Consider the following 144179-nt stretch of genomic DNA (forward strand, 5'->3'; position numbering starts at 1 on the left):
ATGAGAACCTGACTCAGCAATGTTGTGACCCTTTTTAAACAGGACAATACTGCCATCTACTGTACATAGAATAGAATAGAATGTAAATATATTCTACATATATTCTTCATTTAAGTTCAGTCAAGGAACATGCATTAGGGAGTCTGTTCTGAAGCCCAAAGTAAAGAAGAGACATAACTTCATCACGTCACCTGGTTATTGACGCCAACCCAATATATTATACCGTCGACAGGCAAAATGAAGAAATACACTTGCAAGTTCCAGAACGATTGGACACAAGAATTTCAGTTTATCCAGGAGAGTTCGAAGGGGAAGGGGTATGTTGCCGGTAAATTTTGTAGAACAGACTTCTCCATTGAAAGCGGCCGCAGAACGGATATACTCAGCCATGAACGGTCAGCGAAGCACAAAGCTTCTGCAGCGCAGCATCGTTCACAACCCAGTATTATGGGCCACCTCGCAAAATGGAGACCTAATGGTGTAACTTATGCTGAGACAAAGATGGCTATTTTGAGAGCTGGAAGCAACATCCCGTTCTCATTTGCGGATGTCTACAACAAATCCGTGAAGGATGTTCCCGGATTCAGGGATCGCTTGCCAATACGCAAATGGCAGAACAAAGGTTACTCACATAGTGAAAGGTAAGTGTTGTTGGTTTTTTTTTAGTAACCAGCAAGCACAGTACAGTTAGTAGATCAAGTGTTTTTATTACTGTATATTTGATAGGCGCTAACCAGCACCCATCAGGAGCAAAGGTGAAGTTATTTAAATATATATATATATATATATATATATATATATATATATATATATATATATATATATATATATATGTATGTATGAAATATATATGAAATATTCAAGTTGGTGAATTATACTCCTCCCTTCTTAACCACGCCCCTCCCCAACCACGCCCAAAACCACGCCTCCGCCCCACCCCCCACCTCCCGAAATCGGAGGTCTCAAGGTTGGCAAGTATGTGCTTTAGTCACGGCAGGAACTGATCTGAAATCTTAACAGTTGTCAACATGTCCCAGAGCTTTAGATGACTCATCTTTAAAATAAGACTTTGCTTTTTGATCCTTCGATGTCGCCTCTTCCTATCAAAGTGAAGCAGAAGTCACTAAGCCTTGGATTGTTCACCCACTGAGAGGAAACGTGAGCTGGGTTTAGACCGTAGTGAGACCGGTTAGTTTTACCCTACTGATGGTGGAGCCACGTGAACAAAGGTTCAACCTGAAGAGGCGGCCAGAAAGCGGCGTGAAGACGGTCTGTGAAAAATAATCAATACAACATTTTGAACAAAGAGCCACCCTTATATGTTGTGTAGACCACAACAAAGGGTTTTAAATAAAAATAAAAATAAAATATTATTATAAACCCTTTGAGCTAGCTTAGCATTTAGCATGGTTAGCATGTGGGACATGGTCAGTTATTCTCTGGCCTCCAGTGATAACGTACTTGTATGACATGTAGTTTTTTTGCCACCACAAATTATGTAACATTGTTGCAAGCCAATGGAGAGCAGGTGCATAGACTTGATTCTCGTGTGTGTGTGTGTGTGTGTGTGTGTGTGTGTGTGTGTGTGTGTATGTGTGTGCGTGTGCATGTCTGTAGGCAAAAAATCAAATATATAATGGACCAGACAATTACAGCTGCATGAGATTACTTCACTTATGTGTCATTACCCGTTGTTGAACTTTATATTGTCAATGAGCCCAGGGCTCACCAGGACGGCTCAGAACATTGTATTTTCTTTTTTTCAGCAATCGAACAACCATGGCTCTTACTGTTAGAAACATATCCCGTTCAAACAAAAATGTCCCGAAAAGTCTTCGTCTGGCAGCGACCGCAAAAATCGGCAAGTGGATTGTGAAAAACTGCGGGTCGATTATCATGATCGGGGACGCAGTCCGAACAAACTTTTGCTAGTTTGAACGTGCCATCAAGAAGTACAATAATACATATAAATCATGAAAACAAAGTACCTTTTTTGTGTTTTTTTTCTGCAGATTTATCAACCTCTGATGGGGTTGTGGAGCAACGAGACACACCTGTGCTGTCCTCACAACATAGGACTGTAAACTGCGAGAAAGCCAACTAACCATGAACCAAACCAGAACCAATTGAAAATGGCAAAAGTAATGCCAATGTGTGAGACTGGAAACAAACACCAAGTGCCCTGTTTCTTTACCGCCACAGTTTTCGAAAATCATTGAAAAATTATTCAACAACAGATTGGACAAATTCATGGATAAAAGCGGAACAAACACAGACAATCAATATGGATGCAGAGCTAATATTTCAACATCAATGCCATTACAGAGTAAATTAACGACTCAATAGATATTAAAGAGTGTGCAGCAGCAGTGCTTATGGATCTAACTAAAGCATTTGACACAAGTACTCATAATATACAAAATTAAAACGATATGGAATCAGAGGATTGGTCTTAAACTGGATAAGAAACCACTTAACCAACAGGAAGCAATACGTAAAGTGAGGTAAACATATATCAACAGAGCTAGAGATATTTTGTGGCGTACCCCAGGGATCAGTACTGCGACCAACAATTATTCAATCTTTATACAAACGACATTCGGAAAGTTACTGAAGTGAATTAGCTAACTCATATTATGTTTTGCATAAGGTGAATGTTTATATTCATCTTGGAGAAAGCAAACCACCACGTTTAATTAAATAGTGTTATTTTAGTTTGAGCACATAATAAGATAAGGCCCCTTAGTTTGACATTTACAGGTGGATTGGATCACTTCTCGTAGGAAAGAGGACCTAATTGGGACTTTGGAATGCAAAAGTGATAGCCTTACCCTTAAGAAGAGGGTAAGGCTGTTTTCCAGACACTTACACACAAACATCTACTTTTTGGTCAGGATGTGCTCTACTGACTTATTAGCACGCACACAGAGACAGGAAAAAGGAATATAAAACTGATGGTTTGGCTTCTCCAAGTCAGGAGTGCCTCATTTTTTTGACCTGACCTCCTCCAGGTCCTGCAGTCCTGTATAATGACGCTTTTGATCCAGCAGCACTGTCGTGTCACCCTTTTGTCTGGACAAGGATGACAAAACCAGAAATACACATCATTACAAAAGACTTAAAATGTGGATTTTTTTGCAGACAACACGACTGCTTTTTGTTCAGGAGAGAACACACAGAAGTTAATACAAATAATAACAGAATAAATTAATAAATTAAAATGATGGTTTGCCATACACAGACTAACTTTGTATCACAGTAAAACTAAAATAATGTCACTTGGAAACAGTAGAAGAGAAAGTCAAACACAAATACACATAGATTGAGTAAATGTTGAAAGAGTAAAATAAATCAAATTTGTGGGTGTAATAATAGATGATAAAATGAACTGGGAAAATGCATGTAAAAATGTACAACATAAGGTGGTAAGAAATGTTTTTTTATAATAAATAAAGCAAAATATGTTCTGGACTAAAAATCACTGAATATTCTCTACTGCTCACTAATGTTACCATATCTGAGTTATTGTGCAGAAATATGGGAATACAACTACAAAACTACATTTTATTTACAAACTGTTACAAAAAAAACTGTCAAAATAATAAAATAATGTTGGATACAGAGAACATACAAACACTTTATTTATGAAACCCCAAAATTTTGAAATTCAATGATTTGGTGTATTTGCAAACAACTAAAATTGAACAAAGCAAACTATAACCTGCTAGCCTAGAATGTACAACAGTTTTTCTCAACAAAAGAGGAGAAATATAACCTTAAAGAAAAATATAATTGAAAACATCTGTATGCACAAACAACACTTAAGACATTTGGCATATCAGTATGTGGGATTAAATTAGGAAATGGAATAAGGAAAGAAATTAAAAAATTGACCAATATGATCCAGTTTAAAAGGCGGGTGAAATTATAAGTGTTTACAAAGTACAAAGAAGAACAATTATGATAAACGTCATAAATTTATTGAAATATATATATTATACATCTCATAATAATAATAATAATAAAAAAATTATAGGCGCCTTCCTGGACACTCAAGGACACCGTACAAAATACATAAAGCGAATCATAACTGAAATAACTACTTATGAGAAGAAATTATGTATTTAGAACACACTGAATGGAGTACAAATTAAGAACAGGAAACGTGTCGTAATTGCCATGACGAGAAAAAGGGGGATGAATAGTTGAACCTTGCTTCTTCCTACTCCTTTTTCGACATGTTGGAAAGAAAATCTGTAAAATATGTGTTATGTCAAATTGATACTGTACACATGTTCGAAGTAAATTGCAACTAACCATCAAAGAAAATTATTTAATAATAAAAAATAAAAAAAATAATAAGAAGAAGAATAAAAATAAATGACCTCAAACGTACCTAAAATACGAGACATAATGATGCATTTTGTATGTACAGCTGGCATTAATACCAAATATGTCTGATTAGCACACCACACAAGTCAAAAACGTCAACAAAGCTCCCCATTGTGGATTCACGCACAGCATAAAATGTTTGTTGGACAAAATGAGACAAAGGAGTTGTGAAACTTGTGCGGCATAACGATGCCGGATTTGTTCATCCAGGGACTCGTCGGGCAAGAACACAGCTTGAGGTAAGAAATAAACAGGCTAGAACAAAAACACTAGTGCTAATAGAAAGGCAAACAAATGGCGCCAGCATGGAAGCTAGGGATATGAATTTCAAAAACTAAACTTGGCACAAAGGCACAAAAAGGGAAAACAAAATGACTAGCATGAAAGCTAGGAATGAAATAAACTGCAGCGAGAGAGCTAGCGAGTAATGGAATGAAACACAAGACATCCACTGTTGCATGAGAGCAAATTAGAGTCCGAGAACAAGTGAACATAAGAGGCTGGTTTATATAGGATGGTGATTAGTAAAACAGGTGTGGGGGAACCGAGAGTAGCAGGTGGAACTAATATGCAACCATGGTGACAGACAGGAACTAAGGAGTCAAACAACGGAGAGTGATACAGAAAGGAACTAATGCAAACATTGGGAGACAATTATACACAAATGGAACAAAGCAAAAAATATGGTATGATCCGGACATCGGATTACAACAGGAGTGGCATAAAACATGTATTTCCATGGCAGCATCAAGAAAAGTTGTCCATACAAACTAATGGCGTTGCGTTCAAGGACGTCCGAAATTAGGACAACATGGCACGTGCCAAATACTCTCATCAGTGAAGCATGATTAATGTAAACAATGGGATTTCTATCAATTAGGGAGATTTGTGTGATGTTTGCTCTCTTACGGAAAATATATTAAAACAAACAATACAAAAATAAAAATACAAAAAAAAAAGAAAATTCCGACCACAATTCTTGCTTTTGAACTTTAGCATACAAAACTATCTATGAATGTACTAATCAATGTTTGCTAACACAGACAGCTTGCCAAAACACTTAGGCTATATGAGTAGCATAACTGCTAATAGAACACCCTGAAATGTACAAACATATTGAAATAACACTTCAGGAACATCTAATTAGGTGTTGTGTACTGCTATATCCTCACAAAGTTCACACTCAGCACACACAATTAAATGAGCTTTGTCAGGCTTCTTTTTTTGCATTAGCGCTAGCTTGGGCTTTTCTAGGAGAATAACACCAAAGATTGTTTATATGAGAGAAGAGAGCTTCACTTTTTTGTCACCAAAATATGCTCGGGGCAGATGACGTCTCACTTCGTTAACTTTTAAAATATTTTCGGACAATACATTTTAAAGTATTTATTTTCCTGTTGAACTACTGTTTCATGAAAACCCCTGAAGCCACTTTGCAATTAGAGGTGTTAGAAAGCAAGGCTTCTCGTTAACATGGCAACAATTGTAAGTATTCTCATACTCCTTTCCTTCCCTTTATTATGATCAAGTATTGTTGTAGCTTACATTAAATTGAATCCTCTAATTCAGTGGTCCTCAACCACCGGGCCGCAGAAGATTTTTTTATTAATTTGAATTTATTTATTATTCTAATATATTTTTATTTTTTTTATTGTTTTGTCCCGCCGCCGGACCGCGGGACAAATTATCAAGCGTTGACCGGTCCGCAGCTACAAAAAGGTTGGGGACCACTGCTCTAATTCATCATCTTCCTGCCATTTTTGATCCTCTGCTCCTGTTGCACATTTTCGCGAGTTGGTTAGTTATTTTTATGGTACTTCATTTTGGTGCCGATCTTCTGTGATTACCTGATTTGTTCGTAAAATGCTTGAATCTTGGGAGCAGAATCTTAGGCAAAGGCTGCGAAAAAAAACAGTCAAAGAAAAAAACAAAAACTGCGGGACATAAAAAGGGCAACAAAAAGTGAAAAAAACACAGTGTACCAAAATCTAGCAAAACTTGCATTGGCGAGTAAACATGAGTAAGAAACAAACTAGCAGAGAGATTAGCTAGGAAGTAGCCAGCTTACGTTACGTCTAAAATCTGTCAGAAAAAAACAGGTGAAAAGCCCAATATTTTAAATGATTAAAAAAGGACACCAACACCACCGGCTAGCTTATGTAGAATGGACTATTTGCAACTTGCTCACAGTTAAATTTTTCAAACCCCCCAAAAATTCAACAAAAACACCACCGGCTAGCTTACGTTAACATTAGTTGTTTAAAAAAACATTTTTTTTAGGATATCTATATTTTTCACAATTACTAATTGTATTGAAAATATATTAGTTGTCGACACATACACAAAAGCGAAAGAGCGATTTGCAGTCATGTTGTTGTTATGGTAGGCTATACATTTGATGCTAGCACAATTTTGCCAAATCCCTATCATTTGCTGATATCAAACATAACTAAAGCGTGTATAAGTTTTTTGTGGATGGACATAGTTAATGTGGTTAAAGCCTGAAAAGGGTGTGATATAAGTCTTACAACACTTTGGAAAAGTTAGCGCCATCTAGCTTATGGTTGCAAGCAGTTATGTCATGACATTTAGCTATAGTCACTCATTGTTCGGGTTTTGTTATAGTTCTCCTTTTTTGTGTGTATTTCCATTGTTACCTCTTGTTGCTAGGAGCGCTGATTGTGCACACCTGCCTCTGTTTAGTGATCAGAACACTCACCTTTTGCTGGTCGCTAATCAGAGGGCTTTGAACCATTGTTAGTTTCAACCAGACCTGGGCCACATCCGGCCCATAAAGATTTTCAATCCGGCCCGCCGGACGTTCCACATCATTTTTTCAGACATCTAACATCAAAACTGTAGCCGCCGTTATGATGCGCAGTTCTGTTTTTAAATTAAATTAAATAAGTCTTGAACTATAGAAAGTACTTAAATGGTTGAAATCTGCGCTTTTGAGTGTTATACAAGTTATGGTACAGCAGATCAGACCAAGAACAAAGCAGAGTGGGCGGGGTTTGTATTCAGAGCAACCAACCCGAAACGTGTGTGTCAGGGACAAATGCGGAAGCAAATTTTTACAACAAATTCTTGCATTAAAAGTGATAATATATCATATTGTAGGTGTTTCTTACACTTTGCATTCATATTTTGATGTCTATCAAGGAGCTGGTCTGAGAAGCAAAAGAGGAGCCATGTTCATCCATCCATCCATCCATCCATTTCCTACCGCTTATTCCCTTTGGGGTCGCGGGGGGGGCAATTTAGGGCCAATTTAGTGTTGCCAATCAACCTATCCCCAGGTGCATGTCTTTGGAGGTGGGAGGAAGCCGGAGTACCCGGAGGGAACCCACGCATTCACTGGGAGGACATGCAAACTCCACACAGAAAGATCCCGAGCCCGGGATTGAACCCTGACTACTCAGGACCTTCGTATTGTGAGGCAGACGCACTAACCCCTCTGCCACCGTGAAGCTTGAGCAATGTTCATATGTTGTTAATATTCAGTCTTTTATTGTTCGTAGATAATATTGTAATGCTCATTTTGGTTGTCCCATACAGTAATCTATCCATCCATCCATTTTTCTACCGCTTATTCCCTTTGAGGTCGAGGGGGGTGCTGGTGCCTATCTCAGCTACAATCGGGCGGAATGTGGCGTACACCCTGGACAAGTCGCCACCTCATCGCAAGGCCCCCATTCAGTAAAAAAAACCTTTAAAATTCTATTCCTTTTTTTTATTTAGGTGGTCTGTCGTAACTTTTTTAGAATTCTATCAGACATTGTGATTTTTGGTATTAGTGTTCCTAAAAAAAAGGAATTAATCTGTATAATTTATATACACATACACACATTGGCCCCCCCAGACACATTTTTATTCTCAATGTGGCCCCCAAGTCAAAATATCTGCACAGCTCTGGTTTAAACGCTACTTTTTATGTTTTCCACATGCTCTAGTAATGATTTATGTTTTTGCCTCAGGCTTCACGTGCACTTCCCTGTGTCTTTTTGCCTGTTGAAAGAACTAAATATGTTTCTTACCTGCACATTTATCTCCTGCTTCTGAATTTTGGGATCACATACACATCCACCATGCTAAAGCGTGATAAGTCAATTGTTTTCGGTTGATAGTCCTGTTTACATTTCACTTATGGACATGGTTAACTTACTTTTACATGTTTATGACAGTTAAGATACTGTATGTCAATGTCTAAAACCTGAGTTATCGTAATTTTCGAACTGCAGGGCACACCGGATTAAAATACGCACTGCCGATGAGCGGGTTTATTCAGGTCTATTTTCATACAAAAGGCACACCGGATTATAAGGCGTGTTAAAGGTGTCATATTAAGATTTTTTTCTAAATTTAAAACACTATCTTGTGGTCCACATAACATGTAATTGTGGTTCTTTGGTGAAAGTCTTGCATAGATTATGTTTTACAGACCATCTTCGAGTAGCTTTCCGAGCGTCTCTTCAAGATGCGCCGTTTTGTGGGTGGTCTTACCAACGTGGCTTACTTTCGACAGCGTCTTCTCCCCGTCATCTTCGTTGTAGCGGTGTAGCATGCAAGGACGGGGGTGGAAGAAGTGTCAAAAGATGGAGCTAACTGTTTAAATGACATTCGGACTTTACTTCAATCAATAACGGAGCAGTATCTTCTCATCCCTGGCTTAATAGTGCAACATCAACGCTGGAATTGTGTCCCGTGAAAAAACGTCCGACCAGAACTCTCTATTAACTTAAGTTCATTTGGTGAGTTATTTAAAACCACTACAGTTTTTAGCGCTTTGATAGCTATAGTCTACTGAATAATATAAGTAAGAATTTTACTCTGCTTTATATTAGAAACGGCAACAGCCGAGGATGAATGCCACATAAAAGGTAGAGAAAAAGAAGAAGCTCACGTTGTCGGCACGGACTACAAAGGCGGATGCTCGCACATTTTCATCTCAAATATGTCAAAGATGGGGAGGTCGCAACTTGCTGCGGGGTCCGTCTCCCAGGAAGGCAGACGGACAACTAGGGACATGGCCTGCAGGTATAATAATGATTTAATCTTGAATGTCAAAAAAGGTGAAAACAAAAAGGCGCACAATGCGAAAGCACAACTTGATGCAGGAAACAAAACTAACACTTAGATTGAACTATGGACATGAAATAAAAGTAGCTAACTGTGGCATGAATAAACAAAAAACTTACTTGGCATGGCATGAAAAGAACAGAGGCATTGCATGAAACAAGCAAAACTTACTGTGGCAAGAACAGAGCATGAAACGAACAATGACGCCAGGGTGACTGACTGGCAAAGACGAGCTTTAATACTGCCTCTGATTAGTGCTCGTGAAGCAGGTGAGCGGGCGAGCACTAATCAGAGACAGGTGAACACAATGAGTAACCAAGGTGACAAACAGACAAGGAAGTGCAACCAGGAACGAATGCATTTGTCATGGAAAATAAAACAAACAAGGGTCCACAGAAATAGGAACCAATGGAGTCCAAAACTAGCAGAAAATACAAAAACTTGATCCGGACCACGGATCATGACAAAATACACATCAGCAGGTACCAGAAGGTAAGAAAAGTTGCATAATATTGCCAAACAAAACACAAGGTAATATGTCTGGTAATAGGTGCCGTTTTGCGGTCCTTTTACACACACCATAATAATACTCGTATGTTTAATGCGCCAACAATCCATCAAGCGGTGTGGCTTCATAGCTTACCAAAGTCGCACTAAAAACATTGACAGATTTTTAAGTGCCGTGTGGAATGTTCTGTATTCTCAATGAAACATCCACTGTTTATCCATCCATTCTTTCATTCTCAAAGTAATCTTACTTATCGTATGAAATATAAGTTACTTCACCAATTATTATTTATGTATTTATGTATCTCATCGTATAAAATATAAGTTACTTCACCAATTATTATTTATGTATTCATTTATTTTTATTGTGATTACTTATGGAGCATATTGTGAATACATTGAGAACAAGAAGTGAACAAAAGTTTTAGCAACTGTTATGTAAAAGAAAAGGGGTAGGATTAAATAAGCTGTGCTTCTTCCTACTCCCTTTCGAACATGTTGACAAGAGGAACTGGAAATTGTGATGTATTATGTTGTATGCTTGCATGTTCCAAATAAAGTCATCTCAACTCAACATTTAAAGTTTTGGTGTTCACTGGCGTCATCTTGCAGTTTTCACATATCTCCTATGTATGACTGCCGTCTACTGGTCAGACTTATTACACCATGAACCAAATAAAATTTATTCGAGGTCAGTAAGCACAACCATAATTATGCCATACATTAAGCGCACCGGGTTATAAGGCGCACTGTTGATTTTTAAGAAAATGCAAGGATTTTAAGTGCGCCTTATAGTCCGAAAAATGCGGTAAATATAGTATATATCTGGGGACTCCTATATGATACTTTACCAGCCCTTAATTAATTCTTTGGTATGAAATTGACAAATGGTAAATGGGTTTTATAGCTCTTTTCAACCTTCAAGGTACTGAAATCGCTTTGACACTACTTCCACTAGGGGTGTGGGAAAAATCAATTCAAATTAGAATCACGATTCCCACATTGTGCGATTTAGAATCGATTCTCATTTTTAAAAAATCTATTTTTTATTATTATTATTTTTTTTTTATGTTTTTTTTTTTCATCAATCCAACAAACCACTACACAGCAATATCATAACAATGCAATCCAATTCCAAAACCAAACCTGACCCAGCAACACTCAGAACTGCAATAAACAGAGCAATTGAGAGAAGACACAACACGAGACAGAACAAACCAAAAGTAGTGAAACAAAAATCAATATTATCAACAACAGTATCAATATTAGTTATAATTTCAGCATAGCAGTGATTAAAAATTCCTCATTGACATTATCATTGGACATTTATAAAAATAAAAAAAGAACAATAGTGTCACAGTGGCTTACACTTGCATCGCATCTCATAAGCTTGACAACACACTGTGTCCAATATTTTCACAAAGATAAAATAAGTCATATTTTTGGTTCGTTTAATAGTTAAAACAAATTTACATTATTGCAATCAGTTGATAAAACATTTTCCTTTACAATTATACAAGCTTTTTACACAAATCTACTACTCTGCTTGCATTTTAGCAGACTGGAGTAGATCCTGCTGAAATCCTATGTATTGAATGAATAGAGAATCCTTTTGAATCTGGAGAAAAATTGTTTTTGAATCGAGAATCATGTTGAATTGAAAAAAAAATTTGATTTTGAATCAAATCGTGACCCAAGAATCGATATTGAATCGAATCGTGGGACACCCAAAGATTTGCAGCCCTAATTTCCACATTCACCCATTCACACACACATTCACACACTGATAGCGGGAGCTGCCTTGGTGAGGTATAGCTCGGTTGGCAGAGTGGCCGTGCCAGCAACTTGAAGATTGCATGTTCGATTCCTGCTTCCGACCTCCTAGTCACTGCCGTTGTGTCCTTGGCAAGACCCTTTACCCACCTGCTCCCAGTGCCACCCACACTGGTTTAAGATGTCTCTTAGATATTGGGTTTCACTATGTAAAAGCGCTTTGAGTCAATAGAGAAAAGCGCTATATAAACATAATTCACTTCACAAGGCCCTAACTACGACCCATCAGGAGCAAGGGTGAAGTATCTTGCTCAAGGAGACAACAGACGTGACGAGGTTGGTAGTAGGTGGGGATTTAAACAGGAACCCTCAGGTTGCTGGCACGGCCAAGCTCAGAACCGCGCCACGCCGTCCCCGTTACAACCAGTTTTACCACGTTTTTGCAGTCTCTGTTTAGGAAATTAAGTACAATTTCCGTTTCTTCCTCTCCTTCTGTGAAAATATCAGCCACCTCGATAAAGGATGTTAAGTGACACACACACGTGTCTTTATCTACTGTATCTCTTTCACATGTCCCACCGGAATTCGGAAAATCCATGACAAATACAAGTCCTTGACAACTGGGCACCTACTTACCGAGTGATCCACTGTTCCCATGGAAACCTGATGAGCCACAGCAGCCTGTGAAACAGAGAGGGAGGACCAACAACACAAGTGTAAAGAGATGTTTTTTTTTCCTTACACAGAATTATGTCACTTCTTTATTCCTCAACTTTCTTGATTGGAAGTTATGGTTGGATGATTGTTTGAATGCACTGAGTAGTGAAAATATATTACAAGTTGTTTTCATTACCATCCAAAAATATTTGACGGTAAAATAAGTGGACATTATTCAATTAAATACCAAAGCAGCGAGAGTCTAATGCTAGTCAAGAATGTGAAGTTAATATCAGAACAGGAAAACATTTAACCACGGAAATTTAGAAAAGCTGTTTGAAGGAGATGCAGCTGGAAGGAGATACCAAAGTTCACTTTACGAGGTTAATGCTGTACATTAATATTACATTACTTCATAAAACTTAGCACTGGTACGAATGCGCGTCGTCGCGGTAATTGTGAACCGTAGATGCGGCGACAGCCTGCGGGTAAAACTGTAATAAATCAACCATAAATCAAAGACTAGTGCACAAGAAGCAAAAAGAAAACAGTGGCAGCAGAGCTAGTCAGTTTAATGACCGCCTTGAAGCACAAACTTCCTTGTTGTCCTCCCTGCAGTCTGCCTTCGTTCCACATTACGAGCAGTGTGTCTTGTCTTTGATTCCCTGGCTGACTCTTGGATCTCAACCTCCTGCTTGAAAACGGGCCTTCGACAACTCTCTATCGACCGCCCCGACTTCCTACCTGCTCACGGACCTCCGAGCTTGTCTTGTTCCTTGGTAACACTCTTGAGTTCCTACACTTAGTCGCACGACATACACACTCTTGGATTTAGTCACACTCCATTTCCCTTGTTTATTTATATTATTATTTGTTTATATATATATATATATATATATATATATATATATATATATATACACATATATACACATATATACACATATTTATATATATTTTTGCAGTGTCTGTATATATATATATATGTATATATATATATATATATATATATATATATATATATATATATATATATTTATATATACATACATATATACATATTTATATTTATACATATATATAAATATTGTGTGTATATATATATATATATATATATATATATTGTGTGTGTATATATAGTGTGTGTGTGTGTGTATATATGTATATATATATATATATATATATATATATATATATATATATATATTAGGGGTGTGGAAAAAATCGATTTGAATTTGAATTGCGATTCTCACGTTATGCAATAATTCAGAATCGATTCTCATTATTAAAAAATTGTTGGTTTTTTTTCAATCCAACAAAACAATACACAGCAATACCATAACAATGCAATCCAATTCCAAAACCAAACCTGACCCAGCAACAATCAGAAGTGCAATAAACAGAGCATTTGAGAGGAGACACAAACACGACACAGAACAAACCACAAGTAGTTAAACAAAAATGAATATTATCAACAACAGTATCAATATTAGTTATAATTTCAGCATAGCAGTGATTAAAAATCCTTCATTGACATTATCATTAGACATTTATAAAAATAAAAAAAAGAACAATAGTGTCACAGTGGCTTATACTTGCATCGCATCTCATAAGCTTGACAACACACAGTGTCCAATATTTTCACAAAGATAAAAATAAGTTATATTTTTGGTTTTGTTTAATAGTTAAAACAAATTTACATTATTGCAATCAGTTGATAAAACATTGCCCTTTACAAATATAAAAGCTTTTTACAAAAATCTACTACTCTGCTTGCATGTCAGCAGACTGGGGTAGATCCTGCTGAAATCTTATGTATTGAATGAATAGAGAATCCTTTTAAATCGGGAAAAAAACGTTTTTGAATCGAGAATCGTGTTGAAATAAAAAAAAAAAATCGATTTTGAATCGAATCGTGACCCCAAGAATCGATATTGAATCGAATCATGGGACACCCTTGTATGTATGTATATATATATTTATATATATATATATATATATATATATATATATATATATATATATATATATATATATATATGTATATATATATATATGTTTATATATGTGTATATATATACGTGTATATTTGTATATATATATATATATATATATATATATATATATATATATATATATACAGACTGTACATATACTTAAATATAATAAAACATAGAACTATACTATGCCCCTGTTGTTGGTGCCGTCTTCTCCTCCTTTACATACAATCCAATCCAATCCAATCCACTTTATTTATATAGCACATTTAAACAACAATAACGTTTCCAAAGTGCTGCACAGCCATGTTAAAAACAATTGTAAAAAAAATTAAATAAATAAATAAATAAAATTAAATTAAAAAAAAGTATATATATATATATATATATATATATATATATATATATATTATGCTCCACCAATGACTGAATAAAAACAAAAAATAAATGAATATAAAACCAATAAAAACAATATAAAAACAAATACCTGCAGTCCTGGGTTCAAATCCAGGCTCGGGATTTTTCTGTGTGGAGTTTGCATGTTCTCCCCGTGAATGCGTGGGTTCCCTCCGGGTACTCCGGCTTCCTCCCACTTCCAAAGACATGCACCTGGGGATAGGTTGATTGGCAACACTAAATTGGCCCTAGTGTGTGAATGTGAGTGTGAATGTGGTCTGTCTATCTGTGTTGGCCCTGCGATGAGGTGGCGACTTGTCCAGGGTGTACCCCGCCTTCCGCCCGATTGTAGCTGAGATAGGCGCCAGCGCCCCCCGCGACCCCAAAAGGGAATAAGTGGTAGAAAATGGATGGATGGAATATGATTAAAAACTATTTTAAAGGGTAAAATCAATTAAAACAGTAAAAGAGAAATCAAATTGTATAAAAAACACAGAGGACAAAAGAGAACAGAGGACCACACAACTCACGTAGTGTTAAAAGCCAAAGAATAAAAGTGGGTCTTAAGACGAGACTTAAAACACGCCACTGTGGAAGCAGTTTGAACATGGAGCGGCAGAGTTTTCTAGAGCTTAGGGCCGACCACAGAGAAGGCCCTGTCTCCCCTGGTCTTAAGTCTGGTCTTGGGCACCACGAGCTGGAACTGGCTCTCGGACCTCAGAGCACGCGCAGGAATGTAAATTTGGATAAGGTCCGAGATATATTCAGGTGCCAGTCCATGTAAAGATTTAAAAACAAACAGCAATGTTTTAAAATCAATTCTAAAATGAACAGGGAGCCAGTGCAAACTCTGAAGAATTGGGGTTATATGCTGGCGTTTCCTGGCCCCTGTTAAAAGTCGTGCTGCCGCGTTCTGGACTAACTGCAACCGGGAGAGAGCTTTTTGGCCAATGCCAGCATAAAGTGCATTGCAGTAGTCCAGGCGACTTGAAATAAAAGCATGCACGACTTGTTCAAAAAGGTTAAAAGATAAAAACGGTTTAACCTTTACTAAAAGGCGAAGGTGATAAAAACACGATTTTAAAACGCCATGGACTTGTTTGTCTAGTTTAAAATCGCTGTCTATAGTGACGCCAAGGCTGGTGACTTTGGGACGCACATAATTTTGCAATGGTCCCAAGTCAGTGAGGGCCGGACCAAAAACTAAAACTTCCGTTTTTCCCTCATTCATTATTAAAAAATTCTGGGCTAACCAAGCCTTGACGTCACATAGACAGTTAAGAAGGGGGCCGTTAATAACATTAATAAAATCTCAATAAGTACCGCCTCTTATATTGCTTCTACTTAATTGAATTTTGCCATACATGAATATAAATAAAATGTTAGGTCAACTCAAATGTGGTCAATTCGGTGATCAGTAAAAACCCTGTTTTCCAGTTCTCATAATTACAGTCCTCCTTTCGCCCTCCTCAAAGCGAGGACAATTTCTTCCTCGCCCACTACTTCCGCTCGCTCCCGGTGACCTCCTCCTTCCCTTGCTTGATCACTCACAGGCAGTTTGGCTTAAGGTGTTCAGCTGTTGAGTGCCTGCCTCAAAGATTATTTCTTTTTTTCCACTCGTCCAATCACATATTACATTACACATTCCCTCAGGTAACCTTTGTCTCTTCTCACAAGCTCTTCACAAGAGTAACCTCATACCCTCGCAGCTGAGACACAAAAAGGTCAAGTCGCCAGGAGGACAGACACACCAAGAGGAATTAAATATGCAAATTGAAATGCAATGCAATTAATTTTGCAAAATAATGTTGTTACATAAAAGTCATTAAACTTTTGACATCGTCAAGACATCTAACTCCAATCTAAATATTATTAATTGCTCTGGTAATATACTACTGTGCTTTATTTTTTTTTATTTATATAAAACCCGCCTATACTGTAGGTTTGACCAAATTCAGTGTGTATTATTCAAAAAATTGTTGTTTTGAAGTAACTAGGGTTAGACCAGGCAATTATTTTTGATTCAGGGGGCCAAATTTAGAGGAAAAAAATGTGTCTGGGTGCTTGTATATCTGATTTTTAGGAACACTTATACAGAAACCTCACAGTAATGTCTGATTGGATGCTAAAAACATTATGACAGATCGCCCGAAAAAACGGAATGGAATTACCTTTTATTTTTACTGAATGAGACACCCAGAATGTGCATGAAAATAAAGATATGTGGGATTTACAATATTGACAACATATCAATCATCAATCAATCAATGTTTATTTATATAGCCCTAAATCACAAATGTCTCAAAGGACTGTACAAACCACTACGGCTACGACATCCTCGGAAGAACCCACATAAGGGCAAGGAGAACTCACACCCAGTGGGACGCCAGTGACAATGATGACTATGAGAACCTTGGAGAGGACCTCATATGTGGGCAACCCCCCACCCCCAGGGGACCGAAAGCAATGGATGTCGAGCGAGTCTAACATGATACTGTGAAAGTTCAATCCATAGTGGCTCCAACACAGCCGCGAGAGTTCAGTTCAAAGCGGATCCAAGACAGCAGCGAGAGTCCCGTCCACAGGAAACCATCCCAAGCGGAGTCGGATCAGCATTGTAGAGATGTCCCCAACCGATACACAGGCGAGCGGTCCATACTGGGTCCCGACGAGCGGTCCATCCTGGGTCCCGACTCTGGACAGCCAGTACTTCATCCATGGTCATCGAACCGGACCCCCTCTACAAGGGAGGGGGGGACGGAGGAGAAAAAGAAAAGAAGCGGCAGATCAACTGGTCTAAAAAGGAGGTCTATTTAAAGGCTAGAGTATACAAATGAGTTTTAAGGTGAGACTTAAATGCTTCTACTGAGGTAATATCTCGAACTGTTACCGGGAGGGCATTCCAGAGTAATGGAGCCCGAACAGAAAACGCTCTATAGCCCGCAGATTTTTTTGGGCTTTACGAATCACTAATAAGCCAGAGTCCTTTGAACCTTAAAGTCACATCTTAAGTGCACAGGAAGCCAGTGCAGGCGAGCCATATGAACGTCACACCCCTTCTCGATCGACATATTTTGCAATCAAGCGAATCGCAACAAAAATGCAAAAAACACAGCAAAATATGAACGCGAATGGTAAAAAAAAAAAAAACACCTACAATCTGAAATACATCTAATACAGTGGTTCTTAACCTTGTTGGAGGTACCGAACCCCACCAGTTTCATATGCCCATTCGCCGAACCATTCTTTGGTGAAAAAGAAAGTGTTTTTTTTTTCAAATTCAAGACAAAGTTGTATGTTTTTGGTAACACTTTGGTATGGGGAACATATTCTAAGTAACAAAGACTTAATTTAGAGTTATTTGGACACTAGGGGAACATATTCTAAGTGATAAAGACTTAATTTAGAGTTATTTGGTTAGGGTTAGGGTCAGGGTTAGAGGGTTAGGGTTATAATAAGGCTATGCCGAATAAGGCATTAATAAGTACTTAATGACTAGTTAAGAGCCAATATGTTACTAATTTGCTTGTTAATTAATGACTAGTTAAGAGCCAATATGTTACTAATTTGCATGTTAATAAGCAACTAATTAATGGTGAATATGTTCCCTATACTAAAGTGTTACCATGTTTTTTTACTGGTTCACAAAATGAACCGTGCATGAACATCACCTTGTTCAAACAACAAAACTAAGACAGTGCATAAACTCACAACAAATTACACACCTGCAAATCAGTCAGCTGTTGCCATATCCGTAATTTGCCAACAGGGAGAAGTTTGTATTTACACGAAGAGTCGGGTGTGTTTTGATCTCCGCCGAACCCCTGAGGTCGACTCACTAGGGTTCGATCGAACCCTGATTAAGAACCACTGATCTAATATATCACTATGCTGTAGAACTTTCTCGTAAAAATCTCCTTCCGCCTCTGTTTTTGACACCCCCATTTCAGGCTGGCTGCTCTGGATACACACTGTGGAAACGCTCCCCACACACACTGCTTGGTGCTTTGTCTGAGCTGCTGTGTCTTAGATTACCATAGTAACACCTAGTGTGTGTGCGACAATAATGGTTTCTTTATACTTTTAATGTCAACTAGTATATCATGCAAATTCTCAGATTCCAACCATTGAAATACTTAGTATAGATCAAGACTTACTGCCATTTGAAAACATCTCTGCACATCATAATGGCAGCTACAGTTTCGATCTTACAGATCTAAAAAAAATATTTGAGAAAGTCCGGCGGGCCAGATTGAAAACTTAACAGGTCGCATGTAGCCTCCCGGGCCTTAACTTGCCCAGGTCTGGGTTAGACAAATGAATGATAGGCAAAATCCACAAATTCCCCTTTAATTGTTCAATTAAAAAACAAAACATGATTTTGATATCAAACAATCAACATTTATTAACACATTTGAACACACACAAAAGTACTGAAGTACAGAAAGTACAGTGAATGTCATGATCCACGTCTTGGATTATAGCATATTCTGGTTTTGACTTGACTTGACTTGACTTTATTTATTCATGCTTGCAGTGGAGCCAAGGCCCCACTGAAAAAACAGCTGAACTTTACATCCATCCATCCATTTTCTACCGCTTAATCCCTTTCGGGGTCGCGGGGGGCGCTGGCGCCTATCTCAGCTACAATCGGGCGGAAGGCAGGGTACACCCTGGACAAGTCGCCATCTCATCGCAGGGCCAACACAGATAGACAGACAACATTCACACTCTAGGGCCAATTTAGTGTTGCCAATCTACCTATCCCCAGGTGCATGTCTTTGGAAGTGGGAACAATAGATATCAAACAAACAACAATACAAAATTAAAAGAACAAACGGTATTTTAAAAATGTTGAACATCCTCAGGGCAGCAGCAGCATGGAAACTGTTAGCATTCTGGTATATGACTATATTACTTATTTAATTAGTGTCATTATACAGCTTAATTGCAGCGTGCAGGGTAGAGTTTTTAAGTCTCTTTGTCTTTGCTCTGGGCTCGGGTTCAGCCAGCTTATGTTGGTTCCTCAATGTCCTGGCAGTGCGGCTGCCTCGTGTTGGAGGTAGCAGGTCATGCAAAGGATGTTGCTCATCATGCATATCCCTGACCAGCTTCACTGCAGCCTCCTCTCTTCTGGTCTGGAGTGATGGTAGGGGTTGTGAGATGTTTCCAGCTCTCCTTGTAATGATTTTACAGGCACGTTTCTGGACTCGCTCTAGCTCTGCCTGTTGTTTCTTGGAGCAGCCCGCTAAGAGCACTGAGCTATATTCCAGACACGGCATGATGAGAGTGGTGTAGATGGTAACAAGGTCGTCGGCAGGTAGTCCATGTCTCGCCATGACTTTGAGGTAGTGCAGCCGCTTGGAGGCGGTTTTTATTGCCTTCTCGATGTGCACATCTCCAGTGAGGTGGCAACCCAGGTACTTTGTTTTTTCCGCGACAGGGACCTCCTGTCCCCCCAACATCAGTGCAGGAGGTTGTGGTGGATTACGGGCAAAACATATTCGGAGTTCTACTGACTTCTTCCCGTTAAGTATCATTTTTTTATTTGCTGCCCATTCGTCCAGCCTTTGTGCCTCCTGGCACATGGTTGTGTCTGACATGATGCTGGATATAGGGATCGCTCTCGATAGCCCGATGTCGTCTGCATACCCCACATCAAGGGTGTCCTCAAACACAGCATTCCGGGTAGCCATGTAAAGGAGGAAGACATATGGGGAGACAACACCCCCTTGTGGTACCCCAGATGTAACTTCAATCCATGGGGCTATGAACTCCATTTGCCACCACTCTCTGTCTCCTTCCTGAGATGTAACTATGGAGCCAGGCTGTCAGATATGGGCACAGTCCTAAGTCCAATATGTTTTGCATCAAGATGCCATGGTCAATTACATCAAAAGCTTTTGACATATCTGCCAACAGTACTCTCACCATCGTTGGTTTGGAGTCGGTTTCGTTAAGCCAGGTGTGCATTGCCCTGACTAGAGCCGTTGTTGTTCTGTGCTTAGGCAGATATGTGCTTAGGCAGAAGGGACGGCGTGGCGCAGTGGGAGAGTGGCCGTGCGCAACCCGAGGGTCACTGGTTCAAATCCCACCTAGAACCAACCTCGTCACGTCCGTTGTGTCCTGAGCAAGACACTTCACCCTTGCTCCTGATGGGTGCTGGTTGGCGCCTTGCATGGCAGCTCCCTCCATCAGTGTGTGTGAATGTGTGTGTGAATGGGTAAATGTGGAAGTAGTGTCAAAGCGCTTTGAGTACCTTGAAGGTAGAAAAGCGCTATACAAGTACAACCCATTTATCATTTATATGCATATTGATTTTTGCACACGTCCAGCACGGTTGGCATAAGCGTTTTCAACACAAAACGTTAGTGAGATAGGACGCCAGTCTGAGATTGAGCCAGGGTCTTGGCCTTTGGGTATGGGACAGACATTTGACTCTTTCCATACATCGGGGACACACCCCTGTTGGAAAGAGCAGTTGGCCAGATGTGTGATGACCGGTGCCAGGTCCTCTGCATGTTCTTTCAGCAGCCAGGTGGGAATGTCATCCGGCCCACTTGCTTTCTGGGGGTCCAGCCGAGTGAGGGCTAGCTTCATCTCACCAATGCTACGGATTCAGTTTGTTATCACATTCTGTCTAGTATTTGTCTTCCTCAGTTCTTTGTGGCACTTCCTGGTTTTGTTTCGTTGTCATAGTTACCCATTTAGTGTCATCTGTCTCTCCTTTGATCACGCGCACCTGCCCTTGATTAGTTATCTCCCTATTTAAGACCGCCTTTGTTTGACATTCTTTCTTGGACTCTTGTTTGCTTCACGCTACAGTTGACGTCGCTCTTCTCAGCATTATGGTAACTACTTTTGTGTACATTAGCTTCCATGCTATTTCAGTTGTTTGTCCCTAGCTCATGCTAGCGCTTTCTGTTTTGTTTGTTAGTGCCTTCGAGCAAGTGTTTTTGGTTCTTAGTCTGTTTTAGTTAGTATGAATAAATTACTGTTCCTACCTCACGCTGTGTCCATCTTCGCTGCACCCACGACAGAACAACTCGTCACACCAATGCCACCCAGACGTCACAGTGAAATGTGTGTTGAAAATTAGCACTGCTGTTTTAGATTAATAGAGTTTAAAAAGTATGTCAGACTTTGTGTGCCTCTGTCGTGATGCTACATGTACGTCAATTACAAGACAGTTCTTGCATTTTTTCATGCATGGTTATGTCGTATATTTGATGATCGTATGATGGGTGAAGAGCCGAGAAGGCGCCAACGAGGAATGGTCAAAAAAAAAGCTTTATTTGTTTCAGCGAGCCTCAGACTAACTGCAGTTTCCAGGAGAAAGAATATGGACCTGATTACTCCTCTCCTGTCTTTTTGGACAACTATCCCTAAATACCTTTTACACAAAGACACTTACTATTTGTTGTTCTAGCCTTAAGGGCCGGTCAGTCTGGGCAGCACCCGGTTTCTTTGTACAATTGCAGACAACACCTGAGCATGGTCACTTTGCTCAATGAAGTCGGGTGACATCCAACCTTTGATTTCTACTCCTACCAGTGGGGGCTCTTACCAGATGTCGTTATTGTGTTTCCACTTCTTCCTGAAATCCACGGACTGCTATCCTTTAAGTTCGTCAATGTCCTGGAGTCAACGGCCACCACTCTCTAGAGAGCTTGTGATGTACATGGGCACTTTTGAAGCTATTGAAGGCCATGTTTTCTTGGTAGAATAATCCTCTAAAGGATTCTGTGACCAAATACTAATCCATGCTATTTTACGACCATATAAGAAAATGGTACACTGTATAATTCACCTCAGTTACTAAATTTTATAGAATCAAATGCTGCCAAACGTGTTGTTTCTGCTTTATTTAGGCATGACAAACTGTTAGACTTGTGATATGAGGCAATTAATAAAGTCCTGGAACACACAATCGCCCACCCACAAAAAACTGCTGCCATCCAATATTTCACCGGGCTGACTAAAATTAAGTTGACACTGTAAAAATACACAGATTCACAAAACACCTCTTTTCCTTGAGAACTCGTCACTTCCTTTTCTCCGGGTTCCATAAAAAACAAAACATACTACCAAAGACAGTACCTCATTGAGGTAAGCACGCTGCTCAATTTTTCAACAACATTAACACAAGACGCAACGTTAAAAAAGAAACGTGGATATACAGTGGGGCAAAAAAGTATTTAGTCAGCCACCGATTGTGCAAGTTCTCCCACTTAAAATGATGACAGAGGTCTGTAATTTTCATCATAGGTACACTTCAACTGTGAGAGACTTAATGTGAAAAAGAAATCTAGGAATTCACACTGTAGGAATTTTAAATAATTTCTTTGTAAATTATGGTGGAAAATAAGTATTTGGTCAACCATTCAAAGCTCTCACTGATGGAAGGAGGTTTTGGCTCAAAATCTCACGATACATGGCCCCATTCATTCTTTCCTTAACACGGATCAATCGTCCTGTCCCCTTAGCAGAAAAACAGCCCAAAGCATGATGTTTCCACCCCCATGCTTCACAGTAGGTGTGGTGTTCTTGGGATGCAACTCAGTATTCTTCTTCCTCCAAACACGACGAGTTGAGTTTATACCAAAAAGTTATATTTTGGTTTCATCTGACCACATGACATTCTCCCAATCCTCTGCTGTATCATCCATGTATCCATTTAGGTATAAACTCAACTCGTCGTGTTTGGAGGAAGAAGAATACTGAGTTGCATCCCAAGAACACCATACCTACTGTGAAGCATGGGGGTGGAAACATCATGCTTTGGGGCTGTTTTTTTGCTAAGGAGACAGGATGATTGATCCGTGTTAAGGAAAGAATGAATGGGGCCATGTATCGTGAGATTTTGAGCCAAAACCTCCTTCCATCAGTGAGAGCTTTGAATGGTTGACCAAATACTTATTTTCCACCATAATTTACAAATAAATTCTTAAAAATTCCTACAATGTGAATTCCTGGATTTTTTTTCCACCTTCTGTCTCTCACAGTTAAAGTGTACCTAAGATGAAAATTACAGACCTCTGTCATCATTTTAAGTGGGAGAACTTGCACAATCGGTGGCTGACTAAATACTTTTTTGCCCCACTGTATTTAGTCAGCAGCAGCATACAATTTTATTTACACTGAAAATTACTCAACACACACAGTCATTATTGTCTAAATAGCAGGCTTCAAATATTTAATTAACCATTCTATATAGTCTACTTAATGAATACCGTATACAGAAACAAATTCCTCTCACAGTAAAAGCCATGCTCCATAGTCATGCATAAAAACAAAAAATCTGTTGAGTTTAGACTAGGAATTATAAGCACAAAGGGGAGGTTAAGTGGATGAAATGTCTGATGATTGGAGGCTACACTGCAGGAAGTCAACACTAAAAGATTTCTATCATCTATCGCCACACACTGCATACATTTTGTGTCAAGCCACTCATTCTATTGATTTGGATATTCTACATATTTTTTTTCTTACAAAAACACAGTGTTTTAGTAAAAGCAAAAAAAAAAAAACCTGTAAAGTGGCCTATTTGATGTGCAAAAGTTTCACTGAACATTTGTAGGGCTTTCTAAAGCTGGATAACAGCAAGCAATTTCTCAAAATGACAGTTTTCATTGTTGAAAGTTCCATTGTCTTCACTAAAAAGGAAACACCACACGAACACATTACTTGCTCTCACTGTTTAGGTGTCGCAAGTGTGCAAATAAACACTTTTTATGAAACAGTAGCTATCCACATATCATCATCAATTATTAATTACACATATTATTAATTATCTGTTGTAATTGAGGTGGGTCCTGTGTTCAGAACTTTTATAAGTAACAAACCAATTATTTTGGTTTTACCAAGTACCGATTCATGTAAAATATTATTTCAATATCAAATTTTCATAGCACGAGATGTCAAACGCGACACAAAGTCAAGCACTTGGCCAGCAAACATGCACATTCGTAGCGGACTCCCTATAGGTATTGGTCCTGGCCAACAAAGCAAGAATGCCTGATAGAAAGCACTCAAAAGTAAGGCTCCGGTTTTCAAGCCAGCTAAATGCTAATTAACATTGGCTTCGCTGTGGTGGATTTTACTTGGCATTTTTAACACCTCCAGATTTGGTAATGAAAACAACAACTAAGATTGTTGTTGCAATCAAACAGCTGGTGTGTAATAAGTACAATACTTAAAGGCAAACACTTTGTTAATGCCAATGGAATATTTCCTGTTTGCTTTGTTGTATATTGGTTGATCGTGTCACTCTTCCAGAACAGACTGATCGTCTGCTACGTGATGAGGCAAGACAACACTAACGAAGAATCGTTGAACAAAAAGCTTTATTTGTTTCAGCGAGCTTTCAATCAATCAATCAATCAATGTTTATTTATATAGCCCCAAATCACAAATGTCTCAAAGGACTGCACAAATCATTACGACTACAACATCCTCGGAAGAACCCACAAAAGGGCAATGGAAAGCGAAACCGAAAGCAATGGATGTCGAGCGGGTCTAACACGATACTGTGAAAGTTCAATCCATAATGGCTCCAACACAGCCGCGAGAGTTCAGTTCAAGCGGATCCAAGACAGCAGCGAGAGTCCCGTCCACAGGAAACCATCTCAAGCGGAGGCGGATCAGCACCGTAGAGATGTCCCCAACCGATACAGGCGAGCGGTCCATCCTGGGTCCCGACGAGCGGTCCATCCTGGGTCTCGACTCTGGACAGCCAGTACTTCATCCATGGTCATCGGACCGGACCCCCTCCACAAGGGAGGGGGGGACATAGGAGAAAGAAAAGAAGCAGCAGATCAACTGGTCTAAAAAGGAGGTCTATTTAAAGGCTGGAGTATACAGATGAGTTTTAAGGTGAGACTTAAATGCTTCTACTGAGGTAGCATCTCGAACTGTTACCGGGAGGGCGTTCCAGAGTACTGGAGCCCGAACGGAAAACGCTCTATAGCCCGCAGACTTTTTTTGGGCTCTAGGAATCACTAATAAGCCGGAGTCTTTTGAACGCAGATTTCTTGCCGGGACATATGGTACAATACAATTGGCAAGATAGGCTGGAGCTAGACCGTGTAGTATTTTATACGTAAGTAGTAAAACCTTAAAGTCACATCTTAAGTGCACAGGACGCCAGTGCAGGTGAGCCATTACAGGCGTAATATGATCAAACTTTCTTGTTCTTGTCAAAAGTCTAGGAGCCGCATTTTGTACCAACTGTAATCTTTTAATGCTAGACATGGGGAGACCCGAAAATAATACGTTACAGTAATCGAGACGAGACGTAACAAACGCATGGATAATGATCTCGGCGTCTTTAGTGGACAAAATGGAGCGAATTTTAGCGATATTACGGAGATGGACTGGAGCTGCAGTTTCCAGGAGAAGAAATGGGCCTAAGGGACTAAGTACCCTTCGCCGAAAACCCTCACTCTTTGTAATTCTGGCCTTGGAGACGGCCAGTCTGGCCAATACAATCTTTCCTTGACAATATATATTCGTTGAGTTTGAGTCGGGTGACCTCCGACCCCTATTCTCTACTTCTACCTGCGGGGGCTTTTTGCAAGATGTTGCTAATGTTTTCATTATATCTCTTAAAATCTAACTGCTGCTGTCCTTTAAATTGTGTAATGTCCTGGGGGCGAAAGCCCCCACTCCCTGGACGAACTGCGATGGACATGTTCACTTTTGCCCTTATTAGGCTAACCTTTTAAAGTATTCTGTGACCAAATACAAACATCTATCCATCCATCCATTTTCTACCGCGTGTCCCTTACGGGGTCGCGGGGGGCGCTGGCGCCTATCTCAGCTTCAATCGGGCGGAAGGCGGGGTACACCCTGGACAAGTCGCCACCTCATCGCAGGGTCGACACAGATAGACAGACAACATTCACACTCACATTCACACACTAGGGACCATTTAGTGTTGCCAATCAACCTATCCCCAGGTGCATGTCTTTGGAAGTGGGAGGAAGCCGGAGTACCCGGAGGGAACCCACGCATTCACGGGGAGAACATGCAAACTCCACACAGAAAGATCCCGAGCCTGGATTTGAACCCAGGACTACAGGAACTTCGTATTGTGAGGCAGACGCACTAACCCCTCTGCCACCGTGAAGCCCCAAATACAAACATGTGACTTCCAATCCTATAAGGAAATTTTACATGTTGTAATTCACTTCAGCAGCAACACAACTATCCATACATCCATTTTCTACCGCTTATTCCCTTTTGGGATCGCGGGGAGCGCTGGCGCCTATCTCAGCTACAATCGGGCGGAAAGTGTGTACACCCTGGACAAGTCGCCACCTCACAACTTGGACAAACTTAACTGAATACATACTTGCAAATGAGACTCTGAAGTGTAAGAAAACCAAGTTATTATTAGAAGCTTGGTTTCAAATGTCACATTAAAAAAATGCATTTTATCATTAAAGAAATTAACATTTATCCTTACATGAAAACATGCAAAAGTTCTCAAAGTGGGTAGCATTGAGTACCAATGATGTTAAGTACTAGGAATTGGGATAGTATTGGTTCAAATTAGAAAGGTACCCATCACTTACTGTAATGCACGTTGTGTACCTTTGTACCAGCCAACATCAAACACATTTAAATTTACCATTCAGTGTGTCTTTCAAAATGCCTGCCAAGACAATATTAACTGTGTCCAATATAGCAGCCCACGTTTTTGCATCCTCTTACAATCTTCTCACTTACGCACTTAGTCTGGGGTGTGTGGTTAAAAATAAGACTTCATACAAAATCACCCTTGGAAGCATCCTTTTTGCCAACCCCCCATTAAGCACACATGCGTCATAATCAGAGCTGGCACAAGGGTAGCAAGGGTCATAGATATTGTCCCATATAATCAACTATAAAAGAAAAAAAGGAAAGGACACAGAAAATAGATTTTCCTTTTAGGTGCTTTTAGCCACGGAAGACCAAAAAGCGGACGTCCAATCCAGTGAATATTTACCATCAACATTGAAAGCACCAACCAATGAAGTTGGCCCGAGGTTATTGTTCCCCAAACTTGAATATTGCATCATGTACTGCAGATATAGTGCAGCGATGTGTTAGTAATTAGTCGCTTCAGCTCATTTTTGATTAGTTTGTATTCGTCAAATTGTTTTTTGGGAGGATGATAGTTGATATGCCTAACCTTTTAGACCACTCTCACCTGTGTTATATTCTAATAATAATATGGATGAAAGACATACTTCATACAGCAGCTTAAGCACAGATAATTGAATCGAGCAATTTATATATATTGTAAGATCTTTATTACTACTGGTTAACAACATTTAAGAAACAGTCGGTAGGACTTCATACTCCACACAATTACCCTATACTAGATGATACTAGATTGAACTTTATTGATCCATGGGCATGTGACCCCTACGCCAGTGGTTCTCGAATGGGGGTACACGTACCCCTGGGGGTACTTCAAGGTATGCCAAGGGGTACGTGAGATTTTTCAAAAATATTCTAAAAATAGCAACAATTCTAAAATAATTTATAAATATATGTCACAATTTTGCTTGGACGTGGATTGTTTCTTCGATGCAGATGAGGATCAGCACGAGCGAGGCGTGGACGTGAGTACATGATATTTATTCAATGAAGAAACAAACAAAAAGCGCTCACAATGGAGGTAAGAAACTTGGCTACAGAGTACAAACGTGAAACAAAAACACCTGCTCGATGGCATGAAATGATGGACATAAACTAAAGGACTTTGCACAAAAACAATTGGCTATGAACTGTAAACAAAGACTTACTTGGACAAAATGAACAACGTAGCAAGGCATGAAGCAGATAAACGAGGGCATGAAGGAGGTGCAGTATGGATAGCGTGTGTGAAGATCCCAGAATGAAGACAAGAAAAAGAGTGATTTAAGTAGCTATGGTAATTAGTGAAAACAGGTGTGAGGCTGACGACAGGGACGTGACATGACAGGTGAAAACTAATGAGTTGGCATGGAGATGAAAACAAACCAGAAAATGCCAAGACAGAACTTAAATATCCAAAAAACTAAACATAGCCTGACCAAAACCAAAACATAAACATACAGTTGCGACAATATATTTATTCAATAATACTTTGACAAAATATGAATGTGAAAAGAAATGCAACAATGCAATATTCAATGTTGACAGCTAGATTTTTTTGTGGACATGTTCCATAAATATTGATGTTAAAGATTTCTTTTTTTGTGAAGAAATGTTTAGAATTAAGTTCATGAATCCAGATGGATCTCTATTACAATCCCCAAAGAGGGCACTTTAAGTTGATGATTACTTCTATGTGTAGAAATCTTTATTTATAATTGAATCACTTGTTTATTTTTCAACAAGTTTTTAGTTATTTTTATACCTTTTTTTTCCAAATAGTTGAAGAAATACCACAATGTATGAGCAATATTTTGCACTGTATACAATTTAATAAATCAGAGACTGATGACATAGTGCTGTATTTTACTTCTTTATCTCCTTTTTTCAACCAAAAATGCTTTGCTCTGATTAGGGGGTACTTGAATTAAAAAAATGTTCACAAGGGGTACATCACTGAAAAAAAGTTGAGAACCACTGACCTACGCAATTGAAGGTTCCAGAAGCAGCAACACTGCATGCAGTACACAGGACAGTATAATAAGAGGATATAACTGTGACGCTTGTGTGGCATTGTAATGCCGGATTGGTTCTTCCGGGGATGCGTCGAAGCGATGAACACAACAAGGTAAGTTATAAATGGATTTATTAAATAATAAAAGGCTAGGAACAAAAACACTGCTGTAAAGAGAAGGCAAACCAAAAACAGAAAAACAATTCCTCAGCATGTGAGCTGGAATAAACAAATGGCTTAGCGTAAAAGCTAGCGAGAATATACATACAAAGATGAAGGTCGAGAGTCGTCACTGTTGCGCGTGGGCAAATTAGGATCCGAGGAAGACTGAACAGAAAAGGCTGGCTTATAAAGGAGGGTGATTAGCTGAAGCAGGTGTGCGGTACGAGTGTAGCAGGTGAACTAATGAGTAACCAGAGTGATGGGCAAAACAGGAAATAAACGGGTCAGACTGAGAATGAAAACAAAAATGGAAATAACAAACATGTGAAGATCTGAGCAGCAGATCGCAACAGTATTCCCCCCCAACAAAAGACAGATACCAGATGTCTCAAAAACACAAACAAAAACTTGAACCCCCTCCCCAAAACCAGAAAGTCCACAAACGAAGGGAGGGCGGAGGGAGGCCACGGTGGAGGGTCGCCAGATCGCATGTCCCCGAATCCACCGAGGACACATCATGTGGCGGCGGCGGGTGGAACGCTGCTGCCGAAAAAGTTTTGGCGGGCGACCTCGAAAAGGCCACATTAGTGGCCGCCTCGCAGGATGAGGTGCCCGGCGAGGCGGACGACCCGGGCACGGCCACATCCGTGGCCGACATGGAGGAGGGAGTATCTGGCGAGGAGGATGACCTCGCAGAGGCCACGCCCGTGGTCGATGTGGTGGACGACGCCTCAGCACCGAAATCCCAGCAGGCTTGGAAGCAGCAGACGAGGGTGCGGGGACTGCAACCAAAGCAGGCCCGAGTGCAGCTGGCGAGGATGATGCGGGTGCTGCAGCCGAAGAAGGCGTCGGAGGCGGCCTGGGAGCCGCAGGAGTCGTCGGAGGCGGCCTGGGAGCCGCAGGAGTCGTCGGAGGCGGCCTGGGAGCCGCAGGAGTCGTCGGAGGCGGCCTGGGAGCCGCAGGAGTCGTCGGAGGCGGCCTGGGAGCCGCAGGAGTCGTCGGAGGCGGCCTGGGAGCCGCCGGAGTCGTCGGAGGCGGCCTGGGAGCCGCAGGAGTCGTGACTGGTGTGAGCTCCAGCCTCATCGTCGGCGCCGGTGTGGGCTCCAGCTTCTTCGTCGGCAGTGCTTGGCGGCGTGGAGCTGGTACCGGCGCTTGTCGAGGAGCTGGCACTGGAGTGGGCTCCAGCCCTGTCGACACAGGTGAGGGTTCCAGCCCCGTCGTCGACGCTGGTGTGGGCTCCAGCCCCGTCGTCGACGCTGGTGTGGGCTCCAGCCCCGTCGTCGGCGGTGCTTGGCGGCGCGGAGCTGGTACCGGCGCTTGGCGGCGTGGAGCTGGTACCGGCGCTTGGCGGCGTGGAGCTGGTACTGGAGTAGGCTCCAGCTCTGGAGCTGGTACTGGAGTGGGCTCCAGGCTAAAGTCTGTAACTGGTATGAGAACCAGTTCTGGGTCGGAGGCTGGTGTGAGAACCAGGTGGGAGTCTAGTGCTGGCTTGAGAACCAGGCTAGAAACATTTTCTGGTGTGAAAACCAGGCGAGAGTCTAATTCTGGCTTGAAAACCAGGCGAGAGTCATGTGCTGGTGTGAGAACCAGACTGGGAGCAGTGCAGAACACCGGTGGTGGAGGACGTGCTGGAGGTAATGACCTCGCGAGTCCGAACACCGGTGGAGGAGGTCTACAAGGCCGTTGAGATTTGGCCGGGGGAAAATCAGGTAGAGGAGGTCTACAAGGCCGTTGAGACTTGGCCGGGGGAAAAACAGGTGGAGGAGGTCTACAAGGCCGTTGAGACTTGGCCAGGGGAAAAACAGGTGGAGGAGGTCTACAAGGCCGTTGAGACTTGGCCAGGGGAAAAACAGGTGGAGGAGGTCTACAAGGCCGTTGAGATTTGGCCGGGGGAAAAACAGGTGGAGGAGGTCTACATGGTGGCTGTGGTTTAGAGGGTAGTATCTGTGCTACCTCCGTAGCACAGCTATAGGTCATAGCCCCTTCCTCCAGACGGGGATCCCAGACCCGTTCCCTATGGTCAGGGACTGACCTTAAGGGAGGGTGGTGGGAGGCTTGGAGGCGGGCCGACTCCTCCCCTTTAATTTGTCCAGAATTTCCTTTAGAAAAGGGAGGAAACACCTTGGACTTGGCCGGAGAATGAGGTTTTAAAGGAGGTGTAGGAGAAAAACTAGGTGACTGAGGTTGACTAGAATAATAAGAAAAAATATCCTGATAATTCTGTATCTTGTCATGAATGTTATTGATATTCAAAAAAGGTTGGGAATGAGAATTACTGTCCACAATATAAAAATCTTCTGAAAAAATGTCATCAACAGAGGCCGGTGTTGCGTCACCGGTGGGCGTTCCCCAATTGACGTCATCGCTTGTGTCAGAAAAAGTGTCATGGCAGCTTAAGGAATGATTTGAAAAAAAACAAGCAGGATTACCGGTAATGACGGGTGAATCCTGGACGGGGTGAAACTTGCTGTGTCCATGGGGAGGAATAAGTGGTGCTGGAACATTACTGCCGTGCGGGGGACCTCTCCACTGGACCCCCCGCCTCTTCGGGGCAGCGCGAACGGCTTCGGAGGGGACTTCAGGCCCACAGTCAAGTCTTTCCTGCTCCCAAGCCACGAGCTCCAACCACAAACCCAAGTCGAAGGGTTCCTCCCGTGGTTTCGACGCGGAAAAACATTTTGATGCTCGGATCCTACTGTGATGACTCTTCTTCGGCATTGTAATGCCGGTGTGGTTTTCCCGGGGATGCGTCGAAGCGATGAACACAACAAGGTAAGTTATAAATGGATTTATTAAATAATAAAAGGCTAGGAACAAAAACACTGCTGTAAAGAGAAGGCAAACCAAAAACAGAAAAACAATTCCTCAGCATGTGAGCTGGAATAAACAAATGGCTTAGCGTAAAAGCTAGCGAGAATATACATACAAAGATGAAGGTCGAGAGTCGTCACTGTTGCGCGTGGGCAAATTAGGATCCGAGGAAGACTGAACAGAAAAGGCTGGCTTATAAAGGAGGGTGATTAGCTGAAGCAGGTGTGCGGTACGAGTGTAGCAGGTGAACTAATGAGTAACCAGAGTGATGGGCAAAACAGGAAATAAACGGGTCAGACTGAGAATGAAAACAAAAATGGAAATAACAAACATGTGAAGATCTGAGCAGCAGATCGCAACAATAACAATAAAATAAAAATTGTATTGGGCTCACCAACACAGGTGGCATACAGTACTGAAATACAAACAGTCTCATATATAAAAACATAACATACACTATAAGAACAGAAGTTAGGTAAACATAGGAATATAAGTCTAATTAATAAAGGTGTTACGATTGATCGATAGATTGATAGATCGATTTATAGTCCTAAATTTCAAGCGCTTGGCAAGTTTGCCTGCCAAGAGATAGGTGTTGATCCAAGATCGTTTTGAAAAGGAATCGATCCACTTTCTCGATACTAAAAAAAAAGGAAAAAATTGGATTTAAGAACGGCGGACTCTTTTTTACGAAGTCTGGCACTTGTACTAATAAAGATGTTAAACAGTAAGTCTGTTTCCCCGTCTGTGATCTAATCAAGACAAAAATGGCGGATATTTACGGTGGTCCAGAAAAGTCAGAACAAACGCAATCGCCACAAGACAATAGTGTAACATACAAACCCTGTTTCTATAAGAGTTGGGAAATTGTGTCTCCAAGGTTTCTCATAGTCATCCACATTGACGTCCCACTGGGTTGTGAGTTTTTCCTTGCCCTTTTGTGGGCTCTGAACCGAGTATGTCGTTGTGGCTTATGCAGCCCTTTGAGGCACTTGTGATTTAGGGCTATATAAATAAACATTTATTGATTTATTGAGATTGATTGAAACCGTGATAAAAACAACACCTGTCGCCTTCTCACTTTGATGCACAGTGGGCGGAAATAGTGTTGATTATGATCATTATCATTGTTGTTGTTAGAGGTAATTGACTGGTTGAAAATGAACACTGAATTTTGACTTCAAACATGTCGTTTTCATCTTGCGAGCACCTTGTTGTTGGCACAATTGTGTCTTTACCTCCTGAGCACTGTGCGGCTTATATGCCTGACCTAGATCCTGCACAGTCGCCTGCTTGCTCACCGCCCTAATTCATTATCTTGCTCCCGCACCTGGCTAAGGACCCGCTGTGATGAAACTCTTTCGGCTGCCGGTTCACTGCTCGGATTGGCTGCTTCAGAACGGAAACAGCTCACGGCACCTGATAATTGAAGTAATGCAGATTACCAGAGAGTATGAATGTGAACGATTATCTTTCTTTAGGAGTCAGCCCTGCAATTGACTGTGCTGCATGTGGAATGTATGAATAGCTTCCATAAGAATGTATGGGAAAAATAGAAAAAGGAGCACAAAAAACAAAACGCACAAATGGCACTAGCCTCCTATGGAAAATGATTACCGTCTATAAAAAAAAAATGCATCATTGATAAGGTCAGCACGTGGAAGTACAAACCCCGTTTCCATATGAGTTGGGAAATTGTGTTAAATGTAAATACAAACAAAATACAATGTTTGCAAACCCTTTTCAACCCATATTCAATTGAATGCACTACAAAGACAATATATATGATGTTCGAACTCATAAACCCCTTTTTTTTTGCAAATAATAATTAACTTAGAATTTCATGGCTGCAACACGTGCCAAAGTAGTTGGGAAACACTCAATAAACGTTTGGAAACTGAGGGAACTAATTGTTGAAGCTTTAAAAGTGGAATTCTTTCCCATTCTTGTTTTATGTAGGGCTTCAGTCGTTCAACAGTCCGGGGTCTTGGCTGTCGTATTTTACGTTTCAAAAAGCGCCACACATTTTCGATGGGGGACAGGTCTGGACTGCAGGCGTGCCAGGAAAGTACCCGCATTCTTTTTTTACGAAGCCACAATGTTGTAACACGTGATCAATGTGGCTTGGCATTGTCTTGAAATAAGCAGGGGCGTCCATGAAAAAGACGGCGCTTAGATGGCAGCATATGTTGTTCCAAAACCTGTATGTACCTTTCAGCATTAATGGTGCCTTCACAGATGTGTAAGTTACCCATGCCTTAGGTACTGATGCACCCCCATTCCATCACAGATGCTGGCTTTTGAACTTTGCTTCGATAACAGTCTGGATGGTTCGCTTCCCCTTTGGTCCGGATGTTGTATATTTCCAAAAACAATTTGAAATGTGGACTCGTCAGACCACAGAACACTTTTCCACTTTGCATCAGTCCATCTTAGATGATCTCGAACCCAGAGAAGCCGGCGGCGTTTCTGGATGATGTTGATGAATGGCATTCATTTTGTATAGTAGAGCTTTAACCTGCACTTATAGGTGTAGCGACGAACAGTATTTAGTGACAGTGGTTTTCTGAAGTGTTCCTGAGCCCATGTGGTGATATCCTTTAGAGATTAATGTCGGTTTTTGATACAGTGCCGTCTGTAGGGTTTGAATGTCACGGTCATTCAATGTTGGTTTCCGGCCATGCTGCTTACGTGGAGTGATTTCTTCAGATTCTCTGAACCTTTTGATGATATTATGGACCGTAGATGTTGAAATCCCTAAATTTCTTGTAAGTGCACTTCGAGAAACGTTGTTCTTAAACTGTTTGACTATTTGCTCATGCAGTTGTGGACAAAGGGGTGTACCTCGGCCCATCCTTTCTTGTGAAAGACTGAGCGTTTTTTGGGAAGCTGATTTTATAGCCAATCATGGCACCCACCTGTTCCTAATTAGCCTGCACACCTGTGGGATGTTCCAAATAAGTGTTTGATGAGCATTCCTCAACTTTGTCAGTATTTATTCCCACCTTTCACAAATTCTTTGTCATGTGTTGCTGGCATCAAATTCTAAAGTTAATGATTATTTGCAAAAAAAATAAATAAAAAGTTTATGAGTTTGAACATCAAATATGTTGTCTTTGTAGCATATTCAACTGAATATGGGGCGAAAAGGATTTGCAAATCATTGTATTCCGTTTATATTTACATCCAACACAGTTTCCCAACTCATATGGAAACGGGGATTGTACGAGTCATCTTTCAGTCAATCTCTGTCACGAGTGGTCAAAAAGAGGAGTTAGTCAGACTGTCACCTTTCTCCACATGTGGGTGTTCCACAATCTCACAAAGATCCGTGACATTTACAAAAGGCATATCTTCCATCACATAAATCACAACCATCAACAATTACAAAAACTTTTAGACCATTTTTATTTTGTGTGACACCGCCACAGAAGGGTACCGGTGATGGCAGTCGGTCCATGACCATACCAACAAGCAACGCAGGGAAAATCTGCAAGTCAACATCTTGGACTTGTTCATTTATTTGTTTAATTTTGTGAAATAAAAATAGATAAATTAACAAATAAAAACGGATAACGGACATAACACAAAACTACAGTCATTTTAATGAAGACTTTACTAAACACTAAAAGGAATCAAGTACATAAATTGTGGTAGTATACGTCGTAAATAAAAACAAATTACAATGATTTGCAAATCTTTTTTAACCCATATTCAATTGAATAGACTGCAAAGACAACGTTCCTATCGTTCGAAGCGGAAAACTGTTATTTTTAGCAAATATTAGCTAATTTGGAAACTGAGCCCTGCAACATGTTTCAAAAAAGCTGGCACAAGTGGCAACAAAGACTGAGAAAGTTGAGGAATGCTCATCAAACACTTATTTGGAACATCCCACAGGTGAACAGGCTAATTGGGAACACGTGGGTGCCATGATTGGGTATAAAAGCATCTTCCATTAAAAACGCTCAGTCATTCACAAACAAAGGTGGGGCGAGGGTCACCACTGTGTGAACAAATGCGGGAGCAAATTGTTGAATAGTTTAAGAACAGCATTTCTCAACAGGCTCTTGCAAGGAATTTAGGGATTTCACCATCTACGGTCCGTAATATCAAAAGATTCAGATAATCTGGAGAAATCACTGCACGTAAAATGATATCACGGACCTTCGTACTGCATCAAAAAGCGACATCAGTGTGTAAAGGATATCACCACAAGGGCTCAGGAACACTTCAGAAAACCACTGTCGATAACTACAGTTGGCCGCTACATCTATAAGTGCAAGCTAAAACTTTACTATGCAAAACAAAAGCCATTTATTAACAACTCCCAGAAACGCTTCGCTGGGCCCGAGCTCATGTAAGATTTTCCTGATGCAAATTGAAAAAGTGTTCTTTGGTCTGACGAGTCCACAAATCCAGACGTGAAATTTCCTCACTCCTAAATATTCCAAAGTCAGCTGTCGGCTTTATTGTGAGAAAATGGAAGAGTTTGGGAACAACAGCAACTCAGAGAGGGGTCAGCGGACGCTGAAGTTACTACAGAGCTCCAAACTTCATGTGAGCTTCCAATTAGCCCACGTATAGTAAGCTTAGAGCTTCATGGAATGGGTTTCCATGGCCGAGCAGCTGCATTTAAGGTATACATCACCAAGTCCAATGCACAGCGTCCGTTGCAGTGGTGTAAAGCTGGACTCTGAAGCAGTGGAGACGCATTCTCTGAATTGATGAATCGCGCTTTTTCATCAGACAATCTGACGGACGAGTCTGGGTTTGGAGGTTGCCGGGAGAACGGTACATTTCGGACTGCAATGTGCCGAGTTTGAAATTTGATGGAGGAATTATGGTGTAGGATTTTTTTTCAGTAGTTGGGCTTGGCCCCTTAGTTCCAGTGAACGGAACTTTGAATGCTCCAGGATACCAAAACATTTTGGACAATTCCTAAGCTCCCTTCTTCTTCCAACATGACTGCACACCAGTGCACAAAGCAAGATCCATAAAGACATGGATGACAGAGTCTGGTGTAGATGAACTTGACTGGTCTGCACAGAGTCCTGACCTGAACCCGATAGAACACTTTTGGGATGAATTACAACGGAGACTGAAAACTAGGCCTTCTCGACCAACATCAGTGTGTGACTTCAAAAATGCGCTTTTGGAGAAACGTGAAAAATTCCTATAAACACAGTCTGCAACCTTGTGGACAGCCTTCCCAGAAGAGTTGAAGCTGTAATAGCTGATAAAGATGGGCCGACATCATATTGAACCTTATGAATTAGGAATGGGATGGCACTTCAAGTTCATATGTGAGTCATGGCAGGTGGCCAAATACTTTTTTGCCATCAAAGGAATATTGTCAATGACACCCCTGCTTATTTCGGCAAAACAATGCCAAGTGCTACAACAGCGTGGCTTCATAATAAAAGAGCGCAGATACTAGACTGGCCTGCCTGTAGTCCAGACCTGTCTCCCATTGAAAATGTGTGGCACAATATGAAGCCTAAAATACCACAACTTAAGCTGTACATATAGCAAGAATGGGAAAGAATTGCACTTCAAAGATTGGTCTCCTCAGTCCCCAAACGTTTACTGAGTGTTGTTTAAAGGAAAGGCCATGTAAAACAGTGGTAAAAATGCCCTTGAGCCAACATTTATGTAATGTATTGCTGCCATTAAATTCTAAGTTACTGAATATTTGCAAAAAAAAATTATAAGTTTCTCAGTTGGAACATTAAGTAGCTGGTCTCTGCAGTCTTTTCAATTGAATATAAGTTGAAAAGGATTTGCAAATCATCGTATTATGTTTTTATTTACGAATTACACAACGTGCCAACCTCACTGGTTGGGGGTTTTGAACATAAATTGTGGTAGTCAGTAAGTTTCATATACTTATATATATATATATATATATATATATATATATATATATATATATATATATATATGTCCAAGCGGTATGTGTATATATATATATGTTTATATATATTAGGGGTGTGGGGAAAAATCGATTCGAATACGAATCGTGATTCTCACGTTGTGCGATTCAGAATCGATTCTCATTTTTTTAGAAATCAATTTTTTTTTGTTGTATTCATTGTTTTATTTTTTATTTTATTTTTTATCAGTCCAACAAAACAATAAATGGTAAATAAATAAATGGGTTGTACTTGTATAGCTCTTTTCTACCTTCAAGGTACTCAAAGCGCTTTGACACTACTTCCACATTTACCCATTCACACACACATTCACAGACTGACTGAGGGAGCTGCCATGCAAGGCACTAACCAGCACGCATCAGGAGCAAGGGTGAAGTATCTTGCTCAGGACACAGCGGACGTGACGAGGTTGGTACTAGGTGGGGATTGAACCAGGAACCCTCGGGTTGTGCACGGCCCCTCTCCCACTGCCCCACGCCGTCCCCACGGCATATACACAGCAATACTATACCAACACAATACAATTCCAAAACCAAATCTGACCCAGAAACACTCAATAAACACTGAATAAACTGCAATAAACAGAGCAATTGAAAAGACACAAAAACGACACAGAACAAACCAAAAGTAGTGAAACAAAAATGAATATTATCAACAACAGTATCAATATCAGTTATAATTTCAGCATAGCAGTGATCAAAAATCCCTCATTGACATTATCATTAGACATTTATAAAAAATTTAAAAAAAAGAACAATAGAGTCACAGTGGCTTACACTTGCATCAAATCTCATAAGCTTGACAACACACTGTGTCCAATGTTTTCACAAAGATAAAAATAAGTTATATTTTTGGTTCGTTTAATAGTTAAAACAATTTTACATTATTGCAATCAATTTGTTGCGATCTGCTGCTCAGATCTTCACGTGTTTGTTTTTTCATTCTCTGTCTGACCCGTTTATTTCCTGTTTTTATCCATCACTATGGTTACACATCAGTCCACCTGCTAGTCTCGCCCCGCACACCTGCTAATAATTATCACCCTCCTATTTAAGCTCACCTTTTCTGTTCACTCATTCTCGGATCCTAATTTGCCCACGCGCATCAGTGACGACTCTCATCATTCGTATGTATTTTCTCGCTAGCTCTCACGCCAAGCCACTTTATTGTCTAGCTTTCATGCTAAATGTTTTGTTTACTCTTTTGTGTCCTCGTACCAAGTTCTAGTTTTCCTTGTTTTAGCCTAGCTTTCACGCTAGCGTCTTTTGTTTACTTTTTCTCTTTACACCAGTATTTTTGTTCATAGACTTTTGTTATTAAATACCCTTTATCTTACCTATGCTGTGTTCTGCTTCGACGCATCCACGGGAAAACCACACCGGCATTACAATGCCGAAGAAGAGTCTTCACAGTAGGATCCGAGCATTAAAAAGTTTTTCCGCGTCTGGCAACCACGAGGAGACCTTCGACGAAGGCACATGGAGGGTATTCCGAGCGATGGAGGCTGAAACTCTCCGATGCAATCCAGACGAAAGCATGATGTGGGACCTGGAGGGAAAACTGGTTCCGATCGATGCTTCCGGGAGCGGTGAGTTTCCCTCCCGCAGCGCTCGCGCTCGTCCGCGTAGGCGGAAGCCGCGAAGTATGGCTTCGTCGGGCGACAGTGACTTGCCCACTCCATGTCTCCCTCCTCACGAACACAGCAACCTACAGTCAGCACACAAAACCCCTACACCATTGTTTGGGGACCCAATAACACACTTTGCTAACAGTTTTACCGACTGGGCAAATTCCCAACTTGTGTCCCGCGCAGATGACGTCATTTCGTCGACGCCCCCCGGTAACGCAAACCCGTCTTCCGATGATGACGTCATCAACAAGGAATTTTTTGGGGAAGATTCGTTTTCTCAGCCATTTTCAAATGACAATAACATTAATAATAAGATACAAAAGTATCAGGATATTTTTTCTTATTATTCTAGTCAACCTCAGTCACCTAGTTTTTCTTCTAACCCACCGTTTAAACCTCATTCTCTGCCCAAGTCCAAGGTTTTTTCTCCCTTTTCAAAGGGACACTCTGGACAATATAGAGGGGAGGGGTCTGCCTGCCTCCAAACCTCCCACCACCCTCCCTTATGGTCAGTCCCTGACCACAGGGAACGGGTCTGGGATTCCCGTCTGGAGGGGGGGGCTACGGCCTATAGCTGTGTTGCGGAGGTAGGGCAGACGCTACCTCTTCTTAAAACGACTAAGCCTCCTAGACCTCCACCACCGGTGTTTACCCCTGTTATACCACTACGGCCTCCTAGACCTCCTCCACCGGTGTTCTCCCCGGTCAAGTCACGCCCTCTTAGACCTCCTCCACCTGTGTTCCGTCTGTGCCCTAGTTCTAGTTTTAGTCACAGTCTCTCTCAGAGTTCGAGTCCCAGCCTTCTTCGTAGCCCATGCTCTAGTCCTACTCGTAGACCGACTTGTAGACTGAGTCGTAGTCCAAGTCCTGGTCCGAGTTTCCGTTCTGATTCTAGTTGTAGTCCTAGTCTTTCTCGTAGTCGTCCTAGTTCCACTCGTAGACTGATCCGTAGTCCGAGTCCTGTTTCGAGTCCGGTCCCGAGTCTTGTTTCTTGCCTTTGTAATATTAGTACTGATTCCCCTCGTGGTCTTAGTCCGAACCCTAGTCCTTACCCAAGTTCTTGTCCGAGCCCCAGTGTTACTGTAAGTCCTAGTCTTTGTCCTAGTCCTTGCCCGAGCACCAGTTTGATTGTTAGTCCCAGTCCTTGCCCAAGCCCTAGTTTGACCGTTTGTCCTAGTTCTTGCCCAAGCCCTGGTATGACTGTAAGTCCTGGTCGTTGCCCAAGCCCTTCTCAAAGCACTAGTGTGATTGTAAGTCCTGGTCCTCTCTCAAGTCCTTGCCCGAGTCCTAGTGTTTGTCTTATCACTCATCATAGTCCTAGTCCTGCTCACAGCCAGTCCCCTAGTTCTCCTCGGCAGACCCCTGTGCCTGCTCCTCGGCTGAAGCCGACTCCTGCTCCTCGGCTTAAGCCGACTCCTGCTCCTCGGCTGAAGCCGACACCTGCTCCTCGGCTGAAGCCGACACCTGCTCCTCGGCTGAAGCCGACACCTGCTCCTCGGCTGAAGCCGACACCTGCTCCTCGGCTGAAGCCGACACCTGCTCCTCGGCTGAAGCCGACACCTGCTCCTCGGCTGAAGCCGACACCTGCTCCCAGTCTGGTTCTCACACCAGCACATGACACTAACCTGGTTTTCACGCCAGAATTCGACTCTCGCCTGGTTCACACACCAGCAGCTTTTTCGGGCCTGGTTCTCACACCAGTTTTGAACTCTAGTCTGGTTCTCGCACCAGAAACTGATGTTAGCCTGGTTCTCACACCAGCCTCCGACCCAGAACTGGTTCTCATACCAATTACAGACTTTAACCTGGATCTCACTCCAGCAACAGCTCCAAAGCTGGAGCCGACTCCAGCAACAGCTCCAAAGCTGGAGCCGACTCCAGCAACAGCTCCAAAGCTGGAGCCGACTCCAGCAACAGCTCCAGAGCTGGAGCCGACTCCAGCAACAGCTCCAGAGCTGGAGCCCACACCAGCGCCGACGACGGGGCTGGAGCCCACACCAGCGTCGACGACGGGGCTGGAGCCCACACCAGCGTCGACGACGGGGCTGGAGCCCACACCAGCGTCGACGACGGGGCTGGAGCCCACACCAGCGTCGACGACGGGGCTGGAGCCCACACCAGCGTCGACGACGGGGCTGGAGCCCACACCAGCACCACCGACGACTCCTGCGGCTCCCAGGCCGCCTCCGACGGCTCCCAGGCCGCCTCCGACGGCTCCCAGGCCGCCTCCGACGGCTCCCAGGCCGCCTCCGACGGCTCCCAGGCCGCCTCCGACGGCTCCCAGGCCGCCTCCGACGGCTCCCAGGCCGCCTCCGACGGCTCCCAGGCCGCCTCCGACGACTCCTGCGGCTCCCAGGCCGCCTCCGACGCCTTCTTCGGCTGCAGCACCCGCATCATCCTCGCCAGCTGCACTCGGGCCTGCTTTGGCTGCAGTCCCCGCACCCTCGTCTGCTGCTTCCAAGCCTGCTGGGATTTCGGTGCTGAGGCGTCGTCCACCACGTCGACCACGGGCGTGGCCTCTGCGAGGTCATCCTCCTCGCCAGATACTCCCTCCTCCATGTCGGCCACGGATGTGGCCGTGCCCGGGTCGTCCGCCTCGCCGGGCACCTCATCCTGCGAGGCGGCCACTAATGTGGCCTTTTCGAGGTCGCCCGCCAAAACTTTTTCGGCAGCAGCGTTCCACCCGCCGCCGCCACATGATGTGTCCTCGGTGGATTCGGGGACATGCGATCTGGCGACCCTCCACCGTGGCCTCCCTCCGCCCTCCCTTCGTTTGTGAACTTTCTGGTTTTGGGGAGGGGGTTCAAGTTTTGTTTGTTTTTTAAGACATCTGGTATCTGTCTTTTGTTGGGGGGGAATACTGTTGCGATCTGCTGCTCAGATCTTCACGTGTTTGTTTTTTCATTCTCTGTCTGACCCGTTTATTTCCTGTTTTTATCCATCACTATGGTTACACATCAGTCCACCTGCTAGTCTCGCCCCGCACACCTGCTAATAATTATCACCCTCCTATTTAAGCTCACCTTTTCTGTTCACTCATTCTCGGATCCTAATTTGCCCACGCGCATCAGTGACGACTCTCATCATTCGTATGTATTTTCTCGCTAGCTCTCACGCCAAGCCACTTTATTGTCTAGCTTTCATGCTAAATGTTTTGTTTACTCTTTTGTGTCCTCGTACCAAGTTCTAGTTTTCCTTGTTTTAGCCTAGCTTTCACGCTAGCGTCTTTTGTTTACTTTTTCTCTTTACACCAGTATTTTTGTTCATAGACTTTTGTTATTAAATACCCTTTATCTTACCTATGCTGTGTTCTGCTTCGACGCATCCACGGGAAAACCACACCGGCATTACAATGCCGAAGAAGAGTCTTCACACAATTGATAAAACATTGTACTTTACAATTATAAAAGCTTTATTCTTAAAATCTAAAATCTATAATCATTTTGCATGTATATATATATATATATATATATATATATATCGTTACATCGCTAATCAGTAGTATAGAACGCTATTATTATTGGGAGGAATTTTCTGTATGGAGTTAGCGTGTTGTGCTTTTTTGGTATGAAATCTATCTGGGTATTTTGGCCCGATGGTTCAGTTTGCACGAATGCAGCTGGGATAGAATAAAGCCACCCCTGTGGCCTCAAGAGAGACAAGGGATAGAAAATGGATGGATGGATGGATGTTTCATTGAAACTGGCATTTTTTAAGGTGCGGTTTTAAAATAAAGAGGTATGTACTACAAGGCAGGATTCCATCTCACCTGGGGTAAGTTTGAGAATCAACTCCTGCAGTACTACATATCTAGCCAACTTCTTAACAGGATATGTAAGCTTCTTTGACTGTTGAACGTTCATTAACTGTGGAGATTAAAGTAGATAGTAAGGATCAAGAGCAAATAATTTTCTGATTGGGATAAACCTTTTGAGTTTCTCTCAAATTTTTTATGAATAAAGTTGTACATTGATGTTGGAGAGATTGCATTATCTCTGCTCGCTTCTGAGGTTGTATGTTTATTATAATACACAATGACTTTCAGTTCCCATGAAATGAGGGTTAATGCTGCCCATTTATCCAGTATATGAAAATGAAATGAGTCACCTCCCATTTGTCGCCACTCATTACTGCTGTCAGCTCTTCAGCCAGAATGAAATTTACTGCTGCAGGGTTCCTCTCCTTGCTTCTTTATATTTTTGATTTGTGTTGGCTACATCAATGTCCATGTCATTTTAGTTTTAGTTTTCACCTGTCCTCATGAGACTCACGCACCTGTTGTCAATCATGTTATCTATTTAAGCCTTGTTTTTCAGTTGGTCGTTCTGGCGTCACTTTCATTGTTTCACCTGTTCTCATGAGACTCACGTACCTGTTGTCAATCATGTTATCTATTCAAGCCTTGTTTTTCAGTTGGTCGTTCTGGCGTCATTGATTGTTTCACCTGTTCTCATGAGACCCACGTACCTGTTGTCAATCATGTTATCTATTCAAGCCTTGTTTTTCAGTTGGTCGTTCTGGCGTCATTGATTGTTACACCTGTCCTCATGAGACTCACGTACCTGTTGTCAATCATGTTATCTATTTAAGCCTTGTTTTTCAGTTGGTCGTTCTGGCGTCATTGATTGTTTCGTGCTCGGTTCACTCTGGTTATGCATCACTCTGCTTCATGCCATGTTTACCGCTTCATGCCATGTCATAGTTCATGCTGGGTCACCATGGTGACAAAACCAGAGTGCACAAAGAGTCCAACAACCAACAGAACATAACCAAACAAAACATGATTAAAAAGACATGACAGTAATCAGAACTTTGTTGTAAAAATCTGCGCACAAGGCAGAGAACAAACTTGGCTAAGAAACAAAAACTACCACAAAGGCAAAACTATGGACATGAAATAAAAGACTCACGAAATGTGACGTGAATAAACAAAACTTACTTGGACAGAAAAAAGCAGAGCAGCATGATTATTTACTCAAGTATAGCTACATGATGAAAAAGTGCTCAAGGAGAGAAACATGGCCCGCGGGCTACATGCGGCTCCTTAAGATTTTCAATCCGGCCCGCCGGACGCTGTACTTAATTTTTTTTGGACCCAACATCAACTGTAGCCGCTAGTATGATGTGCAGTGTTGTTTTTAAATTGCAGTAATACTTGCACTATAGAAGTATTTCAATGGTAGAAACCTGACATTTTGGGTGTTATACGAGTTATTACAGTAATCTATGGCACAGCAGCTCAGACGAGGAACAAACCAGAGTGGGCGGGGTTTAATTTAATAGCAGCCAGCCCAAATCGCGTGTGTCAAGAAGCAGATTTTTACAACAAAGTTCTGCATACTGTCATGTCTTTGTGATCATGTTTTGTTTGGTTATGTTCTGTTGGTTGTTAGACTCTTTGTGCACTCTGGTTTTGTAACCATGGCAACCCATTAGTTTTCACCTGTCCTCATGAGACTCACGCACCTGTTGTCAATCATGTTATCTATTTAAGCCTTGTTTTTCAGTTGGTCGTTCTGGCGTCATTGATTGTTTAATGCTCGGTTCACTCTGGTTATGCATCACTCTGCTTCATGCCATGTCAATCAATCAATCAATCAATGTTTATTTATATAGCCCCAAATCACAAATGTCTCAAAGGACTGCACAAATCCTTACGACTACAACATCCTCGGAAGAACCCACAAAAGGGCAAGGAAAACTCACACCCAGTGGGCAGGGAGAATTCACATTCAGTGGGACGCCAGTGACAATGTTGACTATGAGAAACCTTGGAGAGGACCTCAGATGTGGGCAACCCCCCCCCTCTAGGGGACCGAAAGCAATGGATGTCGAGCGGGTCTAACATGATACTGTGAAAGTTCAATCCATAGTGGCTCCAAGACAGCAGTGAGAGTCCCGTCCACAGGAAACCATCTCAAGCGGATCAGCAGCGTAGAGATGTCCCCAACCGATACAGGCGAGCGGTCCATCCTGGGTCCCGACGAGCGGTCCATCCTGGGTCTCGACTCTGGACAGTCAGTACTTCATCCATGGTCATCGGACCGGACCCCCTCCACAAGGGAGGGGGGGACATAGGAGAAAGAAAAGAAGCGGCAGATCAACTGGTCTAAAAAGGAGGTCTATTTAAAGGCTAGAGTATACAGATGAGTTTTAAGATGAGACTTAAATGCTTCTACTGAGGTAGCATCTCGAACTGTTACCGGGAGGGCATTCCAGAGTACTGGAGCCCGAACGGAAAACGCTCTATAGCCCGCAGACTTTTTTTGAGCTCTAGGAATCACTAATAAGCTGGAGTCTTTTGAACGCAGATTTCTTGCCGGGACATACGGTACAATACAATCGGCAAGATAGGCTGGAGCTAGACCGTGTAGTATTTTATAAGTAAGTAGTAAAACCTTAAAGTCACATCTTAAGTGCACAGGAAGCCAGTGCAAGTGAGCCAGTACAGGCGTAATACTTTCTTGTTCTTGTCAAAAGTCTAGCAGCCGCATTTTGTACCAACTGTAATCTTTTAATGCTAGACATGGGGAGACCCGAAAATAATATGTTACAGTAATCGAGACGAGACGTAACAAACGCATGGATAATGATCTCGGCGTCTTTAGTGGACAAAATGGAGCGAATTTTAGCGATATTACGGAGATGAAAGAAGGCCGTTTTAGTAACGCTTTTAATGTGTGACTCAAAGGAGAGAGTTGGGTCGAAGATAATACCCAGATTTTTTACAGAGTCACCTTGTTTTATTATTTGGTTGTCAAATGTTAAAGTTGCATTATTAAATAGAGGTCGGTGTCTAGCAGGACCGATAATCAGCATTTCCGTTTTTTTGGCATTAAGTTGCAAAAAGTTAGCGGACATCCATTGTTTAATTTCATTAAGACACGCTTCCAACTGACTACAGTCCGGCGTGTTGGTCAGCTTTAGGGGCATGTAAAGTTGGGTGTCATCAGCTTAACAGTGAAAGCTAATACCGTATTTGCGTATGACGTCACCTAGCGGCAGCATGTAGATGCTGAAGAGTACAGGGCCAAGGACCGAACCCTGGGGAACTCCACACGTTACCTTAACATAGTCCGAGGTCACACTGTTATAGGAGACGCACTGCAATCAGTAAGATAAGAGTTAAACCATGACAGGGCTGAGTCTGACATACCAATTCGTATTTTGATACGCTCTAATAAAATATTATGATCGACGGTATCGAAAGCAGCGCTAAGATCGAGGAGCAGCAACATAGATGACGCATCAGAGTCCATCGTTAGCAATAGATCATTAGTCAATTTTGCGAGGGCTGTCTCAGTCGAGTGATTTGCCCTGAAACCGGATTGAAAGGTTTCACATAGATTGTTAAACGCTAAGTGCTCATTTAGCTGCTCTGCAACAATTTTTTCGAGGATTTTCGAAATAAAGGGAAGGTGAGACACCGGTCGGTAGTTTACCATGAGGTCAGGATCGAGGTTAGGTCTTTTAAGGAGAGGATGAATAACCGCTTTTTTGAATGCAACGGGAACAGTGCCCGAGGAAAGTGATAAGTTTATAATATTTAGCACTGATGGACCTAATAATACAAAAAGCTCCTTGATAAGTTTCCCAGGAAGTGGGTCAAGTAAACATGTTGTTTGTTTTATTCCATTTACACGTTGTAACAATCCTTCTAATGTTATTTCATCAAAACGAGAGAAACTATTTTGGATATTTGCAGTATCCGCCGTATATACAATCGTATCTGTGTTACTATAACCCCGTTGTAGCTGGGACGCATTGTCTTTAATCTCCTTTCTAATAAGTTCAATTTTCTTATTAAAGAACTTCATAAAGTCATCTGCCGAATGGGTGGAGCTACTGGAAGGAGTCCCTTGTTGGGTTAGCGATGCTACTGTACTAAACAAAAATGTTGGATCGTTTTTATTAATGCGGATGAGATTTGAGTAATAATTAGTTTTAGCTAAGGTAAGCATGCGTTTATAAGTTATTAAACTATCACTCCATGCTTGATGGTGCACCTCAAGTTTAGTCGTGCGCCATTTGCGTTCCAGCTTTCTACATAATAATTTCTGAGCTCTAGTTTCTTCAGTAAACCATGGCGTATGCCTTTTTGGAGCCTTTTTTAACTTCAGCGGTGCTATACTATCAATGGTTTCGCGCAGGGCGTTGTTAAAGTTGTTAGTGAGGTTATCAATAGAGCCCACATACTTTGGGAACGGTGCCATTACCGAGGGCAGTAGGTCCGCAAGAGTCGTCGTTGTGGCAGCATTAATGTTGCGGCTGCTATAGCAGTTATTACTATTATTAGCTTGCCGAACATGAGTCTGAACTTCGAATTTTATAAGGTAATGATCGGACATTACTTTAGTATACGGGAATATCATAATTTTGGAGACGGTGATACCTCTGACAAGCACTAGGTCTATCGTATTACCGCTGCGATGCGTCGGTTCATTTATTATTTGTGTAAGACCACAGCTATCAATTATAGTCTGGAGCGCCACGCACGGTGGGTCCAATGGGGTATTCATATGGATATTAAAGTCCCCCATTATAATTATATTATCGGCGTGCGTCACTAGATCAGCAACAAACTCTGAGAATTCACTAATAAAGTCCGAATAGGGCCCTGGGGGGCGGTAGATAACGGCCAGGCACAGAGGCAGAGGTGTGGCAGACTTCATAGAAAGCACCTCAAACGATTTATATTTATTATTTAAGTTAGGACTAAAGTTAAAGTTTTCGTTGTATATTAGTGCGACACCCCCTCCCCTTTTGAGGTGACGGGCAATATGCGCATTCGTATAGTTAGGAGGGGATGCCTCATTTATCGCAAAAAAGTCGTCTGGTTTAAGCCAGGTTTCGCTAAGACCGATGACGTTAAGGTTGTTGTCTCTAATGACCTCATTGACTAATAACGTTTTGGGAGACAAAGATCTGATGTTTAGAAAGCCCATATTATAGGTAGTGGGCTGTTTTAAGGAGTTGTTGATAAAATTATCCGTAGTAGCAATATTAATAATGTTGCGTTTATTATGCGCAGTGTACTTAAAATAATTACGACCATATCTAGGAATTGATATGACGGGAATTTTCAGATTGTCTACTTGGCGCTGCGATAAACTGAACGCATCATAATTTGCCACCTCAGTCGAACGCATGTCTAACTCTGACGTAGTCATAGACACAGTAGAAAAAACATTTTGTGAGTTGTGTATTATTCTACGAAAATTGCTATGTGTACAGGGATCATCCAGCCTGGCGCTGGCTAGTTCTAACTTAACTGACTCCATACCCAGGCTAGCAGGCTCTGTAATTGCCTGTGACCGGGCTTGCTCTAGTGCAGTTAGTCAAATGTGGCTCAATGCGAAGTCTATGTTCCGAGACAAGAGGATAGCGCCTTCCTGGTTAGGGTGAAGGCCGTCTCTCAGCAAGCCAGGTTTGCCCCAGAAAGAGGGCCAATTATCAATAAACGTAAATCCCTGTTGTCTGCAGAAGCTATCCAGCCACCTGTTAAGAGAGACTAATCTGCTATATCTCTCATCATTGCCTCTCCCAGGCAGGGGGCCAGAGACAATTACTCGATGCCTGGACATCTTTCTGGCGAGATTACAAGCCCTGGCTATGTTTCTCTTTGTAATCTCTGATTGTCTCATCCTAACGTCATTGGAGCCAACGTGTATTACTATATTCGCATAACTAGTGGTGCGGTTAGCCTGCCGTACGTGTTTACTAGACCTGTTGCGAGTTAGCTCCCTAAGATTAGCTTCAATGTCAGGTGCTCTGCCCCCGGGAATACACTTAATTGTGGCTGGTTTGCTAAGCTTTATGTTTCGGGTGATGGAGTCCCCTATGACTAAAGTGTGGTGCCCGGTAGACTGGGGTGTAGGACTAGCTAAAGGGCTAAATCTATTATGCGTCTCAACCGGTACACCGTAGCTTGTAGGCCGATTAGGGCTGCTACAAGCTGGGCTAGTTAGCTCGCTACAGCTAACGCTAGCAGATGTGTCCGCAACATCTAAAGTTACGAAATTACACTGCTCTAACTGGCGGACACGGCTCTCTAGCAAAGCCAACCTATCCATGAGTAAAGTGCACGAAGCGCAGGAAGCCATACTCACAGAAACTTTCCGTCGCCGAGTGGGGTGCCAGCTGTCTTCGGGAAGTGGTGGTCACGGTGGCGGGGGAGAAGCTTCCTTCAGACCGGCGCTGCCTTTCTCCGCTAGCCTCGTTAGCTTAGCAGCTAGCTAGCTGAGGGCGAAGTGGTGAGACAGAGATCGGGTGATTTGCAAGTTAAATTGAACTATTAAATATGTTCGATAAGTTGTAAATAAAGCTGCAAAACAGTTAAAATCACACAGATAGAACGATACTTAGCTTTTTTGCAACAAGAGCAGTCAGCGAGCAGTCATTCACGTTCATAGTTCATGCTGCTCTGCTCTTTTATGTCCAAGTAAGTTTTGTTTTTTCATGTCACGTTTCGCGAGTCTTTTGTTTCATGTCCATAGTTTTTCTTTTGTGGTAGTTTTTGTTTCTTTGCCAAGTTTGTTCTCTGCCTTGTGCGCGCCTTTTGTTTGCAATTTTTTATAGATATATTAAATCATGTATTCACTTTCCGGTCCAGTCCTTTTGCATCTACGGAAAACTATCCACGCAGGAAACTGCACCAAAGTCCACGCTTCGACACATACAATTGATAATATATCATATTGTAGATACAAGGACTGGTGGGCATCGAGGTGCCGGGTTCGATTCCCTCGAGGATGCGTTGACGTGAACACAACAAAGGTAAGATCTTAAAATTGATTGTAAAATATGTCTATCGAGTAGCTGGTCTCAATATTAAATGTTTTATTGTTCATAGTTGATATTGTAAATCCATCCATCCATTTTCTACCGCTTGTCTCTTTTGGAGTAACTGTGGTTGCCCGAGCCTATCTCAGCTGCATTCGGGTGGAAGGCAGTGTATACCCTGGACAAGTCACTACCTCATCACAGGGCCAACACAGATAGACAGACAACATTCAGACTCACATTCACACACTAGGGCCAATTTAGTGTTACCAATCAACCTATCCCCAGGTGCATGTTTTTGGAGGTGGGAGGAAGCAGGAGTAGCCGGAGGGAACCCACGCATTCACGGGGAGAACATGCAAACTCCACACAGAAAGCCCGGAATTGAACTCAGTACAACTCAGGAGCTTTGTATTGTGAGGCACATGCACTAACCCCTGTTCCACCGTTGTATATTTTAATGTACATTTTGGGTGTCCCATTCAGTAAAAAAAAAACGTAAAATTCCAGTCCTTTTTTTGAGGTGGTCAGTCATAAAGTTTTTAGAACTCTATCATTCATAGTACATAGTACAATGGTTGTTTTGGTTGTGCCGGAAATCAAAGAAAATATACTTAATTACTAAAATGAGGGAGAGCGGTGCTCCTACTTTGTTTTCAGTGACCAATACAAGAGCTCCTTTAGTCCGCACCAGCATTTCGTACGGTAATAGACAATAATTGTCTATTACAATACTGTTTCATTTTTGTACCATGAATTGATTTACTTATTCGGGTGTTACCATTTAGTGGTCAATTGTACGGAATATGTACGGTACTTTGCAATCTACTAATAAACGTTTCAATCAATCAATCAACCAAGCAGTTTCTCTGTTACCGCATCTTTCTTTGTTTATAATGTATGTTTGAAGTTGTAAATACTTGCATTTCATAAATTTTCTTTCGCTGCTATTGATATATACAATCTCTCTCGTAATGTCGGCCTACATTGTATTTATTATTTTGCCCTTTTTATGTGCCCTTGTAAGTGTTGTTATCCTGTCCTTCCTCTTATAACTGAGCTACTGTGTCTGAAACCCATGTAGATCATTAAAGTATGTCCAAGTGTAAGTCTGAAAGATCATTTGACAGCCCGAGTTGTGAAGCAATTCTTCAGTATTCTAGATTTGTTTTCATTTCTGTGTTTGTGTTTTTCATGGCAAAATGAAAGGTCTGCCAGGAGGACAGATAATCCCTTCGGTCTTAATGGTTTAGTGTTGCTCGACAGTAAACATGAAACATGGTCTGTAATCCCGATAAAACAAAGGGGTATCCCGGCATTAGTTAGATTAGATGCCATCTTGATAGGGTGTGTTTGCATTGTTTTGTTGCAAGCTGCTGAAAGAACATCCACCCTTACATAATATAGAGCAAATGTAATGTCTGTGTTATGGTCTTGGTTTTGTTCGGACTAGTTTTCCTTGTTTGAATATCTGGTTTATTTACTGCTTAAGATACTTTTCATTGCTTACCATCTCTCAAGCCTGGCATTTGTGAAGTGAATTATCATCATGCACAATTTTCTTATATGATTGGAAGTAGCATCTCTTTGTATTTGGTCACATAATCCTTTAAAGGATTATTCTACTAAGGGCAAAAGTGCACATATCCATCACAAGCATTTCGGACATACTTTCCAACCCTCCCGGATTTTCCGGGACACTCCCGGAAGAAATTTTCTCCCGAAAATCTCCCGAAATTCAGGAACACTCGGGAGGCAGAAGTTCATTAAGAGGGGCGGACTCACCGGCTCTCAGCCATGTTTCCGTCACACAGAGGAAGTCAAGTCCGCGGGAAGTGAAGAAATCCTTCAGGATAAACGTTTTGTTTGTCAAAGATCTTGCGTTCTCAAGACCGAACCTGGCGTGGGGCCAGCATGTCCAAGGGCGCAGCTAATCTAGGTGATGCCCAACACAAAGCCTGCAGGTGGCGGGGGAGACGAGCCACGAGGCGGAAACGTAAGGCAGGAATCCGGCCAGGTAAAAAAGCTGACTGGGACGTCGAAAAACCCACGTCGAAGTTGATCATATCAGTGGGAAAGGGGCAAAGATCCGACAGGTTTGGCTGTCATACACAAGCAGTGAGCTGACAGAGACGGAAATAGACGCAAACAACACAATAACGAACATAGCTGACAGCGAGAGACGGCAGGGCAAAGCACATACTGGTGCCATCTTCTGGAAAATCAGAAGTGACGTTACTCAAATAGTGAAAGGTAAGTGTTGTTGTTGTTTTTTAGTAGCCAGCAAGCACAGTACAGTTAGTAGAACAACTGTGTTTTTATTACTGTGTATTTGATAGGTGCGGTCTGAAATTCAACTATTTCTTTTATTTACATATATGTGTATATATATATATATATATATATATATATATATATATATATATATATATATATATATATATATATATATATATATATATATATATATATATATATATAGGAGCTGAGAAGCGACCCAACCTGCACAGAAGGTTTATTAAAAAATAAACAAAGTGATAAAACTGCCGCAGTCATATCTGTCCTTGGTGGTCCATGGAACCCGGACGACAGTGAGAGTCTTTGGTGGTCCATGGAACCCGGACCCGAACCCGTCCCCCGCCTGGCGGACCAGGCGGGGTATGGGGAATGGCTCCTTGATGTTGTTGAAGAGGTAGAAGAAGAAGTTTAAGTTGTGAAATATATTAAATGAGTTGATGTTGGTGAAGAAGAAGAAGGACAATAAGAAGGACAAGAAGAAGAAGAAGAAGAAGAAGGACAAGAAGAAGGAAAATACAAAGAAGAAGAAAAAGACAAAGGAAAAGAAGAAGACAAAGACAAAGACAAAGAAGATGAAGAGGAAGAAAAAGAACCGGTGGAAAAGTAGGGGAAGACTGGGGGCACAGAAGGTCGTGGCCGTCTTCACTTCCTGCGCTCCCTCAAAAGGCAGGGGGGGGGGAGTTTTTCTCTTGCATGACTTGGAACTCCTGTTTTACTCCTGCCGTGTCTTTCTGAATTTTCATTTCATCTTTGAACTTGAATCATCACGAAAATCCTTTTGCTCTTTGTTATTCTGTGCTTGTTGACTTCCTATATTTGATTGTAGACTTCTAATATGTAATGGTCGACCTTTCATATTTTATTGCAGACCTCTGATATCTAATTGTAAGGTTTTGTATTGTTTGCACCAACATTTTCATAGTCGAGTCATCTGTTCTCCTCTCTGAGCTGCTACCTTACCGTGGTAGAGGAGTTTGCGTGTCCCAATGATCCTAGGAGCTATGTTGTCTGGGGGCTTTCATGCCCCCTGGTAGGGTCTCCCAAGACAAACAGGTCCTAGGTGAGTGATCAGACAAAGAGCAGCTCAAAGACTTTTATGGAATTACAACAAAATGAACCCAGATTTCCCTCGCCCGGACGTGGGTCACCGGGGCCCCGCTCTGGAGCCAGGCCCGGAGTTGGGGCACGATGGCGAGCGCCTGGTGGTCGGGCCTGTCCCCATGGGGCCCGGCCGGGCACAGCCCGAAGAGGCAACGTGGGTCATCCCTCCAATGGGCTCACCACTCATAGGAGGGGCCATAGAGGTCGGGTGCATTGTGAGCTGGGCGGCAGCCGAAGGCAGGGCACTTGGCGGTCCGATCCTCGGCTACAGAAGCTAGCTCTTGGGACGTGGAACGTCACCTCACTGGGGGGGAAGGAGCCTGAGCTAGTGCGCGAGGTAGAGAAGTTCCGGCTGGATATAGTCGGACTCACCTCGACGCACAGCAAGGGCTCTGGAACCAGTTCTCTCGAGAGGGACTGGACCCTCTTCCACTCTGGCGTTGCCGGCAGTGAGAGGCGACGGGCTGGGGTGGCAATTCTCGTTGCCCCCCGGCTCAAAGCCTGCACGTTGGAGTTCAACCCAGTGGACGAGAGGGTAGCTTCCCTTCGCCTTCGGGTGGGGGGACGGGTCCTGACTGTTGTTTGTGCTTACGCACCAAACAGCAGTTCAGAATACCCACCCTTTTTGGGTACACTCGAGGGAGTACTGGAAAGTGCTCCTCCGGGTGATTCCCTTGTCCTACTGGGAGACTTCAACGCTCATGTTGGCAACTACAGTGAAACCTGGAGAGGCGTGATTGGGAAGAATGGTCGCCCGGATCTAAACCCGAGTGGTGTTTTGTTATTGGACTTTTGTGGTCGTCACGGATTGTCCATAACAAACACCATGTTCAAACATAAGGGTGTCCATATGTGCACTTGGCACCAGGACACCCTAGGCCGCAGTTCCATGATCGACTTTGTAGTTGTGTCATCGGATTTGCGGCTTTATGTTTTGGACACTCGGGTGAAGAGAGGGGCGGAGCTTTCTACCGATCACCACCTGGTGGTGAGTTGGCTGCGATGGTGGGGGAGGATGCCGGACAGACCTGGGAGGCCCAAACGCATTGTGAGGGTCTGCTGGGAACGTCTGGCAGAGTCTCCTGTCAGAGAGAGTTTCAATTCACACCTCCGGGAGAACTTTGAACATGTCACGAGGGAGGTGCGGGACATTGAGTCCGAGTGGACCATGTTCCGAACCTCTATTGTCGAGGCGGCTGATTGGAGCTGTGGCCGCAAGGTTGTTGGTGCCTGTCGTGGCGGTAATCCCAGAACCCGTTGGTGGACACCAGCAGTGAGGGATGCCGTCAAGCTGAAGAAGGAGTCCTATCGGGTTCTTTTGGCTCATAGGACTCCGGAGGCAGTGGACGGGTACCGACGGGCCAAGCGGTGTGCAGCTTTAGCGGTCGCGGAGGCAAAAACTCGGACATGGGAAGAGTTCGGGGAAGCCATAGAAAACGACTTCCGGGCGGCTTCGAAGCGATTCTGGACCACCATACGGCGCCTCAGGAAGGGGAAGCAGTGCACTATCAACACCGTGTATGGTGCGGATGGTGTTCTGCTGACTTCGACTGCGGATGTTGTGGATCGGTGGAGGGAATACTTCGAAGACCTCCTCAATCCCACCAACACGTCTTTCTTTGAGGAAGCGGTGCCTGGGGAATCTGTAGTGGACTCTCCTATTTCTGGGGCTGAGGTCGCTGAGATAGTTAAAAAGCTCCTCGGCGGCAAGGCCCCAGGGGTGGACGAGATCCGCCCGGAGTTCCTTAAGGCTCTGGATGCTGTGGGGCTGTCTTGGTTGACAAGACTCTGCAGCATCGCGTGGACATCGGGGGCGGTACCTCTGGATTGGCAGACCGGGGTGGTGGTCCCTCTCTTTAAGAAGGGGGACCGGAGGGTGTGTTCCAACTATCGTGGGATCACACTCCTCAGCCTTCCCGGTAAGGTTTGTTCAGGTGTACTGGAGAGGAGGCTTCGCCGGATAGTCGAACCTCGGATCCAGGAGGAACAGTGTGGTTTTCGTCCTGGTCGTGGAACTGTGGACCAGCTCTATACTCTCGGCAGGGTTCTTGAGGGTGCATGGGAGTTTGCCCAACCAGTCTACATGTGCTTTGTGGACTTGGAGAAGGCATTCGACCGTGTCCCTCGGGAAGTCCTGTGGGGAGTGCTCAGAGAGTACGGGGTATCGGACTGTCTTATTGTGGCAGTCCGCTCCCTGTATGATCAGTGCCAGAGCTTGGTCCGCATTGCTGGCAGTAAGTCGGACACGTTTCCAGTGAGGGTTGGACTCCGCCAAGGCTGTCCTTTGTCACCGATTCTGTTCATAACTTTTATGGACAGAATTTCTAGGCGCAGCCAAGGCGTTGAGGGGTTCCGGTTTGGTGGCCACGGGATTAGGTCTCTGCTTTTTGCAGATGATGTAGTCCTGATGGCTTCATCTGGCCGGGATCTTCAGCTCTCACTGGATCGGTTCGCAGCCGAGTGTGAAGCGACCGGAATGAGAATCAGCACCTCCAAGTCCGAGTCCATGGTTCTCGCCCGGAAAAGGGTGGAGTGCCATCCCCGGGTTGGGGAGGAGACCCTGCCCCAAGTGGAGGAGTTCAAGTACCTAGGAGTCTTGTTCACGAGTGGGGGAAGAGTGGATGGTGAGATCGACAGGCGGATCGGTGCGGCGTCTTCAGTAATGCGGACGTTGTATCGATCCGTTGTGGTGAAGAAGGAGCTGAGCCGGAAGGCAAAGCTCTCAATTTACCGGTCGATCTACGTTCCCATCCTCACCTATGGTCATGAGCTTTGGGTCATGACCGAAAGGATAAGATCACGGGTACAAGCGGCCGAAATGAGTTCCCTCCACCGTGTGGCGGGTCTCTCCCTTAGAGATAGGGTGAGAAGCTCTGCCATCCGGGAGGAGCTCAACGTAAAGCCGCTGCTCCTCCACATCGAGAGGAGCCAGATGAGGTGGTTCGGGCATCTGGTCAGGATGCCACCCGAACGCCTCCCTAGGGAGGTGTTTAGGGCACGTCCAGCTGGTAGGAGGCCACGGGGAAGACCCAGGACACGTTGGGAAGACTATGTCTCCCGGCTGGCCTGGGAACGCCTCGGGATCCCCCGGGAAGAGCTAGACGAAGTGGCTGGAGATAGGGAAGTCTGGGCTTCCCTGCTTAGGCTGCTGCCCCCGCGACCCGACCTCGGATAAGCGGAAGATGATGGATGGATGGATGGAGTCATCTGTTTCCTTAAACCCGATTAGTGAGCCCAGACTTTTAAGGCTGGGGTTTTGTTCCTTAGTGTGTGTTTCATTGTTGTTAAGCAGCTAACTGAAAGCTGTTTGCATTGTTAGCTCTGAACGCTAGCAACATTTCTAACTTTTTTTTTTCGACAAATATCGTACCATGCGCCAGTCAGAGGTATGTCAGCCTGTCCCTATCATCTAATCATCATGCAGAAGCAGCCTCACTATCCATAAACTCCCGGATGCTGAGCTTTCGATGGGCTTTGGCGCAAAACTCCGATTTGAACTTTACGTTTTTTCTGGTGCGGATGCAGTGCACACAATAACTCAGAACATCTGCATTGATCTTAATCCTACCAAACCGCCTGCAAAAAACAACCGCCTGCAAAAAACAATCATAAACAGGAAAAAATCACTGTGGATTAAAAAGTAGTCGTCCATTGGTGCATAGAACTCCACTGAGATCCGGGGATGGGCGCCTCTAAATTTTGATTCACCCCTGTGAGAGACCATTTGAAAGTCTGTTAATAAAGATCAGTTCATTCAAAATCTCCAATTCACTGTAATAAATAGACATATAGAAGTTCCTGTGTTACAGGTACAACGGTTGTTGCTACAACAAAACCCCATATTATGACTCAGTCTCATTAGTTGTGATGAACCGTTTTTCTCCATTACTTTCCACTTGACACAGAGCCTCCTCTTTCCTGTGCCCTTTCTACCGTTCCTTTTGCCAAGATATGTACTTTGCATACAAAATGAGGACAGTGTTTATCTCATTTCTAATGCATCACAAAGCCACGTGTGTGTAGATGTACGTGTATTTTTGTTTGTGCTGAAGATGAGTGCATTTTCAAGTGAACATCAGAAAGTCGAAATGATGAGGTCCACTTTTGAGGAATGAATAGTAATTCATCTTGTTCAGCCACTTTTGACATACTGTACTCAAACGAGACTAATCGTCACTATTGCCAACCATCCTGATTTTTCCCGGGAGACTCCCAAATTTCCGTGCCCCCCCGGAAAATCTCCCGGGGCAACCATTCTCCCAAATATTCCCCCGGTTTCCACCCGGACAACAATTTTGGGGGCGTGCCTCAAAGGCACTGCCTTTAGCATCCCCTACAACATGGGTGTCAAACTCTGGCCCGCGGGCTAAGTTTGGCCCGCCGTGTAATTTAATTAGGCCCTTGAGGCAATATCAAATCAACATTAGAGCTGGCCCGCCGGTATCATACAGCGGCGGTGCCGCTAATACTCATACTTGCCAACCCTCACGATTTTCCCGGGAGACTACCGAATTTCAGTGCCCCTCCCGAAAATCTCCCGGGGCAATCTTTCTCCTGAATTTCTCCCGATTTGCACCCGGACAACAATATTGGAGGCGTGCTTTAAAGGTACTGCTTTTAACATCCTCTACAACCTGTCATCACATCTGCTTTTCCTCTTTACAAACAGTGTTCCTGCCCAGTCACGTAATATATGCGGCTACTACACTCACATACGTGAATGTAACGCATACTTGGTCAACAGCCATACAGGTCACACTGAGGGTGGCCCTATAAACAACTTGAACACTGTTACGAATATCCGCCACACTGTGAACCCGCACCAAACAAGAATGACAAACACATTTCGGGAGAACATCCGCACCGTAACACAACATAAACACAACCGAACAAATACCCAGAACCTCTTTGAGCACTAACTCTTCTGGGATGCTACAATACACCCCCAGCTACCAACAATCCCCCACCCCCAAATGTATTGGCCTGTGGAAAAAGTTAATGTTGATATTTACCCTAGAAGGCTGCAAATAGAAAAGAGGCATTACATTTTTTATTTTCATTTTATTTAATATACCATTGATGTTTTTTAATTAGTTTTTTGAAAGTTGATTTTGTACTATTAAGTTATATAAGCGTTGCTTGTTCCATTGTCAGTGTTAAAGCAAATCAGTGTTGAAAACTGAGCAATAATTAACATTTTATTAATGCACTTTATCTTGCTACTTCAAGGCTTGACTTATTGTTAGCCTGTGGAAAAAGTTTATTTCGGTATTTACCTCAGAAGGCTGCGAATAGAAAAGAGTCATTCAATCTTTAATAAAATTTTATTTGATATGCCATTGATATATTTTTATTATTAATATTATTATTTGAAACTGGATTTTGCATGTCACTATAAAGATATATAAGCCTTGCTTGTTCAATATTCAATGCAAAACTAGTTTGGGTCCCTATTAAAAGGTTGATTTGTTCAACCTTGGCCCACGACTTTGTTCAATTTTAAATTTTGGCCCACTCTGTATTTGAGTTTGACACCCCTGCCCTACAACATGGGTGTCAAACTCTGGCCAGCGGGCCATATTTGGCCCGCCATGTATTTTCATTTGGCCCTTGAGGCAATATCAAATTAACATTAGAGCTGGCCCGCCGGTATTATACAGCAGCGGTGTCGCTGTAACACCGCATTTACCGCTAATACTCAAACTTGCTAACCCCGCCCCCTCCGATTTTCCAAGGAGACTCCAAAATGTCAGTGCCCCTCACGAAAATCACAGGGGGCAACCATTCTCCCAAATTTCTCCCGATTCCCACCTGGACAACAATATTGGGGGCATGCCTTATAGGCACTGCCTCAAGCGTCCTCTAAAACCTTTCGTCACGTCCGCTTTTTCTAAGTAGAAACAGCGTGCCGGCCTAGTCACATGATATATGTGGCTTTTACACACACACACACACGCTAATGCAATGCAAGCTTGGTCAACAGCCATACAGGTCACACTGAGGGTGGCCGTACAAACAACTTTAAGACTGTTACAAATATTCGCCACACTGTGAACCAACACTAAACGAGAATGACAAGCAAATTTCGGGAGAACATCCGCACTGTAACACAACATAAACACAACAGAACAAATGCACAGAACCCCTTGCAGTACTACCTCTTCCTGGACACTACAATATAAAAATGTATTATTAGCCTGTGGGAAAAGTTTATTTTGATATTTACCTGAGAAGGCTGCTAATAGAAAAGAGGCATTCAATTTCTATTTCAATTTGATTTGATATGCCATTGCTATTTTTAAATTAATAGTATTATTTGAAACTCGATTTTGCATGTCACTATAAAGTTATATAAGTCTCGCTTGTTCAATATTCAATGCAAAACTTGTTTGGGTCCCTATTAGAAGGTTAATTGGTTCAACCTTGGCCCGCGGCTTTGTTCAGTTTAAAATTTTGGCCCACTCTGTATTTGAGTTTGACACCCCCGCCCTACAACATATCGTCAGATCTTCTTTTCTTTCACACTAACAGCATGTCGGCCCAGTCACATAAAAAAAGCAGCTATGACAGACACACATGAGTGAATGCATGCATACTTGATCAACAGCCATACAGGTCACATTGTTACAAATATGCGCCACACTGTGAACCCACACCAAACAAGAATGACAAACACATTTCGGGAGAACACCCACACCGTAACACAACATAAACACAACTGAACAAATACCCAGAACCCCTTACAGCACTAACCCTTCCGGGATGCTACAATATACACCCCTGTTACCACCAAACCCCAACATCCCAACCCCCTCTACCTCAAACACTCCCCCCATCTCCCGAATTCAGAGGTCTCAAGGTTGGCAAGTATCCTAATCGTACCCGAGGATGAGCATATGGCTTCCTCCTTTTGGAACTTTTGGAAGAAGTCGGCCAGGGCCCGGCGTATTTCCATACACAAATGCATGCAGGCTTGCAGTGGGATAGAATAAATTAAATGTGACCGCAACATGCTGTCTGTGATAACTGACGCAATTCAAAAAGTAAAATACTAAAAAGTCTCAAAATAATCCACCAGTCAACTCTGCTGCACGCTTGCTCACACGTGACTAAATTTGTGTGTGTATTACAGACGTGTCATGTAATTATTGGTGTGAGTTTGCAGTTTACACAAAATATGTAGCCGCAATGAGCCCAAGTCAGACTGGAAATAGTACACAAAGTAATAGAAATTGCACTACTGTACTAAGGTACTCAAATGCACTGATGAATGAGAGGGAGGAGGATTTGCACATTTGTCTGCCTGCCTGAGGCAGGTGAGACTAATTTGCACCCATGGCAACTAAATCACAACCCCAAGGGTGCTCAAAACAGAAACTGAGGGAGTTTAAAAATAAACAAAACATGATCCGGGCAACGGATCATGAAAATTACACTATGTACCAAATAAAATAGCTTTGAGGTCGGTAGGCACAACCCGAATTATTATGTACTTTAAGCGCACTGTCGAATTTTGAGTAAATAAAAGGATTTTAAGTGCACCTTATATTCCGGTAGTATTTGCCATTGAGTTAAACGTGCAATTCCTACAAAGTGTGTATACTCTTTGTGTAAATCAGAATACACTACCAACAACTCTCGAGCAAAAACGCTATAGTTTCGCTCGTTATCTTGCAGAGTACAACTGAGGAATGCAAGGGGCTGCCACACATTCGCCACCCGCCCTGTTTGAGCACTGCAACATTGGACGCATTGTAGTCAAGCCTTTTTGTTATAACAATAAAGAGGCAGCAAAGGGTGAGCAGCTCGGGGGAAGGATCGATTATAAGAATTGATTGTGCTCAAAAACTCCTGCAGTGCTTTAACTGTGGCTGGGCGGGGGTAATCTGCCATCATTAGAAATGTGTGGAATAGGGTATCGGTCGTGCGTGGTGATGTTGTTAAAGGGGAGCATTATCACCAGATCTATGTAAGCGTCAATATATACCTTGATGTTGTAGGAAAGGACCATTTATTTTTTAAACCGATTTCCGAACTCTAAATGGGTGAATTTTGGCGAATTAAACGCCTTTTCTATTATTCGATGATGTCAGAACGGTAGTCAATCCGCCATTTTCTCAAACACATTACACACACAAGTTAAATCAGCTCTGTTATTTCCCGTTTTTTCGACTGTTTTCTGTACCTTGGAGACATCATGCCTTATCGGTGTGTTGTCAGAGGATGTAACAACACGATCAGGGACGGATTCAAGTTGATTTATGTGGAGTGTGCATCGATCAGCACGGCATGCTAATCGATGCTAACATGCTATTTAGGCTAGCTGTATATACATATTGCATCGTTATGCCTCATTTGTAGCTATATTTGCATCCAGCCTTTCCCTCCGCCCACATTCAATACCAAACAAACACTTACCAATCAACGGATTTAAGTTGCTCCAGTGTCAAAAGATCCGAAAGTCCCTCATCTGCACATTTTACCGGCGATACTACGACAGACATGGCACAGAGATGTATGGATACCCTGCGACAATCAAAGCAGATGCATTTCCAACAATAAAGTCACAAAGGTGGGTTTTGTTGATGTTATTGACTTATGTGCTAATCAGACATATTTGGTCGCAGCATGACTGCCAGGTAATCGATGCTAACATGCTATTTAGGCCAGCTGTATGTACATTTGTAGCTATATTTGCATCCAGCCTTTCACTCCACCCGCATTTAATGCCAAACAAACACTTACCAATTGACAGATTTAAGTTGCTCCTGCTACGAAAGACATGGCACAGAGATGTATGGATGCCCTGCGACAATCAATCGTTGGTTAGAAGGCGATTGCCAAAAAGCTTCAATAGCTATTCGCTCAATAGCTTCAGTTTTTTCTTCAATTTCGTTTTCACTATCTGCCTCCATACTCCAACTATCCATTTCAATACATGCGTAATCTGTTGAATCGCTTAAGCCGCTGAAATCCGAGTCTGAATCCAAGCTAATTTCGCAATATCTTGCTGTGCTATCCGCCATGTTGGAATCACTAAATGATGTCACAGGAAAATGGACGATGGCTTTAAAGATAGCAAAAATCAGGCACTTTAAAGCCTTTTTTCGGGATATTCCATGATGGGTAAAATTTAGAAAAAAACTTTTAAAAATAAAATAAGCCACTGGGAACTGACTTTTTAATGGGTTTAACCCTTTTGAAATTGTGATAATGTTCCCCTTTAAGGCGGGGAAAATCTCCGCAAGGCTACCAGGAACAATTTGTCTTGGGCACCATATGCAAAGGCGAGACCCCTGGGCTATAAAAACACCTCATGATGTCTATACCCTCAATAATAGCAAACTCTTATTTGGCCACGACAAATATGACTGCGTCAAGACAGCGTGAGCGGGCAAAAATAGGCGGGCCGACAGTGGGAATAAAATGTGCAACACTGTGTTTAATATCTGTGGTGGAAAAAACGCAAGTAATCAATAAATAGTCCATTAGCACACAGGTAATCCACGCCGATAATGGGGACATTAATGTCCTTCTGGAATTTGTGTTCGTGGAAGCACACCTGGAGCCGAGAGTTTGGATTGATAAGCCAGTGATCGACTTCTCTGTGTCCGTGGCGGGAGGCAGGCTCACTTATGAACCGGAGTTTACTAGGAAACGTCTCCTGGACTATGAGTCAGAAATGAAGAGCAGCTCGTTTTCTTCGCCGGCGCCAAGAGTGAAGGAACATGGAAGAACACACGTTTTGTCAAGGTTCAATTCATTTAGAGTAGAAAAATGCAAAACATTAGCCAACAGAATAAGATTGTATAGACAAACATACAACTTGATCCGACTTCACCTCTCAAAATACTGTCATTTATGTCACCACATGGACACGACTGGTGTCACGATCGGGGGTGCAGCAAGCTGCGAAGTTTGTTCTCTCGGAATGCAGAACGGACAGCTCGGGACGACAGCGTGAGGTAGGAAATGTTTCATTTATCATAAAACATAACCGAACCAAAAACAAGCAAAAAGGAAGCGAAGGCAAAACTTAGCTCAGGGGTAAGAATCAGGAACATCGAAACGTAACAGTTGCATACCGCAAACAATGAAGCCACGCCGACTTTGGCGAGCAACGCGAATAAATAGCTCTCTGATTAGTGCTCAACAGCAGGGGAACGTGCCGAGCACTAATCAGAGGCAGGTGAGACAAATTAGCACCCATGGTAACCAAAACAAACACCAAAAGTGCACAAAACAGGAACTAAGGGAGTCCAAAACTAACAGAACATAACTAAACAAAACATGATCCGGACCACGGATCATGACAACTGGAGATACTATACTTAGACTTGGACTTAGACCTGGACAAACTTTAATGGTCCACAAGGGAAGTTGTTTCACACAGTGGCTCAGTTACAATGATGAGAAGTATAGCTAACATAGAAGGTGTCAGGTAATAGACAGATGTCATCTATTGCTGTATGGCGAGTGTTTATACAGCTGGATGGAGTGCGGAATGAAGGAGTTTTTGAATCGAACACTGTGGGAACAAAGCTGAAGGAGCCTGTTGGAGTATGAACTCCGCTGTTCCTCAATTTTCTGGTGGAGTGGGTGGGCAGGATTTGTCCAGTGTCCTCTAATCCCTCACTGACACAAACTCGAACTGTGTGCCAATAGTTTGGCCGGCTCTCCGGATCAGTCTGCAGTTTTCGGATACAGAAACCCACTTGCACGCTACTGGGCACTGAATTCCCTCAACAGTGGACAAAACGGCCTATTTTCCGGCACATCTCATATTCAATAAACCCGCTTCAGCAATTAAAACATATCTTATGCGGTACTGTCAAAATCAAAATAAGTGTATAAAACAACTGCAACATGAAAAAATTAAGAAATAACATATTTGAACTTAAATCGTAGAACACATTTGACGCCGTATAAACCAGTGGTACCACTTGTAGTCGTTTGATTCGAGTGGAAGTGGCAGGCAAACCATTTCACTGCCAGGATAGCTTCCCGTGTCGGCCGACCTCGTCTCACAAGATGTAGTTTCTCTTAAATATCCTTCTTGAAAATGGCCTTGCAAATATATATCTGCCACCTAATCAACATTTTGCTCTCCTGCTTTGTGAGTATCGGTGAGTTTTGTGTGGCTTTCTATTGGATACTTACTTGGGACTCCCAAGTGAGTATTAAATCTCAGCATAAGGCCAGTGATTTGATTGGCTATGCCAATTATCTATCAACTGTATGTGCCCGTTCGCTAACAGTGCACAGGCATTGTTGATTCTGAAGGCCCCGGGCAGATTTGGTACAACATGGCAACATAAGCAAGCTGAATTCTGATTGGATAACAACTCAAACCTAAAAACAACAGCACTGGAAGGAGCATAATATGACATGAAGCTAATATGAATAATTTTAGATGATAAGGGAAAGAAAATTAAAAATGCATTTTATGTTTAATTATGATTTCTGGTTATGTGAGGCCAGCAGAGAAGGCCTTGCTGGCCCTGACAGAACACCACTGCATCCAATAGTCCAGTTACTTGTGACCCTAAAGCAGTGCTTCATAAATAGTTTGTTACGCCGCCCTAGAAAGTAGAAAATATTTGCCCCCCGACTCTCCACCGTGACTATAATTAGTATAAATTTGTTGCGACGCACGCGCAGTCTGCGTTTTCCTCGTCTGCGGGTCCACCCGGAGGATATGCTGACAGCGCGCTCGGACACGCCCCCGCTCACGCTGAGCGCAGCACGCCCACGCAGCTACAAGCCCTCAGATGATCAGTCAATCTGCACACCTGTGACTGATGAGGGCGAGCTGAATAAAGGGACCAGTGGACCCAAGGATCGGCGCCGGAACTTAGTTTTCATGGTGTACCTACCCTCCGTCGCCTGTAAGTGAGCTGTGGGTCTCACGTTTCCCCGGATCTCCATCTACTCTGACTGCCTCCTTCGTTCCTTGTCTCCTCACTCGCCCCTGGATTCTGACGCCTCTCTCTCGCCCTGGATCACCTGCCTGCCCCCTGGACCTCCTCGTATCTCGTTCAACACTTTGGTAATACACATTTCAGTTAAATTCTACACTTAGTCTTACACCATACACTCTTGAGTTTTTATCACACTTCATTTCCTTGGTTTATTCGTTAGTAGTGTTTATTACTCTTATTATATATATTTAACATACATATAACATAGCACCCTCTGGTGTCCGTTTGCCGTCACCACCTCTGCAATACCATAACAAAATTGTCTTTAAAATTGCGGGGACTATACCTCTGCATACCATAGTAAGCTTTAAACGCAACAACACTCCGGCCTTTCCTCATCTCCCACTGTGGTTGGAGTGAAACCAAATGCTACATACGCTTCATCGTATTCAGGTACGGCAAAAAAAAGTATTTTACCCGAGGTCACACGCATCACACCACGCACCTCCAGGGGGGCCCGCCCTACTATTTGAGAAGGAATGCCCTAAAGTGACGGACAAAAAGTGAATGTACGCTACAGTATTCAAAACTACAGGCTTGTTTTCCTTGTTGTTAAGAGTTAATTGGTCTTCTGCGAGAGCCGTTTGCGTTCTCTCACTCACAGGCAAACACTATCTGTGTGAATAGACATGAAGTGTTGAGTGCTGGTGTTTGCACGTATCTCATTTTTTTTACAGAACATGCTGACTCACAGAGGTCAAGGACGTCAGCAGCTGACAAACTGGATGATCGACTTGGTGATAAATGTTTGATTTGAGGGGAATTCAAAGTGTGACATTCAAGTGTCAGCCGGAGGGTGGAAAAGGTGTTGGTTTTACCAGTGAGTACCAACAATCAATATGGTACAAGGCGGTGTGTGAAGCTCAAGTGGGAGTGTCCTGATGTTGCGCTAAGAAACTCCCGAAGAAACTCCCATCAGGCTTTGCAACAAATGTTAGTAATTAAATTTTTAATGGGGTCGGCAAACCAAAATTAATAAAGTTATTGGAGTAGCAATGATTGTCACACACACACTAAGTGTGGCGAAATTATTCTCTGCATTTGACCCATCACTCTTGATCACCCCCTGGGAGGTGAGGAGAGCAGGGAGCAGCAGCGGTGGCCGCGGCCGGGAAACATTTTTGGTGATTTAACCCTCAATTCCAACCCTTAATGCTGAGTGCCAAGCAGGGAGGTAATGGGTCCCATTTTTATAGTCTTTAGTGTCAGACCTTGTTGGCGACAAACCCAAAGATGCAGAGAAGGAGGCAGGCATTGCGTAAGAAAACATGATTTAATTAAAAAGTAAAACAAGAAAAAACAAAACGGTACAAACAAAAGGCGCGACGGAACTATGGCATGAGCAGAGTGAACAGAAGTAGACAAAGCCACAGGCGACAAAACAGGTAGTGTTGACATCGACACGACAATAATCCTGCCCAGAGTGGAGGAACAAGCTTGTCTCAATAACAACTAGCTGATTGAAACCAGGTGTGGCCCAGTGCATATCAGCCACAGCTGAGGGAAAAAAGCACTCAGGGATAACAGCAGGAAACAGAACCGAAATAAAAGTGTTGACAGGAACTAAAGACAGGAAACAAAGACAAATGAAGTGGAAAAACTAAGACAAAGACCAAACTGTCAGGGACAAGCTAGACATTTAGTATGTTGAAAGAGCCAATTTGGACTGAAAAATACAAAAACAAAATCCTTTTGGAGCTGCAAAAAATTAAAAGCCTTACATAAGCCTTATAATGAAGGCAACACATGGTGTAAGTGTTTATATTAGCTGTTAATTATCAAAATGACTAGCAAATCTTTGTTGATAGAAATGTATTATTTATTCTACCAATGTTTGTAGCATTGGAAAACATTAGTAAAACGGAGGCTTCTCAGAGGGTTGGATAACGCCAGGAAATTACTGACTTAAAATGGCCAAAGTAATAGACGTGTTTGTCCAAGTTAAAGGAAACGGCAGGCTGTCTCCTTCTAGTGGATTTATTACAATCTTTGGCAAGCTGGGTAACATTTTCTGTGTCACACAGGATCCTTTTTTTTTTTTTTTTTTTTTTCCCTTGTCATGAAAAAGGGACGTTTTTGTCATGAAAAAGGCAGGTTTTTGTGGTTGATGCACTAATTGTAAGTGTATATTGTGTTTTTTATGTTGATTTTATTATAAAAATAAAACTTTTTTTTTTTTTTTTTTTTTAAATAAAAATGAATAAAAAATTCTTCTGCGGCCCGGTACCTATAGACTGTATAGCTGTTGCTGCAACAGCAGAGAGTTTATTCTGTTTTTACACTTTCTATTGATATTTTGTATTACATTATTCCCTTAAATGATAATGTTTACAGTGATTGTAAACATTATATATATATATATATATATATATGTATATGTATATATATATATATATATATATATATATATATATATATATATATATATATATATATATATATATATATATATATATATTGATTGATTCAGAATAAAACCAAATTCTGTTTTACAATCTTTTTTTGGAATATTGTTACTTGAAGACTTATTCCTGGTTACAACTACACTGTTAAAGTATTGTCTTATACTTTGCTTAAAATGAGAATGCATTATAATCAGTGGCGGCTGGTGAATTTTGTTTCAGGTGGGGCTGAAACCCCCCTGTTGGGGGGTCATCCTCCCCCAGAAGATTTCTTTGTGATTTTTACATACAAATATTGAAGATCTTTGCTCCTTCTGAACTCTATGGTAATATTCTGTTCACAAAATACAATTGTGGAGAGACGGAGCCGACGAGCCGACAGCAGGATAGAACGAACAGCGGTCCTACCAAAGATGGCGGCCAGGAGGCAGAGCATGCAGCGGAGCGGATAGGCGGGGCACGCTTGGCGCGACAATCCGAGTCAGGTGCGTAGATTACACACCTGCTCTCAATCCCTGCATCTTCTCCTGCAGCATAAAAGGGGAGAAGGAGGAACAATTGGGGCAGAAGTAGGAGAACCAGGAGAAAGATCTAAAGAGCGACAACGACTGAGAGCGAGCCGACGAGAGCGACGAGGACGCGGCCGACTGAAGGCGAGTTAGGTGCGAGCAGGATCAGAGCAACTGAAAAGCCATCCGAGCAACAGGCAAAGCTGTTATTGAAAAATAAAAGCGAGTCAAAACTGCTCAGCCATGTCATTCCTCAATGGTCCATGTACCACGCACGATGATGGCGGGAAGCCGTTCACAACAACCAATAGTACATTAATGTTAAATCTTACCTGTGAAAAGTAATCTCCATGTAGGGGAGGATTGTGATCAGTGCACTGTTGGAGTGAAGGACAGCGACCCCGTCTGGGTGACTGGAGACAGCACACCCTCAGACGGGGGCGTGGCATGTGCTGGCTGAGAGACACAGCTGTCAGATGATTAGCCGCGCAGGTGGTACGTGTTAGAGTAATCATCTGTTGTCCTCAACAGTGAGCGGCCGGGCGCAAGGAGTTTGATTGAGACCGGGGAGACGGAAGCAGAGACTGGTGAACAGGAAGCAGAGCGACTGAAAAGTCGATGCATTGTGGATGTATCAATCAATCAATCAATGTTTATTTATATAGCCCCAAATCACAAATGTCTCAAAGGACTGCACAAATCATTACGACTACAACATCCTCGGAAGAACCCACAAAAGGGCAAGGAAAACTCACACCCAGTGGGCAGGGAGAATTCACATTCAGTGGGACGCCAGCGACAATGCTGACTATGAGAAACCTTGGAGAGGACCTCAGATGTGGGCAACCCCCCCCCTCTAGGGGACCGAAAGCAATGGATGTCGAGCGGGTCCAACATGATACTGTGAAAGTTCAATCCATAGTGGCTCCAAGACAGCAGCGAGAGTCCCGTCCACAGGAAACCATCTGAAGCGGATCAGCAGCGTAGAGATGTCCCCAACCGATACAGGCGAGCGGTCCATCCTGGGTCCCGACGAGCGGTCCATCCTGGGTCTCGACTCTGGACAGTCAGTACTTCATCCATGGTCATCGGACCGGACCCCCTCCACAAGGGAGGGGGGGACATAGGAGAAAGAAAATAAGCGGCAGATCAACTGGTCTAAAAAGGAGGTCTATTTAAAGGCTAGAGTATACAAATGAGTTTTAAGATGAGACTTAAATGCTTCTACTGAGGTAGCATCTCGAACTGTTACCGGGAGGGCATTCCAGAGTACTGGAGCCCGAACGGAAAACGCTCTATAGCCCGCAGACTTTTTTTGAGCTCTAGGAATCACTAATAAGCCGGAGTCTTTTGAACGCAGATTTCTTGCCGGGACATACGGTACAATACAATCGGCAAGATAGGCTGGAGCTAGACCGTGTAGTATTTTATACGTAAGTAATAAAACCTTAAAGTCACATCTTAAGTGCACAGGAAGCCAGTGCAGGTGAGCCAGTACAGGCGTAATATGATCAAACTTTCTTGTTCTTGTCAAAAGTCTAGCAGCCGCATTTTGTACCAACTGTAATCTTTTAATGCTAGACATGGGGAGACCCGAAAATAATACGTTACAGTAATCGAGACGAGACGTAACAAACGCATGGATAATGATCTCGGCGTCTTTAGTGGACAAAATGGAGCGAATTTTAGCGATATTACGGAGATGAAAGAAGGCCGTTTTAGTAACGCTTTTAATGTGTGACTCAAAGGAGAGAGTTGGGTCGAAGATAATACCCAGATTTTTTACAGAGTCACCTTGTTTTATTATTTGGTTGTCAAATGTTAAAGTTGTATTATTAAATAGAGGTCGGTGTCTAGCAGGACCGATAATCAGCATTTACGTTTTTTTGGCATTAAGTTGCAAAAAGTTAGCGGACATCCATTGTTTAATTTCATTAAGACACGCTTCCAACTGACTACAGTCCGGCGTGTTGGTCAGCTTTAGGGGCATGTAAAGTTGGGTGTCATCAGCATAACAGTGAAAGCTAATACCGTATTTGCGTATGACGTCACCTAGCGGCAGCATGTAGATGCTGAAGAGTACAGGGCCAGAGCAATCGGAAGAATAAATCTCCTGTCAAACCCGAACGACTGGCTTCCAGTGTGACTGTGTGAGTAGGAAAGCTTACATTTGGCGCTCAACTTAAAAAAAAAAAAAAAATATATATATATATATATATATATATATATATATATATATATATATATATATATTAAAAACAATGTCGACACCTAGCCCGATTGAAGCATTGGGGCAGCTGTTGGCGGAAGTATCTACCGCAAATCACCGGCAGATGGAGGCGAAGCAAAACCAAATCGCGCAACAAAATCAAATCCTCAGAGCCATGACAGAGAGGTCCGGAGCAGGAACACCCACAACAGCGAGGCCATCCCTAGCGACTGTGGGGATGCACGGAATGGCGGAGACAGAAGATCCCCAATCATTTATGGACATGTTCGAAGCCACGGCGGGCGCATGCGCATGGCCGGGGGAGGAATGGGCAGTGCGTCTGCTGCCGCTGCTGGCGGGAGAGGCGCAACGAGCGGCACTCAGCCTACCACCAGATTCCCGGGTAAGGTACCGGGACTTGAGGCGCGCAGTGCTGGACCGGACGGGATGATCCAAAGAGGATCACAGGCGCCGATTCCGGGCAATGCGACTCGGCCCGGAGGAGCGGCCTTTCGCCCTGGGACAGCAACTCAGCGACGCGGCGAACAGATGGCTGCAACCCGGGCGAGTCGAGGAAGTGATGGAACAAATCATTCTCGTGCAGTTCATGGAAGCGATCCCGGCATGGACCTCAGCGTGGGTCCGGTATCACCGCCCACAAGACCTGGTCGCGGCGGTGGCCCTAGCAGAATATCATTTGGCAGTGCATCGGAAGGAGGAAAAGGCAGCGGAGGCGGGGGAGCGCCCAGTTCCAGCGCCGCGCAAGATGCGCGCGCAGCCGGCTGATGGGAATCAGCAATGGACTAGATTTAAAAATCCTCAAACTGTTCTTTCTCCTCCCCAGAACCGGCCGTTACGGACGCTGTGTCTCCCCCACAAATGGCTCCTCGGATGCCTGGGCAGGTGGGCTGGAGGTGTGGAAGGCTTGGACACCTGCAGCGGGAATGTCCTAGCATGGAGGTGGGTCAGGTGATCCGGGTCGTCGACCCTGCGGCGCCCTCCCCCGGGCAAGGAGAGACGTACTACGTACCGGTAAGAATATAAGGGAGTACACACCGGGCGATGGTGGTTTCCGGCTGCGAGCAGTCCATGATCCACCAGAATCTGGTTCGACCCGGGGCGTTGAGAATGGGTACACAGGTGCGGGTTAAATGTGTGCATGGGGATGTTCACGAGTACCCTATTGTGCCGGTGGAAAAATGTTTTAAGGGAAAAAAACATAGTGGTGGCTGTAAATTCGCGCCTGGCGCACCCCTTAATCTTGGGAATCAATTGGTCGGGATTTAATGGGTTAATAGAGCAGTGCACAGGGGTGCGTTCACAACCGGTAGGGAAAGGGTATATCCGCGCTGTTCTCATCGGCGACGCGAGATCATCCGACGCTGCTGGGGGGGAAGGGGAGACGGCGGGGGCTTCTCAGGAAGTTTCCCCGGCCCCCCAATGGCGCCCCATGGATGATTTTCCACTTGAGCAGTCTCGAGATGACACTCTGCGCGCGACCTGGGACCAAGTGATTTCAATTGATGGACAGCTGGTTCGCCCGGGCATAGCGCGGGATTTCCCTCACTTTGCATTGATTAGGGACAGATTATACAGAGTGAGTCGTGACACTCAGACAGGGGAGGAAATCACCCAGTTGTTGGTGCCGAAAAACCGTCGGGAAATGATTTTCCAGGCGGGACATTTTAATCCCATGGCCGGCCACATGGGGTATGATAAGACACTTAATCGGATAATGGTCCGGTTCTATTGGCCCGGCATTCGAGCTGACGTGCGGTGCTGGTGTGCGTCCTGCCCGGATTGTCAGCTAATCAACCCCGCGGCCACCCCTAAGGCTCCTTTGCGGCCATTACCACTCATAGAGGTCCCGTTTGAACGTATTGGTATGGACCTCGTCGGACCATTTCATCCGAGCACCCAGGGATATCGCTTTGCGCTAATCCTGGTGGATTACGCAACGTGCTATCCCGAAGCAGTACCACTGCGCTCCATCTCTGCAAAGAGTGTAGCACAGGCACTGTTTCAAGCTATCTCCCGAGTTGGAATCCAGAAAGAGATTTTAACTGACCAGGGCACGTCCTTTATGTCACGCACATTGAAGGAGCTGTACGGATTATTGGGGATAAAATCTATTCGGACCAGCGTTTACCACCCCCAGACAGATGGGCTGTTAGAACGGATGAATAGAACTTTGAAATCCATGATCCGGAAGTTCGTACACGAGGACAAACCAAATTGGCATAAATGGTTGGATCCCCTATTGTTTGCAGTGCGGGAGGTTCCTCAGGCCTCCACAGGGTTTTCCCCGTTTGAACTGTTATTCGGCAGGAAGCCGCGAGGGGTACTGGACCTAGTTAAGGAAAGCTGGGAGGAAGGTCCAAGTCCCAGTGAAAACGAAATTCAGTACGTCATGGACTTGAGAGCAAAACTCCACACATTGGGACACTTATCACCGGAGAATTTGCTCCAAGCCCAAGAACGTCAGCAACGCCTGTATAACAAGGGGACGCAACTCAGACAATTTTCACAGGGAGAGAAAGTACTTGTATTACTCCCGACATCCAGCTCTAAATTACTCGCCAAGTGGCAAGGACCCTTCGTGGTCACACGACGAATGGGTGACGTGGATTATGAGGTCCGAGGCAACCCAAATCTACCACCTCAACCTATTACAAGGGTGGAGGGAAGCGGAGCCCGTCTCCATGGTGACGGCGATTGCGGAGAATGAGGAACTGGGGCCGGAGGTTCCCCCCTCGCCCCGGTCCTCCCTTCTCCGCTGTGATGATAATCTGACTCCGTCACAAAAAGCAGATGTGGTTAATTTACAGCAACATTTTGCTGACGTGTTCTCCCCCCTGCCAGGCCGCACGAACCTCACCCAACATCACATAGAGACCAGCACAGGCGTGACGGTGAGGTCTCGGCCCTATAGGCTACCCGAACACAAGCGTAAATTAGTTCGGGAGGAATTAAAAACCATGCTGGAACTGGGGGTAATAGAAGAGTCACACAGTGCTTGGTGCAGTCCCATAATTCTCGTAGGGAAGAAAGATGGGTCGGTGCAATTCTGTGTGGACTACCGCAAGGTAAATGATGTGTCACGCTTTGATGCCTACCCGATGCCCCGGGTTGACGAGCTCCTAGACAGGTTGGGCAGTGCTCATTTTTTTACGACACTGGATTTAACTAAGGGTTACTGGCAGATTCCTTTGTCTCCAGAGTCTAAGGAAAAAACGGCATTCTCCACTCCGGAAGGTTTATACCAATTCGTGACCCTTCCGTTCGGCTTGTTCGGTGCGCCCGCCACTTTTCAGAGACTCATGGACCGGGTGCTGCGTCCTCACGCTGCATATGCTGCCGCCTATCTGGATGATGTTATCATCCACGGGAACAACATATGCAGAGGGTGGGGGCGGTACTCGAGTCCCTGAGGCGGGCGGGGCTCACCGCCAACCCGGCGAAGTGCGCGGTTGGCCGGAGGGAGGTACAGTATCTGGGGTACCACTTGGGGGAAGGTCAGGTGCGGCCTCAGATAGACAAAACCGCGGCAGTTGCGGCCTGCCCGACCCCGAAGACGAAAAAAGAGGTGAGGCAGTTGTTGGGGCTGCTGGGCTACTACCGGAGGTTCGTCCCCCGGTTTGCGGACCTGACCAGCCCACTAACTGACCTCACCCGGAAGGGTGCTCCAGATCTGGTCCAGTGGACGGAGCAGTGCCAGCAGGCATTCGAGAAGGTGAGGAAAGCACTTTGCGAGGAGCCAGTACTGCACATGAATGATTTTTCCCTCCCAATTTATTTGCAGGCGGATGCGTCGGGCAGAGGGCTGGGAGCTGTTGGTTGTTGGGGTTAGTTTACTAAATTACAATTTGAAATTTCGCGGTATGATGGCGCCTGCACGTGATGTCAAGGATTGTCGAGGACATTTTGTTCCAGCATCGTTCCCAGCTATTAGCTTGTCTGTTTTCATCGCGAAATTCCACAGTATTCTGGACATCTGTGTTGCTGAATCTATTGCAATTTGTTCAATGGACAATGGAGACATCAAAGAAGAAAGCTGTAGGTGGGACGCGGTGTATTGCGGCCGGCTTCAGCAACACAAACATTGTTTACATTCCCGAAAGATGACAGTCAAGCTTTACTATGGAACAGAGATGTCAATCGAACACGGTTGGATTGGACCACACACACACAGCACAGTGTATTATGCAGCGATCATTTCGAAAGATCGTGTTTCGAAGAGGGTCCCTTGCAAAGGTCAGAGATGGGCATCACCACCACCTGTCGACTGGTGCTGAAAAAAGGTGCGGGGCCGACCTTCAGGTTGTACAGGTACGAAATCTCACTAAAACACTAGTAACACAATAAGCAAATAAGGGATTTTCCAGAATTATCCTAGTAAATGTTTCTAATAACATCTGAACAACTCCCACTGCCCTAGTCTTTTTTTTTTCTAGTCCTTCACCCTCACTTTCCTCATCCACGAATCTTTCATCCTCGCTCAAATTAATGGGGAAATCGACGCTTTCTCGGTCAGAATCGCTCTCGCTGCTGGTGGCCATTATTGTAAACAATGCTCAGATGTGAGGAGCTCCACAACCCGTGACATCACGCGCATATCGTCTGCTACTTCCGGTTCAGGCAGGGCTTTTTTATTAACGACCAAAAGTTGCAAACTTTATCGTCGATGTTCTCTACTAAATCTTTCCAGCAAAAATATGGCAATATCGCGAAATGATCAAGTGTGACATAGAATGGACTTGCTATCCCCGTTTAAATAAGAAAATCTCATTTCAGTAGGCATTTAAATGAGCTCAAATATACCTACAAAAGAGTCATAAGGAAATAACTAGCCTTAATAGCATGTTAGCATTGAATAGCTTGCAGTCATGCAGTGACCAAATATGCCTGATTTGGCACTCCACACAAGTCAAAAACATCAACAAAGCTTATGTTTGTGCATTCACGCACAGCATGAAACGTTTGTCGGACAAAATGAGACAAAGAAGGAGTGGCATAAAACACGTCTTTCTGTGGCCGCGTCGGAGAAAGTTCTACATGTAAACAAACTACGGTGCGTTCAAAGGCCGCCGAAATTATTGGGACGAAACAAATCCTCTCATCAGTGAAGCATGTTTCACATAAACAGTGGGATTTCTAACAATTAAGAAAGTTTGCCTCATGTTTGCTCTCTTACAGAAATAATGTTAGAATACATTTTATTTTTTCTGCCCATCTTTTTCATTTTTATACATTGTTGAAAACGCTCCAGGGAGATACTAGGGCGGCGATAACTCTTAAATGTACACAAGGACTCACACCTGCTTCTAATCATCGTAGCTGTTATTTATACCATTCTATTTCTGTCCTCGTCCTGGGAACTTTGCTATTTGCTTTTTGCTGTACATGCCTACCTACCTGTGCTGCTCATGCTCCATGCCCTCGATCACCTGCCACGCTCCTTGCTTTTCATGCCACTTGTTTTTGGTCACAGTAAGTGTTTTGTTTTAGTTGTTTTTAGCCAGGGGCTTCACGGTGGCAGAGGGGTTAGAGCGTCTGCCTCACAATACGAAGTTCCTGCAGTCCTGGGTTCAAATCCAGGCTCGGGATCTTTCTGTGTGGAGTTTGCATGTTCTCCCCGTGAATGCGTGGGTTCCCTCCGGGTACTCCGGCTTCCTCCCACTTCCAAAGACATGCACCTGGGGATAGGTTAATTGGCAACACCAAATTGGCCCTAGTGTGTGAATGTGAGTGTGAATGTTGTCTGTCTATCTGTGTGGGCCCTGCGATGAGGTGGCGACTTGTCCAGGGTGTACCCTGCCTTCCGCCCGATTGTAGCTGAGATAGGCGCCAGCGCCCCCCACGACCCGAAAGGGAATAAGCGGTAGAAAATGGATGGATGGATGGATGTTTTTAGCCATGCCATCGTGCTGTTTTTGTTTATAGTTAATTCATGCCATCGTGCAAGTGTTTTTGTTTCCTGTTTGTATTTTATAGGCTGGAATTATACCTCCTTCTGACCGCCCTTTGTTTTGCCTTTTTTTGTGTTTAGTGTGTAAATAAATTTAATCATGTACCTGAGTACACGCCTGGCTCTTGCAAATCATCATCTGCGTCGAAGAAGCAAAATAAATCCAAGTCACGGTCCTGACAGATTCCTTGTTTAAAATTTGCGGAGGTGAAGCTTTACTATGGATCAGAGCGGTCAAGCGAACATGGTTCCCGACCACTTGTCAACCTGCAGGTTTCGGTGAGAAAATTGTGGTAAAAAGTCGCCTCTTACCGGAGATCTGTGGAGTTTGCGCCATCCTTGTATCTGCCGTCGACTCCCCTCAGACACTGGCCTCAAGACACCCGTTGACACACCCCTCCGACTATCAGGTACTATTTAATCTCACTAAAAGACTAGCAACACAATAGAAAGATAAGGGATTTAACAGAATTATCCTAGTAAATGTCTCTAAAAACATCTGAATCCGTCCCAATGCATTTATTTATTTTTATTTTTTATTTTTCTAGTCCTTCGCTATCAATATCATCATCCAGGAATCTTTCATCCTCGCTCAAATTAATGGGGAAATTGTCGTTTTCTCGGTCTGAATAGCTCTTGCTGCTGGAGGCTCCCATTAAAATCAATGTGAGGATGTGAGGAGCCCTCACCCTTGTGACGTCATCGTCTGCGACTTCCAGTAAAGACAAGGCTTTTTTATCAGCACCAAAAGTTGCGAACTTTATCATGGATGTTCTCTACTAAATACTTTCAGCAAAAATATGGCAATATCGCGAAATGATCAAGTATGACACATAGAATGGACCTGCTATCCCCGTTTAAATAAGAAAATATCATTTCAGTAGGCCTTTAATATTTACAAATTACAAATATTCACAATTAAACAAATGAGCGCCTATAACATGATTGGGAGCTGTCATCCTCCTCCACCACCTGTACACGGAAACTGCTGAAGTCTCTTTCTTCGCCACAAGGCAATCCATTCTTTCCGTGCCTGTTAGTGGTGGTGGATTTCCGTTCGGTTCCTCTTTTTTTAATAGCTGGGTCCCTCGTCTTCGGGGCTGTGGAGCATGCTTTTCAGTGTTTCTTCTCTGTGATGAGGGTGGCGAGCTAAATGTCTCACCGACTCATGCGTGGGTGGGTTTTATTTAATGTAAATAATTTCATTGGTCCAATGTGACCAGTCGGGCAATTTCATTGATCTGATGCGACAAGGCTAAATTTACTGGCGGCATGTGACGCTTGTAAACCTGGAATAATCCATAAATGTCACAGAGAGGGGGCATTCCACTGCGCCCTCATCTCTGCGCTCTGCTGATTGCGCCTCCAATAACGCACCTGCGCGTGTGAGTCCTGCTGCAGCCGGCAGCTGCAGTCAATCTGCAATCAGCGCACTTGTCAGTATTGATCTTCCAGGGCTTATTAAATCAATGCAGACCTAGGTCCCGGCCAGATTGTAACCCTCCGTTCCTGTGCCGTAAGCGATCCTTTAACTCTATACAACCTTGCTCTCTTTCCCCTCTGTGTTCTCTCCGTTCGTGTTTGATTTGTCCCGTGTCTTCCTTGTCGTCATCCCAGCAGTCTGCCTTCGGTCCCGTGTTGATGAGCCGTGCGTCTCGACATTCTTCGTTCCTTTGCTTCCCAGACTGACTCTTAGATCTCGACCTCCCGCTTGGACACGGACCTTCTTTTCCCCGCTATAGCCCCCCAACTTCCTGCCTGCTGACGGACCTCCGAAGTCTGCCTTGTCCCTCCTGATCTTCTGCCTCTTGTTCAACACTACGGTAACACTCAGCAGCTAATCTCCAGACATAGTCTTACCCACACACCAACTCTTGGATTTTTGTCACACTCCATTTCTCTAGTTGACTATATTATTATTGTTTGATGATTATACATATATAGTGCATATATATATCAATCAATCAATGTTTACTTATATAGCCCTAAATCACTAGTGTCTCAAAGGGCTGCACAAACCACAACACAAACCACTATGAATACCATGGAATTCAAGTGAAATAACAGACAGGGCTTTGCTGCCCCTAACACGCACGCACGCACGCACGCACACACACACACACACACACACACACAGTTGTAGTTGTGACTGGGAGGTGTTTCTTATAATTTGGGGAGAGTCCGCTGCTCACCTGCTAAACAACCATCTGCTCGACGCTGAAGCATTTACTACATGCGCTCTGAATACACACTGCTGATTGGCTGTTACCACTCAGAATACGCATGGCTGATTGGCTGTTATCGCTTTGTATGTAACCAATCAGATGGTTGTGTGGGTGGGACAATGCTGGGTGCTGAGAGAGAGGCAGAAGAAGCAAAGCAGCGTGTTAAGACTTAAGCTTAGAAACTCGTTCGGTACAAATCTGGTAACGAATGAAGGAATAATTAATTCCCAAGAAAAACAGCAGGAGGTCCATCGTCTGGCGGTGGTTTGGCTGTTACACTTCTGTACAAAAAGTGCACTTTAATTTAGTGTTGTTTTGATATGTCATCTTAGTGACATCATGCACAAAAGTGCATTAATAGCTTATTTTAAAATGTCTCTGACAATATTGCACTTTCTGTTTTAGAAATGACATGAATATTTGTGCCACTGCTTAATAACTGTTTAATAAATACAGTTTTGGTCAATTGACTTAGCTGTGATCTCCCTCTCCGCATGAAAGCCCAAAAGCAGCACACACCAATATAATAAATCATAGAGCTTAATACGCCCCCATGCGGTCTGTGCCGTCTACTCCTCCTGTACATAACAATAAATGAGCTGCAGCATTGTATAAAGTGCAGGGTTCAACGTTTGGGAAAATGTATAGGCTTGTACTGAAAATGAGGTCAGTGAAGACAAATAAGATTTATTTGCAGAATTGGATGAAGCCAGAGTCCATATCACCGAGGCATGACAATAAATACCAGCGACTATAAAATGAATGACTGGAAACTCGAGTTTGGTGATACTACAAAAAATTACAAACTAAATTCACGGCCTCTGTTGGCTATACAGCACGGATATTTAACTAAAATTCTTTGGGTGTTGGACTCCTCCTTTCACTATTAGTCTTATGTTCTATATTCCTAAGAACGAGCATCTTCTACAATAGACATTTGGTTTTGGTCAATATATTTTGTCAGCATTACAGGAGCAGTCTGCTGTTTTTAAGTGCACTTATTTGGAGATATGTCTGATTCACAATGCTTATGCGAGAAAAGCACCCATTTCTTTTCATTTTGTTTATGCATTCTAACTGGTAAATAAACACAAGCGAAAGTCAGCTAACAATACAGCCAGTGTTGTCCCGATACCAATATTTTGGTGCCAGTACCAAAGAAGTATTACGATACTTTTCGGTACTTTTCGATACTTTTCCAGATAAAGGGAACCACAAAAATTTGCATTATTGGCTTTATTTTAACAAAAAAAATCTTATGGTTTGTCCATAAATAAAATAGTGAACATACAAGACAACATGTCTTTTATTATTAAGTAAACGAACAAAGACTCCTAATTTAGCTGCTGACATATGCAGTCACATATTTTGTCATTTTACATTCTATTATTTTGTCAAAATTATTAAAGACAAGTAGGACAAAATGAATTATTAATCCACTTGTTCATTTACTGTTCATATCTGCTTATGTTCTCTATTAATATGTTCTATCTACACTTCTGTTAAAGTGTAATAATCACTTATTCTTCTGTTGTTTGGATACTTTACATTAGTTTTTGATGATACAACAAATTTGGGTAGCAATCCAATACCAAGTAGTTACGGGATCATACATTGGTCATATTCAAAGTCCTCATGTGTCCAGTGACATATTTCCTGAGTTTATAAAAATAATATAAATTTAGAAAAAATAAAAGGAGATTTTGTGATGCTAAAAAATATCGATGTAATCATAGTAGTATGGACTAGATACAGTCTTGATACCGTTACTTTTTAGAGGTGGTATAGTACCGAATATGTGCATTAGCATTGCGATACTATACTAACACCAGTATACCGTACGATCCAAAATGGAGCTAATGGGATTTGCTCTATTCTGCATATAAAAAACTCTAAAAACATCCGAACACTTACATCAAGTTTTTATATACATTCTTTAAGTATATATGTATTATAATTACATTTAATATTTACATATTTTGATCATTTTAAGCATGCGGTGGCACATTCATTTCACAGACACATCACTACGTTCACTATTTACCTCAACAACCCTACTTCTCATGGCAGACATGATGAGAGCTAACTATACTTTGAGGCAAATGATGATCCAGAACCTTATATTTTTTAGCCTGAATATACGAAAGATGAGCTAGAAATCTTAGAAGCTGAGAGATAAGCACATCCAGCATGTAGTAGTATTATGAAGTGCTGGCAAGAAATATAAACTATGAACAATCATTTACTGCACAATGTCTGCTGTCACTGGGCTGCGACTGATTAGATTAGATCTCTAGGTCCCAGTTGGATGTCACAATTGACGAACCTCTTGGTTTATGACCACAACATTCTACTATACATATAAAAAACATTGATTTAAAAACTAAAATTAACTTTCACCAACCCTGAAACTTTGTTTACTGTAGAATGTTTGTGATGGCAAGCAAAGAAAAAGAAGAAATTTGAGAGGGAAAAAAAGTTGTTTCCTTTAACCCACAAAACATACCGAAAAAGAAACAAAACTGTGGCCCTAAAACAGTTGGTAATCTGTACTTTTGCACCTCAGATAAACAAAATAATAGGTATGGAAAATGTGGCAGTTTTCAGCTGTTAGCATAAATTACCTTAATCAAATATGGTGAAATGTTTTTTAATGATACTGCAGTAATTAACAGTAGGGATGTGGTACTCTGTATAATAGTGCAAGGGATAATCCACTTTAATTAAAAAAACAATGTTTTTGTCATATCGCCTATCTCTACCTCAAGCAGAGTATATCAGCTTTGCGTGTGCTATCAAGTCTGCACATGTTTTAGTACATGTATACCTTTATCAAATCAGACCCTGAGTGTGTAATTAAAGAAGAGTTCCTACAACAACATATAGGACTTAACCAAATACAACAGGTTTTGAAGTCCCAGAGAGGAAAACACAAACGGGGGTTTCCTATGCTAATCAAGATTTTGTTTGAGTTAGCTTTGTCACAAACAAACTTGAGAACAAAACTTTGCTGAGTAAGGCCTACTGGTTTTAATGAGGAGATATGCAGGTCAGTGAAACAAAGGAATCCGGAAGACTCCTTGAAATATTTGGTTCAACAAGCTTGTTAACCCATTGACCCAAAGAGGGGCTCCAGAGGTTTTGGACGTTAACCGGCAGTCCTTGATTCAATTGGATGGAATAGCAACAGCATGTTCTGTATCTACTTCTCCTTCTCTTGTTTCCTATGGGTTTGTTTCAAATGGCTGAGAGGGTTATGCAGGAGAAGAAGATATGGCAGATCTTCACGAGTACACAGGTGTCCTAAAACAATCTCAAACCCCTTTTTCTTTGCAAGAACTTTACCCCAGAACAAGGAAGGAAAACCCCAGAAGTATGTACATTTGACTGTGGGCACTGGGGTGGATATTAAGTTATGGTTAAATTTTCAAGTACAAAACCCAAAACCAGTGAAGTTGGCACATTGTGTAAATCGTAAATGAAAACAGAATACAGTGATTTGCAAACCCTTTCAAGGTTATATTCAATTGAATAGACTGCAAAGACAACATATTTAATGTTTGATCTGAGAATCTTCTTTTTTTTTTGTGCAAATAATCATTAAAGGCCTACTGAAATGAGATTTTCTTATTTAAACGGGGTTAGCAGGTCCATTTTATGTGTCATACTTGATCATTTCGCGATATTGCCATATTTTTGCTGAAAGGATTTAGTAGAGAACATCCACGATAAAGTTCGCAACTTTCGGTGTTAAGAGAAAAGCCCTGCCTCTAACGGAAGTCGCAGACGATGATGTCACATATTTGATGGCTCCTCACATATTTACATTGATTTTAATGGGAGCTTCCAACAAAAAGTGCTATTCGGACCGAGAAAACGACAATTCCCCCATTAATTTGAGCGAGGAATACAGATTCGTGTTTCTGGATATTGATAGCGACGGACTAGAAAAAAATAAAATAAAATAAATGCATTGGGACGGATTCCGATGTTTTTAGACACATTTACAAGGATAATTCTGGGAAATCATTTATCTTTCTATTGTGTTGCTAGTGTTTTAGTGAGTTTAATAGTACCTGATAGTCGGAAGGGTGTCTCCACGGGTGTGTTGACGCCAATGTCTCAGGGGAGTCGACGGCAGCTATGGACTGCACAAGCTCAGCTTTTCTCCGGTAAGAAGCGACTTTTTAACCACAATTTTCTCACCGAAACCTGCTGGTTGACATTCCGTCGTGATTCGTGTACGCTTGACCGCGCTCTGATCCATAGGAAAGTTTCACCTCCAGGAATTTTAAACAAGGAATCACCGTGTGTTTGTGTGGCTAAAGGCTAAAGCTTCCCAACTCCATCTTTCTACATTGACTTCTCCAATATTAATTGAACAAATTGCAAAATATTCAGCAAAGCAGATCTCCAAACTACTGTGTAATTATGCCATTAAAGCAGACGACTTCTAGTTGTGTGTGTGCGCAGCGCTCATACTTCCTAAAAACCCATGACGTCTTGCGTACACGTCATCATTACACAACGTTTTCAAGACGAAACTCCCGGGAAATTTAAAATTGCAATTTAGTAAACTAAAAAGGTCGTATTGGCATGTGTTGCAATGTTAATATTTCATCATTGATATACAAACTATCAGACTGCGTTGTGGGTAGTAGTGGGTTTCAGTAGGCCTTTAACTTGCAAAAAATATGTTACAGGGGCATTTTTACCACTGTGTTACATGGCCTTTCCTTTTAACAACACTCAGTAAATGTTTGGAAACTGAGGAGACTTTTTTTGAGACAATTTTTGAAGCTTTTTAGGTGGAATTCTTTCTTGGCGTTTCTGGGTGTTGTTGATAAATGGCTTCGACTTTGCATAGTAGTTGTAACTTCCACTTACAGATGTAGCAACAAACTGTAGTTACTGACAGTGGTTTTCTGAAGTGTTCCTGAGCCCATGTAGTGATATCCTTTAGACACTGATTAAACAATTAGAGATTGGTTTTTCTGAAAATATTTCGCAAACATTTATTGAGAGGTCACAGGTAAATGTTACAGTATTGGTGTATCTCCCACAAAAAGCATTGTCGATTACGTACATAAGCTACACGAGTGGGTGCCTCCACAAGCAAGCTTCCGCCAAACGTAAGTACCGATGTAGAAATCAAAGACATGGACCTCTGTTTTCCTTCGTTCTATCTGTCAGGAGAGGTGCTGAGTGTGTGTGATAAAACTAAGTATCTGGGACACATCATTACTGACCTTTTGGGTAATGATGATGACTTATACAGACAGCGGCGTATGCTGTATGCCCAAGCCAACATGCTGAGAAATACATTTTATTATTGTATGAATGATGTACAGATAAACTTATTCAGAGGCTGTTGCACTCCTCTATGTACTTCCCCCCTGTGGGTAAAGTATAAGCACAAAAGAGTACAGAAGCTGCAGGTTGCTTATTATAAATGATTGTACGAGGCTGCTCCAGGAAATTACAAGAAGCACCAGTGCAAGCAAGAGGTTTGTTAGTGTTGAGGTGCCCACTTTTTCAGCGTTGTTACTCAACCTTATGTAGAAGTTTATATGTCGGGCATCTGAGTCTGAAAATGACATAATCACTGTAATAACGAACCCCGGCCACAGTTCTGTTAGGTATTTATCTGGACTGTGGAACCATTGGCACACATGTTTGTATGACAGAAACTGACATTTGGGCTTGATGTTTTATTGTTTTGTTTTTAATGGTTTATTGTTTTGTTTTTAATGTTTTTTATTGCGTTTCAAATGTTTAATGGATCTTAAGGTCTGCAATAAAGATTGATGAAAAAATGTTCACTCTCTGTATAGTAAAAGAGCACAAGTCCACTGGGACAGAGCGTCCATAGTAAACCAGTGTTCACAAGGGTTGAGCGAGCCTAAGGAAAAAGAAGAAATATGTGTTTGACGATGGGGCTCAGTCCAAGGCTATCGATTAGGGGAATTTTTGTCAAAAGGGTGTGCAATTTATTTAAAGTATTACTATGAATGAAAACTATATGAAGACGAGTTATAGATTTTTAGGAATCTGACCTTTATACAATTCTTCAGCAATTAAATACAGCTTGAAGTTAGTAGGGATTAGACATTTGGAGACATTACACATACTAAAACACATGATAGTCCGTTGAAAAATCTAGAACAATGCTAATTGTCAGGTTCAAACACTGATGACATCTATTAAACAAGACAAAAAGGCAAAGAATCAAACAGAGACAGAATTAAATTTATACTCGGATCCGAGGAGAGGCATGGCCATTGTACTGCCTGTACAAATCCTGCACCATGCTCTAACCCAAGATCGTTCTCGTGGTTCTTTATTTGATTTTCAAACCCCCTCCTTCCCACAGCTGCTTCCTCAAGGAAGTGGGTCGTGACCAGCATTGCCTTCGGTTCACGAACAGATCAAAGAAAGTCCCATAAAATAGATCGCAGAGAGTCCCATAAAATAGGTTCGTAAAAATACTTAAAAGAGTTCCTCTGGAAGTTGGGCAGATTCTGCCATCTGTCCGCCTGGAAGTCCAGCATTCTTCTTGGAAAGCTCCAGTCTTTTTTCTTCTCGTCATTAACACAATGTAATACAAGGTTTTATTTGATAATTTACCCAGAACTTTTCTGACACTAATCATATATAAGGTCGGACATCAAAGTTCAGCTTTGTGGTTGTCAAATAATTTCAATCAAGATTGGTGAGAAGTGAGCGACTGATTGACTGACGGTAAATCCTTATTACTGCAACTTTTAATGTTGCACTATGTTAATGTCAGTGCTGGGGAAATTACCTGTTGAAAATAATAAGTTATAGTTAGCTGTTGCTTTCCCAAAAAAGTTGTAAATTATTTAAACAAATACTTCTTAATAAATGTAAGTAGTTACCGGCAAAATGTTTTATTGACAAATTAAAATGTATCTTTGACGTCTTCATATTGGCTCATTATAGTCACAAAAGTAATTTGTGGTAATTCACTGAGTAAGAAAATCAGCAACCTGTGAAACCGTATGCTTGTCCTTCATCCAGGTCTTTGTATTCGCATGACACTGAAGCGAATGCAACTGGACTGTTCTGATTGTCTTCCAAGCGTTTCGCCTCTCATCCAAGCTGGGTTAATTAGTTGATGCTGACAGACTTAGATTGGACATCCCTGGTCTGAGGGGCCTAGTGCAAGATCAAAATGATCCATCCTCTCCAAGACGGAACATGGCCAGACACAGATTTTTCTTTATGGTTGTGCAAAACGACCGCTGTTAAGATACAGTGAAGTGAGACCTCGGCCAGCAGTCATTGTGGAATAGTAATTCATTAAAATACTTGTGAGGTGAGTTAATTAACTCACATTATGTATTGCATATGGTAAATGTTCATATTCATCTTGGAGATGTTGCGATCCGCTGCTCAGATCTACACTATTTTTCCATTTTGTATATTTCTCCGACTCCTTATTTCCTGTTTGCTTCGTCACCATGGTCACTCATCAGTCCACCTGCTAGTCTCGCCCCGCACACCTGCTACTAATTATCACCCTCCTATTTAAACCAGCCTTTTCTGTTTACTCGATCTGGGTTCATAATTTGCTCTCATGCAACAAGTGACGACTGCTACTTTTTCTACGTTTATTCTCGCTAGCTCATATGCTAAGCCACCTGCCCTTTTCTTAGCTCACATGCTAATTGTTTTTGTTTTTACATTTTTGTGCTTTCTTGCCAAGTTTAGTTTTCTGTTTGTATTTCGTAGTTTTCATACTAGCGTTTTTGGTTTGCCTTTTTATTAGCTCCAGTATTTCTGTTCAGAGCTCTCTTTTTGTTAAATAAATATTTTAACGTCACGTCAACGCATCCTCGAGGGAATCGAACCCGGCACCACAATGCCCACCAGTCGTTACAGTATGAACCCAGGAAGAAATTCCTTCGCAATTGACAGCTGGAAAGAGAACGCCTTTGATATAGGTACGTGGAAAAAGCTCCGCGCACGGGAGGCGGAGGTTCGTCATTACGGTGATGTGCCTTCCGAATCCGCTCACGCTGCCCGCTGCAGTGACCCTTTCACTCCACGACTCTCTTTTAGCGAACACAGCAAGCTTCAACCCGTCCAGGATACTCCTCACAAGCCTGGTAATCCCTTTAGTTTCATGTCCAAACTTTCTTTCGACCGCCATGTCTCTTTCACAGACGGCAGCGGTGACGTCATGTCGGCAACGCCTTCCGGTTGCAACTGTGCTACAGAGGTAGCACAGTTGCAACCTGCTAAGCCACAAACTCCAACGCGTCCTCCTCGACCTGTGTCCATGTCTTAGTCGCTGTCCTGGTCCATGTGGCTCTGTCCCTAGCCTGGTTCTCGCACCAGAGATGGACTCTAGCTTGGTTCTCGCACCAGAGATGGACTCTAGCCTGGTTCTCACACCAGCCTCTGACCCAGAACTGGTTCTCACACCGGTTTCAGACTTTCACCTGGTTCTCACACCAGCACCTGCTCCTAGGCTGGAGCCCACTCCACCACCAGCTCTATTACTGGAGTCCACTCCAGCACCAGCTCCAAAGCTGGAGCCCATTCCAACACCTGCGTCGACGACGGGGCTGGAGCCCACACCAGCAGCAACGACGAGGCTGGTGCCCACACCAGCACCAATGACAGGGCTGGAGCCTACACCAGCGCCGCCGCCGACGACTATGCCTTCTTCCACGGCCATGACAACAGCGGTTTTCACACCGCCGACGACTACTGCGGCTTCCACGCCGCCGCTGGCTCCTGTGGCCTTCACGACGCCGCCTTCTTCCGCTACAGCACCTGCACCTGCCTCCAAGACGGCGACAACTAGGCCTGTTCCCACGACGGCGATGACTACGCCTGACTTCACGGCACCGCCTTCTTCGGCTGCAGCACCCGCACCTGCTTCCGCGGTGACAACAACTCCGCCTCCAGCTTCCTCGGCGACGACGACTCCGCCTCCAGCTTCCTCGACGACGTCTCAGCGTCCTCGAGTTGGCCTGCTGCGCAAGCAGCAATCTGGGGCCTGCAGTCTGCCTTCTCAAAGGTCAGTAACTGGACGCCAATGGCGCAAACAGCAGCAGCCCTCAAGACGTTCCCTAAAAACCCAAAGCCTGCTTAACTTTTGGCGCCACGCACGCCCACCTTCTCAGCGGCCACCAATGTGGCCTTTTCGAGGTCGCCCGCCGAGACTTTCGCGGCAGCGGCGTTTCCATCCACCGCCACCACATAATTTGTCCTGGTGGATTCGGGGACACACGACTTGGCGACCCTCCACCGTGGCCTCCCTCCGCCCTCCCTTCGTTTGTGGACTTTCTGTTTTGGGGAGAGGCTTCAAGTTTTTTTTCTTAGTTTTTTTTTGGAGACATCTGGTATCTGTCTTTTGTTGGGGGGGAATACTGTTGCGATCCACTGCTCAGATCTACATTATTTTTCCATTTTGTATATTTCTCCGACTCATTATTTCCTGTTTGCTTTGTCACCATGGTCACTCATCAGTCCACCTGCTAGTCTCGCCTCGCACACCTGCTACTAATTATCACCCTCCTATTTAAGCCAGCCTTTTCTGTTCACTCGGTCTGGGTTCATAATTTGCTCTCATGCAACAACTGACGACTGCTACTTTTTCTACGTTTATTCTCGCTAGCTCATATGCTAAGCCACCTGCCTTTTTCTTAGCTCACATGCTAATTGTTTTTGTTTTTACATTTTTGTGCTTTCATTCCAAGTTTAGTTTTCTGTTTATATTTCCTAGTTTTCATTCTAGCGTTTTTGGTTTGCCTTTTTATTAGCTCCAGTATTTCTTTTCAGAGCTCTCTTTTTGTTAAATAAATATTTTAAGATCTTACTTTTGATGTGTTCACGTCAACGCATCCTCGAGGGAATCGAACCCGGCACCACAATGCCCACCAGTCGTTACAGGAGAAATCAAACCACCGAGATTAAGTAAATAGTGGTATTTCAATTTGAGCACATAATAAGATAAGGCCCCTTAGTTCGACAATCGCAGGTGGATTGGATCACCTTTTTTTAGGAAAGAGGCCTTAATGGGACTTCAGAATGCAAAAGAGATAGCCATAACCTTGAGAAGAGAATACCTGTCCAGCTCAACACCAACATTGAAATTAAGACTTAAAGCAGTTGTTTTCCAGACACGTTCACACGAATGTCTCCTTTTTGTCATGAGCGGGTCGCATGGTGACGCGGGGGTTGTTCTCCCAGGAAATAAGAGGACGACTCCGGATAGGACTTGCAGGTAACGATATAATTTAATCGTAACTGAACACAAAACAGGTACAAAACAGAACACAAACAAACGGAACAAAGTGCTGATCTCACCAGAAGCTAAGGCTACAACTCAGCACAGAATAGAGCATGGAACAAAACTCACTTGGCAAAGGTGTAACAAAAACAATGAAACCAAAACGAGTTATCAACAAAGACAGACTTAAATAGTAGTCTCTTGATTAGACACAGGTGTGTCCCAAACAACAGAGGCAGGTGAAAATCATAAGTAACCATGGTGACTAAACTCAGGAGGTGCACAAACAGGAACGAAAAGAGTCCAAAATTAACAGAACATTACTAAACAAAAAATGGTCCGGAAAAGCGGATCATGACATTTTATGGTCAGGATGTGCTCACCTGACTTAGCACACACAGAGACATGAAGGAGGAATATAAAACAGATGGTTTGGCTTCTCCAAGGTAGGAGTGCCTATTTTTTTTTTAACCTGATCTCCTCCAGGTACTGCAGTCCTGCATAATGACACTCGCGTGTAATAAAGAAACGTTTTGTTTAGCAAAGCGTCTCCGACGTCCCTTTTGATCCAGCCGCACTGCCGTGTCGCCCTTCTGCACGGGAGAGGGTGACAGACCAGAAATGCACATCACTTGTTAACAGAAAAAAGTAATGTTGTTAATTACAAAGTTTGTTGCGCATCATGTTTGGCGGTTCGCTGGTTGAGACGGCGTACAAAACCATCACAAACTGGTGGGGGGAAAAATGTTTGGTTTTTCCAAAAAGAGACAATCAAATCATTGCAAACACGAAACAAAACTGAGGTACCACTGTAGTTTTTGTAGCTATTCATGCAGACATGTGTAATTCTAAACCTGATCATTTCATATAGTTTGTGGTGGTAATTTCATTTACTATTCATTTGTATTATCTATTAGTATTACTAACTCACAGCTATCATTTCTAAAATACGATTATGCTAAATGGCTTGTTCGCAAGAGCTCTGAATCCCAAATGTTGTTGTTGATTCTTCAGTAGCGTCATCAACCCGATTTGCATAACATGTTCCTGTTGTGCAAATGCAAAACAGAATAAGGGGCACAGTAACCAAATGTTCCAGACCATTTGGTGGATAAGGATCTCAACAAAAATAATGAGTTGCCAGATGTTTTCAGTCCTATCTGCTGTACCATTTGTGCAAGTTCTTTTTGTGGGCTTGCTATTGTCCCTGCAAGCTCATGTCCTTCTCTATCTGCTACTGACAGAGCTCGTTAAAATGTGTCTGCTGTGTCGCTAGCTAGGGTGTCTACTCTGGTAATACAGGGAGAGGTACCTTGGATATCATACGTTCTGGTTCTAAGACATGTAAAATAGAAAGGCAGGATGACAGTGAGTTGCTCAATGTTTTCATACTTCATTACCCAGAAGGCTTAGCACCGCAGACAAGAACCAGAAGTAGTTGTAAGCTATGTGGAAGGACAACAACTATTTTGAATTCTGTATTATCTTCCAGAGTTTACTGTTATTTCCTGTTTAGCGCTCTTATTTTAGTTCCACTTCCAGTCTGGCTCCCCGGCACTGTTTCCCTCACCTGTCCTTGATTGGCACCCTAAACACACACACACACATATATATATATATATATATATATATATATATATATATATATATTTATATTAGGGCTGCGAATCTTTGGGTGTCCCACGATTCGATAATATATCGATTTTTTCGATTCGATTCGATTCGATTCTCGATTCAAAAACGATATTTTTCCGATTGAAAACAATTCTGTATTCTTTCAATACATAGGATTTCAGCAGGATCTACCCCAGTCTGCTGACATGCTAGCAGAGTAGTAGATTTTTTTAAAAAAAAGCTTTTATAATTGTAAATGACAATGTTTTATCAACTGATTGTAATAATGTAAATTTGTTTTAACTATTAAACGAACCAAAAATATGACTTATTTTATCTTTGTGAAAACATTGGACACAGTGTGTTGTCAAGCTTTTGAGATGCGATGCAAGTGTAAGCCACTGTGACACTATTGTTCTTTTTTCTTTTTTTTAATAAATGTCTAATGATAATGTCAATGAGGGATTTTTAATCACTGCTATGCTGAAATTATAATTAATATTTATATTGTTGTTGATAATATTCATTTTTGTTTCAATACTTTTGGTTTGTTCTGTGTCGTGTTTGTGTCTCCTCTCAATTGCTCTGTTTATTGCAGTTCTGAGTTGCTGGGTCAGGTTTGGTTTTGGAATTGGATTGCATTGTGATGGTATTGCTGTGTATTGTTTTGTTGGATTGATAAGAAAAAATGTATTGTTTTTTTTTTTTAATCGATTTTTTAAAAATGAGAATTGATTCTGAATCGCACAACGTATTCTATTCGATTCATATTCAAATCGATTTTTCCCCACACCCTTAAAATAGATGGATGGATGGATAGATAGATAGATAGATAGATAGATAGATAGATGGATAGATAGATAGATAGATAGATAGATAGATAGATAGATAGATGGATGGATGGATGGATGGATGGATGGATGGATGGATGGATGGATGGATGGATGGATGGATGGATGGATGGATGGATGGATGGATAGATAGATAGATAGATAGATAGATAGATAGATAGATAGATAGATAGATAGATAGATAGATAGATAGATAGATAGATAGATAGATAGACAGACAGACAGACAGACAGACAGACAGACAGACAGACAGATAGACAGATAGATAGATAGATAGATAGATAGATAGATAGTAACTTTATTGATTCCTTCAGGAGAGTTCCCTCAGGAATATATATATATATATATATATATATATATATATATATATAATGTTTTATTTGAAATAGGGACAGATATAGAAACATAGATATCTGAAACAGTTATCTGATGTATGCATCAATGTATGCATCAGAGTGTTTGTAGCCAAAGCTAATTTACAACACTTGTCCCCAACAACAACACAAATCTAACATCATTAAAGCAGGAAAAAAAAAAGAATGAGGCAAAGAGGAGTCGATGATAATGATAATAGTAATAATACAGACAAAGTGCAAACTAGATAAAATCCAATAAGAATATTGATCTCAATAATAACACAGATAAAGTGAAAATTGAATAAGAACCAATTAGTAAAAATTAGTAAAAACTAAACAAGGAAACATGATTGTTGCTCAACTAGCCACAATTTTGTTTGTTTGTTTTTTGAAAGTGACAAGTGCAGGTATAGATTTCGAAGTGTCAGGCAGAGAGTTCCAAAGTTGTGGTCCTTTTTTATTGAAAAGGCAGTCTGGTCAAAAGATGTTCTACGGAATGGAATGCAAAGAGTTTCCTTTTGACGTTGCTCTGGTGGTAGTTCTGGTACCACTTTGCAGTCTTTTAATTTACTTTTGTATGCTTTTGTGCACTCCTTGTTGCGCCGTTAGCAATAATTAAAATAATCATAGCTGCACGGCGCCATCTGTCTCTGCATCTTGAGGTCACAACCACCAAAGGGATGCGTGTTGGTGACAGAATAATCCAGCCAGCCAATAATCTCGCGGGAAACCCATTGGCAACGTGAAGACGGCGTTTTCGACCACACATGTCCTGGAAGAGTTAAACGGTAGGTTTATGCTGTTTCACCCCAGGCCAAACTCGCTCACACTTCTTCAAGCTTAGCTGTTACCAGCTTCCAAAGCTCAAGTCACACCAGTGTCCGCCCCTCGGCTTTCCAAAACCCAAGTGTGGAGAGGGGCGTGTCCTATGCGTTCCCTGCGGGCGGGGCATGCGCAGCAGCCGGTCACGAAGCAGGAATCAGGTGAGCAGATACCTCAGCTGGGACGAGTTATCTAATCACCTGGATTAGACTAATCAATTCTGGACTTTGTAACGCCTCTTTTAACAAAAACCATCAAAACAAACGCTACACCCCTGTGGAGAAAAAATAAATAATTACATCAATTGAAAATAAATTTGAATGCAGAGAGGAGATGAAGGAAATCGAAATGAACTATTTTTTATCAGAATTTACGTCAGCAAATCTAAACCTACAATAACTCGATCAAATTCAAATCTAGAATTTAACATTACTCACAACGAAGATCATAAAAACAACCCCTGGTACCTCTTCTTCATGTCCGCTAAATTAACAAGTACACATTTTAGAGGCCTTTTGGAAGGACTTTGCAGACCACTTCAGAACTAAGATCGAGGACATCAGGTCTGGTAACCCGGATGCAACAACTTTTTTTCTGCTGACACGGCAGATCTGTTGTCCTTGCCTGAGGAAACACTGGAGAGTTGTGTCCAGGTTGGTGCAAGGACAATTGATCAAGTTTTCTCCCAAGTAAATCCGACAGCCTACCTTTAAGATTCTATTCCCACAACACTTTTTAAATCGTTTTAGGGTATCTTTAGGGACGGCTTTTAAGAATTATGAATAGGTCTCTTCAGAGAGGGGTCTTCCCTGCAGCTTTTACACGTGGATGGTAAGGCCCCTTCTGAAGTTCATCACTTTGGATCCAAGTGTTTTTAATAACGAGCGACCTGTATCAAAAGTACCGTTTTCAAGTAACATTTACAAAAGAAAATGTTTTACCAATGACTTTTTAAAATCGAAACACCCTTTTAGAAATCTGGTTTTAGAAAGAGCCATAGTACCTAGACAGCCCCTTTAAAGATTTCAAATTTTAAAAAAATAAGTAATTAACTTGGCATTTAATTGGTTAAAATTTGGAAAATTACCTATAACTGTCACAATTGACAAAAAACAATACAGGAACACTCAGTTTTCAGATAATACGATCAACAATAAGAGCTGATGTAGTTGTCTGTATTCCAGCACTTTGTTTATGGCTGGTGTTTACAGTTAGCTTGACCATACCTTGGTGAAACTTTCAGGAAATGTCCAAACTGGAATAAGGAACAAGTGATTTTATTTTGGAGGTAGTCCGGATCATTTCCACTACGTTACCTTACGTTGCAGGTCTTAACTGCTCTGTGGGTATATGCTAGTCCCCTGCCTCTACCCACAGAGACAAAGAGAGTGGATGACTAACGAGAAGGGTTCACTCCATTTATTTCAATCTGCTATAGAACAATTAGGGCCAAGTGTTAAAACTGATCCTAATAGTGAACCCTCGACAAAGAAAACAAAAAGTCATCTATCCCTCCGTGGATTACATCTACCAGGAGGTTATGTATTCCTTGGGGTTTGTCTGTTTGTTATTTAGCAACATAGCTCAAAACGTTATGGGCAGATGTCGATGAAACTTTCAGGGATGGTCAGAAATGGTTTAAAGAACACATTATATTGTGGGAGTGATCCGGATCACAGTGATTCAAGAGCATTTACCATTGAGAGATAGGGCCTGGCAGAGCTGCACTTCTGAGTGTTTTTGTAGTTCCCTGTGTTGAATTGAGCTCTCTATTTTTTCCCAGTCCAAAATTTTGTTTATTTTTTACTTCTAGCTTCCATGCTCAGCCTTGTCTCTTTGTCATGTGTGTTCAGTCTTTTCCGCCCTTCATTACATACTCTATGCTTACTTGACAACGTTTTCCTATGGTTCTTCTGGGCTGCCGTGTTACTTGGTTTCTAAGTTTTTTTTACTATTATTTTTAGTTTATAGACTTTCCAAACAGCTTTGCCTGTTCTTTTTTTTTAATAACCATTGTTGTTTGATTCTTTGTCCATTTTTAGAGCTTTGTCTGTCAAAGTTTGTTGGTGTCGAACCCCAAGATGCAGAGATGGAGGCAGGCATTGGATAGGAAAACATGATTTAATTAAAACTAAACAAGAACAAACAAAAAGCACGCACGTGGGCGGATAACAAACTAAGGGAGCTAGCGTGGGAGCTAGAAAACTAAAACTAACTTAGCATGGAAGCTAGCGGGTAGGAAAACTGGAAACAAGAAAACACAAAACCAAAAAGCTAGGAGAAAACAAACTACAAATAGGTAAAAGGAAACGCTTACCGCTACGACGACAAGGACAAATAGAAGCACGACAGGTAGAAGCTGTAATGATGACATTGACACGACACGACAGGTAGCAACGACACAAGAGCGACAATAATCCAGCACTGACTTGAAGACGAAGCAGGTACAAATAGGAGCAGGCTGATTGGCATCAAGTGTGGCCAGGTTCCAATCAGCCGCAGCTGAGGAGAAACAAAGCACTCAGGGAGACTAACAGGAAGCTGAATCAAAATAAGAGTGCTGACAGGAACTAATGACAGGAAATACTAAACACACAGAGGAAAAACTAAAACACAAACAAACTGTCAGTGGCAAGCCTGACATTGTCGAGTTGTTGCTAATGTATACCCTTCCATAAACTGTTTTGTACAACATTCACAACTCATATCTAGAAAAGGTGTAAAACTGGGCCATCACAGTGTTTCTTGTTTGAATAAACAGGATGGCTTTACGGTTTATGCTGTATTAATAGCATTTAAAGCTGAAAGACAGTTATATCTTGTTTTGTTTTAAATAATGGAAACTCCGATAATGTCCAAATACTTGCGGATCCGATTGTAGGACTGGGGCATGATCATTATGGTTGTCTGGCGTTTAAGTGCACTGCATGAGACTGCAACTCGTGTTTTGGATCATATTAGATTGTCAAATGTACCCAATGAGGCGGCGAATGTGCAAGAATCTTGACTAAAATTGTCATAAAACTGCTGATAGGTCACCCAGAGTGATTGAAGACCTTTCCCGTCGTATCCTGTTGTTGACACAGAGATCGCAGTGTGAGTCTAGCTGAAGGAAAAAGTGTTTTTTGTTCTTTTCAGTTTCATGGAAAAATGAAAAAATATTGCTGTAAGCCTCGGTGCCTCGATGACGTGTTTCGACGCAGGTGCTTGCAGATGTGTGGCGTTGTCATGGCAACAAAGGGATATCCTGGTTACCATGACACCACGTATGTCATCGCAGTAGCTCTGCGGCTCCTCAGTTAATCCGCTTACCTTGCAGAAAAGAGAACTCTAAGGAAGGAAATCTCCAAAAATGTGCATCAATGTGAATGTTCAAACATATTTTATTGCAGTTACACTAAACCAGGGGTCGGGAACCTTTTTGGCTGAGAGAGCCAAGAAACCAAATATTTTAACATATATTTCTGCAAGAGCCATATAATATTTTTTTCGACACTGAACACAACCAAACACGTGCATTTTTAAGTGAGACCAATTTCTACAGTATAATAAGTCTCTTATTCTTTGTAATAGCATTGTTATTCTGAAGCTAACTGTGGAGGGGGCGTGGTATGCGGGCCTGCAGCGAAGCGGGATGTGCCAGGACCGGCCTCGAAATCAGCGACAGGTGCGTAGATGGCCCACCTGGGCCTTGTTATCTAATCACCTGTCACCCTGTTATAAGCAGCAGCCAGGAGGAGAGACAGGGTTGGGGCTGGAGCCAGAGTGCAAGCGAAAACGAAAGAGAAAAAGATAATTGCTGGAAAGCAACGGAGAGACTTATTGAAAAATTAAAAAATATTGCAACACTGAAACAGGCTCTCATGTCTGTGTTTGGTGATCTGAAGAACCCCCGGGAGGGCAAGCTCTAAACCAGGGGTCGGGAACCTTTTTGGCTGAGAGAGCCAAAAAGCCAAATATTTTAAAATACATTTCCGTTAGAGCCATATAATATTTTTTTTAACACTGAACACAACTAAACACGGGCATTTTTAAGTAAGACCAACATTTTTAGAGTATAATAGGTCTCTTATTCTTTGTTATAATATTGTTATTCTAAAGCTAACTGTGGAGGGGGCGTGGCCTGCGGGCCTGCAGCGACAGGTGCGTAGACGGCCCACCTGGGCCTTGTTATCTAATCACCTGTCGCTCTGTTATAAGCAGCAGCCAGGAGGAGAGACTGGGTTGGGGCTGGAAATACTATTGCTGGAAAGCAACTGAGAGACTTGTTAAAAAATTTAACAATATTGTAACCCTGAAACAGGCTCTCATGTCGCTGCTTGGGGGTCTGAAGAACCCCCAGGAGGGCAAGCCCCACACCAACCAATAATAAATAAATAACTTCTTACCATTAACGCAACTTCTTGAACAGGTACGGTAGAAAACGGATGGATGGATTAAAAATGCATGAGAATGTTTTATATTTTGAACATTATTTTTAACACTGTGATTACAAGTGGAATTATTCATTACTTATCGTGTTAAGCAACGTCAGCTCAGATTTATCAGAGAGCCAGATGCAGTCATCAAAAGAGCCACATCTGGCTCTAGAGCCATAGGTTCCCTACCCCTGCCCTAAACTAACCAATAATAAATAAATCACTTCTTACTTAATAGGGACGGCGTGGCGCAGTGGGAGAGTGGCCGTGCGCAACCCGAGGGTCACTGGTTCAAATCCCACCTAGAACCAACCTCGTCACGTCCGTTGTGTCCTGAGCAAGACACTTCACCCTTGCTCCTGATGGGTGCTGGTTGGCGCCTTGCATGGCAGCTAACCCTCCATCAGTGTGTGAATGTGTGTGTGAATGGGTAAATGTGGAAGTAGTGTCAAAGCGCTTTGAGTACCTTGAAGGTAGAAAAGCGCTATACAAGTACAACCCATTTATTTATTTATTTACCCTGAATGCAACTTCTTGAACAAGTGTGTTAGAAAAAAGGATGGATAGATACAAATGCATGAGCATGTTTTATATTTTGAACATTATTTTTAACACTTTGATTACAAGTGGAAATATTCATTACTTATCGTGTTAAGCAACGTCAGCTCAGATTTATCAAGAGAGCCAGATGCAGTCATCAAAAGAGCCACATCTGGCTCTAGAGCCATAGGTTCCCTGCCCCTGCACTAAACAGTATTGCTTTAGCCAATGAATAAAAATGTGACGCAGGCATGATGTGATCGATTGAATGTCTGAAGTGGGACTTCACGTTGTCATTACTTCAGCGAAGTCTGCTGAAAAACTGTCATGTTTTCTATCTTCAACAATTGGACTTCTGATCAGAATACCACAAGTCTCAGTCATTTGCGTTAGACAAATAATCAAACAGATGGAAAGAGATTAATAATCATTTAATTAATTTAAAACCCCTTCTTACTCCTGCGCTTATTCAAGGCATGCGGTAAAAGTAAGAAGACGCTAATGATTTTAAAACTTCTTCTCATCCCTGCGCTTACCAATGGCATGCAGTAAAAAATTAAATGTGTGATGTAAGGATACCATCATGAAAAGAACATTTAATAAAATACAAAAAATCATAATTATGGTTATTATTTTCAGCACCAAAGGCTTGGAATAATCTACAATCAAATATTCAACTTAAAACCCTAGTTAAATTAAATGAGTTTAAAGCTTTTGTGAAAGGATTGCAGTCTACCTTGTCTGTATGCACATGTGTCCTATGAGCAAGTTTTAATGTTGTAAATGTGATGTTTTATGTGTTGTTTACTGTTTTTAATATAACCTTGCTGTTGCCCTCTTGGCCAGGTCTCCCTTGGAAAAGACATCTTTGATCTCAATGGGATTTTACCTGGTTATAAAGGCTAACGGTAAATAAAAAATATTGAAAAATGGTCTTACCTTTACTTATAAATGAAATCCATGCCAGCTCCTTCTGATCAAAAGCATCGATAATTTGTTTATAGAAGTATTCCTTATCTTTCTTCGGTTTTAAAAAGTCTCTCAGAAAACTGCTATCAGACCGCTGCTATCAGTTAGCTCGGGTGTGGGCGACTTCCCCTCTCGTTCTGCTCCGTGGGTGATCTCTTTATCCCGGGACCACGAAGAAAGGACATGGCTTGAGCAGTTAGACTTTTGTTTATTTTTCAATAAAACCTCAGTCCAGGTCGCTCTTCCACTCGCTCGCCGGTATCTTGGGCACGGCTGCTCCAGCTAGCTTGCCCTGCCTGTCTGTTGGACCGTCGGCTCCACAGGTGGTACTGGTATATTAATAAAACATAGCTGCTTACTGTACTTTTTAGCATACCGGTATTCAATAGTTTGGACCTTAAATCCTACTGAATAGCTCTTAATCTTCTTCCCTTTATGCGATTTCAAATTGTTGAAATGTCCTCTCTGCGATGTTGGATGGTTCTCTACTAACTTGTCCCCTGACTCCAACCTCATTAAGGAGCGTCGCTGTGTAAAAAGTTTCTGCACCGTCATCTTCCAGCTGCTTCTTACGTTCAAAGGATTTCTCTATGACGTCCTCTCGTGACAATGTCAGCTCAATGATGTAATCCAGACAAAAGGATGAGGTCTGGTCATGGAATGGTTGTAACTATCTCTGATGGAAAGATGAGTCTCTGGGAGAGATGTGCGTATCGATACTGAAATACCAGATATTTACGCTTTAATATTGATCCTCCAATCAAACTATCAATACTTTTGATGCTTTAGTTCGGGGGGGGGTTCCAACTTTTCTACTGAAAAGTCAAAGTATGCCGGCGCTGTATTGATAGGTTTTATTTAAAAAAATGCTTAAAGCAGATATTGTGTCAGTTATGTATTATAGGTAAGGATGTATACAGAGTACCGGTATTTTTTTAGTACCGTTTGCTAGTTAGGTCGGTTCTCCTGGATCATGAAGATTCTGGACTAATTGTATTACTATCGTAATTTTCTTATCCAACTGACCGTTGTAATTATGACATAGTGTCACAATCGGTTCAGCTGCCACTGAATACAAAGGACTCCGGCTTATTAGTGATTCCCAAAGCCCAAAAAAAGTCTGTGGGCTATAGAGCGTTTTCATTTCGGGCTCCAGTACTCTGGAATGCCCTCCCGGTAAAAGTTTGAGATGCCACCTCAGTAGAAGCATTTAAGTCTCACCTTAAAACTCATTTGTATACTTTAGCCTTTGAATAGACTCCCTTTTTAGGCCAGTTGATCTGCCGTTTCTTTTCTTTTTCTCCTATGTCCCACTCTCCCTTGTGGAGGGGGTCCGGTCCGATCCGGTGGCCATGTACTGCTCGCCTGTGTATCGGCTGGGGACATCTTTGCGCTGCTGATCCGCCTCCGCTTGGGATGGTTTCCTGCTGGCTCCGCTGTGAACGGGACTCTCGCTGCTGTGTCGGATCCGCTTTGGACTGGACTCTCGCGACTGTGTGGATCCATTATGGATTGAACTTTCACAGTGTCATGTTAGACCCGCTCGACATCCATTGCTTTCGTCCTCTCCAAGGTTCTCATAGTCATCATTATCACCGACGTCCCACTGGGTGTGAGTTTTCCTTGCCCTTATGTGGGCTTACCGAGGATGTCGTAGTGGTTTGTGTTGTGGTTTGTGCAGCCCTTTGAGACACTAGTGATTTAGGGCTATATAGGTAAACATTGATTGATTGATTGAATACACATAACAAATCAGCTTGTATTAAATACAGATTGGAAACAACACCAGACTAAAGTTTGAAAAAACACAAATCCTCCTCAAAAGCCCTCTAGAGTTATGCAGTTTCAAGTGAATGCCATTTCAATCAAAGTTTATTTATATAGTGTCTCAAAGGGCTGCACAAACCACTATGACATCCTCGGAAGAACCCACATAAGGGCAAGGAAAACTCACACCCAGTGGGCAAGGAGAACTCACACCCAGTGGGACGCCAGTGACAATGCTGACTATGAGAACCTTGGAGAGGACCTCATATGTGGGCAACCCCCCCCCCTCTAGGGGACCAAAAGCAATGGATGTGGAGCGGGTCTAACATGATACTGTGAAAGTTCAATCCATAGTGGCTCCAACACAGCCGCGAGAGTTCAGTTCAAAGCGGATCCAAGACAGCAGCGAGAGTCCCGTCCACAGGATATCATCCCAAGCGGAGTCGGATCAGCATCGTAGAGATGTCCCCAACCGATACACAGGCGAGCGGTCCATCCCAACTCACAACCGCGCTTCATCAACCGTCCTTATACGACTCTGAGTTCAAACCCCGGCCGAGTCATACCAAAGACTATAAAAATGGGACCCTTTACCTCCCTGCTTGGCACTCAGCATCAAGGGTTGGAATTGGTGGTTAATTTACCAAAAATGATTCACAGGCACGGCCACCACTGCTGCTCACTGCTCCCCTCACCTCCCAGGGGGGTGATCAAGGGTGATGGGTCAAATGCAGAGAATAATTTTGCCACACCTAGTGTGTGTGTGACAATCATTGGTACTTTAACTTTAACTTTATAGCGATCTAGTAATCCACAGGCTAATCAGGATCCACTCAAATAAGTGAAACATTGAAGTAGTACAATAATCCATGAAGTTGCTTTGACGCAAGATAAAATCCGCTGACCGGTCAGCAGTCGCCGTCTGACATCACTCCATTACGGCGCATTTGCGATCTGGCCTTAATGGACACCTTGCTAAAATGTGTTTCAGTTTGTTCTGTCTCGTCACTCTCCAACTGGACTTTTGAGCATTCCACTTATCCACTGAGTATTTTTATTGTTATTGTTCACACACCACAGACACATACATGGGTTTTATTTGTATAGCGCTTTTCTACCTTCAAGGTACTCAAAGCGCTTTGACACTATTTCCACATTCACCCATTCACACACACATTCACACACTGATGGCGGGTGCTGCTATGCAAGGCCCTAACCCAGGGTGAAATTTCTTGCTCAAGGACACAACGCACGTGACGAGGTTGGTAGAAGGTGGGGATCAAACCAGGAACCCTCAGGTTGCTGGCACAGCCACTCTCCCAGCCGCGCCACGCCGTCCCCAAACAAACATACATAGGTCGGTAGCTGTCAACCTCCAGTCCGTCCCTCAAATGTGTGCAACATGAAAACAAAACTATTTCTATTGTCACAAAATGCACAACCACATTATATGCTAATTGATTGTATTGATGTTTACCATATTTTTAAAATCCTTTAAAGGGTCCGTGCTCGGTAAATGAATGAATAAATGATATTTCCAGCTGAGTGGAATTGTAACGAATAGACACAGTGATGGATCTATGTGCTCTTTACAAGATGATGACATAACAACTGCATTAGCGAACATAGTTGAAGTGTTTAAGACTTTAAAAGGCAGGTGTTGATAAAAGTATTCCCTTCTGTGAGGTGTTACATCATGTGGTGGAGGTGTACAGCCTCTTGTGCTACTAAGAATTGGTAATTCATTTTTTTTTTTTCACGTCTTTATTTACACCATTTTTATATAGTACCAATAAATACCGCTATCGATAATAAATATCGATAAGGGTATCGTATCGACAAAATCTTAAAGGGGTACATTATCACAATTTCAAAAGGGTTAAAAACAATAAAAATCAGTTCCCAGTGGCTTGTTGTATTTTTTGAAGTTTTTTTCAAAATTTTACCGGTCCCAGAATATCTCTAAAAAAAGCTTTAAAGTGCTTGATTTTCGCTATTTGCGATGCGACTATCCATTTCCCTGTGACGTCATACAGTGCTGCCAATGTAAACAAACAATGGCGAATACCACAGCAAGATATAGCGACATTAGCTCGGATTCAGGCTCGAATTTCAGCGGTTTAAGCGATTCAACAGATTACGCACGTATTGAAACGGATGGTTGGAGTATGAAAGTATTGAAGAAGAAACTGAAGCTATTGAGCGAATAGCTATTGACGCTATTCATAGCCATAGTATGGCCGAATAACTGCGTTAGCATCGCCGGTAAAATGTGCGGACCAAACGATCAGGACTTTCGCATCTTTTGACACTGGAGCAACTTAAATCCATCGATTGGTGTTTTTTTCGCATTAAATGTGGGTGGAAGGAAACATTATATAGTTGCAAATGCATCTGCAGGTTATCCATACATATCTGTGCCATGTCTGCTTTAGCACCGCCGGTAAATAGCATGTTAGCATCGATTAGCGTCGCATGTTAGCATCGATTAGCTGGCAGTCACGCGCCAACCAAATAAGTCTGATTAGCATATAAGTCAACAACATCAACAAAACTAACCTTTGTGATTTCGTTGACTTTATCGTTGCAAATGCATCTGCAGGTTATCCATACATCTCTGTGCCATGTCTGTCATCGCCGGTAAAATGTGCAGACACTCCAGCACATTCAGTGGGGGTCTGGCGGCAGACACTTTCGCATCTTCGGGCCAGTGGTGCAACTTGAATCCCTCCCTGTTAGTGTTGTTACACCCTCCGACAACACACCGACGAGGCATGATGTCTCCAAAGTTCCAAAAAATAGTAGTAAAAACGGAAAATAACAGAGCTGAGACCCAGTGTTTGCAATGTGTTGAAAATGAAAATGGCGGCTGTATTACCTCGGTGACGTCACGTTCTGACATCATCGCCACAGAGCGATAAACAGAAAGGCGTTTAATTCGCCAAAATTCACCCATTTAGAGTTCGGAAACCGTATAAAAAAATATATGGTCTTTTTTCTGCACCATCAAGGTATGTATTGACGCTTACATAGGTCTGGTGATAATGTTCCCCTTTAACAATATACATCCCTAATTATAGGTGACTAAGTATAATATCATTATTATTATTTAGAACATTTCCACGTTGTCTCATTACATTGCTCTTTTTTCTTACATTTTTACTTTTGTTTTTCCCCCTATGTAATGATTGCATAGGTAGGTAGGTAGGTAGGTAGGTCTTTATTGTCATTGCAACAAGTACAACAAAACTTTGTTTTCAGCACAAACCTGTTCAAGATTAGACAAACAAACAGTGTACAGGGTTACAGAACAAGAACGCTGATGGGTCGCCATAAGGCGCCCCGTAAAAGATGGGAAAAAGGTAAACGCTGAGGAAGTATGTGTAAAAAATTACAATCTAGACTGGGCTCCTAAGGGGGCCCAGTTCGGAGTGAGAAAAAACCTCCATAGCAAAACACATATAAATATTACAACATACATCTCGAGATATCCAACAAAAGAGGGAAGGTAGTTCAAGGTCAGGGTGGTAGGTCGCAGCTCTCAGGCTACGACCTACGGGATTTACGTCGAGGGCGTTGGATTAGGGGGACAGGAGGGTGTATGTGTGGCGTATATTTTTTTGTGCATGTGCGTGTGTGTGTATGTGTGTGTGTGTGTGTGTGTGTGTGTGTGTGTGTGTGTGTGTGTGTGTGTGTGTGTGTGTGTGTGTGTGTGTGTGTATTTAAGCCCATAGTGTTTCTCTGTTCCGCGGCCTTGATGTTTTTGCCATCGCTAGTCCAACAGGTGTGTGTCCATGAGAGACTGTCAGGACTGTGGCATGGATTTGTTTTGCTCCTTCGACGCAGCGGGATTACAGGACGAGCCAGGCGTGAGTTCAGGTACATATTTGTTTATTTAAACACTATAATAAAAAATAAACAAAGTAAGGGCGCTCATAATGAGGTACAGAACTTGGCTACAAAAATATAAACAAAAACACTTGCTCGATTGGCATGAATGATAATGAATAAACAAAAGATACCATCAACGATACTCAATAAACCAAAAGCTAGCACTGAGGCAAAAAATACAAAAGGCTTACATGGCGTAGTCAAAATAAAGTAGCAGGGTGGCAAGGCATGAAGAGTGCGTGGTCGTGGTCAAAATATGCAGGCATCTACAAAAGGCAAAGTTCCCAGAATGATGAACAGAAAGCCAATGACTTAAGTACTGGCTGCGATAATAGAAAACAGGTGTGAGAGGCTGAGGATCGGGGCGCGACTTAAGGGGACTAGGTGGAAACTAATGGGTTGGCATGGAAACAAACAAAACCAGGAAGTGCAAAACATGACTGAATGTCCAAAATCATGACAAAACATAAACCTTGCTTAACAGGCATGACAGAGACAAAAAAAGGGAGTTTGTTGTGTTTTCACTGCAAGCGATCTTCGGGTGAGTCTCGAAGCCAGGGAAACAATCCAAGTTAAAATGATTTGTATGCGTGTGAAAATAAAAATTTGCTTTTCACTCTAAAATTGTCTATGACTGGTCCTCAAAAACTGCGGCGTAGACAGTCCGATGTAATCCACAGTTCTTCCCGCATCCTCCAATCATTTGTGGCAGCTTTGGGGTACTTTGAAGACTGCCAGCAACTTCCAATTTGTCGACAAACCAGAGCAACGCTTACTCCAATCAGCAGATGTCCTGTTGTCCTAACTCCAAATAGGTGGATATCTTCACGTCCTCGACAGAAAAGGGTCGCCAGGCACGCGGCCCTCCTTCTTCTCCCAAGACTCCGTCGTGTGTCCAGCAACAACCGCTTCGTCACAACAGCAGGTTCCCCCAAACCCAAGAGCTCGTCAATTTTGTTGAGGCCAGCTAAATAGTTCCAATGTTTAAATTTGGAGAGCAGTGCAAAAAAGAGGCAACAAGAAAGTTAAGACAAGACAAAACAAAGAAGCAAGCAGGAGAGGAAAGGGAGAGGAAAGGGGAGCGTCCACCCTCGATGAGTGCCAGAGAGAAAAATAATAATAATACAGTTGTTTGACTGCATAATTTAGTGTATCAAAAATGTTTGCCTGCACGAAAATATTGACAACTTCACCAAGTCGACGACATGCTCAGTTGTGAGTTTTTGATTATTTATTTTTGTAATTCGATGGATATCATCCAATTCTTCGCATCAGTGTTCTTCACACTCACTTTTTTCTTTCTAAAGGATGGAAAAAAAAGTTATGTCCATTTATAGCTTTAAGCTAATGCTAGCGAGACAAATACATACAAGAAATAGTGACAATGTAATACAAACCAATTTTAGTGCGGGCAATAAATGGATTAGAAAGATCAAAAACTACAACTAATTTCTTGCTATTTTTGTTCAAGAGGATACAGCTTGTTCATCAAAGTCCAAGATGGACATGTTCATTGTTATTTGTAACAAACACGGTAGCCACTGTTTTTATCCAAATCTATTTAAAGTAAGACGTGGGCCGACTTTTCACGATGGAACTTCACTGTTCCAGGAATCTCCCCAGCTGGTTCATCTCGTCATCCAATTTATTTGTGTACTTTTTTTTTTTGTTCGGGTTGGCTTAGCAACAAGATTATGAAAAACATCCTCCCAGTAATTATAATTAATTTTCCCCAGGCTATTATGATTCTTCCTTGGAAACGATGAGCTGTCTTATTATTTATGCTCTCAAATTTATCTCAGTTTATAACCCTAAAATGATGTCTACAAAAATTACCAAAAACATAAATACATCCAGGGCTTCACGGTGGAAGAGGGGTTAGTTCGTCTGCCTCACAATACGAAGCTCCTGCAGTCCTGGGTTCAAATCCAGGCTCGGGATCTTTCTGTGTGGAGTTTGCATGTTCTCCCCGTGAATGCGTGGGTTCCCTCCGGGTACTCCGGCTTCCTCCCACTTCCAAAGACATGCACCTGGGGATATGTTTGTTGATTGGCAACACTAAATTGGCCCTAGTGTGTGAATGTGAGTGTGAATGTTGTCTGTCTATCTGTGTTGGCCCTGCGATGAGGTGGCGACTTGTCCAGGGTGTACCCCGCCTTCCGCCCGATTGTAGCTGAGATAGGCGCCAGCGCCCCCCGCAACCCCACAAGGGAATAAGCGGTAGAAATGGATGGATAAATACATCCTCATTATTAATCTGATTTATAATTTAAATGCATCAAACCCATATGCAGTGCAGAATGAGTTAAAAAAAGATGTGTAGATATTTTTGGTCTAAATTAAGTATTTTTAATTTATTTATGTCTTATACGTTTTACAGTTCGGTATTTGCATACATTCTTTTGTGTTTGATATAGTTCTCCTATGTTTAGTCTATTTCTGTTTGAGCGTTCCTTCCATTGTTTCTGTTCTGTTTGCTGGGTGTGCTAATCATACACACCAGTTTCGGTTTATTGATTAATGTCCCTACCGGCTGCCGCCACTAATCACGCCGAGTTATATGCCCGTATTGCCCTTCACTCGGCGCACGTCCTTTGTTTGCTATATGCCATTGTTTACGTTATCTGCTAACTTTGTGTTAGTGTACTTTTAAGTATAATTTTGCTATGCTATTCTAAGCTTTGCAGTGGGCCTTCCGTGGACTTACAAGCAGCACAATTTATTTTGTATGTTACCTTGTTAATGGATTAAAAGACTCTCACCTGCACCGTTTCAGGTTTTTCCGCATCCTGGGAGCACGTCCATTGGCCATCGACAAAGGAATCCATCAAGCAGGATTTCGGTTTCTGGGTCAAAAGTGAAGAATATGGTGGCTAATGTTTCTGCGCCGTGACAATCAAGTTGACCAACTTTTGGCAGAACAACTTATCATCTTCAACTCCAACCTCATCAATAACAAATCTCCATGTTGGTGAGCCTTTGGCCTGAGCATTGTCAAAAGACTTCAGTACAGCAGGACTTAATATGACTTGACGTGCCATTTAATGCTATCAGCTCTTAGCTATCAGCAGCTGTCTGTTCAATGTGTTGATCGTGTCACTCTCCCAGGATAGAGTGACTGTGCTGCGTGATAAGCCAAGAAGACACCAAAAGGAATCGTCGAAGAAAAAGCTTTATTTGTTCTAGCGAGCCTCAGACAGGAACTGCAGTTTCCAGGAGAAGGAGTGGGCCGAACCTTTTCTGATGATGCCAATTTTGAGTCTGGTGACTTCTGACCCCTATCCTCTACCCCTATTTGTGGGGTTTCCGACCAGATGTTGCAAATGTCTTTATTATCTCTCCTATAATCCAACTGCTGCTATCCCTTAAGTTCCTCAATGTCTCTGAAGTGCTTGTGATGAACATGTGCACTTTTGCCCTCAGCAGAATAAACCTTTTGAAGGATTCTTTGACCAAATACAAACACATGCTACTTTCAATTATATAAGAAAATTGAAAATGATATAATTCACTTAAAATGGTAAGTGTAGAAAAATTCTGATTAAGTATGCACTTTCGTTTAGATATCAATGCACAGATATACATAACATTGCTGAGCTTTTGACGTGAGCGATGTGGAATGACAACGCAAACTAATAATCCATCCATCCATCCATCCATCCATCCATCCATCCATCCATCCATCCATCCATCTTCTTCCGCTTATCTGAGGTCAGGTCGCGGGGGCAGCAGCCTAAGCAGGAAAGCCCAGACTTCCCTCTCCCCAGCCACTTCGTCTAGCTCTTCCCGGGGGATCCCGAGGCGTTCCCAAGCCAATCGGGAGACATAGTCTTCCAAACGTGTCCTGGGTCTTCCCCGTGGCCTCCTACCGGTTGGACGTGCCCTAAACACCTCCCTCGGGAAGCGTTCGGGTGGCATCCTGACCAGATCCCCGAACCACCTCATCTGGCTCCTTTCGATGTGGAGGAGAAAACTAATAATAACAAAGGCTATTAGCCCTGGCTATTTTAGCTGTGACTGTCAGGATACGAAGGTCCTGCAGTCCTGGGTTCAAATCCAGGCTCGGGATCTTTCTGTGTGGAGTTTGCATGTTCTCCCCGTGAATGCGTGGGTTCCCTCCGGGTACTCCGGCTTCCTCCCACTTCCAAAGACATGCACCTGGGGATAGGTTGATTGGCAACACTAAATTGGCCCTAGTGTGTGAATGTGAGTGTGAGTGTTGTCTGTCTATCTGTGTTGGCCCTGCGATGAGGTGGCGACTTGTCCAGGGTATTCCCCGCCTTCCGCCCGATTGTAGCTGAGATAGGCGCCAGCGCCCCCCGCGACACCGAAAGGGATTAAGCGGTAGAAAATGGATGGATGGATGGATGTCAGGTTGACTAACTTTTGGCAGAACTTAAACATCAAAGACTTTTGTCTGACTTAAAAGGAATTTCTCAGGATGTGACAAAGGTTGTGGCTATGTGTAGTGTCCGGGTGACTGCCATAGCAAAGATATTTTGAGGACCGTCCAGGCTACTGGTGTGTACCGTAATCTAAAGTAGAACGCATTTAAGGCTACAATTTTGGGTGAAACCAGTGTTAAGGTGACTATATAAGTGTTATTTCATGTTTGGAAGTAAAAATATAATGTTGTTTTAAAGTTCTGGGGAAATTCCACCGAATTTGTGTCTTTTGCTTGCTCTAAGCTTGCAAAATACAGTTACCGTATTTGTCCGACTGTAAATTGCAGTTTTTCTCATTGTTTTGCCAGGGGTGCGACTTATACTCAGGAGCTACTTATGTGTGAAATTATTAACACATTACCGTAAAATATCAAATAATATTATTTAGCTCATTCACATAAGAGACTAGAGCAGGGGCCAGGAACCTTTTTGGCTGAGAGAGCCATGAAAGCCAAATATTTTAAAATGTATTTCCGTAAGAGCCATATAACATTATTAACACCGAATACAACTGTCAGGTTCAAACACTGATCAATCAATCAATCAATGTTTATTTATATAGCCCCAAATCACAAATGTCTCAAAGGACTGCACAAATCATTACGACTACAACATCCTCGGAAGAACCCACAAAAGGGCAAGGAAAACTCACACCCAGTGGGCAGGGAGAATTCACATCCAGTGGGACGCCAGCGACAATGCTGACTATGAGAAACCTTGGAGAGGACCTCAGATGTGGGCAACCCCCCCCCTCTAGGGGACCGAAAGCAATGGATGTCGAGCGGGTCCAACATGATACTGTGAAAGTTCAATCCATAGTGGCTCCAAGACAGCAGCGAGAGTCCCGTCCACAGGAAACCATCTCAAGCGGATCAGCAGCGTAGAGATGTCCCCAACCGATACAGGCGAGCGGTCCATCCTGGGTCCCGACGAGCGGTCCATCCTGGGTCTCGACTCTGGACAGTCAGTACTTCATCCATGGTCATCGGACCGGACCCCCTCCACAAGGGAGGGGGGGACATAGGAGAAAGAAAAGAAGCGGCAGATCAACTGGTCTAAAAAGGAGGTCTATTTAAAGGCTAGAGTATACAAATGAGTTTTAAGATGAGACTTAAATGCTTCTACTGAGGTAGCATCTCGAACTGTTACCGGGAGGGCATTCCAGAGTACTGGAGCCCGAACGGAAAACGCTCTATAGCCCGCAGACTTTTTTTGAGCTCTAGGAATCACTAATAAGCCGGAGTCTTTTGAACGCAGATTTCTTGCCGGGACATACGGTACAATACAATCGGCAAGATAGGCTGGAGCTAGACCGTGTAGTATTTTATACGTAAGTAATAAAACCTTAAAGTCACATCTTAAGTGCACAGGAAGCCAGTGCAGGTGAGCCAGTACAGGCGTAATATGATCAAACTTTCTTGTTCTTGTCAAAAGTCTAGCAGCCGCATTTTGTACCAACTGTAATCTTTTAATGCTAGACATGGGGAGACCCGAAAATAATACGTTACAGTAATCGAGACGAGACGTAACAAACGCATGGATAATGATCTCGGCGTCTTTAGTGGACAAAATGGAGCGAATTTTAGCGATATTACGGAGATGAAAGAAGGCCGTTTTAGTAACGCTTTTAATGTGTGACTCAAAGGAGAGAGTTGGGTCGAAGATAATACCCAGATTTTTTACAGAGTCACCTTGTTTTATTATTTGGTTGTCAAATGTTAAAGTTGTATTATTAAATAGAGTTCGGTGTCTAGCAGGACCGATAATCAGCATTTCCGTTTTTTTGGCATTAAGTTGCAAAAAGTTAGCGGACATCCATTGTTTAATTTCATTAAGACACGCTTCCAACTGACTACAGTCCGGCATGTTGGTCAGCTTTAGGGGCATGTAAAGTTGGGTGTCATCAGCATAACAGTGAAAGCTAATACCGTATTTGCGTATGACGTCACCTAGCGGCAGCATGTAGATGCTGAAGAGTACAGGGCCAAGGACCGAACCCTGGGGAACTCCACACGTTACCTTAACATAGTCCGAGGTCACACTGTTATAGGAGATGCACTGCATCCTATCAGTAAGATAAGAGTTAAACCATGACAGGGCTGAGTCTGACATACCAATTCGTATTTTGATACGCTCTAATAAAATATTATGATCGACGGTATCGAAAGCAGCGCTAAGATCGAGGAGCAGCAACATAGATGACGCATCAGAGTCCATCGTTAGCAATAGATCATTAGTCAATTTTGCGAGGGCTGTCTCAGTCGAGTGATTTGCCCTGAAACCGGATTGAAAGGTTTCACATAGATTGTTAAACGCTAAGTGCTCATTTAGCTGCTCCGCAACAATTTTTTCGAGGATTTTCGAAATAAAGGGAAGGTGAGACACCGGTCGGTAGTTTACCATGAGGTCAGGATCGAGGTTAGGTCTTTTAAGGAGAGGATGAATAACCGCTTTTTTGAATGCAACGGGAACAGTGCCCGAGGAAAGTGATAAGTTTATAATATTTAGCACTGATGGACCTAATAATACAAAAAGCTCCTTGATAAGTTTCCCAGGAAGTGGGTCAAGTAAACATGTTGTTTGTTTTATTCCATTTACACGTTGTAACAATCCTTCTAATGTTATTTCATCAAAACGAGAGAAACTATTTTGGATATTTGCAGTATCCGCCGTATATACAATCGTATCTGTGTTACTATAACCCCGTTGTAGCTGGGACGCATTGTCTTTAATCTCCTTTCTAATAAGTTCAATTTTCTTATTAAAGAACTTCATAAAGTCATCTGCCGAATGGGTGGAGCTACTGGAAGGAGTCCCTTGTTGGGTTAGCGATGCTACAGTACTAAACAAAAATTTTGGATCGTTTTTATTAATGTGGATGAGATTTGAGTAATAATTAGTTTTAGCTAAGGTAAGCATGCGTTTATAAGTTATTAAACTATCACTCCATGCTTGATGGTGCACCTCAAGTTTAGTCGTGCGCCATTTGCGTTCCAGCTTTCTACATAATAATTTCTGAGCTCTAGTTTCTTCAGTAAACCATGGCGTACGCCTTTTTGGAGCCTTTTTTAACTTCAGCGGTGCTATACTATCAATGGTTTCGCGCAGGGCGTTGTTAAAGTTGTTAGTGAGGTTATCAATAGAGCCCACATACTTTGGGAACGGTGCCATTACCGAGGGCAGTAGGTCCGCAAGAGTCGTCGTTGTGGCAGCATTAATGTTGCGGCTGCTATAGCAGTTATTATTCTTATTAGCTTGCCGAACATGATGACATCTAATAAACAGACAAGAAGCAAGGAATTAAATAGAAACAGGAATCAATTTAGCTCAATGAGGAGAGAAACCCGTAGACCTGTACACTTGTACAATTCTACGCCTCCTTGTTCATTTGGACTTTCCTAGATTACAACAATTAAATGTGTGCATCTCCTATTCTTTTTAATGACATTGTTATTCTGAAGTTAGCTATGCTTTTGACCATTAATGCGACTTCTTGAACAAGTGCGTTAGAAACGGATAGATGGATTAAAATGCATGAGAATGTTTTATATTTTGAAGAATATTTTTAACACTGTGATTACCAGTGGAATTATAAAACACTTATCCTGGTAAGCATCGTCAGCTAAGATTTATCTGAGAGCCAGGTGCGGTCATCAAAAGAGCCACATCTGGCTTGAGAGCCATAGGTTCCCTACCCCTGGACTAGACGTATAAGATTTCTTGGAATTTCGCGATTAGAAGTGACAGATTGTTTGGTAAACTTATAGCATGTTCTATATGTTATAGTTATTTGAATGACTCTTTACCTTAACATACCAGGCACCTTCTCAGTTGGTTATTTATGCGTCACATAATGTACACTTATTCAGCCTGTTGTTCACTTTTCTTTATTTATTTTAAATTGCCTTTCAAATGTCTATTCTTGGTGTTGGGTTTTATCAAATAAATCTCCCCAAAAAATGCGACTTATGCTCCAGTGCGACATATATATGTTTTTTTACTTCTTTGTTATGCATTTTCGGCAGGTGCGACTTATACTCCGGAGCGACTTATACTCCGAAAAATGCGGTATATGTTTGTCTATTTTCGAATGTAAATCTGAATATACACATATTAAACATCTCCTCAGGTGTATTGGACCATTCCAGGCAACTTTATTCCATTTTTTTTTTTTTTACAAGGTATCGGAGTTTATTGATGTAAACAACATAACTGAAAATAACAATTTTGCATAAATTTAGCAACTACATGGCATTTTTGCTAATAACAGATTACATTAATTTAACAAAAAAATATTTTAAAGATTTAATAATTTATGTAACACGACAGTGTTTACACCCCACACCCAGTCATAGTTGAAATGTTGAATATCCAATAAAAATTGTGAGGGAACATACTTTTGGCCTTTTAAAAAAAAACATTTGACTTAAAAAAATAATAATAATTCATATAATTTCATTATTATTATTAAACTGTTGCAAATGTATTTTCTGTGTGATTAAAACTGTTTTTTTAAACACTATCTTCCATGAATCTCTAAATATGCACATTTCCTGATCTTATTGCGCGCGGGAAGCTGATATGAGGCTATGCAAACTTAACCAGTGTTTGTGCAGTGTGCCATGTTCTGAGCGCACCCAATGAATTCATCCTGGAAACCAGACGTTTTCTCACTTAAGACTGTTAGCAAGTTTCTTCAAGTCTGATTCGCAGGCAAGTCAGTACCGCATGGCTATGGGTTTTCACTCAGCCATGTGCCTCTTTCCTGGAAGTGGTAAACAGTGGTGGTCAACCAAGCCAAGATTGCTGTTATGCAGCAAGCAGTACCCAAGGGGCACTGATCTTCCTGCATAATGCAGATACGAGCAAAAATCAAACCATGCAATGAAATACATTCCGATACTTTATCCCCCCCAAAATTGTTGAGTGATATCAAGAGTTATACGTTAGTCAAAATCCCAGAATTGTCTAACTATACTGGGCTCCAGTCTTCATTCTACACAACTAAACAGAGGAATACTTTGAAAAGTGTGGAGGGCTACAACTTCTTTGTGTGTGGCTGGGTCAAGAACATTGTTATCAAGGCTCTCCCGGATGAGTAATGCATGTTTTCTCCTCAAGTAAGGTTGCATTTCATGATTTAACCTTGCGGCTACAGCCATGTTTGTTCTAGTTGCGCGTGCCGTTTAGGAATATGTGTGTTTTCCCCATCTTTGTCAAAATGTAACTATCAATGTCAACATTGTGTATGTGCTGAAAGCTTCTTTATGCTTGATTGATTAACCTTTGGTAAAAGCTTAATATCTCTTTTAGGATTTGGTCTCATTAGATTTTTTTTAATTTAGGCTTTATAAAACACTCAGCAAAAATGTGGTTTAATGAATGCAATTAATATTCAGATCACACTTAAATGAGAAACACTAAACATTAAAATGATATCAAACAAACCTTTTAACGAAGTGATCACTGCAAACGTGTGCATTCTTCGACTCTGCTCCTGTCTCTGGCCATGCTCCCTCCACCCCAGCGGACGATGGCGTCGAACACCGCAGAGGCCACCACAGTGTGTATGTTTCTTTTAATTTTTATTCATAGCTGTATGTAGAAGTGGCTGGTTGTATCCGCTGCTTTAATGTCTTTAATGTCCTTTGTCTTCTTTGATGTTCGATGTTTCCCTCTTACACACATGTAAGAGGGATGTGTACTATGGCTATGGGTTGTTGTTGTTTTTTCTCTTGGCCTCAGTCTGGACCCCCTCTCCATGGCCCAGGCTTAGACCGATTTTTTTAAAATTTTATTTTATTTTATTTTAAACTTCTACTCCCCCCCCCCCCCCTTGTTTACCTGTATCTCACCTTTTTTGTAAGGGACGCTGGAAGCCGGCAGACCCGTCAGCGATCCCGTTCTGTCTCCCTGTAATGTTTGTCTAATCTTGAATGGGATTGTGCTGAAAATTTTAATTTTTCTGAAGGAACTCTCCTGAAGGAATTAATAAAGTACTATCAAATCTAATCTAATCTAATCTAATCAGTTGGAAGCGTGTCTTAATGAAATTAAACAATGGATGTCCGCTAACTTTTTGCAACTTAACGCCAAAAAAACGGAAATGCTGATTATCGGTCCTGCTAGACACCGACATCTGAGGACATCTGAGGTCCTCTCCAAGGTTTCTCATAGTCAGCATTGTCACTGGCGTCCCACTGGATGTGAATTCTCCCTGCCCACTGGATGTGAGTTTTCCTTGCCCTTTTGTGGGTTCTTCCGAGGATGTTGTAGTCGTAATGATTTGTGCAGTCCTTTGAGACATTTGTGATTTGGGGCTATATAAATAAACATTGATTGATTGATTGATTGATTAATCTAATTGGACTGGAGTGTGTGCTATTTTCCTGAAGAAACGTTTCTCTTTTCCGCGATTTGAACGGTTCGTACAGCCGAAAAAAAATGCAAGCGTAGGGCACTTTTTCATTAAAAATAACTAAATGGCGCTTAGTGCCCATTGAGAACAGACGCTGGCTTGACCATCGTGCATATTCAAAGAGCCGACATGACGTTGTGTAAATTCAAGCAACTCCTGTTTGTCTGAAATGTCGCTAATATAAAAATGTGTATGTAGTATTAAAGGGCCCATTTTAGGGACGTTTAAAGGGGAACATTATCACAATTTCAAAAGGGTTAAAAACAATAAAAATCAGTTCCCAGTGGCTTGTTGTATTTTTTGAAGTTTTTTTCAAAATTTTACCGGTCTCGGAATATCCCTAAATAAAGCTTTAAACTGCCTTATTTTCACTATCTTCGAAACCACTATCCATTTCCCTGTGAGGTCACACAGTGCTGCCAATGTAAACAAACAATGGCGAATACCACAGCAAGATATAGCGACATTAGCTCGGATTCAGACTCGGATTTCAGCGACTTAAGCTATTCAACAGATTATGCATGTATTGAAACAGATGGTTGGAGTATGAAAGAATTGAAGAAGAAACTGAAGCTATTGAGCGAATAGCTATTGACGCTATTCATAGCCATAGCATAGCCGAATAGCTGCGTTAGCATCGCCGGTAAAATGTGCGGACCAAACGATCAGGACTTTCGCATCTTTTGACACTGGAGCAACTAAAATCCATCGATTGGTGTTTTTTTCGCATTAAATGTGGGTGGAAGGAAACGTAATATAGTTGTAAATGCATCTACAGGTTATTCATACATCTTTGTACCGTGTCTGATTTAGCACCGCCGGTAAATAGCATGTTAGCATCGATTAGCGTAGCATGTTAGCATCGATTAGCTGGCAGTCAACGTCAACAAAACTCACCTTTGTGATTTCGTTGACTATCGTTGCAAATGCATCTGCAGGTTATCCATACATCTCCGTGCCATGTCTGCCTTAGCATCGCCGCTAAAATGTGCAGACACTCCAGCACATTCAATGGGGGTCTGGCAGCAGACACTTTCGAATCTTCGGGCCAGTGGTGCAACTTGAATCCCTCCCTGTTAGTGTTGTCACACCCTCCGACAACACACCGTCGAGGCATGATGTCTCCAAGGTTCCAAAAAATAGTCAAAAAAACGGAAAATAACAGAGCTGAGACCCGGTGTTTGTAATGTGTTGAAAATGAAAATGGCGGGTGTGTTACCTCGGCGACGTCACGTTCTGACGTCATCGCCTCCAGCGCGATAAACAGAAAGACGTTTAATTCGCCAAAATTCACCCATTTAGAGTTCGGAAATCGGTTAAAAAAATATATGGTCTTTTTTCTGCACCATCAAGGTATGTATTGACGCTTACATAGGTCTGGTGATAATGTTCCCCTTTAAGGTATTGGTGGCACGCAGAATTGAGAGGCTTCACTTTCTATACTGTACAAAAATATAAACGCAACACTTTTGCTTTTGCTGTCATTTTTCATGAGTTGAACTCAACTATCTTTATTTACTTCCTATCAGTGCTCTTGTTTTGTTTCCATTTCCTGTTTGTCCCGCTGAGCACTGTGTTTTTCCCCTCACATGCTGTTGATTGCAGCATGTTCCTTTTTATGCCTGTCTCGCGCACTCCTTAGTGCTCGAAGATTGCTTTATGTTTGGTACTGTTATATGCAAGACTGTTTTCTCCTCTGTTTTGAATAAATTAAACGCGTGGACATCGGGGGTGGTACCTCTGGATTGGCGGACCGGGGTGGTGGTCCCTCTCTCTAAGAAAGGGAACCGGAGGGTGTGTTCCAACTATTGTGGGATCACACTCCTCAGCCTCCCCTGTAAGGTTTATTCAGGTGTACTGGAGAGGAGGCTACGCTGGATAGTCAAACCTCGGATTCAGGAGGAACAGTGTGGTTTTTGTCCTGGTCGTGGAACTGTGGACCAGCTCTATACTCTCGGCAGGGTTCTTGAGGGGTGCATGGGAGTTTGCCCAACCAGTCTACATGTGCTTTGTGGACTTGGAGAAGGCATTCAACCGTGTCCCTCGGGAAGTCCTGTGGGGAGTGCTCAGAGAGTATGGGACTGTCTTATTGTGGCGGTCCGCTCCCTGTACGATCAGTGTCAGAGCTTGGTCCGCATTGCTGGCAGTAAGTCGGACACGTTTCCAGTGAGGGTTGGACTCCGCCAAGGCTGCCCTTTGTCACCGATTCTGTTCATAACTTTTGTGGACAGAATTCCTAGCCGCTGTCAAGGCGTTGAGGGGTTCCGGTTTGGTGGCCGTGGGATTAGGTTTTTGCTTTTTGCAGATGATGTGGTCCTGATGGCCGGGATCTTCAGCTCTCACTGGATCGACCAGAATGAGAATCAGCACCTCCAAGTGCGAGTCCATGGTTCTCTCCCGGAAAAGGGTGGAGTGCCATCTCCGGGTTGGGGAGGAGACCCTTCCCCAATTTGAGGAATTCAAGTACCTAGGAGTCTTGTTCACGAGTGGGGGAAGAGTGGATTGCGAGATAGACAGGCGGATCGGTGCGGCGTCTTCAAAAATGCGGACGTTGTACCGATCCGTTGTGGTGAAGAAGGAGCTGAGCCGGAAGGAAAAGCTCTCAATTTACCGGTCGATCTACGTTCCCATCCTCACCTATGGTCATGAGCTTTGGGTCATGACCGAAAGGATGAGATCACGGGTACAAACGGCCGAAATTAGTTTCCTCCGCCGAGTGGCGGGGCTCTCCCTTAGAGATAGGGTGAGAAGCTCTGTCATCCGGGAGGAACTCAAAGTAAAGCCGCTGCTCCTCCACATCAAGAGGAGCCAGATGAGGTCAAGTCAAGACAAGTCAGCTTTTTTTCAATTTCTTTACATGTAAAGACAAACAAAGGAATCGAAATTTTGTTTATCACTCTCCCATGCGTAGACAAAAAGAAAAGAAAACACAACAGTAAAGTGCAACGTAAATATGTCTACCTACTAAAATGACACTATACATAGTTCATTTTGTTTTAAATAGGATATGGCTGTAAACAATGAGTGGTTTCATCAGTAGTGCAAATACTTATGATATAGCAGCAGATGTGTGCAATTTTGTATTGTCATTTTTTCTGTGGGTCATGGGGTTTAGAGTTCAGGTTGTTCCGGGGAGGGGGATTTCAAAGTCCTGACAGCCTGTTGGATCGGGCTGAGGATTGAGGGGGGTCTAACAGCCTGGGGGTGAAAGCAGTTAGTGAGTCTGATGGTGGGAGAGCGTAGGCTCTTGTATCTTCTTCCAGAGGGAAAGAGGCTGAGCAGGTTGTGTGCAGGGTGGCTTACGTCACTCACAATTGTGAGTGCTTTGCGGGTGAGGCGGGTGGTTCGGGCATCTGGTCAGGATGCCACCCAAATGCCTCCCGAGGGAGGTGTTTAGGGCACGTCCAACCGGTAGGAGGCCACGGTGAAGACCCATGACACATTGGGAAGACTATGTCTCCCGGCTGGCCTGGGAACGCCTCGAGATCCTCCGGGAGGAGCTAAACAAAGTGGCTGGGGAGAGGGAAGTCTGGGCTTCCCTGCTTAGGCTGCTGCCCCCGCGACCTGACCTCGGATAAGCGGAAGAAGATGGATGGATAGATAAACTCAGCTTACCTTCTCTCCGTTTTCCTTCTTTCCTGCATCTTGGGGTCACAAATACGGCAGCCATGCGAGTTCCTCACAATATTAACGTTAACTGTGATGATTTAGATTCATTTTGTTACATCCCTACTGTATTGTTACACACATCAAAGCAATATGTCTTCTACACTTGTAAAAAAAGAGACGACATAAGCTCACACTTAGCTTTTGCCACGGTAGACAATGTTACACGTTGTAAACCGTTGGCTTCATTTTCTCTGGTAACAATAAAGACAACTTGAAGCAGAATCTGCAGGCGAGTCATCAGGACATTTACGCAACAGTAATTAGACCCAAGCTAAAATTTCCAAATGACTCGTACTGTACTGAATTAGTGTTACTATTAAAGACGGTAGAGCGGAAGCAAGACTGCTTACTCAACCCCTACTTTTGTTGGACTCTACGCGTGAGTGTGCCCGTCAAACTAATAAGTAAGATACTTGCACAGTGCACTTTAATCAATGTCCTTGGCACACTGTTCAGCTGGTAATTGGACAAGTATGTGCGATATATACAGCATAAGCCAAAATTTTGGACACACCTTCTCCTCATTCAATGCGTTTTCTTTATTTTCATGACTAGATTAGATTAGATTAGATTAGATAGTACTTTATTTATTCCGTCAGGAGAGTTCCTTCAGGAAAATGAAAATTTTCAGCACAATCCCATTCAAGATCAGACAAACATTAAAGGGAGACAGAACAGGATCGCTGACGGGTCTGCCGGCTTCCAGCGCCCCTTACAAAAAAAGATGAGATATAGGTAAACAAGGGGGGGAGAAAAAAAATAGAAGATTAAAATAAAATAAAAAAATTGGTTTTAGCCCGGGCCCTGGAGAGGGGGTGCAGACTGACGCCAAGGGAAAAAAACAACAACTCATAGCCATAGTACACATCCCTCTTACATGTGTGTAAGAGGGAAACATCAAAAATCAAAGAACACTTAGGACATTAAAGACATTAAAGTAGCAGATACAACCAGACACTTCTACATACAGCTATGTACTATTTACATTATAGATCAGGGGTCGGGAACCTTTTTGGCTGAGAGAGCCATTTAAGCCAAATATTTTAAAATGTATTTCCGTGAGAGCCATATAATATTTTTTAAGTAAATGTCTGCATTTTTAAGTAAAACCAACATTTATAGACTATCTATCCATCCATCCATTTTCTACCGCCTATTATAATATGTCAGAAACTCGCACGACAGCAGTAGTGGCGACCCCAAGAAGCAGGAACCAGGAGAGCGAAGAGCAGGTAAGATGCTTTTAATATCATCAACAGAGGAGAATGAAGCAGTCTTGCATGAACAGTTCTAAACAATAGTCAATCTTTGAGCTCTGAAGAGCGCGTGAGACAACCATAAATAGAAACATATTGATTGGTAGCAGGTGTGGACCAGCTGCCAATCAACAGCAGGTGAGGGGAAAAAAACAGCGCCCAGTGGGACAAGCAGGAAATGGAAACAAAATAAGAGCACTGATGGGAAGTAAATACAAAACAAAGAAGCACAAACACAAATGAAGTGACAGATCTTCACGTCATTGTTACGTCTGTTCGACATTGTGTTGCCGGGTTCGATTCCCTCGAGGATGCGTCGAAATTGAACACAGCAAAGGTAAGATAAACAGATTTATTTAAATAACAAAAAGAGCCATATAACAAAAATGCTAGAGCTAGTAGAATAAAACAAACAAAGGACGCTAGCATAAAAGCTAGGATATACAAAAATGAGAACTAAACCGGCACATAGACACATTAAAGAGAAAAACAAAACATACAGCATGAGAGTTGGAATAAACAAATGGCTGAGCGTGAAAAGCTAGCGAGAATATACATACGATGTAGAGTGCAGGCGTAACTTGTTGCGTGAAAGCAAATTTGGATCCCAGACTGAACAACAAAAGATGCAGGCTTATATAAGGTAGGTGATTGGTGAGGACAGGTGTGCAGGGACGTGAGAAACAGGTGAAAACTGATAAGCTACCGTGGTGATCGACTTAAACAGGAAATAATAGGATCAGGTGGAGAGTGAAAATAAAAATGGAGCAACAATCAATAATATGTGGAGGATCTAAAAAGCGGATCTCAACAGTCATAAGTCTGTTATTCTTTTTAATAAAATTGTTATTCAGAAGCTCACCGATGAGAAATAAAATTCTTCTTACCATTAATGCGACTTCTTGAACAGGTGCGGTAGAAAACAGATGGATGGATTAAAATGTTTGAGAATGTTTTATATTTTGAACGTTATTTTTAACACTAATTACCAGCGGAATTATTCATAATGTATCATGTTAAGCAATGTCAGCTAAGATTTATTTAAGAGCCAGGTACAGTCATCAAAAGAGCCACATCTGGCTCCCGAGCCATAGGTTTCCGACCCCTGTTATAGATTGTCACTGAAGGCATCAGAACTATGAATGAACACGTGGAGTTATGTACTTAACAAAAAAAAAAAGTGAAATAACTGAAACCATGTTTTGTATTCTTGTTTCTTCTAAATAAACACCCTTTGCTCTGATTACTGCTTTGCACACTCTCTCGATGAGCTTCTAGTACACCTGAGAAGTGAAAACCATTTCAGGTGAATACCTCTTGAAGCTCATCGGGAGAATGCTAAGAGTGTGCAAAACAGTAATAAGTGCAAAGGGTGGTTATTTTGAAGAAACTAGAATATAAAACATGTACAGGTATTACGTTTTTTCACCTTTTTTTGTGAAGTACATAATTAACATGTGTTCATTCATAGTTTTGATGCCTTCAGTGAAAATCTACACTGTATATAGTCGTGAAAATAAAGACAACTCAGTGAATGAGAAAGTGTGTCCAAAATATTGGCCTTTACTATATGTATATGTCCTAAATTTATAAGACCGGTTGGTATAATTAGAGTGGACAGTGGCCAGGGTGTCAATTGTGCACACTCACTATAGTTATACAAAATATAGAGTAAAACTAGTCCATGGTTCTCGCCCGGAAAAGGGTGGAGTGCCATCTCCGGGTTGGGGAGGAGACCCTGCCCCATGTGGAGGAGTTCAAGTACCTAGGAGTCTTGTTCACGAGTGGGGGAAGAGTGGATCGTGAGATCGACAGGCGGATCGGTGCGGCGTCTTCAGTAATGCGGACGTTGTATCGATCCGCTGTGGTGAAGAAGGAGCTGAGCCGGAAGACAAAGCTCTCAATTTACCGGTCGATCTACGTTCCCACCCTCACCTATGGTCATGAGCTTTGGGTCATGACCGAAAGGATAAGATCACGGGTACAAGCGGCCGAAATGAGTTTCCTCCGCCGGGTGGCGGAGCTCTCCCTTAGAGATAGGGTGAGAAGCTCTGCCATCCGGGAGGAGCTCAACGTAAAGCCGCTGCTCCTCCACATCGAGAGGAGCCAGATGAGGTGGTTCGGGCATCTGGTCAGGATGCCACCCGAACTCCTCCCTAGGGATGTTTTTAGGGCACGTCCAGCTGGTAGGAGGCCACGGGGAAGACCCAGGACACGTTAGGAAGACTATGTCTCCCGGCTGGCCTGGGAACGCCTCGGGATCCCCCGAGAAGAGCTAGACGAAGTGGCCGGAGATAGGGAAGTCTGGGCTTCCCTGCTTAGGCTGCTGCCCCCGCGACCCGACCTCGGATAAGCGGAAGATGATGGATGGATGGATGGATAGTTTCTTCATATAAGCATTTTAGTAATATATTATTCAACATTTTAAAACAATGCTTAATTGCAGCTAACATGATAACACGCAGTAAAGTTAGTATCAAATGTACTTCAAATCTTCATGGAGTGCAGGTCTTCTTGTGAATTTAGCTTTTGAGATGCACTAACCTAGTAAAGGGGTTTTATGATGTATTCAAAAATGCGTTATCCATTATACTTTATATTTTAGTCAAAAAAATGTTCTGTAATCTTCGTTGACTTAAATATTGAGGAATTTAGTCGACTAAAACTAGGTCAATTTAGTTGACTAAAATGTGACTAAAACTAAAGTATGTTTTCGTCAAGACTAAATTAAAAACTGCTGTCAAAATTAAAAATAGACCGGGTCATGATATTTCTGTGCATTTATAATGTCATCAATAAAATGCACTTGCGTTCGTTTTTATGACATAACATACGCCTGCCCGTGACATTACCCCAACTCCACCATGGGCCATTCAGTTCAAATGGTTGACATCGGCAAACCTTTCTCTCACGCGGCACCACACATTCATCCGTGAAGAGAACACCTCTCAAACGTGCCAGACGTCTTCGAATGTGAGCATTTGCCAATTCAATTCAGTTACGACGACAAACTGCAGTTAGGTCGAAACCCCGATGGTGACGACGAGCATGCAAATGAGCTTCCCTGAGACGGTTCATCACAGTTTATGCAGAAATTCTTTGGTTATGCAAACCAATTGTGGCGATCAGGGAAGTGCACCTGCTGGATGTGGGCGTCCTGGGCTGGTGTGTTTACATGTGGACTGTGGTTGTGAGGTCGGTTGGACGTACTGCCAAATTCTCTGAAACAACTTCGGAGACGGCTTATGGTAGAGAAATGAACATTCAGTTGGCGGGCAACAGCTCTGGTGGACATTCCTGCAGCCGGCATGCCAGCTGCACACTCCTTCACAACTTGAGACATCTGTGGCATTGTGCTGTGTGATGAAACTGCACATTTCAGAGTGGCTTTCTATAAGTGGGCAGCCTAAGGCACACTGCGCTTGGGATGGTTTCCTGTGGACGGGATTCTCGTTGCTGTCTTGGATCCGCTTTGAACTGAACTCTCGCGGCTGTGTTGGATCCACCATGGATTGAACTTTCACAATATCATGTTAGACCCGCTCGACATCCATTGCTTTCGGTCCCCTAGTAAGGGGGGGTTGCCCACATATGTGGTCCTCTCCAAGGTTCTCGTGGTCATCATTGTCACCGACGTCCCACTGGGTGTGAATTCTCCTTGCCCACTGGGTGTGAGTTTTCCCTGCCCTTATGTGGGTTCTTCCGAGGATGTCGTAGTGGTTTGTGCAGCCCTATGAGACACTTGTGATTTAGGGCTATATAAATAAACATTGATTGATTGATTGATTGTGCAATAATCATGCTGTTTAATCAGCATCTTGATAAGCCACACCTGTGGGGTGGGACGGATTATCTTGGCAAAGAAGAAATGCTCACTAACACAGATTTAGACAGATTTGTGAACAATATTTATGTGTGTCGTAAAAGCTATAAATCTTTGAGTTCAACAGATGAAAAATGGTAACATAAACAAAAGTGTTGAATGTATATGTTTGTTCAGTGGAGCAAAGAGTGCTTCCATCCCATTTAAGTGTGGAAATGAAAAGTCCATCAGTATTTCTATCTTGATGAAAAAGGCTTTTATGCCGCAATGTTCGCCGTTTGCCAAGTGTTCATCTGATGAGATGCGCTGTGAAGAAAACCCTTTTTTTTCATGAAAATGTCTGGACAGAACACCCATGAATCATCCACACTGTAAACCTGACAGTTTCTTGAAAATAAATCATGACGTTACCATGGTGAAGTCAGACGGGCGGGGGGGAGGTCAACTGCTGCACATGACAGCGTCATTGGACATTTTGGAATGTAGCACGAGATAATAGAATCAGTGAGAAGTGTGGGAGGGATTTCAACTCAGACTGAGCATCTCAACTAAGAAAAAGTATTGATATCAGTGTGAGTACTAACATTTGCTGACTTAGCCCTAACATCTACTGCAACAACAGCTCACAGTGATACACAATCACAGTTTCCCCCGCTTCTTGCATTCATAATATTATGTACATTCATCCAAGGTATCAAAATTAGATAGATAGATAGATAGATAGATAGATAGATAGTACTTTATTGATTCCTTCAGGAGAGTGCCTTCAGGAAAATTAAAATTCCAGCAGCAGGAAACAAAATAGAGAAATATTACAAAAAGAATAAAAATATGGGAATAACAATATAACAGTAAAATAAGAATATAACAAGACAAAGTAGGCAGTAGTGACCATGTTATGAAAACGTATTGCACTGTTAATGTTTTACATCCCCTGTCATCCTAATACCCCCCGTCCCCCGTCCCAGAGAGGAGTTGTACAGTCTAATGGCGTGTGGGACAAAGGAGTTCTTGAGTCTATTAGTCCTGCACTTGGGATGAAGCAGTCTAGCACTGAACAGGCTCCTCTGGCTACTGATAACGCTATGCAGAGGGTGACTGGCATCATCCAGGATGCTCACTAGTTTGTCCACAGTCCTCTTCTCTGCCACCGTCACCAGTGAGTCCAGTTTCATTCCCATTGTAGAACCGGCCCGCCTTTACCGCCATTACCCTATCTTTATGTATTTAGTGCATGCGAAACACATTCCGTTTCCTGTTCCAGCTGTCCCGAAGCCATACATTCTTCGGCTCATTTAGGCCGCCTACTAACATGACGAGGACCCATAGCCTGGATAAATTTAGCGCGCATCAGTGACGAATCATCCGCAAAATCGGCAGTTATCCTTGTGATAGCTGTATGAATGGCAAGCGATGAAGGGAGAACACAAAGCATGTATCATTGTTCCACTGAACGTTTATGAAGTGGATGTCTCTATATATGGCTCAGTACCAACCTACACATGTTCTACTTGAAGAAGTGCAATGATTTGTTTGTGTGTGGGGAATTCCTAGGATTACGGTTTTTTTTTTGTCTCAATCAGGGTTACATTTTCCTACAAGGGCTACATACAGAAAAATTGAAGAATACGGGGGGAGGTACTTTGATACATTAAAGCTACTGCAACCAATACAATGTACAGTCGTGGTAATAAAAAAAAAAAGATAGATAGATAGATAGATAGATAGATAGATAGATAGATAGATGGATGGATGGATGGATGGATGGATGGATGGATGGATGGATGGATGGATGGATGGATGGATGGATGGATGGATGGATGGATGGATGGATGGATAGATAGATAGATAGATAGATAGATAGATAGATAGATAGATAGATAGATAGATAGATAGATAGATAGATAGATAGATAGATAGATAGATAGATAGATAGATGGATAGATGGATAGATAGATAGATAGATAGATAGATAGATAGTACTTTATTGATTCCTTCAGGAGAGTTCCTTCAGGAAAATTAAAATTCCAGCAGCAGTGTACAGAGTTGAGATCAATTTAAATAAAAGTAAAAAGTAAATAATGGGGGTTTAAATGGAAACACAATAGAGAAATATTACAATAAGAATAAAAAATAAAAAGCAACAATGTGAAAAAAATATATATATATAACAGTAAAATAAGAATATAACAAGACAAAGTAGGCAGTAGTGACCATGTTATGAAAACGTATTGCACTGTTAATGTTTTGCATCCCCTGTCATCCTAGTACCCCCCGCCCCCCGCCCCAGAGAGGAGTTGTACAGTCTAATGGCGTGTGGGACAAAGGAGTTTTGAGTCTATTAGTCCTGCACTTGGGATGAAGCAGTCTAGCACTGAACAGGCTCCTCTGGCTACTGATAACGCTATGCAGAGGGTGACTGGCATCATCCAGGATGCTCACTAGTTTGTCATCAGTCCTCTTCTCTGCCACCGTCACCAGTGAGTCCAGTTTCATTCCCATTGTAGAGCCTGATCAGTTTCTCAAGTCTACACTACCATGTAGAACAGAACACTGGCAACCACAGACTGGTAGTACATCCACAGGAGTTTTCTACAAATGTTGAAGGAGTGCAGTCTCCTGAGGAAGTACAGCCTGCTCTGTCCTTTCTTGTACTGGTGGTCCGTGTTAACAGTCCAGTCCAGCTTATTGTCCACCCAAACCCCGAGGTACTCGAATGAGTCCACGGTCTGTACCTCAACTCCCTCGATCACAATAGGTTGTGACCGTGGACTCGACCTCCCAAAGTCAATGACCAGCTCCTTCGTCTTTGACGGATTGAGCTGCAAGAGGTTCGTGTGGCACCAGACAACAAAGTCCCTCACCAGATTCCGAAACTCCTCCTCTCTGCCGTCCCTGATGCACCCGACGATGGCTGTGTCATCTGCGTACTTCTGGATGTGACACAGCTCTGAGTTGTAGCAGAAGTCGGCGGTGTACAGGGTGAAGAGAAGAGGGGCCAGCACCGTTCCCTGCGGTGCTCCGGTGCTGCTGATCACAGTGTCAGACGTGATGTCCTTCAGTCTGACGTACTGTGGCCTGTCGGTGAGGTAGTTATACATATACTTATAAAGTACAGAATGTAATTGCTGTCTTGAGTTTCCAATAATTTCTACAACTCTTTGTGATTGGAACACATACAAACCCCGTTTTCGTATGAGTTGGGAAATTGTGTTGGATGTAAATATAAACGGAATACAATGATTTGCAAATCCTTTTCAACCCATATTCAGTTGAATGTACTACAAAGACAAGATATTTGATGTTCAAACTCATAATCTTTAATTTTTTTTGTTGCAAATAATCATTAACTTAGAATTTCACGGCTGCAACACGTGCCAAAGTAGTTGGGAAAGGGCATGTTCACCACTGTGTTACACCACCTTTTCTTTTAACAACACTCAATAAACGTTTGGGAACTGAGGAAACTAATTGTTTAAGCTTTGAAAGTGGAATTCTTTCCCATTCTTGTTTTATGTAGAGCTTCAGTCGTTCAACAGTCCGGGGTCTCCGCTGTCGTATTTTACGCTTCATAATGCGCGACACATTTTCGATGGGAGACAGGTCTGGACTGTAGGCGGGTCAGGAAAGTACCCGCCCTCTTTTTTTACAAAGCCACGCTGTAGTAACACGTGCTGAATGTGGCTTGGCATTGTCTTGCAGGGGCGTCCATGAAAAAGACGGCGCTTAGATGGCCGCATATGTTGTTCCGAAACCTGTATGTACCTTTTCAGCATTAATGGTGCCTTCACAGATGTGTAAGTTACCCATGCCTTGGGCACTAATGCACCCCCATACCATCAAAGATGCTGGCTTTTGAACTTTGCGTCGATAACAGTCTGGATGGTTCGCTTCCCCTTTGGTCCGGATGACAGGATGTTGAATATTTCCAAAAAAAATGAAATGTAGACTCGTCAGACCAAAGAACACTTTTCCACTTTGCATCAGTCCATCTTAGATGATCTTGGGCCCAGAGAAGCCATCGGCGTTTCTGGATGTTGTTAATAAATGGTTTTCGCTTTGCATAGTACAGTTTTAACTTGCACTTACAGATGTAGCGACAAACTGTATTTAGTGACAGTGGTTTTCTGAAGTGTTCCTGAGCCCATGTGGTGATATCCTTTAGAGATTGATGTCGATTTTTGATATAGTTCCGTCTGAAGGATCGAAGGTCACGGTCATTCAATGTTGGTTTCCGGCCATGCCGCTTACGTGGAGTGATTACTCCAGATTCTCTGAACCTTTTGATGATATTATGGACCGTAGATGTTGAAATCCCTAAATTTCTTGCAATTGCACTTCGAGAAATGTCGTTCTTAAACTGTTTGACTATTTGCTCACGCAGTTGTGGACAAAGGAGTGTACCTCGCCCCATCCTTTCTCGTGAAAGATTGAGCATTTTTTGGGAAGCTGTTTTTCTACCCAATCATGGCACCCACCTGTTCCCAATTAGCCTGCACACCTGTGAGATATTCCAAAGAAGCATTCCTCAACTTTATCAGTATTTATTGCCCCCTTTCCTAACTTCTTTGTCACGTGTTGCTGGCATCAAATTCTAAAGTTAATTATTATTTGCACAAAAAAAAATTATATCAGTTCGAACATCAAATATGTTGTCTTTGTAGCATATTCAACTGAATGTGGGTTGAAAATTATTTGCAAATCATTGTATTCCATTTAAATTTACATCCAATTCCCAACTCATATGGAAACAGGGTTTGTACTTGTTGGTAACAAAAAACATCTGACCACAGAACTTTTCTCCAGAAGGACTTATCTTTGTCCATGTGATGTCAGATGGAAACAATATTGAGCTGTTTGGCCACAATACCCAGCAATATGTTTGGAAGAGAAAAGGTGAGGCCTTTAATCCCAGGAACACCACCCTACCGTCAAGCATGGTGGTGGTAGTATTATGTTCTGGGCCTGTTTTGCTGCCAATGGAACTGGTGCTTTACAGAGAGTAAATGGGACAAAGGAAAAAGGAGGATTACCTCCAAATTCTTCTGGACAACCTAAAATCATCTGCCCAGATGTCGGGTCTTGGGTGCAAACACACGTCAAAAGTGGTAAAGGAATGACTAAATCAGGCTAGAATGTAAGGTTTTTGAACGGCCTTCCTAAAGTCCTAACTAAACGTGTGGACAATGCTGAGGAAACAAGTCCATGTCAGAAAACCAACACATTTAGCTGAACTGCACTGCTTTTCTCAAGTGAAATGGTCAAAAATTAAAGTTAAAGTTAAAGTGCCAAGTGGAATCATTTTTGGTGATTTAACCCCCAATTCTAGCCCTTGATGCTGAGTGCCAAGCAGGGAGGTAATGGGTCCCATTTTTATAGTCTTGTCTTGACTCGGCCAGGGTTTGAACTCACAACCCACCGATTTCTGGGCGGACAATCCAAACACTTTTTTCAACCACAAGCTTGCCAGAAGCTTGTGGATGGCTACCAAAAGTGCCTTATTGCAGTGAAACTTGCCAAGGGACATGTAATCAAATATTAACATTGCTGTATGTATACTTTTGACCAAGCTGAAGTGGTCACTTTTTCAGTGGACCCATAATAAATTCATAAAAGAACCAAACTTCATGAAGGTTTTTCGTGACCAAGTATGTGCTCCAATCACTATCACAAAAAATAAGAGTTGTAGAAATTATTGGAAACTCAAGACAGCCATGATATTAGGTTCTTTACAAATGTATGAAAACGTTTGACCGCGACTTTAGGTCAATCAATCAATATATGCTAAATTATACCGGAACAAACATCCACGATTTTTCTTTGTCTTACTTGTAACAAAAGGTTTGTGTAATATCCAATCCAACTACTTTAAAACATTTTAATTTCTTATTAATATTGTTTACTAATATATCATTATTTCACCATGACACACGGAAACCATCAACAACCTAGGCCTAGGCCAGGGGTTGGCAACCCAAAAAGTTGAAAGAGCCATATTGGACCAAAAATACAAAAAATAAATCTTTCTGGGCCCACAAAAAATATTAGATATTAAATATTATATCAGCCCACTATCAAAATGACTGTGTCGCAGGCTGAGGCAAATTCTCGTTGACAGAAATGTTGAAATTTTATATTTATTCTACACATTTTTACAACACGACTTGTCCATGGTGTACCCCAGCAGCTGAGATAGGCTCCAGCACCCCCCGTGACCCTCAAAGGGACAAGCGGTTGGATGGATGGATGGATTTTTTTTCAACATTAAAAACCATCAGTAAATCAAAGGCTACTCAAAAGGTGATATAACTCTTGGAAATTACTGGCTTTTAATGGCCAAAGGTCATCTTTAGCAAGCTAGGAATTTTTTTCTGTTGTCTGGAACAACATGGCACGCAAACAACTATCTGAAATGCAGCCAATATTACATACAGATAATGTGCCATGAGACAGGCAAGACTAAATGATCTAAAAAGAGGATACAAGTAAAGGATATTAACTGAGCTCAAATATACCGACAATGAGGCATTATGATGCAATATGTACAAAGAGCTAGCCTAAATAGCTTGTTAGCATTGATTAGCATGCAGTCATTCACTGACCAAATATGCCTGATTAGCACTCCCAACAAGTCAATAAAATTAACAAAGCGCACCTTTGTGCATTCTCGCACAGCATAAAACTTTTGGTGAACAAATTGAGACAAAGGAGAAAAATACGATTTTACATGTAAACAAACTGTTGCGTCACAGTCCACACTATGGTGTGTTCAAGAACTGCCGAAATTCCTAGAACAAAATGATGAGGACCAAATACTCTCATCAGTGAAGCATACAAACAAACATATATAACAGTGGGCTTTCCAACAATTGGGAAGGTTTGTGTCAAACAAATAACATACAAAAACCAAAAAAATATTTTTCCCCCCTCTTTTTCATTTTCAATCCTTTTTTAAAAAATGCTCCAGGAAGCCACTTCCACTCCCGTCCTTGCACGCTACACCGCTACAACAAAGATGATGAAATAAGACACTGCCGAAGGTGGGCTACGTAAATAAGACCGCTTGACCAAAGGACCACCATTACATGTTAAATAGACCACAAGGAAGTGTTTTCAATTTAGAAAAAAATATTAATAATATGACTCCTTTAATGAGCCCTATAATCCGATACGCTTTATATATGAAAAAAAGATCAAAAATAGACAATTCGTCGGCAGTGTGCCTTATAATCTGTGGTCCGGAAAATTTGGTATGTGGTTTTTTCACCACTTTGACCTCTGGAGAGTATTTTTCTACTTCTCTTCTCATGAACCGGTGGAAAAATTCATTGTGATTCCCAATCTGAAATAAATGAGCGCATTAATTAGGGCAGCACAATGAGACCAACCCCAGTGGGATTGAGAATATGGAGCTACAATTTAGGCACATAAAAGCAATATTATTGGAGGTAGCCTTGGTGTAAAACTGAGTCAGCAGTCGTGTCAAGTCCGTCACGTCTTCACTGAAAACAGTGTTAGCAGACTTTATGCGTCAGTTGCACTAAGCCACAAAAATATTACCTAGCAAGTCAAATTAGGTCAAAGGCATTGGTCCACTTTAGAAAGTTTATTTTTGACCATCTATTCCACCAAGTTTCCTAACCACAGCAAATGTATGCTGGTCTTTATCAGAGCACAACGAACATTTAAGTTCCATCACAGGAATATTAAGGACAGGGAGACAAAGTGCAAATAAGAGACAGAACAAATATTGCTAGCCAGATGAAGAAGGGTTTAAACAGATTATGCAGCAAAGCTGATTCCAACTGGCCACTGTCATTCGAAACAGGGAACAAGAAACTCACAGCTACTGTAAATCTATGCAGTTATTTGATAAATGGCATAAATGGATGCATACAGTAAGTATTTTAACTATATTGTATTAACTAGTTTTATTTTATCTTGATTTATTGTGTGACTTGCCAAACAATATAAAAAACATGATATGGTTTCATGATGCACAAAAGCCTCATCAATCAATCAATCAATCAAAGTTCATTTATATGTACCTTAATCAGAAGTAACACAAAGGACTTCAGAAACCATAATGACATCCTTGGATTTGAACCCACATCTGGGCAAGAAAATACGCAACCCAATGGGAACAATGAGAAACCTTGGGAGGGATCGCAGATGTGCGGGTTTAGTTCTTAGCGTCTTTAATGCAAAACAAATGCAATTTCCAACGTGAATGCAATCTGACCCGCATGCGGACATGACGTCATGAGGTCACACGTATTTAATAAATAAATAAATGATAAATAGGTTGTACTTGTATAGCGCTTTTCTACCTTCAAGGTACTCAAAGCGCTTTGACACTACTTCCACATTTACCCATTCACACACACACATTCACACACTGATGGAGGGAGCTGCCATGCAAGGCGCCAACCAGCACCCATCAGGAGCAAGGGTGAAGTGTCTTGCTCAGGACACAACGGACGTGACGAGGTTGGTTCTAGGTGGGATATGAACTAGTGACCCTCGGGTTGCGCACGGCCACTCTTCCACTGCGCCATGCCGTCCCTTTGTCAGTGTCTAAAGCAGGGGTGTCAAACTTAAGTACAGAGTGGGCCAAAATTTAAAACTGAACAAAGCCGCGGGCCAAAGTTGAACAAATTAACCTTTAATAGGGACGCAAATGAGTTTTGCATTGTTTGCAAATACATCAAAGATGCTATTATAATCCATTTCTAATGGATAAAGCTTTGGCCTGGACAAGAGGTCATCAGGTGGTCCCCAACGTTCACAGAGTGTTTCGTCCCTTAACCACAACAGTCTCCGGTTGGTGGGTCAGCAGTGATTGGCCAGATCACTGCTCCTCTCATCCAGGCTTCCAGCTATTGTCCTCTCTTTTATGCCAGAGCCAACAGGAGGCTCTCTCCACCGCTTCTCCCAGCCTACGAACGGCGTTTTTCTCAAGTGACCTCTCAATCCAACCTTTGTCATCATATTCCACACAGATTGCGCATGGAATCCTCGACAACCAATTTCCACTGTCATCAGCCATGCTGTCCACCCCTTGTCCCGGCAGTCCTGGACAAGTTGTTGGTACTTTGTTTTCTTCCTCTCTGCCGCTTCCTCACATCCCTCCTCCCACGGGACAGTAAGCTCCACCAGGATGATTTTCTTTCCCTCTGGGGACCACAAAACTATGTCTGGTCTCAGAGTGGTGGACACTACTGCCTCTAGGAAGAGGAGCTTCCGCCCCAGGTCGACCTCCATCTCCCATCCCTGGGCCAACTGCAAGAGGTTTTGGTTGGCTTGGCCTTGGACAACTGGTCTATGACCCTCTTTCATGAAGGTGATGGTGCTCAGCAATGGTTTTGTTTTGGCTGGATGTTTCTTTCTCCTCTCTTGCTCCAAGATGTCTGCGAGCATTGCCAACACCTTGTCATGGCGCCACCTGTATCTTCCCTGGGTCAATGCTGTTTTGCACCCAGACAGAATGTGCGCCATAGTTCCTTTACCGCCACACAACCTGCACAGCGGGTCCTCCCTCATTCCCCACCTATGCAAGTTGACTGGGGTCGGCAGGGTGTCATATACTGCTCGAAGCAGGAATGAGATACGAAACGGCTCCAGCCTCCACAGTTCACTCCACGTCACGTTCCTCTTGGGAAGGTTCCACCTTGTCCAGGCACCTTGGGTTGCGAGCTCGATGGCTTTAGCTCTTCTTCCTTCTTCCTCAAGGTTATATTGAGCAAGCGAGGCTTATATAACTTTATAGTGACATGCAAAATCCAGTTTCAAATAATAATAATAAGAAAATATCAATGGCATATCAAATACAATTTTAATAAAAATGGAATGCCTCTTTTCTGTTTGCAGAATTCTGAGGTAAACATCAAAATATTTTTTTTCCACAGGCTAATAATACATTTGAAAATAAAATAATAATAATAAATGAATCAAACACTGAAGCCTTGAAGTAGCAAGAGAATGTGCATGGATAAAAAGTTAATTGCTGCTCAGTTTGCTACACAAATTTGCTATAACACATAACTTAATAGTGCAAAATCAGCTTTCAAAAAACAAACAAAAAAATCATCAATGGTATATTAAATACAATTTGTTCTCCCGAAATGTGTTTGTCATTCTTGTTTGGTGTGGGTGCACATTGTGGCGCATATTTGTAATAGTGTTAAAGTTGTTTTTATACGGCCACTCTCAGTGTGACCCGTATGGCTGTTGACCAAGTTCACTTGTGTGTGTATAAAAGCCGCAAATATTAATGTGACTGGGTTCGGCACGCTGTTTGTACGGAGGAAAAGCAGACGTGATGACAAGTTGTAGGGAACGCTAAAGGGAGAGCCTTAAAGGCATGCCCACAATATTGTTGTCCGGGTGGAATTTGGTAGAAATTCGGGAGAATGGTTGATTTTCGGGAGGGGCACTGAACTTTGGGAGTCTCCCGGGAAAATTGGGAGGGTTGGCAAGTATGAGTATTAGCGGCACCACCGCTGTATAATATCGGCGGGCCAGCTCTAATGTTAAATTGATATTGCCTCAAGGGCCAAATAAAATTACACGGCGGGCCAAATTTGGCCCGCGGGTCAGAGTTTGACACCAATGGTCTAAAGGAATTAAACATGGCCTCAACTCTGGTCTGTCTCGGTACTGCAGCATTCATGGCAATTTCAAGGATTTTCTGCAATCAAAGTCAACATTTCCTGAACCAAATTATTGCGCATAAAAGATTTAGAAGAAAGACGAAAGAAGTATTTTGGCTCTCACAGTTTAACGGAATATTTTTGCCACGGTGTCTCCTTGAAGAGCGTGTGAACAAAGCAATCGTAGGCAAGAATGGTGAAACTTTCATGCGAGTTCCTGAAATCAGAATCAAAAACACATGATCAAATTCATGAAAGGTGGGGGAAAGGTAACGTTGTTGGAGGGGGAAAATGAGTTAAAAAAAAAAGTCAGTCAGAGACTGGATTCTTGGGATAGTGGGGTCCAGACTGAGGGGCCCCCCAAAAAAACTCAATGGCCGCAAGCACATGTTACACAGAAACCCCGAAACTTGCAACACAAAAAGGGGCGAGGGGCTCCAGGGGCATCTAAAGCGCACCAAATATATCCATTGCCCGAGGGGTATTTAAGCGGTGGCAAAGGCGTGGGATGGGGTTGGGGGTGGTGGTGTGTGTGCATATGCCCATTATCCAGGGTGTAGGTGTGTAGTGTCTTCCTCTGCAGGCGCTACAAACAAAGTTCAACTCCCAAGTGTTGTTGAAGTAGGGAGGAATGTCAGAGCGGCTGTCACTGTGATGTCCTCAAGGGATTTTCGGAACAGCCTTCCTCTGTTGTGAGCAGTGTCAAGGCCATTTGACGCAGTCGAATCGTATATAAGGATTGTTGTTTTTCAAGCGAGCAGACACACAATACCTTGTCTGATCGTCTTTCCGGCACATACGAGTGACATAGGTCGCCCCAAAGCTGACGAAAAATCAGATTCAAGTCACATACAGGTCGCATTGCGTGTAGACTGAACAGATCAGATTTCAATCAGATTCAGGATTTCATGATGTGGCCTGAATCTGATGCAAAAAGATTAGCTTTGAAGCAGTTTGGAGCGTTTAGACTGGAAAAAAAAACAGATCTGTGTCACTTGAGAACAAAAAAAAAATCAGACTTGGTGTGCAGTGTAAACTGGGCCGTAAAGAGCGAGCAGGAAGAAACATAGGGAAGCAATGCGACTGCCGACACCAAGTGCCAAGAGAAAATCCTTAGCAAACATACCATTTTCACGTGCCTTCTGCTCCGTTGTCAACTGTTTATTTTGTAACCTAAGACTCCTATTGCTTTTTGATGACGTTCGAGTCGGATGAAAGCGACCTGAGCATTCACATGGACGACGCATCACAAATATACATACTTGCCAACCTTGAGATCTCTGAATTCTGGAGATTGGAGGGGTGGGGATGGGGCTTTGAGGTGGGCGGGGTTGGGGTGGGGGGGATTAAGGAGGGAGGAGTATATGTGTATATATATATATATATATATATATATATATATATATATATAGCTAGAATTCACTGAAATTCAAGTATTTCTTATATATATATATATATATATATATATATATATAAATATATATATATATATATATATAATACAAACCCAGATTCCATATGATTTGGAAAATTGTGTTAGATGTAAATCTAAACGGAATACAATGATTTGCAAATCATTTTCAACCCATATTCAGCCATCCATTTTCTACCGATTGTCCCGTTCAATAATAAGCAAAATGCTTCATAGCATTAATGCGACTTCTTGAACAGCTGGGGTAGAAAACGGATAGATGGATTACAATACATGAGAAAGTTTTATTTTTAACTCTGTGATTACCAGCGGAATTATTGGTGACTTATCGTGTTAAGTAATGTCAGCTAAGATTCATCTGAGAGCCAGATGTGGTCATCAAAAGAGCCACATCTGGCTCGAGAGGCATAGGTTCCCTACCCCTGGTACAAAGACAACATATTTGATGTTCAAACTGATAAACATATTTTTTTTTGCAAATAATCATTAACTTTAGAATTTGATGCCAGGAACACGTGACAAAGAAGGTGGCAATAAATACTGATAAAGTTGAGGAATGCTCATCAAACACTTATATGGAACATCCCACAGGTGTGCAGGCTAATTGGGAACAGGTGGGTGCCATGATTGGGTATAAAAGCAGCTTCCATAAAATGCTAAGTAATTCACAAACAAGGATGGGACGAGGGTCACCAATTTGTAGGCAAATTGTCGAACAGTTTTAGAACAACATTTCTCAATGTGCTATTGCAAGGAATTTAGGGATTTTACCATATACGGTCCGTAAAATCATTAAAAGGTTCAGAGAATCTGGAGAAATCACTGCACGTAAGCGATGATATTACGGACCTTTGACCCCTCAGGCGGTACTGCATCGAAAACCAACATCAGTGTGTATAGATATCACCACATGGGCTCAGGAACACTTCATAAAACCTCTTTCAGTAACTACAGTTGGTCGCTAGATCTGTAAGTGCAAGTTAAAACTCTACTATGTAAACCCAAACCCATTTATCAACAACACCCTGAAACGCCGCCGGCTTCGCTGGTCCCGAGCTCATCTAAGATGGACTGATACAACGTGGAAAACTGTTTTGTGGTCTGACGAGTCCACATTTCAAATTATATATGGAAACTGTGGACGAGGTGTCCTCCGGAACAAAGAGGAAAATAACCATTCGGATTGTTATAGGCGCAAAGTTCAAAAGCCAGCATCTGTGATGGTATGGGGGTGCATTAGTGCCCAAGGCATGGGGAACTTACACAACTGTGAAGGCACCATTAATGCTGAAAGGTCCATACAGGTTTTGGAGCAACATATGTTGTCATCCAAGCAACGTTAACATGGACGCTTCTGCTTATTTCAGCAAGACAATGCCAAGCCACGTGTTACAACAGCGTGGGTTCGTAATAAAAAAGTGCGGGTACTTTCCTGGCCCGCCTGCAGTCCAGACCCGTCTCCCATCGAAAATCTGTGGCGCATTATGAAGCGTAAAATACGACAGCGGAGACCCCGGACTGTTGAACGACTGGAAGCTCGACATAAAACAAGAATGGGAAAGAATTCCACTTTCAAAGCTTCAGCAATTAGTTTCCTCAGTTCCCAAACGTTTATTGAGTGTTGTTAAAAGAAAAGATGATGTAACACAGTGGTGAACATGCCCTTTCCCAACTACTTTGGCACGTGTTGCAGCCATGAAATTGTAAGTTAATTATTATTTGCAAAAATAAAATAAAGTTTATGAGTTTGAACATCAAATATGTTGTCTTTGTAGTGCAATCAATTAAATATCAGTTGAAAAGAATTTGCAAATCATTATATCCCATTTATATTTACATCCAACTCAATTTCCCAACTCATATGGAAACGGGGTTTGTAAATACTTGAACTTCAGTGTTCGTTTTTTTATACATATAGACACACATAACACTTCTCTTTACTCTATGTTGTGTTTGAAAGAGCAATCCTTTGCAGCCAGTAGCAAAGACTTTGAAGGAGCATAGGTATGGGCAGCATCAGTGACATTTAATTTGCAGGAAAGGAGTGAGTTTAGGGTTGAATTGTCCATCCTCGTTCTATTCTCTGTCTCTAACTTTTTTTGGACATTACTACTTGCCGTAGTTTTGAAGCAATGCATGATGGGATTCCGGATGTTGTGTGTCAGTGTATTAACATGCCGACTGGAATAAACACACGCTGAGAAATAGCTGCTTACGTAATGGGTTATAGATAAACCTATGGATAACGGAAAGATATATAATAGTCTCCTTCTTGTTGTGTGTGCAGTTGTGCACTCTCCAAAAGCCGTACCTGTTATAACGTGACTGGGCCGGCACGCTGTTTATCTGGAGGAAAAGTGGACGTGACGACAGGCTGTCCTCACTCAGGTCCGGCTAGAAATCGGGAGAAATTCGGGAGAATGGTTGTCCCGGGAGATTTTCGGGAGAGGCACTGAAATTCGTGAGCATCCCGGAAAATCTGGGAGGTTTGGCAAGTATTCAAATATGTATGACTTTTTTTTACATACAAAAGGCCTGGATCGTATATGAAAAATGTGGAATTGCAGTGTTCACCCACATAAAAAAATCAGATACAGGTCACATATGGGCGAAAAAAATCGTTGACCTACAGCGTGAACAATGCCAAAATGGTCCCCCCTCCTTTGATTTTTATTAGTGTGAGGCGCAGCTCAGTGACACAAGTTGGGACACTCCTGAGGGCGGTATAGCTCGGTTGGTAGAGTGGCCGTGCCAGCAACTTGAGGGTTGCAGGTTTGATTCCCGCTTCCGCCATCCTAGTCACTGCCGTTGTGTCCTTGGGTAAGACACTTTACCCACTTGCTCCCAGTGCCACCCACACTGGTTTAAATGTAACTTAGATATTGGGTTTCACTATTTAAAGCGCTTTGAGTCACTAGAGAAAAGCGCTATATAAATATAATTCACTTCACTCCTGATGTGATCCTGGTAGATCAGGATTGGGAAATTATTTCGACTCGGGGAGGCAAATTTAGAGAAAAAAATGTGTCTTGGGGCAGGTATATCTATTTTTAGGAACACTAACAAAAAAAACACAACAATGTCTGATTGAATGCTAAAAACGTTATGACAGACCATGTTAAAAAAAATAAAAAATTACTGAATGCGAATGTGGGATTTACGATATCAACTATAAACAATAAAACACTGAATATTGACAACATACGAATGTCACACCCCCTCTCGATCTACATATTTTACAATCAAGCAAAACTCAACCAAAATGCAACAAACACAGCGAAATATGAACGCGAAGGGTAAAAACAAAAACACTTACAATCTGATATATCCTAATGTTTAGAACTTTGTTGTAAAAATCTCCTTCCGCGTCTGTCCCGGACACCCGCATTTCAGGCTGGCCGGTCTGGAAACTCTCTGTGGTACCGGTCCCCACACACACTGCTTTGTGCCTCATCTGAGCTGCTGTGACGTAGGTTACCATAGTAACTAGTATATCATGCAAAGGATTCCAACCATTAAAAATTATTTGTATAGTTCAAGACTTACGGTAATTGGAAAACATCGCTGCACATCACAATGGCAGCTACAGTTTCCATCTTAAAGATCTACAAAAATTGTTTGGCATGCAGCCCCCAGGCTTTAATTTACCCAGGATCTGATGTAGATGCAGAGAAGACCTTTATTTACTTCAGTTCTTTTTCAAGCAAAATGTTCCAGGGTAACGCCAGAGTGGAAGAGAGTCCAGTCCCTGTCGAGAGAACTGGTTCCACAGCGCTTGCTGTGCCTCAAGGTGAGTCCGACTATATCCAGCCGGAACTTCTCTACCTTGCGCACTAGCTCAGGTTCCTTCGCCCCCAGTGAGGTAACGTTCCATGTCCTAAGAGCTAGCTTATGTAGCCCTCAAGAAGTCCTGTGGGGAGTGCTCAGAGAGTAAGGGGTATCTTATTGTAGCGGTCCGCTCCCTGTATGATCAGTGTAAGAGCTTGGTCCGCATTGCCGGCAGTAAGTCGGACACATTTCCAGTGAGGGTTGGACTCCGCCAAGGCTGTCCTTTGTCACCGATTCTGTTCATAACTTTTATGGACAGAATTTCTAGGCGCAGTCAAGGCGTTCAGGGGTTCCGGTTTGGTAACCGCAGGATTAGGTATCTGCTTTTTGCAGATAATGTGGTCCAGATGGTTTCATCTGACCGGGATCTTCAGCTCTCACTGGATTGGTTCGCAGCTGTGTGTGAAGCGACTGGAATGAGAATCAGCACCTCCAAGTCCGAGTTCATGGTTCTCGCCCGGAAAAGGGTGGAGTGTCATTTCCAGTTTGGGGAGGAGACCCTGCCCCAAGTGGAGGAGTTCAGGTACCTAGGAGTCTTGTTCACGAGTGGGGGAAGAGTGGATTGTGAGATCGGTGCGGCGTCTTCAGTAATGCGGACGTTGTACCGATCCGTGGTGGTGAAGAAGGAGCTGAGCCGGAAGGCAAAGCTCTCAATTTAACGGTCGATCTACGTTCCCATCCTCACCTATGGTCATGAGCTTTGGGTCATGACCGAAAGGATAAAATCACAGGTACAAGCGGCCGAAATTAGTTTCCTCCGCCGTGTGGCGGGGCTCTCCCTTAGAGATAGGGTGAGAAGCTCTGCCATCCGGGAGGAACTCAAAGTAAAGCCGCTGCTCCTCCACATCGAGAGGAGCCAGATGAGGTGGCTCGGGCATCTGGTGAGGATGCCACCAGAACGCCACCCGGTTGTTAGTAGGCCACGGGGAAGACCCAGGAGACGTTGGGAGGACTATGTCTCCCGGCTGGCCTGGGAACGCCTCGGGATCCCCCGGGAAGAGCTAGACGAAGTGACTGGGGAGAGGGAAGTCTGGGATTCCCTGCTTAGGCTGCTGCCCCCGCGACCCGACCTCGGCTAAGCGGAAGAAGATGGATGGATGGATGTTCCAGGGTATTGGAGGGTCAACAAAACAAAACAGAACAAATAAGTATACAGTACAGTGTTTATTTTCAGATTGTGTTGCTTAAATCCTTATGGTGTTCATGTCTTTCCACATAGCTAAGATGTTTCTTGTTGATTTCACTGTATCAACACTTAACAGGCTGTTTGTGATTTTCTCCTTCCATAACTTTTTTGGGTTCCTTAAGCCTGCTATCGCTCCACCGTAATGCCCAACCAGTGGGTGGTAAGAAGATAAAGCCGCTTGGGGGCTTCATATGACGAACACAAAGGACATCACGGTAAACTGCGGGGAACACAGTCGGTGACGTCTGCTCGATTTCGAACGTTAAAGTTGGGTGGGAGGCTCCGCCATCATGGGCCGTACTGACGTATGACTCAACCCTCATGGCACTCTCCACAGGGAGGAACAAGATGTCCCTCATGTTGGGGTCCTGCATGTCACCATCAGTCTGTCACGGGCATTGGACCAATGTTACCGGGCACAGCCTGCATGAATGGGCGCTACGTGACGTGTACGTTCGCAGCGCAGAGCCTGGTCAGCAACGCTTGGGTCTGAGCCCAGGCTAATGTGGGAAGAGGTGTGATCTAAATCATCACATAGCTCCCCACTGTGGTGCTTCATCGCCACACAGCACCTTGGGAACCAGACTTGTTCGTCACCGGGTGTCTAAACAACACCTCACAGCATATTTATTTTAGGCAGTGACACATGGGTATTTACAGTTACAAATAAGATATAGAAGTGGGCAGGACTGACGCAATGCGTTTAAAAATGGCAAGATTAATTAAGGATTTTGTGCTGTTTATTTGTTGAAATGATTATAGTCAGATCAAATCACAGGGTTGAGTTATTGATGAACTTACAAAATACACATCCGATAACAATAGCAACAAAATAATAAAAAATGTTAACGTACAATTGTTTAAAGGCCTACTGAAATGAGATGTTTTCATTTAAACGGGGATAGCATGAATTGATTAACGTGGACCCCGACTTAAACAAGTTGAAAAACATATTCGGGTGTTACCATTTAGTGGTCATCCATCCATCCATCCATTTTCTACCGCTTATTCCCTTTCGGGGTCGCGGGGGGCGCTGGCGCCTATCTCAGCTACAATCGGGCGGAAGGCGGGGTACACCCTGGACAAGTCGCCACCTCATCGCAGGGCCAACACAGATAGACAGACAACATTCACACTCACATTCACACACTAGGGCCAATTTAGTGTTGCCAATCGTACAAAATATGTACTGAACTGCTTCTAATAAAAGTACCAATCAATCAATCAATCAATCAATCAATCAAAGGTCCATTTTATGTGTCATACTTGATCATTTCGCGATATTCCCATATTTTTGGGGAAACAATTTAGTAGAGAACATCGACGATAAAGTTCTCACCTTTTGGTCGCTAATAAAAAAGCCTTGCCTTTACCGGAAGTAGCAGATGATGTCACGGGTTGTAGGGCTCCTCACATCCTCACATTGTTTACAATCATAGCCAGCAGCAGCTAGAGCTATTCGCGCCGAGAAAGCGACAATTTCCCCATTAATTTGAGTGAGGATGAAAGATTTATGGATGAGGAAATTTAGAGTGAAGGACTAGAAAGAAAAAAAAGGCATTTGCAGTGGGAGCGATTCAGATGTTTTTGGACACATTTACTAGGATAATTCTGGGGAATCCCTTATCTGCCTATTGTGTTGCTAGTGTTTTAGTGAGTTAAATAGTACCTGAAAGTCGAAGGGGTGTGGCCACGGGTGTGTTGACGCCAGAGTCTCTGAGGGAAGTCACGAAGCTGCAGAAGGACAGAAGCTCAGCTGATCTCCGGTAAGAGCTGACTTATTACCACAATTTTCTCACCGAAAACTGCCGCTTGACCGCTCTGATCCATGGTAAAGCTTTTTTATTTTAAACAAGGAAACTGTGTGTTTGTATGGCTAAAGGCTAAAAGCTTACAACCTCCATATTTCTACTTTGACTTCTCCATTATTAATTGAACAAATTGCAAAAGATTCAGCAACATTGATGTCCAGAATACTGTGTAATTATGCGATTAAAGCAGACTACTTATAGCTTGGATCGGGCTGGAAAATAATGTCCGCTACAACCCGAGACGTCAAACGCATCATACGAGTCATCAAACCAGGGTTTTCAACACGACACTTAGCGGGAAATTTAAAATTGCAATTTAGTAAACTAAAAAAGTGGGATTGGCATGTGTTGCAATGTTAATATTTCATCATTGATGTATAAACTATCAGACTGCGTGGTCGGTAGTAGTGGGTTTCAGTAGGCCTTTAAGCAAAGTTAAGGCAATAGTGAAAACTACCTAAGTAAACAAAAGAAAAAAAATAATTTTGACTATCAGTAAAATCATTTGAAATGTTTACCGTCAAAGTCCTCCTGTGTCAAAGTCCCTAAATCTGTACACAATATAACCAAAAGATCAATAAATAGTGAAAAAAAAGTTCATCTGGACGCTTGCTTAGTTATTGTTGTCAAAGATAGGGAACGATCAGCAATCATTTGCAGGAACTTCAGACAAAATTTGCAAATCTTTCTGTGGCAGCAATCACTAAA

This window comes from Nerophis ophidion, linkage group LG21, assembly GCF_033978795.1.
Source record: "Nerophis ophidion isolate RoL-2023_Sa linkage group LG21, RoL_Noph_v1.0, whole genome shotgun sequence".
Classification (NCBI taxonomy): Eukaryota; Metazoa; Chordata; class Actinopteri; order Syngnathiformes; family Syngnathidae; genus Nerophis; species Nerophis ophidion.